Source organism: Panicum virgatum, chromosome 4N (assembly GCF_016808335.1).
Source record: "Panicum virgatum strain AP13 chromosome 4N, P.virgatum_v5, whole genome shotgun sequence".
In the NCBI taxonomy this organism is placed as follows: Eukaryota; Viridiplantae; Streptophyta; class Magnoliopsida; order Poales; family Poaceae; genus Panicum; species Panicum virgatum.
This window is the reverse complement of record NC_053148.1, coordinates 8,925,063-9,040,769: the sequence shown is the minus strand read 5'-3', so window position 1 is coordinate 9,040,769 and position 115,707 is coordinate 8,925,063. Positions and strand designations below refer to the sequence as shown.

The following is a 115,707-nucleotide window of genomic DNA, read 5'->3' as shown; positions in this document are numbered from 1 at the left end:
GTGTTTTCTGTCGAGCACTCGGCAAAACTTTTGTCGTGTGCATTTTTAACACTCGGCAAAAAAAAATGAGAAATAAAAAAAACTGCCCACCGCCGGCCACTGCCACCACCACACCGCCGCCACAAGACCGCGGCCGCTGCATGCACCATCCTGTGGCCCCGCAGGCTGCCGCCCGTGGCCGCGCCGCCGCTGCCCGAGGCCGCACCGCTCGAGGCCGTGCCGCCTCCGCAGGTAGTCCGCCGGCTGCAGCCCGAGGCTGTGCCGCCGCCAACCGCCGCCAACCGCTTCTGCCCAAGGATGCACCGCTCGAGGCCGCGCCGCCGCCGCAAGTAGCCCCGCCAACTGCAGCCTGAGGCCGCACCTCCCAAGGCTGCGCCGCCGCCGCCGGTGGCCTCGTCGACCGCAGCCCAAGGCCACACCGCAGGTGGCCTCGCTAGCCGCCAGACGCGCCGTGCCACCCGCCGCTGCAGCCGCCACCCCACCCTGGTCAGAGGCAGCCGCTCGTCGCGCCAGATCCGGCCGCCACCGCCGCAGCCGCCCTGCTGGATTTGGTCGCCGCCACGAGATGGGCGCCGCTAGCTGGCCGCGGCCGCCTCTCCTTGCCCCGCCGCCTCTCCTCACCGGCCGATCTATTTCGGTGAGGGGTGAACGGAGGGGGGAGGAGAGGAGCCGCGTGAGAGAGAGGTGGAGGGAGAGGGTCGAGGAGGTAGGTGGCCGGGGAGGGAGGAGCTCTCGCCGGCCTAGGGCCCGACGCGGCCGCGGTTGCCCACATCGCTGGGGAGGACAGAGAGAGAGAGAATGAGAGAGATGAGAGAGAAAGGAGGAGGGCCGGCGGCTTTGACTTGGGAGAGAGAGGGAGTGATCTGGCTAATGATGTTTGGACCAATGAGAGAACCCCATTTTAAAACTTTGAATTGATGACGTGGCAAGTGTGTTTTTTAACTGTCTTTCAATACATTTTAATACAAGCAAATGAGCTCACATGAAAAAGTTGTAAACCACAAAGTTTTAGATCTCGTCAAGCCCTACAGCTTTGATATAGAACTTATTTACACCCGAGGTCATTTGAAAATTATAAAAATTTAAATTTGAAATCAAATAGCTTATAATTATATTTTGAAGTATAAAACAATGTCAAATAAAAAAGTGTACAACTGCAAAGTCTTAAATCTCGCCGAGCTCTACAACTTGGTATAGAACTTATTTACATCCAATGCCATTTGAAAGTTTTAAAATTTATGATTTCAAAATAGATAACTTATAATGATATTTTGAAATATTAAATAATATCAAATACAAAAGTTGTCAACAACAAAGTTTTATATTTTGTCGAGGTGTACGGCTTTGGTATAATTTTTTTTCATATGGGATCATATAAAAAAGTTTGTATTCCACAAATATATGCACTAACTCTCTCATATGCAATCACACATATACTTCTTGTTAGATGTTTAGATTTTGTAAAAATTATTAGGACAAAATGTGCAAAGTCTTCTCAACTTTTTATCACAGCCTTCATGTGTGAAACCATCACATCACGACAAATCTTATAATTTTCAGACTTCATTTGCTTTTTTTAGAATTTAAAAATTATTGTGACACACGTTAGTGGTAATATTTCTTGAACAAGATGTTCGAAATTTCTTTTTGTTTCACGAGTAAGGCTTTAAACTGGGCTAAATAACATAAATATAATTTTCCTACTCATTGTATTCTATTATTTGAATAACTTGCAGTTTAAATTTGACTTGATTCAAAAAAAATTGCTTGAAATATAATTAATTAATTAAATATAGCAAACAAATATAAAAATGTACCAAATTTTAACATGGAGTAGCACATGTTGTATGTGGAGAGTAGAAAAAGATTTGAGGGTGTTAGAGGAAAAAATATTAATTCTTCGCCGAGTGTAAAAAAAACACTCGACAAACTCTCATCTTTGCCGAGTGTTAGTGCTCGAAATAAAACACTCGGCAAACATGTAAACACTCGGCAATGTTGGGATTTCCAGTTGTGATAGGACCATAATTCGAATTTAACAATAGATATCACTATACTTTTTTATTACGAACACACGAGAGCTGCCGAATGAGTTTATTTGGCCAAAGTCTATCCATCATTTGACAATCTAATTAACCCGTTGCTGATTTTTCTGTTCCATCGGATTCGGTTGCTGGCTTGCTGCAGATTGCACCACTTACTGCACAGGCAGCTAGAATTGTGGACTGGTTCTCGTCAGGATTTGCGGAAAAGGTCAGTCCTCACTCGCCGAACGCTGCAAGTCCGCGGCCGTCACGCTCGAATCTCCTCTCCAGCAAGCGTAGAACGTATGCTGTGCACCGCCGTCACCGTACAGACATGGATCACGAATGTGCCGTGCCGTGGGCCCTTGCGACTTGCGTAGTATAAAAATGGCCGGAGGGCAGTGGATGGGACACATCGCAACGAACGCGAGAACAGGGCTCCGGGCACGCATGGACGCGCTCTTCGAGCAGCTCTCCGTGCTCGCCGACATGGCGCTGGACGGCGGGGGCTTCGACCCGGCGCGGCTCGACGGCATCCTGGCGCTCTTCGAGGGCGAGGCGCGCGCGTCGTGGGCGGCGGCGGCGGCGGAGGCGGAGGCGGAGCACGAGGCCGTGGTCCGCGCCACCGAGGCGGCCGCGGAGGCTGCTGAGGGCCACCTCGGCGCCGCGATGGGCGCGGCCGTGGGCACATACCGCGGGTCGTCGGGCGAGGGCGGCACGCTGGCCGCGGCCACCGCCGCTATGGAGATGGCCTTCAACGCGACGTCGAGGTCGTAGGTCAGTGAGAAATAATAGATCGATCGATCTAATTAGATCCATGTACGTATGCTTGACTGCTTGTGCAGCCTGGCTGCAACACATGTTTAGAGAATTTTTTTTCAAATAATATTATTTTAATAGTTAATCAAAAAAATTGCAAAAATAGCTGCTTTTCGGCCGTTGGATAGCCGACTAGCCTGGTATCGGCAGTTCAAAAGCCGACTGCCCACGTGGCGTATGACCTGGCACAGTTGAATAGCGCGGATGTCCGTTGTCGGCACCGAAAGGACTTGTCGGCTATTGGAGAGCCAACAGGCTGTAATCGGTCCGACAGGGGCCTGTCGGCTGGCCAGAAGCCGACTGGGACGTGTCGGCTCAGGTACTTGTCGGCTTCCTAGAGATCGACAGGTCCCTGCACCTATATATATACAGCTCCATCGAGGCTATTCCCTTTAGTTGTGATGGCTAGTGGAGTATCATCTAGTGGGAAGGGTTTTGGCTTTGGGAGAGGAAAGGGGGTAGGAAAGGACCACCGGTAGTGTGGGAGGGTTCCATTGGCCCTGAATTTTTTTTGGAATCAGTGTATGAGTTTCCAGTTCAGAGTAAGAGTGATTTCACGAAGGAGACACCTCTGAGAGGGTATGATAACCGCAGAGAAGATTGGTCAAAATGCATACATGGTGAGGATTGCTTAGTGCAGATGTGCGCTGAGGGAACGGATAGAGGTCGTCGTTTCTTCAAGTGCCCCCGAACATGGGTAATTTTGACTACTACTAATGATGTGTTGGATATGTTTAATTTACATTGTCACTGACACTACATTTTGTGTTTCAGGCATCCAATGCTCCATAGAACTGCGGGTTCCTAAGATGGGTCGATCCTCCCCCAATTCATCCTCACGCGGAGTACATCTATTATCTGCAGAATCGTATCTTCGATTTAGAAATGGAAGTAAGCAGTGGCAACAACGAAGAGGAGGAAGATGAGAACAAAGGTGCTAGTCCACCGAAGGAACCATGCACTAATCTATATTGTAACTGCCCGTGTCACGAGAACAATGGGCCTTTGGTTCCGCCGGCACCGCCAGCACCTCCTGCTACGGGAGGATACTATGGAGACGGTTCGACACAATTTGCTAAGTGGGAGAACCATTAGGAGTTACATATCGTGTTCACCCGATGTCGTGTTAGTATTTGTTGTTTGTTAGAATTACCTAAGGCATGTTAGGTTCAGTCCAGGACCTCGTTACCGTTGTTTTCAACAAGTCCTCACATGCCATTTCAAGTGTTGTGCGCGTTGAATTATGTAAAGCACTACTTTATTTATGTTGAATGTGTGAAGTGTGCTTTTTTCGTTTGATTTTGGTTTGAAAAATTGAGAAGAATAATGTAATGAACAAATAAATTGTATACGAGTTGTACTAGACGTTGTGGCCGACATATGCTCATAGAGTTGTCATATCCCGCTGCAAAGCTGCGTTCGCTACAGTATCCACGAACGCATCATTTACCGTAGTAGTACAGACACAATGACCCGTTGCTTTGTAATCGTTATCTTAATAAAATCCAGGAATTTATGGCTCTTGCCTAATTTGCCGTACTAATTGCAGTGGAGGTGCATGTGGTTCGGTCGGTCTCATTTAATTGTGCATTGGATTCGACTATGAAGTGAAGTGACATAAGTTGACGTTGAAAGGACACTAATTGATTGGCTTGTCTGTCCTGCGCAGTGAACAGAGATCGCTTTTCCTGGCGTGCGAGTGCAGAAGTATGAAGCTGTGAGAGGTCATGTCCGTGTTTAATGTGTGAGGGCAGCAGTGTGGAGCAGTGAGTGGTCATGTCCGTGCTTAAAGTGTGAGGGCAGTAGTGTGGAGCAGTGAGAGGTCATGTCCGTGCTTAAAGTGCTTAAACTGTTGATGTGAAACGTCACTGAGAATGCTAAATGATAGACTCCATGACTCCCTCGCTGTTTGAAAGGATGATGCAGGCAGCCTTGCGTGTATAAAAGGCGAGGATGTGGTTGTCGAGAGCACAGGCAATTTATCTTCCACATATTTTCGGTTAGCCCAAACAAACCGTTATGAGCTCGTCATCTAGGGCAGCTTTGCGTCGGGAAATGGAGGCACATTTAGGAGGCTCTCCTAACGATCCAAATAGATGTATTACAGATTGCAAGGTGTCGGGTACCATGAGTAGGGGCACCCTAACCAGGGGACTAAATCGCCCTCAAAACTCAAAACACATGTTCAGCAATCAGGCCCACAAAAAAGTCTACAGTCTTCTTCCGATCCGAAGGGAACGAAAGGCTCCAAAGAGGCCCACTTTGCACTCGGCCCGCGGCCTGGCTCCACAGTGCAGCCCATCCGAACCCCCTCGAACCCGTAGAGCCACCTCCGCTTCGCTCGAGGCCTTCCCGCCGAGACCCTCGATGGCGCGCTACGACTCCGCCTCGCTCGAGGCCACCCCTCGGCAAGGAGAACTAGTAACCCATCTGCTCACCGCCCTCCGGACGGGGGCATTAAAATGCCAACCACTCCCTCGCAGCACCCTGATAAGATGGCGTCAGGCCGCCATGCTGTACAGCAACGGTGACTGGAGTCCCGTCTACCAACTCCGGTAACTGCTCCGCCATCCCCGGCACTGTGGTGCCACTGTGGGAACCTGCGGTGCTCTGTGCGAGACGAGCTCGGCACTGCTCCGGCCGCTGTGCTGCCTACTCCGTGTACTTTCCCCACTGCGGAACCCTCGATCGGCATGGGCGCGACTCTCGAACGCAGCCCGGGCCTTGACCGAAGCAAGACTCCCGCTTGCAGGACCCTCGAGACGCCGTCACGACAAGCACGGAGGACGGTACCCTCAACAGGAGACGCCATGACGCCCACAGAAGCCACAGGGACACCAGCGCAATCTCCGCAAGCCTAGGACGACCGCCATGCCCGGCGCCTCACTCTCTAGTATGGCACAATGTACTTTCTACAGTACGCATCCACTGTACACCCCCGATTCGGGGAGAAGACGACGACTTCTAAAACCCCCCATACATGTACTCCGCCCCTCCTTGATTCTATAAAAGGGGGAGGTGGGCTCTATTCTCTAGACAATCTCTGGCCTACCACGCTCACGCACAACCAGCTCCTTAGCTTCGCTCGCTCGATATTGGCACTCGCCTCAATCATCTAGCAGAGACTTGGGAGCTTTTCTCCCTCTCTCGCCTCGCTTGTATCCCCTACTACAAGCACCCCGGTGCAAGATAGTACAGTACACTCGCACATCCTTGCTGGATGCACGGCCCCTGCGGCCTGAACCAGGATTAACCCGTGCGTTTCTGTGTTGCCTCTTGCATCAACCATCCAGGGTAAGGGATCACGCAGCATCTTCACTGGTTTGTGTCGGACCGTCGGTTCTGGACACCGACAGTTGACGCGCCAGGTTGGGGCAGTGCTGTGTGACTTTTGTCTTCGTTCTCTCTTGTTCTCTGGATGGCAGATGAGCCACGCCTGCTCCCAGCGGGCACGGTGCTTCGGTTCGGGAGCCTCGACTTCGTCGCGACCGGCAACGGTTACGACATGGAGCTTCTCCCGGCCGAGGCCAACCCTGACACTCTGACTCCACCACCCCAGCACAGGAGGCGCTCGGCCAGCGTGCGCGACAAGCACGCATGGAGCGGCACAGAGCGGCACGCCTTGCTACCCCCACGTGGGTAGAGGTCGGCACGTCGCAGCCTGCAGCCACGGCGGGGGATGTCACCACCTCTTCACCACCACCGAATGCGGCCTCTGTGCTTCCCAAGGAGGGCGCGACTGCGCCGTCGCCCTTTCCCTTCGAGATGCGCAACGCCGCTACGACCTACGCCTCTTCGATCAGCACCAACATGAGCGCGTACAAGGATCTACCGGGTCATCACCTCCTCTCGATCCGCAACCTCATTGCGTCATCACCCGACGACTCCTACTCCGACACTACCAACGACATCAACTTCTTCATGGACAACCTCGCGGCCCCGGAGTGGGACTACTCCGGAGTTTGTGACCTCGATGCTTTCCGGTCATTTCAGTTTGCCGCGAACTATTGCCTCACCTGCTTTGAGGACTCCAGCGAGGGGGATTACGATCCCACTCGAGAGTGCTTCATGGTCGAGCTGGCGGATGGGGCTATTGACGACGCGCCGAGCGACGATGGGAACAACGAGGAGCCCCCACCAGCAAACCAAGCGGTGGTGCCTGCCGCGAACCCAGCTGCGTCGGCAGGCTCGGCGGCGCGACAAGCACAGCTGGCGCAACTCAACGAGCTCGAGACCAGGCTCGAAGAGGAGCGTCGGTAGACCCGACTTCTGCGTACCGCGCTCGAGCAAGAGCGCACCGCACGCGGTGTGCGTGCCCGGGCGGCGGGGCGTCTCGAGCAGGAGCGGATCCTGGCCGACGATGACGTCAACAATCCGCTGGAACTGAAAAGGGCCAGCCAGAAGCTCGTCACTGCGGTGTACCTACTTCAAACCATGCCCGAGCCCTCTACGCCTGCGGGTCGCAACCTGCGCGACGAGGCACGGGCGCTCATCGAGCATGCTGCCGTGCAGCAAGCTGAGAGCTCCGCATCATGTATGCGTTCGGTGGCCTCGGCTAAGGATGGCGGCACTGCGTGGTAGGACCACAAGGCCTCGGTGCACATTCCACCGGGAGGATAGGGCAAGGCGGTCGTGGCTGACGATGCGAGAGCACCCTTGGTGCATGACCGCATCAAAAGGCCTCCTGCGAAGGAGCACCTCCAAGACACGCACGGGCACGCCGATGACGGCGACACCCGCAACATCATCAATGGGAAGAGATACAACCCTTGACGTGGAGGGCGGATCGACCCCGAGCACGACAGGGGTGTATCACCGGAGCCTCCGGCCACCCGTGTGTTCAGCTGGGAGATCCGTACTGCTCCTATACCCCCACGCTTTCGCCAACCTACCACCCTCGTCAAGTACTCGGGAGAGACTGACCCCGCAGTCTGGCTCAACGACTACCGCCTGGCATGCCAGCTTGGCAGTGCGACAGACAACGCCGTGATCATCAGCAACCTTCCTCTTCACCTCGCCAACTCCACATGAACATGGCTTGAGCATCTACCCATGGATCAGATCCACGACTGGGCCGACCTAGTCATGATCTTCGTGGGCAACTTCCAGGGCACCTACGTGTGCCCCGGGAACTCATGGGATCTCCGAGGGTGTCGGCAGAAGCCCAACAAATCCCTGCGCAACTACGTGCGACGCTTCTCCAGGCAATGCACCGAGCTCCCTAGCGTCACCAACGTCGAGGTTGTCAACACCTTCCTTGAAGGCACGACGTGCAGGAACCTAGTGCACGAGCTAGCACGAAGCCGTCCCGCCAGCCCCAATGAGTTGTTCGATGCCACCACCAACTTCGCTTCCGGCGAGGAGGTAGTCGGTGCCATCTTCGACAACAAGACGAGCAAGCGCAAGGAAGATGCGCCCGCGGAGGGCAGAAACAGCAAGACCAAGACCCCCGCCAAGAAGCAGAAGTGGGGGAAGAAAGGAAAGAAGCCGGTCCCACCGAACCAGTGCAGACAGAGGCAAGCGGAGGACTCTGACGAGGCCTTTGTCGCTTCCCCAGATCGCAAGGGCCCTCGAGACGGTGGCAGCCTATTCGACGACATGCTCAAGAAGCCGTGCCCTTACCACAAGGGCTTGGTCAATCACACCCTCGAGCAGTGTGAGATGCTCCGCAAGTACAACTGCATCGCGCATCGCGACGAGGACAAGAAGAAGGATGCGGGCGACAAAGGTGGTGACTGCGAGTTCCCCTCGGTGGAGAATGCCTTCTTCATCTTCGGAGGGTCGACGGCGAACATGACCTCTCGACAGCGCAAGCGTGAGCGCCGAGAAGTCTTCTCCGTCACCAAGGCCACGCCATCCTACCTCGACTGGTCAAAGGACACCGTCTCCTTCAGCCGCGAGGACCACCCCGACTACGTTCCGAACCCTGGACAGTACCCACTCGTCGTGGATCCCATCATCGGCAATACCCGCTTCTCCAAGGTGCTCATGGATGGGGGCAGTAGCCTCAACATCATGTACTCCCACACCTTGGAGCTCATGGGGATCGGTCTGGACAAGCTTCGCCCCAGCAAGTCGCCGTTCCACGGCGTGGCGCCGGGGAAGCGGGTCCAACCTCTCGGCCAGATCGATCTGCCCGTTTGCTTCGGCACAGCGGCCAACTTCTGCAAGGAGGTGCTCACCTTCGAGGTAGTGGGGTTTTGGCCAGTATACCATGCCATTCTTGGCCGTCCGTGCTTCACCAAGTTCATGGCAATCCCCAACTACACCTACCTCAAGATGAAGATGCTGGGCCCGAAGGGGGTCATCACCGTCGGCTCCTCGTTCGAGCACGCCTACGAATGCGATGTCGAGTGAGTCGAGCACGCTGAGGCTCTGGCGATCGACGAGGCCCTCGCTGTGGATCTGCCGAGGATGGCCGACGAGGCCATGGACTCCAAGCAGTGGCACGTGGGCAGCTTTGAGTCTACTAAGGGTACCAAAGACATCCCCCTCAACCCGAACAACCCCGACGGCAAGGCGTTGAAGATCAGCGCCTCGCTCGACAGCAAATAGGATGTGGTGCTCGTTGACTTCCTCCGCGCCAACGCTGACATCTACACGTGGAGCCCCTCAGACATGCCTGGCATCCCGAGGGAGGTCGTCGAGCACTCCCTTGATATCCTGCCGAACTCTAAGCCGATCAAGCAACGCCTGCGGCGCTTCGACGAGCTCAAGCGACGGGCGATCGGCGAGGAGGTGCACAAGCTTTTGGATGCCGGATTCATCAAGGAGGTATTCCATCCCGAGTGGCTAGCTAATCCTGTACTAGTTAAGAAAAAGAGTTTGAAATGGAGGATGTGTGTAGACTACACTGGTTTAAATAAAACATGTCCTAAAGTTCTCTTTCCTTTACCACGTATTGATCAAATAGTCGATTCAACTGCGGGATGCGAACTTTTATCCTTTCTTGATCCATATTCCGGTTATCACCAAATCAAAATGAAAGAGTCCGACCAGCTTGCGACTTCTTTTATCACCCCTTTCGGCATGTACTGCTACGTCACGATGCCCTTTGGCCTTAGAAACGCCGGAGCCACGTACCAGCGATGTATGCTCCACGTGTTTAGAGACCATATCGGGCAAACTGTAGCGGCATATGTCGATGACATCGTTGTGAAATTCAGGAAGACGGACAACCAGGAAGCCGATCTCAGGATCGCGTTCGATTGCCTTAGGGCCAAAGGGGTAAAACTCAACCCTGAGAAGTGTGTGTTCGGAGTCCCTCGAGGGATGCTCTTGGGTTTCATTGTCTCCCAGCGGGGCATCGAACCCAACCCTGAGAAAGTCTCGGCCATCACTCGGATGGGACCGATTCGAGACCTAAAGTGGGTGCAGAAGGTAATGGGTTGCCTAGCGGCCCTCAGCCGATTCATCTCATGCCTCGGTGAGAAAGGCTTGCTTCTGTATCGGCTCCTGAGGAAATCTGAACGCTTTTCGTGGACCCCCGAGGCCCAGGAGGCCCTCGACAAACTTAAAGCATCGCTCACGAGCGCACCAATCCTAACACCACCAATGGATAGTGAGCCCCTCTACCTATATGTGGCAGCCACGACTCAGGTCGTCAGCGCAGCCATCGTTGTGGAACGACAAGAGGAGGGACACACTCTGCTGGTCCAGAGGCCGGTGTACTTCATCAGCAAAGTCCTGTCTGAAACCAAGACATGATATTCACAGATCCAGAAGCTACTTTATGCAGTAATCTTGGCTCGGCGCAAGCTGCGCCACTACTTCGAGGCTCACCCCGTCACCATCATCTCGTCTTTCCCCCTCGGAGAGATAGTCCACAACCGGGAGGTCACGGGTAGGATAGCCAAGTGGTCAGTGGAGCTGATGGGAGAGACTCTCACCTATGCACCTCGCAAGGCGGTCAAATCCCAGATCTTGGCAGACTTCATTGCCGAGTAGATCGACACTCAGCTACCCCCACCTCAGATCCAAGCAGATTCTGGCTCATGTATTTCGACAGGTCAGTGATGAAGACCGGCGCAGGAGCGGGCCTGCTCTTCGTCTCACCCCTCGGAGGACACATGCGCTACGTGGTACGCTTGCACTTCTCGGTGTCCAACAATATGGTGGAGTACAAGGCCCTTCTCAGCGGCCTCCGCATTGCCGTTGAGCTTGGCATCAAGTGCCTCGATGTCCGGAGAGACTCCCAACTCGTCATCGACCAGGTGATGAAGGAGGCCAGTTGCCACAATGAGAAGATGGAGGTGTATTGCAACATAATACATCGCCTCGAGGACAGGTTCGACGGGCTCGAGCTCAATTACATCGCACGCAAGTACAACGAGGAAGCGTACAAACTAGCTAAGATTGCATCTGGGCGGACCACCGTTCCCCCAAACGTCTTCGCCCGCGACCTTGCCAAGCCATCTGTCGACTTCAAGAACCCAGCGGAAGCCATCAGAGCGGCACCCGAACCCTCAGGGGCTGCCACCACCGGGCCATCAGCCAAAGACCCCTCGGCGGAGGAGTCCGAGGCCACGAACATGGAGGCCAAGACCTTCTCGGCAGACGAGGCTGAAGCAATAGAGATTGATGAGGCCCCATCTCTGTGAGACTGGCGTACCCAGTACCTCGACTGGATGATCCGGGGGGTCCTACCCTCGTACCGTGCTCAGGCACGGCATATCGCCAGGCGGGCCAAGTCCTTTGTTCTGGTCGATGATGAACTGTACAAGCGCAGCCCCTCGGGCGCTCTGCAACACTGTATCCCTATCCCCGAGGGCAAGGAACTGATCCGAGACATCCACGCCGGCATCTGCGGCCATCACGCCGCGCCGCGCACCCTCGTGGGCAACGCGTTTCAGCGGGGCTTCTACTGGCCCACCGCAGTCGCCGATGCCACCGACGTCGTGCGAACCTGCGAGGGTTGCCAATTCTACGCCCGGAAGACACGCCACCCGGCTCACGCTCTGAAGACGATCCCCATCACATGGCCTTTCGCCGTGTGGGGATTGGACCTCGTCGGGCCCTTGCAGAAAGTGCCCGGGGGCTTCACTCACTTATTGGTAGCAATCAACAAGTTCTCCAAGTGGATCGAGGCTCGACCCATCAGATAGATCAAATCCAAGCAAGCTGTGCTGTTCTTCACCGACATAGTCTTCAGGTTCGGGGTTCCGAACTCGATCAACACCGACAACGGCACCCAGTTCACGGGCAAGAAGTTCTTGGTGTTCTGCGACAACTACCACATACACGTGGATTAGTCTGCAGTGGCACACCCACAGACGAACGGCCAAGTGGAGCGTGCCAATGGCATGATCCTGCAAGGCCTCAAGCCAAGGATCTTCAACAAGCTAAACAAGTTTGGGCGGAGGTGGCTCACCGAGCTACCCTTGATAATCTGGAGCCTGCGAACAACACCGAGCAGGGCCACGGGCTTCACCACATTCTTCCTCGTCTATGGCGCCGAGGCCGTCCTCCCCACGGATTTGGAGTACGGGTCGCCGAGGACCAAGGCCTACCAGGAGCAGCAGAACCAACAAGCCCGCGAGGACTCGTTAGACCAAGTGGACGAAGCTCGAGACGTGGTGCTCCTACACTCAGCACGTTATCAGCAATCCCTGCAAAGATATCAAGCGCAGAGAGTTCATCGCTGAAACCTCAATAAGGGGGACCTGGTGCTGAGGCTTCGACAGGACAATAGAGGATGCCACAAGCTCTCACCGCCATGGGAAGGCTCGTACATCATCGCCGAAGTGCTCAAGCCAGGCACGTACAAGCTAGCCAACGAAAATGGCGAAGTCTTCACCAACGCTTGGAACATTCAGCAGCTATGTCACTTCTATCCTTTGAATTTCAAGCTACTTGTGCATAGTTTGTACTTATATTCAAAGCTTCCCGAAGCAATAAAGAGTATGTTTTACTTATCTATTTTTTGGGAACCTTCCGAACCCTTAGGGGCTCGGATGCGCATGAACACTGAGATAAGCTCGGCTTTACCCTTGGCAAAGCCAAGCCTCCCTCGGGTGCTACTATGGGGGGAACCCCCGAACGTTCGAAAAATTCCCGTATCTAAGTTTCTCGTATACTTAGAAAGGTGGACGCAAGGCACAAGCGACTATGAAACGGGATCGGCCGAGCCGCGGGACCGCATACGCCTCCGGGATACGGCATCCCCACTCACCTCCCTATGCCTAAGTCACTTATGAACGCAAACTTGCTTACAGAAGTCTATCTAAGACGCAAACGAGAACACGAAAATAAAATAAAGTAAATGAGGGCTCGAACGCACAAGGCCTTGAGCGGCCACACTGTCAATACATATCAATTAGTTTCCTCGCACAGAGGCATAGCTAAACACAAAGTACTGACTTATTTACATGGGCTCCACGGCCCAAGACCTCTACAGGATGCCTTCTTCCCCCTGTGGATCCTCAGCAACGTCGTCTTCAGCTAGAGAGGGGAGGTCATCCTCAAGTTTCTTGGACAAGGCGACGGTGAAGCCCTCGACGGCGGCGTCGGCCACATCCATAGCAGCTGCTGCGGCATCCTCGTCGACGCCGGGCGGGACAACGTACCCCAATGACACCCGTTTGAGGTCCATCTCGTAGTGTGTCGAGGCCACGGTGAGGGTCCGTTGAACACCGAGGTGGAAGACGCTCTTGATGCGCTCGGCCACCCGATCGCCCAGCGATCGCAAGCTGCTAGCCACTGAGCTACCGGACGAGGCTCCCTCCCCCTCGAGTTCCTGGCACACTGCCACGGCGGTCTGCTCCAGGTTTGCATGTTCAGCCTGCGCCGCTATGAGCACGACCTGAACGGCTTCTGTCGTGGTGTGGAAAACCACGGCCGGGTGGCGAAAGGCACCCGCCCTAGCCCAGAGGGTGTGTACTCGGGGGTTAGCTAGTCTAGATCGATCTCACTCAAGAACACGATGAGCACAGCAAGATTTAGAGTGGTTCGGGCCGCCGGAGCGTAATACCCTACGTCCACTGTGTATTGTATTGCCTTCCCACGAGAGTGTGAGAGTTGCTGAGAGCTTGTGTCTGTCTGAAGATGTCTTGTGCACAGCGAGCGCCTCCCTTTTATATCTCAAGGGGGCGCTACGCAGTTGTTGGGTCCCCGACAGGTGGGTCCAACGGTGTAGTATAAAATAATGTACTGTTCGTACTTTATGGCGTCGCAGGCAAAGGAGATCTCTCTCTGGGTTCCCTTGCCTGCTCCCGGAGCCCTTCGTCCATCATGTCCTGGTGCTGTCTTGTCGGGACGGAACCTGACGCAGCTAGTGGTGTCGCCTGCCACGTAGCTTAAGCGGGCTGTGTAGCTTGCGGCGTAGGCGGCATGATGGAAAAGTGTCGTGCCGTCGTATCCATTTAATGCGGCAGACGGGCTCTGCGCGGGCGTGGCATAGGCGGCTGCACTGTGCACCTTGGTAATACGCGGTGCACAGCGAGGCCTGACAAAAGCTGTCTCGCATACCGCGGCGGCAGAGCACGCCTTGTCCACTTGCATTAAATGCAGTGGGCGCGCGAGTCTTCCAACGGAAGGCTCGCGCTCGAGCCCGTGTCTTCGGGCCACGTGACAGCCCCGGACCCCTATGGGGAAAAGGGGGGTCCGGGCGGCGCAGGAGGTCCTGGACGCCTATGGGGGTCCGAGGCCCCGGCCGTCAGCTCGGGTCTTCCCTTGCTTAGAGGCACGTGGCGTCTCCGGACCCGTCCCCAGGCGGGGAGCGGGTCCGGGGCCGTTGGCCTAGTGAGGGAAGAGCCTGGCCCGTGGGGCCTGGCTATTCTGTCCCTTCCACGCAGTTACGGATAACTACGCAGGTCCTATCTTGCTGCAGTAAGAGTGGGTATCCCTGCTACAGGGTACCGATAGTGGCCCCCGGGCCCACCTTGGGGGAGGTACAAACCCACAGGTGGGGCCACTTTTGCAATTTGGCTCCATTCAGTTTCTGCAGGGGCCTTGACTGGCTTTGACCACCTATCGGGTTGGTTGCTGCCTCATCACATCGCAACGGCTTACTGACCATGGGCCCCACGCACAGTGGTTCACATAGTCGCGCGCGCGACGTTCGGCAATGTTGCGGCCGGAGTAAACGGATCATTTACCACCGGCGCAGTTCCCGAAAATCCCGGCCACGCCAGCGCTTCATGCGCGCACGTCAGCTCAGCTTCCGCCTCGCTCCCCGCGCGTGTGGGTGACGGTTCAGATTCCGTCTTTTCGCACCCTTGTTGGTTACCCGCTCACCCCGACAGGTGGGCCTGGGCCCCCATGTCATGGACTGGGCGGTTAACACCAGGCGCGGGCGTCGCTTGGGTTCCGGCGACGGTTCCGGGGTGCGCCGGTTGAGTCGGGCTTTATAATGGGATGAACCGCATTCCGCGGTTACTTTCCCGTATTCGCCTTCTTCCTTCCAACCTTTGCGCCCCTTTGCCTTCGAGCTTTCCTCGCCCCTTTCTCCCCCGCACAGGCTGCTTCTCACTCCACCGAGAGATGGCGTCCCTTGTTCATCCCCGCCGCTACCAGATCGAGGGAGAGTTGAACACAGTGCACCATCTGCTGGGATGGAGTGCTCAGGAGACCGGCTGGGGGGTGCGAGTAGGCTCGGTTCCCCTTGGCAACCTCCGCGCCGGGGAGTTCGTCCTATTTATCTCGCACATCTCCACCGGCGTGGGACTGCCGATTTCTTCGTTCCTGCTGCTGCTGCTGGAAGACTTCGGCCTCCAACTTCAGCATCTGACGCCGCACTCCCTCCTCCTGACGTCCATATTCGTGCATTTATGCGAGATGTTCGTGGGAGTTCGGCCCTACGTCATCCTCTTCCGCTACTTCTTCATTCTGGTGAGGTCCGGAAGGAGCAAGGATGAGGTGGGGGGGTACTACTTCCAGGTGAGAAGTGACCTGGCGACTCCTTACATTCCCGGCCTTGCTGGCGGGAAGTGGGAGGAGTGGCGCAGGGATTGGGTGATCGCCACCACCGAAGCCAACGAGCGCCTCACCCTGCCGACCGAGGGGCCCGCCTCCGACAAGGCATCCTGGAGGGCCAAGCCGTCGCTGCAGCCGGAGTTCGACTCCGTGCTGGACAAGATCAGGTCGCTGGCGGAGAGCGGCCTCACCTCGTGGCACGTGCTCGGGGACTTCGTGAAGCGCCGGATCGCTCCCCTGAAGCAGCGGCCGCGTGCTGCGTGGAACTTCACCGGCCTCAACGACTGCAGCAGGACCCAACGCGGAGAGGAGAGTGACCTGACCCAGGAGGCCTTGGAGGTTCTGGTGCGGAACGTGACGGGGGACGCCTTCATCTCGGAGAACCTGATCCTCCCGCAGAGCATAGTCCCCCTCTGCGAGGACTCCGCGAGGGTGGCGGTGCTGGCAACCCTGCCGACTCTGGACGACGGGGGACTGGCCCCACGCCAGACCGGAGGCGACGCGAACCGCGGGCTCCGGATCCTTGGTGCATCCGGGGATCAGGCTACGCTGAGCGCTGCGGGATCCGGCGCCACCACGAAGGGGAAGCAGGCCGCGGCTAGCAGCGCGGCCGCAGCCGGCTCCAGCCGTGCACAAGGCAGCTCCGGTACATCGTCGGGCGACGCAGGCCGGCGCAGGCTACTCCGGGGCGACGGGACCCTGGTCTCGGAGCCCGCCGCGAAGCGCCAGAGGTCTTCTGAGGGCGCAGGCCAGGGTAGCTCCCGGGCTGCCGGCCCCCACGGGCCCTCTGGGGCGACTGGACCACCACCATCGCCGCCGAGGAATTCCTCCCGCCGGCAGCAAGAGCAGCAGCAGCAGCCGCAAGAGCAGCGGCAGCAGGCACGCGGGCGGCAACAACAGCAACAGGTGCGACACCGGGTTGCGCCCATGCCGCAGCTACAGGGACAGCAGCAGCGGGAGCAAGCCCGGATTGCGCCTGCATCGCAGCTGCAAGGGCAGCAGCAGCAGCAGCCGCAAGAGAAGAGGCCCGGGCTCCGGGGACGCTGGGAACCCGGTACTTCTGGGTTAGTGTCATCCTGCTCTCTTCCCTTGCGCCGGTGCTCTGTTTTGTTTTTTGAAGGCTTTTCTGCTTTGTTACCAGGGCTCCTCGCCCCACCGGTTCTTCTACCCTCGCCGGCACATCGGCAGGTGCCCAGGCGTCGGCGGCCTCGGCGTCGACAGCGACGGCGACAGCAGATGCGGGACCCTTAGGTACGGCGACCTGCTGCTAGCTCCGTGGCGCATGACGTGATGCTGATTGGCGTGTCATTTTTAGACTCTGCAGCGCACAACGCGGCGGCGGCGACGGGGGCGCCGGTGCTGGGTGCAGCCGCGCCCGACGCGGCGACGGTGGAGGCGCCGATACTGAACGCAGCCGCACCCGACATAACGGCGGCGGAAACGCCGGTGCTGGGTGCTGCCGCACCCGATGCCGCGGTGGCTGAAATGCCGGCTCTGGACGCCGCGGCCCCCGGCGCTGCGGCGGCGGAGGCGCCAGTGCTGGGCGCAGCCGCACCCGACACGGTGGTGGAGATGCCGGTGCTGGGTGCAGCCGGACCCGACGCGGCGGCGGCGGAAGCACCGGAGCTGGGCACGGCCGCGTCCGCCACGGCGGCAGCGGGGGCGCCGGAGCTGGCTCGGCCGCGCCCGACACGGCGGCAGCGGGGGCGCCGAAGCTGGGCACAGCTGCACCCGACGCGGTGGCAGCGGAGGCGCCGGAGACAAGTGCCGCAGCGGAAGCCCCCACCTCCAGCTCCGGTCCGGTTGCAGAGGAGGAGTTGGAGGTGGTCTTTGGCAGGCGGCTCCTGCAGCTCCAACTCCCGGAGGAGGATGCGACTCCCCTTCCTCAGGTGCTGTTGCAGGTTCGGCGGTCGATCGAGGAGGCAACCTCCTCCGCCGAGGTGGCCTTCTGGCGGGAGTGGTCTGCCCTGGAGAGCGAGCGCCAGCGCCTCTCCGACTGGCACACCCGCCTGGAAGCGCACACGAAGGCTGAAGCCTCCCGCGCTGCGGAAACTCGGTCAAAGCTCAAGGCGGACCAAGAGGCCTACCGAGCCAACCTTAGGAAGGTGTTTGACCGAGAGTTCGCAGTGTCAAACTGAGAGAAATCCTTGGTGCAGCGGGAGCAGGACTTTACCCTAGAGGTTGTTGGCTTCGCTGCTCAGCGGTCCGACCTCGAGGCTCACCTCGCAGCTCAACAGTCCGAGCTGGAGACTCGCAGCGAGGACCTCGAGGTCCGGAGGTAGGAGCTCGACGTCTTCTCTGCGAATCTACAGGGATGGCGTGAACAACTGCAGGAGAGAGCCCGCCAGCTAACTGCCGACGAGGCGGATTTGGAGGAGGGCCGGAAGTCCCTCGCCAAGCGGGAGGCTCACGCCACCGGCATAGAGAAGGAACGTGGGCGCCAGCGAGACTCGCTCAAGAAGCTGAAGGAGTGGGCGGAGCAGAGGGAGGCCAAGCTCGAAGAGAGGTCCCGCGTGCTCGAGGAGAGGTCCCGCGAGGTGGATGTGGCCAAGGCGGCCCTGGACACCCGGGTGCAAGAGGCGGTCCAGGAAGCGGTCCGGAAGCACCAGGAGGACCAGCGCGCGGGAGGCCAGTGGATCGCTGACTGGGCGGCCGAAGCGAGCCTTGCACTGGTGCCATTTGGAATGAGCCCGATCCAGGTGGCGGAGCCGCCAGCTTCGATAGCTGACGCTCTCCCAGTGCTGAGCTCTGCTTCGGATAGGCTCCATCGTCTGGAGCCAGTCCTTGCTGGTCAGCTTGAAGCCGAGGGTCGCGAGCTGATCCGGATGGTGGCGGAGCACATCCTGACCTGCCTCCGGAGCCATGACCCGGCCATGTCGCTGGCGCCCGTGGTCAATGGCCCTACAGCAGAGACGGAGGCCGCCGCTCGGGATAGCGTGCGAGAGGTCGTTGACTTCGTTGCCGCCTACTTCAAGCGGGAACCTGCGGACCCTTGAGCGGGGTATTGTACCTTTTTCCTTTTGCATTATGTAACAAACTTTGTATTAGCTGAAATTTTTGAAGTAGAAGAAACTTCAACTTAGCTATTTGTCTGTTGATTTGCGGTATGCAGCGCCCCGGCGCCCTGGCCCCCTGGCGGATAGGTTCAATTGATTGGACCTGTCTGCCACGTGAGCCGTAGGAGATGCTCCGGACCTCCTTGGTATAGGGCTGCATAGTCTGTAAGACGAGCAAGCGCCTTGTTCCCTGTGTAGTATACAGGACTACAGATAGAAGAATCAAGTTCGCTTATACAGTAGCAATGATACTGCGACTTAGCTATTTGACGCTTGCAGAATCCGTTCGTGATGTGTGGAACAAAGCGGATGCTCCGGGCCCCCTGGGAGATAGACTCAGTTGTTTTGAGTCTGTCTATCATTGAGACTGGACCTTGATCTACATGAAGGCTTTGAAGCAGATGCTAGGACCCCCTGGTAGGTAGGCTCAATGGTTTGAGGCTGGCTACCACCAGTCAGGGCTTAACTTGTGTACCACTTCAAATTTACAGCTTAGTAACAGGCCCGCGGGACTCATCCGTGACCAGTGCCAGGCTGGTACAAGGTCCGGGGCTCTAGATGCGCAGGTCCAGGTTGTTCAGCGCTTGTTATAGAGTGGTGGAGTGTGTAGGCTTAGGGTACGGGACCAGGCTAAGGCGCTACACAAGGCTCCGGACCATTCCAGGAAACAGCACGATCTTCCCGGACCTGGCTTCATCATCCCAGGCCTCTCGCAGCAGTGGCAAGGTCACTTTGTTGTACTCGATCTTTTGAGATATAGGACTGGACATGCCGTGTTGGACTTAGGAAACCAACTCTTGAGCTGGAACGGGGTCCGGGCCCTTAATTACCCGACTCCAGGTACTAGAGTACTTGTTACAGGGTGGTGGAGTGTGTAGGCTTTTGGGTACGGAACCAGCTAAGCGGCTACACAGGGCTCCGGACCACCCCAGGAAACAAGCACCCGCTCTCCAGAGTAGGTCCCTAAGGGTCTGGACTCTTCTCCAGCAACAAGAGGGTCCGGATCTGTACGGTAGTCCAGCAACTCAGCTCAGATCTTAGTTGTAGCAACAAGAGCAGAGGTCCCCGCGGGGGTTAGAGAGGTAAAAACTTGAGAATCGGCATGCGAATTTAAATTTTGACACAAAGACAGAACTGGGAGAAATTATTTCCTTTGCAATCTTGTTGTACATGGCTTGCGCGATGGATGCCAGAGACTGGGTTTACGAGGTCGGACCTCTACCGTTCTGGGCCGCGCGTTAGCCGACGGTGCGATGGATGCCAGAGGTCGGGTTTACGAGGGTGGCCCCCAACCGCGCTGGGCCGCACGGTAAGTCTATCTTATTACAAAGGAAAGGATTATTTTCCGGCTCTGCCTAGGTGTAGAACTTACGCAGATGCTCTATGTTCCATGGGTTGGGCAGCGGCACTCCATCTTCTGTGGCGAGGCGAACGCATCCGGGCCGGCATACCTCTGTAACCCTGAAGGGCCCCTCCCAACTGGGGGAAAGTTTGTGGAGCCCTGCTCGGCTCAGGATCCGTCTGAGGACGGGGTCGCCAGCCCGGAGCTCCCTACCATGCACGAACCGTTGATGGTAGCGCCGGAGCGCCTGGTTGTAGCGTGCATTTCGGATTGCTGCTCGCCACCTTCGCTCATCAACGAAGTCCACGTCGTCGCGCCGCAGCTGTTCCTGCATGGATTCATCAAAGGCCTGGACCCGTGGTGAGCCCAGGTGAATTTCTGGGGGAAGGCATGCTTCAGCCCCGTAGACCAGGAAGAACGGAGTCTCCCCGGTGGCTCGGCTGGGTGTGGTCCGGTTGCCCCATAGTACGCATGGAAGCTCGTCAACCCATTTGGCACCATGCTTCTTCAAGCAGTTGTAGGTGCGGGTCTTGAGTCCCCTAAGGATCTCTGCATTCGCTCTCTCAACCTGTCCATTGCTACGAGGATGTGCTATGGACGCAAAGCATAGCTGGATGCCGATGTCCTCACAGTACTCTTGGAAGAGTCTGCTTTTGAATTGGGTCCCGTTATCCGCGATGATGCGGCTTGGGATGCCAAATCTGCACATAATGGACCTGAGGAAGGCGACTGCTGATTTCTTAGTGATATTCACCACAGGGGTAACTTCCGGCCACTTGGTGAACTTGTCGATGGCGACATAGAGGAACCGGTACCCGCCGACAGCCCGGGGGAATGGCCCCAGGATATCCACACCCCACACAGCGAATGGCCATGAGGGCGGAATCATCTGCAGAGCTTGAGCCGGGGTGTGTATTTGCTTTGCATGGAATTGGCATGCTTTGCAGGACCTTACCAGCTCAGCCGCATCCTGGAGTGCTGTTGGCCAGTAGAAGCCATGCCGAAAGGCCTTGCCAACAAGCGTGCGAGAGGAGGAATGACTTCCGCACTCGCCTCCATGGATCTCCGCGAGCAATTCGCGGCCCTCTCCCTGGGAAATGCACCGCATGAGGACACCGTTAGCGCCACGGCGGTAGAGATCCCCTTCTACCACCGCGTAGCGTTTAGCCAATCGGACTATGCGCTCAGCAGAGACATCGTCGTCAGGGAGGATGTTATCTTTCAGGTAGTCCCGGATCTCGGAGATCCATGCATCGGGAGCTCCCAGAGTAGGTGGAGGTGGCTCTGTGAGGTCACCAGGATCCTCAACAGAGCACACAGCCCAGGTCGGGCACCATAGGTGGAATACTGCCGGGACCGCTGGCTTCGAGGTGCCAGCTTGATCCCCCTCACCCAGCTCGGCAGGCTGGGTGGTAGGTCTCAGCAGCCGTCTTTCAAAGACACCCTCGGGCACGGATGCCCAGGTAGACGCTCTCGCGGAGAGATCATCTGCTGCTGAGTTGTGCTCGCGGGGAACGTGTTGCAGTTCCAAGGCGTCGAAGTCCTTCTCAAGCTCCCTCACGTGTATGAGGTATGCCACAAGCCGGGGATTGTTGCAGTTGCAATCCCCTCGGACCTGCTTGATGATTAGCTGGGAGTCCCCCTTCACCAGGAGCTGCCGGACCCCCAATGAGAGGGCTTGCGTCAGGCCAAAGATCAGCACCTCGTATTCCGCCATGTTGTTGGTGGCCTTGAACTCAAGGTGCACCATGTACTTCAGCTGATCTCCGTTTGGGTCGATGAGGACCACACCAGCTCCGGCCCACTTTTCGCGGGCGGACCCGTCGAAGAAGAGTGTCCAGTGGGGCTCGGTGAAGACTGGTGCCCTGATTTCCGGCTCCGGGGGTCCAGCGTTGACGACCGGACCCCCAGGATTGCTTGGGGAAGGAGTCCACTCCGCTATGAAATCGGCCAGGATCTGGCTCTTAACTGCATGGCGTGGCTGGAAGTCCAGTTGGAACTCGGCTAGCTCTGCCGCCCACTTGGCGATATTGCCTGTGGCATTGGAGTTGTGCAGGATCGCTCTTAACGGGTAAGAGGTCACTACGACAACTCGGTGTGCCTGAAAGTAGTGGCGCAGTTTCCTGGATGCAATAAGTATCGCATAGATAAGCTTATGCGTCTCAAGATACCTGGCCTTCGTCTCGTGGAGGACTTCACTGACGTAGTAAACTGGCTTTTGGACGGTCCGGACCCTGGTTACCGGGTCCGGCTCGCCCTTATCCACCACATCAAGTCCTTGGGCCCCCAGCGGCTCTGGGTTCCCACTGGCACAAGGCTCGTCCGGACCCCCTTGTGCGGGGTTCGGGGCTTCAGGCAGAGGTGAGGCTGACGGGCCCCCGTGTCCGGGGTCCGGCTCACCATCTTTGGCCGGGGAGACCCTGGTGTCCCCCTGGCGAGCTTGCTCCGTCCTTTTGGCGACCAGCACCATGCTGACTGCCTCCGCAGACGCAGCAAGATACAGAAACAACGGCTCACCGGGCTCTGGAGCCACCAATACTGGCAGCGAGGTGAGGTGCTGCTTCAGCTCCTGGAAGGCCTGCTCAGCCTCTTCGGTCCAAGAAAATGGACCGGACCTCCTCAATAGTTTGAAGAAGGGGAGGGCCCTCTCAGCTAGCCTCGATATGAAGCGGCTAAGAGTAGCGAGAGATCCAGTGAGCTTCTGGACATCCTTGATGCGGCCAGGAGGCCACATCGCTTCGATCGCCTTGATCTTGGCTGGGTTTGCCTCGATGCCTCGATGTGAGACCAGGAAACCCAGCAGCTTCCCCGCTGAGACGCCGAAGATGCACTTCTCGGGATTCAGCTTCGTGCGCATGGCGCGGAGCCGGTCGAAGACGAGGGACAGGTCCTCCACTAGTGTTGACACTACCTTAGTCTTGACCACAATGTCATCGACATAAACCACAACAACATCTCTAATCAGATTACAGAAGGATTTGTTCATAGCTCGTACAAACATGGGTAAGACATTCCTTAGACCATACGGCATGACAATGTAGCAATAAATCCCATCTACAGTTACAAAGGCAGTATGCTTCCTATCCTCTATAGACATCTGAATCTGGTGGAAACCAGAGTATGCATCTAGGAAAGACAAAAGGTCACACCCGGAGGTGGAGTCCACGATCTGATCGATACGTGGAAGAGGATAGGGGTCTCTAGGACATGCCTTGTTGAGGCTGGTGTAGTCGATGCACATCCGAAGCTTCCCGTTGGCCTTTGGGACGACGACCGGATTGGCCAACCACTCGGGGTGGTGGACCTCCTCGATGAAGTCGGCACGTAGGAGCTTGTGGACTTCTTCGCGGATGAAGTTTTGTCGCTCCACGGACTGCTTCCGAGGCTTCTGGCGCACCGGCGTGGCGTAGGGGTAGATCCTCAGATTGTACTCGATCACTTCCCTGGGGATCCCGGGCATCTGTGACGGTTCCCAGGCGAACACGTCGACATTTGCCCAGAGGAAAGCGATGAGCGCGTCTTCCTATTTCTCCTCCAGGTTCCCCGCGATGCAGGTGGTCCTGGTGGAGTCCGCTCCAATCTGCACCGTCTTCACGGGAACATGGTCCGGATCGGACGGTTGGACCTTGGGAGCCTTTGCAGGCGCCTTGGGCTGCGAGGTGGACGGATCCTCCTCGGAACGCGCAGCCTCTGCTGCCAGAGCATGCAGCCTCTCAACTGCAGCGACGGCAGCGGTGCGGTCGCCCTGCACGGTGAGGACTCCGGTAGGGGAAGGCATCTTCAAGACCAAATACCCATAATGAGCAATGGGCATGAAGCGGTAGAGCGCCGGCCGGCCAATGATGGTGTTGAACGGGAGGTTTACTTCCGCAACATCGAACAGAACGCTCTCTGTGCGGAAGTTCTCCTCGGTCCCGAATGTGACCGGTAGTGTGATGCTCCCCAGAGGGAACACCGGGTGTGGGCCCACTCCAGAGAATGGGCGAGAGGGAGTCAGCTTAGACTCCGGGATCTGCAGCTGCTTGAACGCTACATAGCTGATGACATTGAGGCCTGCCCCACCGTCAATCAGCACGTGATAGAGCCTTACGTTGGATATGACGGGAGCGGTGACTAGAGGTAGTACACCAGCTCCGGCCATATTCTCCGGGCAGTCGGATGGCCCGAAAGAGATGGTGGTGTTCATCCACCTCTGGTGCGGCGCCGCCTTCGGGACCCTCGGCTTCACCGAGAGGACCTCCCGGCGAAGGGTCTTCACGTCCCGTCGGGAGACAAGCTCCCAGCTTCCGCCGTACATTACGTACAGCTTCTTGCGGCGGTCGCCGTTGTCGGAATCGGAGTCATCGTCATGGTAGACGCCCTTCAGCTCTCGAGCGGGGGATTGGTACCCCAGCTCCTTCTCCCCAGCGGCGGCCCCGCTGTCGGAGGCCTTCTCCTTGCCGGCCCGCTGGCGAGGAGGAGGTGAGCCGTCTTTGGAGGACTGCTCACGCCGCCCACTGACCCGCTTCGCGAGCTTCTGGATCTCGCGGCAGTCAGCGGCGCTGTGGCGTGCGGTGGGATGCACTGGGCATGAACCTCCGCTCCCACCTTGCGGGCGAGGGCGTTTGCCATGTGCATTTTGGCCCCCAGCCGCTGCTGCCGCAGACGGCGCCGCCGCTGCAATGACTGGTCCACCAGATTGCAGTTCCCCGCGATTCTAGTTCTTGTTCTTCTTCTTCTTGCCACCGCCCTGAGCGGTAGCACTGGAGCCACCAACCTTGGCGTCTCCGCTTTGGGGGGCTGAGTGCCATGCACGACCCTCAGCGACCCTGGCACACTTGTCTGCCAGTGAGAAAAGCGTAGTGACGCTTTCCACCTCGTGCGTCGCCAGCTTCTCGAGCATCTTCTCGTCACGTACCCCCTGGCGGAAAGCAGTGATAATAGATGCATCTGAGATACGAGGAATGGTACCCCGTACCTTGGTGAAGCGCGAGATGAAGGCCCGGAGCGTTTCTCCGGGTTTTTGCCTCACAGTGTGGAGGTGTGCCTCCACACCATGCTGCTGGTACGCACTGGCGAAGTTCGCTGTGAACCTCGCACAGAGCTCTTCCCAGGACTGGATCATCTCAGGTGTGAGGTTCATGAGCCAGGTCCGGGCTGGCCCAGACAAGGCTACATGAAAGTAACTTGCCATGACGGCGCCGTTACCACCAGCCGCTGTGATGGCAGTAACGTACACCTGCAGGAACTCCGACGGGTTAGTGGTACCGTCGTACTTTTCCGGCAGGTGGGGGCGGAACTTGGATGGCCATGCCACTGCTCGGAGGTGGTCCGCCAGCGCAGCGCAGCCCACCCCAGCAACTGGTGCGCCTGGCTATATCCGGGCGTTCACCGGGGGCTTGGGTGCCACCACGTCCAAGTCGGCGTTGAGGTTACGGCCCTCAACGTTAAGACGGTGCTCTCGCGCCCTCTCAACGGAGACGCGGGCATCCTCTCCCGCGCACCGGCGGTTGAGCTCCGCCTGCAGGTCTTCTGTTCGTGCGCCCCTCATGGTAGGGGAGCGCACGGACGCCAACGCACCGCCCTGACGCTGGTGGTAAGGTACCACCGCGTTGCCGGGAGGAGGTCGTTGCCCAGTCCTTGCAGAACTAGGGGAGGCCTGAGCCAGGTGGAGGAGACGGTCAACATCGTCCTGCCACTGCTTCAGGGCATCTTGCGAGGCTGCCTCAGCCGGGGGGTTGCGAAGCAACTCCCTAGCCGCTGCCAGCGCTCCACCGCTCGCAGCTTGTGAGGGGGCCCTTGATGGGCGCCCTGACTCTTGCCGGCGAGAAGCGCGCGCTGCTGCCGACGGTGGCTGCTCCGCAGGCACAGTTGCCCCTGGAGCAGGGACACGAGGGGCGTGTGGCGTGGAGGACGCCACACCCTCCGTCATCTCTACGTCGTCCACACGAACCATGGGGGCGAAGAGGAGATGAACTGCAACCAGCTAAGATCCCCTACCTGTCGCGCCAAATGTCGTGGTGTGGAAAACCACGGCCGGGTGGCGGAAGGCACCCGCCCTAGCCCAGAGGGTGTGTACTCGGGGGTTAGCTAGTCTAGATCGATCTCACTCAAGAACACGATGAGCACAGCAAGATTTAGAGTGGTTAAGCCGGAGCGTAATACCCTACGTCCACTGTGTTTTGTATTGCCTTCCCACGAGAGTGTGAGAGTTGCTGAGAGCTTGTGTCTGTCTGAAGATGTCTTGTGCACAGCGAGCGCCTCCCTTTTATATCTCAAGGGGGTGCGTACACAGTTGTTGGGTCCCCGACAGGTGGGTCCAACGGTGTAGTATAAAATAACATATTGTTCATACTTTATGGCGTCGCAGGCAAAGGAGATATCTCTCTGGGTTCCCTTGCCTGCTCCCGGAGCCCTTCGTCCATCATGTCCTGGTGCTGTCTTGTCGGGACGGAACCTGACGCAGCCAGTGGTGTCGCCTGCCACGTAGCTTAAGCGGGCTGTGTAGCTTGCGGCGTAGGCGGCATGATGGAAAAGTGTCGTGCCGTCGTATCCATTTAATGCGGCAGACGGGCTCTGTGCGGGCGCGGCACAGGCGGCTGCACTGTGCACCTTGGTAATACGCGGTGCACAGCGAGGCCTGACAAAAGCTGTCTCGCATACCGCGGTGGCAGAGCACGCCTTGTCCACTTGCATTAAATGCAGTGGGCGCGCGAGTCTTCCAGCGGAAGGCTCGCGCTCGAGCCCGTGCCTTCGGGCCACGTGACAGCCCCGGACCCCTATGCCTGAAAAGGGGGGTCCGGGCGGTACAGGAGGTCCCGGACGCCTATGGGGGTCCGAGGCCCCGGCCGTCAGCTCGGGTCTTCCCTTGCTTAGAAGCACGTGGCCTAGTGAGGGAAGAGCCTGGCCCGTGGGGCCTGGCTATTCTGTCCCTTCCACGCAGTTACGGATAACTACGCAGGTTCTACCTTGCTGCAGTAAGAGTGGGTATCCCTGCTACAGGGTACCGACAGCTTCCTTCACCGCGGTCTCGTGCTCCACCGCCTTCCTCAGCTCTGAACGAGGAAACAAAGATAAGTCTCGGGAAATCAAGAATCAACTTAAGCAAAAAATCTCATATATTCACCCTTGATGCCTTCTTGCGCCTCCTCCAGTTGAGTCCACGCGGTGTCCGCCTGCTGCTTGAGCACAGACAGGGAGGCCTTCCTCTCCTTGAGGGCGGTTTCTGCATTGCGGATGGCCACCTCTCGAGCCTCGAGGACGACGTCCTTATCCACGAGGGTGGCGGTGAGCGTGGTGACGGCCGCCTTCTCGCGTTGAAGCTCAGCCTCCTTCGCTTCAAGTGCCTGATCCTTATGATGCAGCTCGGCAGTCTGCTCCTCAACCACCAGGGCCTTGTGCTCGGCTGTGGCTCTCTGCCTGTCATGCTCGCGGCGGGCTTGGGCCAGCTCCTCCTCCCGCACGTGGTCCCGCTCCTCCAGCTCGTCCACCCCGGGCGTTGACTTCGCTTATCTGCGTGAGCAGATGGGCGTTGTCTTCTGTAAACACGTATGCCCTGGTGTACTGACAGCCCAGCTCCTCGCTCTTGTCGAGCGACATTTGTTTCAACAGCTGCAAAAAGAAGGACGTGAGCGAGAAATCATGGAGCGCAAAGTGATAAGCATCACAGGACAATCACTTACATTCTCGGTCTGGAAGTGCTGCCCCTGGAGCACATCCAGAGCAAACCAGAGCGCGTGCTCGATGTCGCCTCTGGCCCGATCAAAGCCCTGCCAGGCCTCGGTCTCCGTCCGTTCGTTGTGGTCGAAGGCAGGGGGATCCTGGGCTTGGCTGCCGCCCAAGTCCCCTCGCGCACGGGCCTCCTGGGCAACCAAATGTTGGCGCCACCCTCGGATGTCCCCACACCAAGGACGCCCTTGGAGGCCGAAATAAATTTGGCGATCCAGGCAGTGGTGCCAGCCGCGGCCACCGGGTCGATCTCCTCCGAGTCCCCAAACTCTTCGTCCGCCGGCGCCTCCACCGCGGGCGTCGTCTGCGACACCGCCGACGCTGTGGCACCCTCGGCCCCTACCCTCGTGAGCTCTGGGGTGAGGGACTCTTCCTCCTCCTGGCCTGCGAGGTGCTCCGAAGCATCCCCGCCAGTCTCTCCTCCCCCTCCTGCTCCTGGCTGGACTCAACTTTGGCTTCCAGCTGGGCGGTGTCCTCCGCGTCGCCTCTGCCGGGCTCGACTCCAACATCCGGCCGGGCGGTGTCCTCCGCGCTGTCCCGGCCGGTCTCCTCCTCGGCGTTGGCCCGAGTGGCCATTACTGAGGCACTCTGGTCGGCGTCGTTCCCGCCCTCCTATGCTCGGGCCTGCTAGGCTAATTGCCCCCCCGGTCAACCGCCTACCAGAGCGCCTCGGTAGCCGCCTCAAGCGACTAGGACCCTCTGGTTGGGGGCTGCAGCACAGAATGCGGCATCGCACTCACCCCGATCTTGAGGGCCTTGGTTGGCGCAAGGCGGACCGGATCCTTAGTGGTGGCCCTGCAGCTGGACCAAGGGCGGAGAGAATGCCGGAGTCAGCAAGATCGGGGAATCGAACAAGCAAGTACAAAAGGCGGAATTTAGATCACTTACTCTGACAGGGAGCTCAGTTTGCGCTTGCCCGAGCCTCTCCTCTAGGATCGCGGCACGCTGCCGACTCCCGACGCCCGGCCTGGGGATATCGCCCTCGGGTCGGCCTGAACCCTCGGGGCCATCTGCCCCGGCGTCTCCGTGCTCGCCGCAGACGTCCCGCCGCCCATCAATGCCGTGGACGTGGGTGTCTGCTTGCTCGTCGCCGGCGAGGGCAACCTCTACCCCGCCACAGGCACGGGCGACCTTTGCCCCATCGCCAGCGCGGGTGAATCCCTGCCCGCCGCGGGCGCGGGCGACCTCTGTCCTGTCGCCGGTGCGGGCGACCTCTGCCCCGCCGCTGGCGTGGGCGACCTCTGCTCCACCCTCGCTGCGGGCGTCACTACAAGTGTTGCTGGCGCGAGCCTCCTCTCGCCCATGGTCATTGTCGATGCCTTGACGCTGGCCCCTCGCTAGGCCGACGGTGTACTTGCACCTGTCTCCTCCTCGAAGTCGTCAGACTCCGAGAAATGCACCCCGCCGGTCGAGGAGTCTTCCTCCTTAGTGGACTCAGGCATGGACAGCGGTGGGACGCCCTCCTCCGCGCTTTGGTGCACGCCTTGTCGTGGTTCTTCTTCCTCTCTCTCTTCCTGGCGGCGGTCTCCTTCGCCTTGTCCTTCCTCTTCTTCACCGCCTCTACGTGCAGGCGGTTTGCTTCGCGAGCCTCTGGAAGCGGGGGCTTCGAGATGTAGCCTTCGCGGCTCAATCCCTGCAAGCACGACCGGGATCACAAGCAAGAAGTAGGGGATGGGACGAAGCGAAATCAACGACAATCGAAAGCCAGACTCACCAGACTAATGTACCCCTTTTCGGGGCGCATCTTGATCTTTCAGAGATCCTCGGGGTCGAAGGGGAAGTGCGCCACCGCGCTCCTCGCCCTCTGAGCAGCGACGTCGAGGGGGAGCAGCTCGCTCAACATCCTCGAACCCTCGGCCGCAGCCTCGGGGGTCTGGTCAAAGATCGGCAACCTCCTCTCCATGAGGGGAATCGCCCTCTGCCGATGGAAATTCGTGATGACGGCGGTTGCCGTCAGCCCCTTCTTCACCAAATGCTGCAGCGCATCGATGAAAACCTCGAGCCTGGCTTGGAGCTCATGGATCGCCCCCCAACCCCACGAGTCCGGCTTCTCCCGGAGCACCTTGTTGGTGAACGCCGGGAGCCGCTCGTTGTCGTTGGTAGGTAGAACCACCCTCGGGTCCACTCGGCATTGTTCGTGGTCATCTTGCTGGGGATGTACAGATTCGCCCTCTGCCCGCGCACATGGAGCATAAGGCCACCAGCGCGGGCGTACCTCCTCGGCTGGCCCTGGACGGAGTCGGTATAGAGCTCGCCGCGGAACAGATGCACCCACAGGTCCCAGTGTGCCTCCACTCCCAAGTAGCCCTCGCAGAGGGCGACGAAGACCGCCGCTTGCGAGATGGCATAAGGGGTAAAGTTGTGCAGCTCCACCTTGTAGTAGTCGCAGAGCGCGCAGACAAACTTGCCGACAGGGACGCCGAACCCTCGCTCATGGAGCCGCACGAGGCTTAGGATGTAGCCGCTCGGGGGTTTCGGAACCTTCTCCTCCACCCGCGGAGTGATCCACACAGGCCGCGACGGATCGGTGTTTGGTGGCAGGAGCCCGTCGCCGACCAACCCCCCCAAGACCGCCTCGGTGGCGGAGGACTTCCCCCATGGCAGCGGCTCCTCGTACCGCACCATCACTTCGAATCTGCGGGGGACGTGGGGAACAGGCTCGAGTGAAGGCTAAGGTGTGCTCGCTTCTCTCTTCTTCCTCCTCTCGCTTCTTGGCTCTGCGCTCTGGATGCAGGGGAGGCGAAGAAGGCAGAGGAGGCGAAAGCAAATGGCCAGATGAGCTGAACGGATCCCCCCTCTCTCACTTTTATTCACCGCATAGGGCGGATTCACCGCAGCGGCCCCAAATCTACCGCATTAAATGCGGGAGATTTCGCAGCCACCGACTGCTGGGCTCCACGCCCGCGGAGACCCCCACGCGCACGCGCAGCAATAGTCGCGGTGCGGTAACCGACGTGGGCGGCGGCACTGTAGCGTCGTCTCATCAGCCGGCCACCACCCACGCCTCTCCACATGCTCGAGACGACTGCCTAAAAAGGCGTGCCCGCACCACACCGCACCGCACGCACCAGGCCACGTCGCCCGCGACCAGCGACTTCGCGCCGTTTGCAAACCGTGACAGAATATTCCCTCCGGGGGTTCCTTACCGTCGAAGTAACTTTATTCCGAGGCCTTACTGATCAGGGGTTCGAAGCTTGGCCCGCCGAGGGTTCGACAGGCGCCCCAGATCACTAGAGTTAGGGACTACATAGGCGTGCCGTACAAGCCACTCTCGAACGTAGAGTTCGAGACGCCCTACGCCGTGTTCAAGGCCAGCTGAGGGTGCCTAGTAGGGGATCCCATCGGGGGAGAGCATCGAGCCCTCGGACCCTATCGAATGAGTCCGAACCCCACCTAGCGAACCTTTGCGAGTGTTTTATGTGACGTGTCCACAAACCACAAGCCGACCCTTATCGAACGGGGCACAGACATCCACTTGAACCACTCGCTAACAGCTCACCGAAGCAACCATGGCTCGCGGCCCGAGCATGGGTAGCATGGCACGCTTCACCCCTCCTCCCTACGGAAGGGCGACGAGGGTCGTAACGAAAAGTCGAGGGTCCCCTGAATGCCTTCACGCAGGCCAGGGCTCGGGGGCTCCTCGAACACCGCGTCTCAGGCCGCACCCTTGAATGAATCGGCTACCATCGATTGTGAAATCCCACGTGTCGAACAGACCTCCCGCGCTTGCACACGCCTGTTGGATTGATCAACAGAATTGCGGGCCGGCTGAAAGGAACGCCGAGGCCGGTTGAAAAAGAAGCTGGGTGATTGCCGCACCTAATCGACCATGCAGGGCGACATTTATAGCCCTTGGACGAGAGCAAGCACTCCTCCAAGGCCTCGGGGGCTACACCCGCAGGTGCGCTGACGCGCCCCCACGGAGGAAACTTCACACATTCGAGGATCAAAACCCCAGCCTAGCGCCCGAGCCTTCTCCTCGTTCCCGCTAGTGTTGGGTTCGGGGTCAGACCAATCTCCACCCCACAGCCCCCAGCTCCGAGTAAGGCCGCAAGCACCCGACTCTTCTCCTCGCTTCCATATGGCTCCGCAACCCGGCTCGAACCTTCCCGTCGGTGCGGCGGTGACACCCCCAGCGGCAACGCCATAGTGCTTGAGGCGACTATGATCTGCATAGACAACTCGAAGTGGCCTTACCGCCGTTTCTCTGTCGGCAAACTCCGATCTTGAACTAATCTCCTCCAGCAGCACCCGCAGGCGCGCCGACACGCCCCAGCGCGGAAAACCAAACCCCCACGGTCAGCACCCGAGTCGTGCCCTCGAAGGATCAAGCCTCTGCAGGGCTGATGCTCATCCCAACAAAGGCTCGGGGCTACTGTCGGGTACCACGAGTAGGGGCACCCTAACCAGGGGACTAAATCGCCCTCAAAACGCAAAACACGTGTTCAGCAATCGGGCCTACAAAGGTCTACAGTCTTCTTCCGATCCGAAGGGAACGAAAGGCTCCAAAGAGGCCCACTTTGCACTCGGCCTGCGGCCCGGCTCCACAGTGCAGCCCATCCGAACCCCCCCCCCCCCCGAACCCGTAGAGCCACCTCCGCTTCGCTCGAGGCCTTCCCGCCGAGACCCTCGATGGCGAGCTACGACTCCGCCTTGCTCGAGGGTAGCGAATCTACCCTCGGGAAGGCGGATCAACTCCGCCTCGCTCGAGGCCACCCCTCGACAAGGGGAACTAGTAACCCATCTGCTCACCGCCCTCCGGATGGGGGCATTAAAATGCCAACCACTCCCTCGCAGCACCCTGATCAGATGGCGTCAGGCCACCATGCTGTATAGCAACGGTGACCGGAGTCCCGTCTACCAACTCCGGTCACCGCTCCGCCATCTCCGGCACTGTGGTGCCACTGTGGGAACCTGCGATTCTCTGTGTGAGACGTGCTCGGCACTGCTCCCGTCGCTGTGCTGCCTACTCCGTGTACTTTCCCCACTGCGGAACCCTCGATCGGCATGGGCGCGACTCTCGAACGCGGCCCGGGCCTTGACCGAAGCAAGACTCCCGCCTGCAGGACCCTCGAGACGCCGTCACGACAAGCACGGAGGACGGTACCCTCAACAGGAGACGCCATGACGCCCACAGAAGCCACAGGGACACCAGCGCAATCTCCGCAAGCCTAGGACGACCACCATGCCCGGCGCCTCACTCTCCAGTACGGCACAATGTACTTTCTACAGTACGCATCCACTGTACACCCCCGATTCGGGGAGAAGACGACGACGACTAACCCCCCCCCCCCCCCCCGTACATGTACTCCGCCCCTCCTTGATTCTATAAAAGGGGAGGCAGGCTCTATTCTCTAGACAATCTCTGGCCAACCACGCTCACGCACAACCAGCTCCTTAGCTTCGCTCGCTCGATATTGGCACTCGCCTCAATCATCTAGCAGAGACTTGGGAGCTTCCCTCCCTCTCTCGCCTCGCTTGTATCCCCTACTACAAGTACCCCGGTGCAAGATAGTACAGTGCACTCGCACACCCTTGCTGGACGTTCGGCCCCCGCGGCCGGAACCAGGATAAACATGTGCGTTCCTATGTTGCCTCTTGCATCAACCATCCAGGGTGAGGGATCACACAGAATCTTCACTGGTTTGTGCCAGACCGTCGGGTCTGGACACCGACAGTTGGCGCGCCAGGTAGGGGCAGCGCTGTGTGACTTTTGTCTTCGTTCTCTCTTGTTCTCTGGATGGCAGACGAGCCACGCCTACTCCCGGCGGGCACGGTGCTTCGGTTCGGGAGCCTCGACTTCATCGCGACCGGCAACGGTTACGACATGGAGCTTCTCCCGTCCGAGGCCAACCCCAACACTCTGACTCCACCGCCCCAGCGCAGGAGGCGCTCGAGCCAGCGCGCGCGACAAGCACATATGGAGCGGCACAGAGCGGCATGCCTTGCTACCCCCACGTGGGTAGAGGTCGGCACGTCGCAGCCTATAGCCGCGGTGGGGGACGTCACCACCTCTTCACCACCACCGAATGCGGCCTCTGTGCTTCCCAAGGAGGGTGCGACTACGCCATCGCCCTTTCCCTTTGAGATGCGCAACTCCACTACGACCTACGCCTCTTCGATCAACACCAACATGAGCACGTACGAGGATCTGCCAGGTCATCACCTCCTCTCGGGCCGCAACCTCATTGCGTCATCACCCGACGACTCCTACCCCGACACTACCGACGACATCAACTTCTTCATGGACAACCTCGCGGCCACGGAATGGGACTACTCCGGGGTTCGTGACCTCGATGCTTTCCGGTCATTTCAGCTTGTCGCGAACTACTGCCTCACCTGCTTTGAGGACTCCAGCAAGGGGGATTACGATCCCACTCGGGAGTGCTTCATGGTCGAGCTAGCGGATGGGGCTATTGACGATGCGCCGAGCGACGACGGGAACAACGAGGAGCCCCCACCAGCAAACCAAGCGGCGGTGCCTGCCGCGAACCCAGCTGCGTCGGCAGGCACGGCGGCGCGACCCGGGCTTTGACCGAAGCAAGACTCCCGCCTGCAGGACCCTCGAGACACCGTTACGACAATCACGGAGGACGGTACCCACAACAGGAGACGCTATGACGCCCACAGAAGCCATAGGGACACCGGCGCAATCTCCGCAAGCCTAGGACGTCGCCCAGGACGACCGCCACGCCCGGCGTCTCACTCTACAGTACGGCACAGTGTACTTTCTATAGTAGGCATCCACTGTGCGCCCCCGATTCGGCGAGAAGACGACGACTTCTAAAACCCCCCGTACGTGTACTCCGCCCCTCCTTGATTCTATAAAAGGGGGGAGGCGGGCTCTATTCTCTAGACAATCTCTGGCCTACCATGCTCACGCACAACCAGCTCCTTAGCTTCGCTCGCTCGATATTGGCACTCGCCTCAATCATCTAGCAGAGACTTGGGAGCTTCCCTCCCTCTCTCGTCTCGCTTGTATCCCCCACTACAAGCACCCCGGTGCAAGATAGTACAATACACTCGCACACTCTTGCTGGACGTACGCCCCCCGCGGCCGAAACCAGGATAAACCCGTGCGTTCCTGTGTTGCCTCTTTCATCAACCATCCAGGGTGAGGGATCACGCAGCATCTTCACTGGTTTGTGCCGGACCGTCGGGTCTGGACATCGACACATGGTATGCCCGAAAGTTGTAGAGCCACCCTATTGCTATTGTCAGATGCGTTGTGTTCCGAACATATCTCGTGATTACGTGATTTTTGGCCAAAGGTATTGGTCTTGTAAAAATATCGAGAAAGTCTCAAAAGAAGGTGCAATATTACATGTATAGATATATTTTTTAAATATATTTGTCTAGTGCTTTTTGTTTTTTATAATAAATTTGTTTTGTTTTTTGTTTATGAAAGCACGCCAGTGATGAGACGCATACTCATTATTGTCATTTCCATGAGTGGATTGACACGTGGATCACTCATCGTGATCAGCAATATATGGCGTGGTTGAAGAAGGTGGATGATGATGTACGCAAGTGCGAGCGCGAGAAAGCAGAACGGGTGGGACGTGATAAGGGTACTGGCCGTGAATGATGGATGTTGTACTGCTCCGTTTCATTCGGATGAATCCTGCTGTCAGAATAAGTTAGGTTCCTTCCCGACCAATATATTGCGTGTTTGTTTCCGGAAGCCTCTTGTGGCGTCCTATGTATTGTTTTTCGCTGCGTGCTTCATATGTGTACTTGTTGTAGTATCCGACACTCGCTAAGTAATACGGCCAACATTTATTTCTCATCTCGTACAATTCCCAGCGCCAACCATGCTCACGTTGCCTTGGAACTTCACCAGAAACTTTGATCCTCCAGTGACTTGGGTCAACTTGCAGAAAATTATGGATCCAACCTAACATATCCCCATGTCTCATGTGAAACGGATTGTTCACAGTTGTATCTACATACTGAAACTGATTTAAATTTACCCCGAGTCACAATAATTGATGAACCCATTGCCATGATGAACTCTGATATTTACTACGAATTCATCCCAGCTATTGAATGACACGGTACGAAATTAGCCATGCACATGCACCCGTAACATTATGTCTATTTATTTAAGTTTTTCCCAACCAAACTTTCTGCATTAATATCGTAGACAATGTTGTATGCTTAAACTACAAACAATACTGCCACAATCATGGTTCAAAACTGAATCCCTGTACTCAACTCACTAGGTTTTGTCACGATTTACGGGATTACGGACACCGTCTAGAGTAAATTCGTCTATATACTCAACTCACTATTTATGAAATATTAAACAATTGCACAAATATATATACTGATACGCTATGAATAATAGCCTCATGTGACTGTATTTAAAAAACAAGGAATAAATAATCTCACCTTCCCCAAACGAGGTAGACGTCTACGCGTTGCCGGAACGGTGTTCGGATTGACGAAGCAAAAAACAGAAGCCGCACGCGCGGCGCAAAATGTGCCCGACCGCCCGCGGGCGCGGACCCGGCCACCCGCTGCGCGGCGCCGGCCGCTCCTCAATCCGGCCAGGGGCGGCGCTTCGGCGCCCAGACAGGGACCATGGCCCTTGAGCGGCGGCCGGACCGCTGGGCTTGAGGTCGCAGCTTGGCCCATGATGAGAGACGAAACAACGCAGGAGAGGGGAGGGGATGACACCGGCAGGGATTTTTTTACCGACCGTTGACTACGAACTGCCGGCGCCCGGTTTCGGCTAACCGGTCCGGTTTGACCGGTTACCGGTAAAAATCGGTTAAACTCAAATTTGAATTCAAAACCCGCAGTTATACCGGTTTCGAACGACTAACCGGCCGGTTAGACCGGTTTACCGGTCCGGTTTGACCGGTTACCGGTCGGTTTGAACGGTAACTGACCAAATTCAATTTTTTTTCTTTTTTAGTTTAAATTCAAATGCCCGCAAAAGTATACTAAATGAATGTTTGTATAATATGTTTTAGTCTAAATGAACCCTCCAACCCTTTTTTTACTACTTTTACATTGTATTTGTATATTTTTGTATGCACGTTTTTTTGTTTAACTTCAAATGCTCGCAAAGTATACTAAATGAACGAATATTTGAAAATTTTTGACACTATTAGATTCGTCACAACTTGAAGTATTTTTAAGAATTTTTTTGGGATTTTTCCATTTTTTGGAATTCAAATTTAAAATTTGAATTTGACCCGGTTTCTAACCGCCCGGATCCGGAACCGGGCCGGGCCGGTTAGACCGGTAACCGCGGTAACCGGTCCGGTTCCGAACGGTTTTTTTAACCCTGGACACCGGGGAGCAGAGAGAGAGGACTAAATTGGAGAAATAGGACAATGTAGGGGGATTTTTTTAAAATGTTTGCCAGCTAGCATTGCACTGCTGGAATTTTAGTGGGCTTGGCTCGTTAAGAATTTTAGAAATTCCAATAAATCTCAAAGGCCCATGTGTGTGCAAAAAAAAGTGGTGTAAGATTAATCTCATCTTGCTAGTGGAGGAGTGAGATGACCAACAAAAATATGGAGGTTGTCTCTACTCCTACAAGCTATGTGATGGGGGAGAGAAGAGAAACACCACATGCACACCATGCCTCGCCTCGCCAGGCCGGGACAGGGCGTGCTCACACGACACCTGCGTGTTGAGGTGGTGCGGCTTTCTTTTGCAGTTTTATTTTTTTTAGTGACTTGAGCTCTAAGTCTGCGAGATATAGAAACTTAATCGTCTGGATCATGAACGCAACGCGATGTTGGTTCGGCTTCCCTGTATATATGACCCATCGGCCTCCACTAAAAGACATATCAATTCGACCTAGGGTTTCGATTCCTCTCGCTGCTGCGCCGCTGCCGTAGGCGTATCCATACCAAGCGCCGGCGTGTACCGGCAAATGGGGGAGCAGGTCTCCGGAACCCTTCGCCCTTGGGATCTTGCACTGGGAGAGGACGAATAAGATTTTTAGAAAGCGCCTCGCGTCAAGATTTTCACCATGGTGTGTTTTCCTCCCAACTCCGGCGCCTCAAGGGCCAACAGCCTTCGCTGGCTCCAGCAGCACCGAATCGTTGTCGTCAACTCTCCTGCCATCGTCGACGCTCTTGCCAAGACTCGGTACGTATTCCGTGATCCAATTTGTTTCATAATCATGTATCGTAAGATCTTGGCTGTACTGCTTATGCTGTCTAGTTTGTTAGATCTATGCATGCTTATCATGATTTTTTCATACGGAATTTAATACAGTGATTGTCTATTTTCTCAGCAGGCATGTGGCATGCCACGTAGGCATCGGAAGCTTGCGTGGCACATTTGGGACCTTGAATGAGCCGCTTAATACGGTTTAGGGATTCAAATGAACGATTTGAGAGTCTGGAGATCTAAGTGAAATCGGGAGACAAGTTTCGTGAGACAAGTTTAGGGACCTGATGTGCTATTTACTCTTTTTATGATAGAATGGGACTTGAATTTTGATCCGATCCTTCACGGGACAAACCATTTCCCTCAGTTTGTTACTCTATTCTAGTGCAGTGTTGCTGGCATCTTGTTTGCCCTTTGCACCGTGGGTCGTTAGACTTTGGTTTTGTTAATGTGTTTTTAGAAGCAATATGCTTGGCAGTTTGCGTACTGCATTTGTGTGTTAGGTGTAGACATTCGATTGACAATGTTTAAGGCCAGGATATTCCTTATTCTAAAAAATTCTCTGAATTTGAGCTCAATCGGACAGCAAGCAAGCACTTATCTAGATTATCTATACTATTAAAAAGAAAGACGGCACCAGCAAAAGTGCCCAACAAATCCATGTACCAAGTTCTCACAGCTAGGTCTCGCACAAACAAGCAAAAAAAAATATATATTTTTGAAAGGAACAAGCTAAGAGTTTGTTCCAAACCTTTGCAGAATACAATACGTCTTTTCGGTTTGCACGGGTCATTTTCAGTTCCAGCACGCCATCCCACTCAAAACAAACTCACGGTAATCTCGTTGGAAAATCATCTCCAAACTTTATTCATCCACGACGGTGAAAACAACTGAAATTTATGATTTAGCGAAGTAAAAAAAAGATAAATAGAGCTAGATTGTTTCATCCATAGATGCGGATTTATTTTAGAACAAATTTTAAACTCAATAAGTGCATTTATTTTGGGATCTAGGAAGTATGATTAAACTAGTAAATACTTGTGCTTTCCAATTTTCGAGTACCACACGTCCATACCTGATCGATCACCTAGTTAGAAACAGTTGGTGACGATAAGACGATAAGTCCAGTCCAGACCCCTGCAACGCGTCGCCCACGATCTTATCAAGTTTTTCCGCCATCTCCGGTGTTAGGTGATTGCTCCAATCCCCAATCACCCCCATGCGGAAGTAGGTCTCGTTCTTCACAGCCAGATGATTGCTCCCGTTCTTGTTCACATCCATGCTCTTCAACTCACCCAGGCTGCAGAGCTCCACGATCGCATCGACCAGCCCTCCATCCTCCTCCTCGGAGAACGCGCACCCCATGAACTCCGCCAGCTTCCTCAAGCTGCTCGCGGGCTCGCGCAGCATCTCCTCGTACCTGAGGAACAGCACCTTGCCCGGCCTCCTGAAGCTTTCCTCCCAGTACTCGAGGGCGTGCTGCCAGTGCGGGCCATTGATGCAGCGACCCTCGCAGAAGAGATCGAACGCCTCCTGGAGGGTGTACGACTGCACGTCCAGCCCGAACATCGCTGATGTTTTCTTGGTGAAGAGCCATCCGGAGACCAGCACATCTTTGGGGTTCCGACAGATGTACACGATCCCCGACCCCTCCCCTCGGCCTCCCCTGATGCGGTCCGGCAGCAAGGAGTAGGGCAAGTGGGTGGCGAGCACGAGCGGAGAGCGGAGCGCCGCCGCCGGCTCATCTTCTGTGTCGTCGGCACCGCTCGCCCCGAGGAACCTCACGCAGCTGTGGGGGTTGCGCCGGCGGAGTGGGTGATCGGCGTCGGATGGCGGGTGCGCGGCCCGGTTCAACGTCGCGAAGGCGAGGGCCTTGAGCAACGTGGTGCCGGACTTGGGGAAGCTGGTTAGAAAGATGTCGTCGGGCCTGGGCTCGAAGTGGGCGTGGATGGCTGGGAAGTACCCGGTGAGGGCTTTCTCGGACAGCCAAAAACCCTTGTAGCAGCGGAGATGGAACGATGGCAGGCACCGCGTCTCGAGGGGGAGGGAAGGGAGGATCTCGGCCAGGTCGCCGTGAGGCGTGGCAAGCCGAGGAGGAACTAGGGTTGATGCTGCTGCTGTAGCGGCGCCGGTGTCAGCAGGTGCAGCCATGGCAGGGATTGCTGCAAGCACGATATATATTTCTAGCAAGATTATTACAAGAGCGGGGAGGAAGTCTGTGCTATGCCCCCAACCCAACCGCACCGTGCGCGAGACATACAGGCGGGGGCGGGGGAGCCTTGCTCTTGCTGCTTACTCCTCCGTGACGCAACCTGCCCATGCTTGTTCCAATCGAAGCAGCTGGTGGCGATGGAGCGAGCCCTTGTCGAGTACTCGAGTTAGGTAATAGTCCCTGTACATGTTTCGTCAGGAGCAGTACGGTAGCACGTGTGGACGAAGCTGTCTTCTACGGATCCGCATGGGTTGCATTCAGTGCATCTTTTTTTTTAAGGAGCAAACTCTGCTTTAAATTGAAAGCAATAACAAGGTACAGCGCGAAGCGTTATACAAACCCAAAACACGCACCGGGGAGACCAGTTTACAGCGAAAGGACATGAGCATCTGCTCAACCAAGTCGGCAACCGAAGAAAAGACACTAGATGAAGCCGATGTCCGAAACGTCCGACGTCGCTGGGAGGAAGCCCATCGCCCACGATTTAAGGCGTTCCGTCAGCTCTCTAGCCTTGTCACGATCAGAAGCTTTTGATAGTGGGATCCAGCGCTGTAAAAAAGCCGATGCCAACATGAAAAGGTTGGATACAACTGTTAGGGAAAAAAAAATACTCGATGGCCATTTTATTGCGATTGGTCCAAAGTGTCCATGCTATACACGCAAAAAGGAGCATGCCGAAGAGTTTAGGTAATTTACATTTACTAGGGACCCAGGACACGCACCAATCTTCCCAAGAGATTAGCTGACCTGTCCAACCCAAGGCATGACCAATCCCTATCCAAACGAAACGAGCCAACAAGCACTGAAAAAGGATATGATCAACAGTTTTCGGATTTTGACAGGGACAGCAAAGATGGCTCTCCCACCAACCCCTGTGTTTCAGCGCTGTGGCAGTTTGTAATCTATCATTACTTACCTACCAGAGGAAGATTTTAATCTTCAGAGGAACCCGAACATTCCAAATACTACCAGACTCTTTCAGCATCACACCCCTGTTGGTGATGAAAGAATAGAGGGACTTGGTAGAGAAAGTTTTGGATTTCTCCAGGGATCAAAGAATATTGTCTTGCCCATCAGTTAAGGAAGTATGATTAAGCATCAATAGTAAATCATCAAGACTGTGCTTCTCAGAGATAGACAGACTTCTTCTAAAGGAAACACTCCATTCAGTGACATCCCAGTAATCTATCACCCTTTGCCTTAGGATGACTGCACATCTGATAGAGTTCGGGGTAAAGAGTCTGGACAGGGACATTTCCTATCCAAATATCTTTGCAAAAGGAGGTATCCCTCCCATCCTTAACCTGATACATGGCCCCCCCATTTAAACAGATGCTTGATCTTACGCAGACTTTGCCAAAACTGTGACGTGTCCGCACACTGGGTTGAAAAGAAGGACCCTGAGCACAGATATTTGTACTGAATGATATTAAACCACATCGCATCCGACCCCTTCAGATCTTCTTGATCCATTTGGCCAGCAAGCATTCATTCATGATCTTAGTGTTGATCGTGCCCAAACCCCTCTTGGTTTCTGGGTCTACAAATGGTGTCCATTTTGACCACATTCAGTGCATCTTAGTAGCATGGATCCGCTTGTCTAGCTGAGAGATCTCATCTGCCCGACACATGAAAAGTTCGATTAGGCCCCATGAGTCCATTACGGATGGCAAGCTAGCTAGCTAGCAAGCCAGCAAGCCAGCAACCCCACTTCGAGATAAGAAGCTTATTATTAGCAAAAGGAAGGGACAGAGCATACTCCCTGTATGTAGAAAAACGCAAAGTATTACTGCAAGCTATGGTTTTAAATAGCGGGCTATAGCTTCGCTATAGCCCCGCTATAGCTTTTTTAGAGGGTTCTCGCTACGCTATTTGTATTTGTGCCGCTATGACAGCTATGGACGCTAAATTGGGCTATAACTGTGCTAAATAGTATAGTTTTAGCTCCGCTATAGCCTTTATCCTTAGCTTAGTGCTACTGTTTTGGTCTTTTGGACAAATAAATATTTGATTGTATGATTTTTATTGCATTATCAACTTAAGTAATGTTCTCATAGCTCTAGAAACATATTTATGTTTATGAAATTCGCTAATTACTATATTTTTGTGCATCTATTATTTGTATTTTTCATGGTTTAGTAGTAAACCGCTATTTGTCATAGCCCGCTATAGCCTCTTAGCCTCGGAAAAAAAATAAGCCGCTATGTATTATAGCCTGCTATTTAAAACCATGCTGCAAGCTCGTGATGGCATGGACTGCCCTACAAAAAATCGTAGGCAGGGATGCCCAGTTGCGGAGAAAAAAGAGTTCGGTCCATCTTGCATGCATTACTTGTTAGACATCAACCTCAACACTTGTTCAAAATCACAAACAACCTCCCGGTGACAGATAAGTTAATTTGTTTTTTTAAAGACAGATAAATTAAAGGTTGCAGATGCAAGGGTTCCATCGTGCGTGTTTGTTCTAATACAAGTTTTTTCACATCTGCCATAAAACAAATACGAAATTTGATTCCGGCGTCAAGTGATTGCTCCAATCTCCAATCAGCCCCTTGAGGAAGTAGGCTTCCTTCTTCATGGCCAAATAATTGCTCCCGGTTTTATTTGCCTCCATGCTCTTCATTTTAAGAGGGCATTCTTTCCTTATTTTTTCATTCAGTTTGGTGTAACCTACTTACGCGGGTTCGAATAATTCTAAACTTGTGGTGAGCAAAATTTATTGTGCAAAGTAAGGACATTGATTTTTGTATGGTCGGTGATGTGGCCGCCCGGAAGGTGCTCATGGAGGAAGGACGTGTCGTATTTATATTTACAGGTTTTGGAACATATATAAAAGTTTAACGGATAAAGTTTTGATAATTCCACCAGGTGCCTGGTGCAAAGATTTAAGTTTCCATAATTTCACCAGGTACTTGGTTTGCACCGGATATTTTGCCTCACTTGTTAGAGTTCAGCCTCAACACTTGTTCAAAATCAGAAACACCCTCCCGGTGATAGACAAATTAAAGGCTACAGATGCAAGGTTCCATCATCGTACGTGTTTGGTCTAGCTCAAAATTTTCACATCTGCCATAAAAGAAGCACGGGTTTGTTCCAGGCTTTTCATTTTTGTGACTAATTGTCTGATCCGACTTCATAGAGTTGCACTGGAGTATCTCAATCTAAACTAAGTCGAGGATCTCAACTGCAACCTTTATTCCCATCTGCCAGGCCGGCCACACATGCTATTCATTCACGATGGCGAAAACTGAAAAGTACAGTAACCAGATTTTGACGTTCTGATACAAGCTGTTTCTAGTAACACACCTGATCGAACGGCCAAAGATCGTTGGCGAACTGGCCTAGCTTTCCTGCCAAGTCCGGCGTCAAGTGATTGCTTCAATCACCAATCAGCCGGAGCCCCTTGCGGAAGTAGGCTTCCTTCTGTATGGCCAAATAAATTATTCCCAGTTTTTGCTTACCTCCATGCTCTTCATTTTGAGAGGAAGATCTTTCCTTATTTTTCGTTCCTTTTGGTATAACGTACTTACTCGGGTTCGAACCCTAAACTCGTGGTGGGCGAAGTTTATTCTTAAATTATTAACTCTTTTGGTATTTACGTTTATAGGTTTGCAAATGCAAAATATAATAAGTTGGGAGAGCTTTCCTTCTCAAAATATTGAGCAAGTATCATAAAACGGGCCCATGAGCCGATATTTATCAACAGGCGCGCCTGAAAAACAGAGGGGGCCTAGCCCGCAACCGGGTAACTAAATCGGCCTTCTTCTCTCCTCCTCCTCCTCCTCCCCCCATTGGGTTCCAGCCCACCAGCCCAACATGACATCACTGTTCAGCCCAACGAGCCGGTCAGCTGGCAGCGGCGGGCGCCCACCCGCTCCCATGAAGACGGAGATCCGGGCCCACCCGGCACCCACCCACCTCACGTCACGTGAAAGCGCGGCGGCCTGGCAACCGTCTCCCGTGCAGTCGGTGTACGTAAGGATGGATTGGGATTTTATTCGAATGTGAGATTTTTAGTTATTTTTTTATTATGGACAAATAAAATATAGAATTTACTATGTAAATTCATAGTCTTCTACTCCCTCCTTCCCCGTTTATAAGGCATACACGTATATCAAGATTCAAACTTTCTCATCTTTGACTAATAATTTGACTATTAAATTTTTGTTTTTATAATGTAAATTTCATATGATTGGATTCATAATCAAATATAGTTTACAATGATTATAAATTTATAATAAAAAATGATATAATATATGATAAATAAATGGTCAAAGTGTTGTTTAGAAGACCGTGTCATGTTCCACCATGCCTTATAAACGGGGAAGGAGGGAGTATTTAACATTGATCTTGTAAAGATTCATAAAAACTAAACCTCAAATTTATCATATATATTCTCAAATAATAGATATAAAAATTCGAATACGAATCGGATACGGATACGAATTTTTTTTCACCTTTTTAATTGTAGGGAGCAAATAATACATAAAAAAATTATACAAAATTTTATTCTTATGTGTAATAATATGCTTGATAATATAAAAAAAAGATTAGCATAAAATTTTAAGCATATCTATTTTAAAATATCAAATTTGTTGAAAGAATTCGGATGTTTAGATGCATCCAAAGGTGTACGTGACCCTCCCCGCCAGGTGGGCCCACGCTTGACCAACGCGTCGCGTTGGTTCCGTGCCGGCCCGGGTAACTGACCGGCGGACCCGCGAACATGTCGAGACGTGCGGGAACCACCTGTCATGCATGCGTTGCGGGCCGGGAGCCCGTGACCCGGCGCGAGGGGAAACAGCAGCGGACCAGGTATATCCCCGGAGCTGCTACGGCCACGCACGCCGGCTCACGGCCAGGCGGGCCCCGCGAGCCAGCGCCCCCGTGCGCTGGGCTCGGGTGCGCCGTGCGCGTAGCGTCTCGGGGAAGGCGCCTTTCTCGAGGTGCGAGCACGACTCCCAGGCCCAGCCCACTACCGGGGGAAGCGACAAGCGAACGGGCGCTTCGATTTTTTTTACAGAAGCATCTCCCTCTCTCTTTCTCTTTCTCTTTCTCTCTCATCACAGTCCCCCTCCCTTTCCCTCTCGCTCCCGGATCTGAACTCCTCCGAAAAAATCGTACCCGAGAGAAACCCTAGCGCTGGAGGTTTTCCGCCGTGGCGCCTCGCCGGAGACCTCCGCCCGCCGCGGCCGCCGACGTGTCGCCGTCTTCCTCCCCACGGAAGCCCGGCGTAGATGCGCCGCCGCCCGCCGGGGGCACGCCGGCGGCGGCGGCGGCCGGCGTCGCCCCCAGCGAGCAGGCCAGGAAGGCGCTGTGCGTGCGGTCGCCGTTCAACGGGGAGGAGGCGGCGGGCCGGGACCCCTGGCTGCCATCCCGGGTCGCCAGATGGGCGGTGGTGGGCGACGTGCGCAAAAAGCATAAGAAGGGTCAGTCCCAGCAGCCGCAGCAGCAGCCAGAGCCGGCACCTGCCGTGGAGCAGCACCCGAGGGTGCCTGCTGGGTGCAAGGGCTTTTGGGAACAGTTGGAGCCGTACTTCCGCGAGTTCACAGCGGAGGATTTCGAGGAATTAGTGACGAAACATCAATTCCGTCCAAGGAAGACTGATCCATGTTTCCTCATACCTCTTGTGGGCAGTGGCAAGGAGTTAGGGGAGAATTCGGATCCATCTCATGCTTCTGTGGCAGATGAGAGCTCGGACTTGCACCCGAATTTGGGCAACCATAACAAGGATGTGGTGAGTAACAAAGTGCAGGATATGCTGGAGAGCTCGGATCATATAGGAGCCAGTGTAGAGCTTGTTACTAAAGATGAGAGTAACAAAGAGAATTGTGATCAGGACATGCAGGAAGTGATTGTGCAGCAAGAGGAGCAGCCGGTTGAAATTGTGCTGGACCAAGGCAGAACAGATAACATTGTTTTACCAAGACGCAGAGAAAATTCGGGACCTTCTTTGAGTTGGCTCCTAGGAGCAAGGGGACGGTTTGTGCTCACATCAGAGCGGCCAAACAAAAAGAGGAAGCTCTTGGGTGCAGATGCTGGACTAGAGCAGCTTGTACTGCTGCCATCTTTGGATGGTGATACCGATTCCATTTGTGACGTTTGTTGTTTGGGAGAAAGTGGTTTGGTGTCAAACAGGATGCTTCATTGCAGGAACTGTGAGATATCTGTGCACCAGAAGTGTTATGGTGTGCATGTTGTGCCAGATCGCTTCTGGTTTTGTCTTTGGTGTAGCTGGAATATGGAGATGCCACGGAGGTTGACACGGAGTGATACATGCAGGAATGTGTTAACACCCTGTGTGCTCTGTCCGAAGGAGAAAGGTGCTTTGAAACCTATGAAAAGGGACCCTGGTCCATCCACAGATGGAGGAAACCCAGAATTTGTACATTTATTTTGCAGTCTTTGGAGACCAGGGTTTCATGTAGAGGACGTGGAAGCAATGGAACCTGTCACCACTATAGTAGATACCCAAGAGAATCAGTCAAAATTGGTGTGCAGCCTTTGCAAGGTCACGCATGGTGCATGTATCCGCTGTAGCCATGGTATGTATTCTTACATCATCACTCTGGTTCTAAAGCTAAGCTACATTGATCACCTCTCTCCAAACACTTTAATTGTTATACACATGAGTTTCTACTTTAAGATATTTGTGATACTCATTACAAGACTAAGGGTCACTGTCCAATTTCTAACTTTTTTTTTCGTTTTGTTAGCTTCTCAATATTGAAATAATTCTTTCTCTTTCTCCGCACTTGCTTTCCCTTGTGATACCCCAGTTTCATTTATATATCTTATAAAGAGTAAATGGCACCAGCAGTCCTTCAACTTGAACTGCTGTGTGCTCCATGTCCTGAACTCAGCTATGGGCCAGACTTGTTAAGTGTGCCATTCAATGCGTAAATCTCCCTAATCAGCATGCAACCAAAAAGAAGTATATTTAGAGGCTGACACATGGCCTGACCTTTTTTGCAACAATTATTAGTTGATTTATTGGCTTATTGCTGACTAGTGGGCCATGTCAACAAATATTTGCATGATAGGATGACACATTAACATGTATTCCAAAACCAGTGCACTCGGATTGAATCATGTTTGTGAAAGAGCTAGCATGTGAGTTGTGTTGCATTTTGCTGCATGGGTGTAGTGGCACTTGAATAGAAACCAACTTAACTACAAGTTTCCATGACCTAACTGGTCTGTAGTTCTAGGGGTCCTAAACAGTATTAATCATTACAAAATAATATTGATAACTCGTACAAAATTAAACTGACCAAGGAAAAAAGGACTTAAATGTGTAGCAGAGAACCAGTTAAGGTCTATTACTGTCATATGGATCTTTTCTGAATTTTACAAACTGGAGATCATGAATGGTGAATACTTTATCTCTCTGGTGTCGTGTTTCAGATCTATGTTGTTTAAGTTAGCATGTCTAGGCAATTTGATTTTCTCTTGAGGATTGTTTGGCAAAAAATAAGTTATGGTTCTTTTCTGAATAGTTTCTGTGACAAATAGGGCGTATGGAGATGCTTTCTAAGGAAAAATATTTATCTGGAACAATAATAATTGGATTTATTTTGGTGGTCATCTGTTAGTAGTTATCTGGGTGAACTCAATGCACATATGCACAATTACACTCATTTATGGTATTTTTGCCTTCTGACCAGTGAAGGAAGGGGTGGGGGCATTGTATTAATGAATACACAATACAAATTTAGTTAACTAATTGATTCTGGGAAGCTTGAAAGGTGCACCCTTAAAGTTGAAAATAACACCTATGTTTTTTTTTTGCCTTCTGGCAAGTAGTTTCGGGAGCCTATGGATTACTGAATATGCAATTTGAAGCCATCTACTTCCTCCATCTTTTGTTTGACATTCCAGAATCTGTTAACTATTAAGTCAACCTGTTTCAAAACTTATATTTTTAATACGTAGATAACATCAATATTAAGTATATGATAGTTACATGACTATGTTTTTCTTTGGAAATGCTTTTATGAAAGTACAATGTTTTTTAGTATCTATTTACATTAAGTAAAGAAGCAATGACCAGTCACGTCTTGGAGACTGCAATGTCAAACTAATTTTGTAATCCTTCCATTTTATGGTTACTAAATTTATGTGGTTTTCAGGAGCATGCAGGGCTTCTTTTCATCCTATATGTGCAAGAGAATTGAAGCTTCAGATTGAGATATGGGGAAAGTTTGGCCTTGATAATGTTAGACCTTTTTCTTCTTGTATAAGTGCTATTCGCTGTATTTGGTTTCGTATTATTCTCATTCTTATCTTTTAATTGGTAATAGGTTGAGATGCGAGCATTTTGTGCAAAGCATTCTGCTGTCAGAGGTATCAGCTCCATCTCTGAACTGGACTCCATGCAAGTTGAACTGCATGATGGAAAACTTGTTACTAGAAAGGAGCAGCAAGTGAGATTTACACGCAGTAACAAGGACAAAGTTGTGAGCGACACAATTACTAATAGTTCTTATAGCCTAAACAAAACACAGACAGCAGAAGTGGCTACCTCTCCATCCATTGTTGGAAGCACAGAAAATCAAGAAACTCGGAGCGCAGATCTTGTTGCTGATCAACCAACAGCAGATGGGAATCTTATGAGCAATTCTGGAGATGTTTCTGGAGTTCTTAGAGAGGTATTTGTTTCCTCATCTTGCAAAGCCAGATTGGGGCATTTATGTTTAGTACTTAACTCTGCTTTATTTTTGCACTGACAACACAGCTAGTTGACCAAGGAAAGGTTAGTTTTGGTGACTTAGAATCAGCACTTTGTCTCGGTTCAGAATCCCTAGAAGCTGCTCTTAAGGTAAATTATAGTTGATTTTCATTAGCTCATGAAAATCACCCCTCTGTTTCTCTGATGTGCATGCCACTGTTATATTGCTTGCATCTCACTCAACTTGATAGTGACTCAAGCTGGTGGATTTTACATCACTAATGAATTTTCAATGTCAATTTACCCATACATGTTAAATACGATAAATAATTACTATCTTCACCACAATTTGACCACCTTTTATATGTAGTTGGCTTATGTTTTTCTTACAAAAACATAGTCATGGAGGCCCAGAGGATTTAATTGTAATTTAATGTATTTGAAAATTCTTGTCTATTGTTAGAGTATATTAGGCAACTCCGGATATGGTTAGTTTAGGATTGATTGTAATCCCGGGATAACCTTCCTTATCTCTAGGAGAGGCTACTTGCCCTCCAAGCCATGTACTCCTATATATACCGCCCAAGGGGCTCAAGCAATATATCGACCACATTATACACCAATCCTACTTTCCTACATGGCATCAGACGCCTAGGTTTTAGATCCTGACATAGCCGCCGCCGCTTCCACTGCAACCCGCACCGCCCCCGGGGAGATCAATCTCCGCCGGGGGCAGCGCCCTCGTAGGATGCGCCGCGGATCCCTCTGATCCGCGCCGCCGTTGTCGTCAACCAGCAGCAGAAGGACCTACCTCTTCCCTGGCCGCCCCATGGCGGCGCCGCTCGACGTCCCCGTCGGGTACCACATCGCCATGGGGGCGCCACTGGGCCTGCGTCGTCGTCCCCCTCGGCTCCGCATCCGGATCCGCCCGCCCCTCCCGCGCATCAGGCCAGGCGCACCGACTCCTACCAGCGCCGCCGCACCGCTGCCATGAGCGCGAGCGTGTGGCTGCGGAGGACCACCGCGGGGACGCCAGGCCACTGCACCATCGGGGCCGGCGGGCCGCCGCACCGCCAATCGACGTCCACGCCGGGCCGCAGCGTTGCCGCCGCCCTCCACCACCGGTCCTCTCCAACACGCCGCCGCGAGCCTGCTTCCCCTCCTCCCTCAACGCCACACCGCCGTCCGCTAGGTCGCGGCTGCGGGGGCAGCTTCTGGGGGTCGTCGGCACTGTTCTCAAGGCGGTAAGGCGGACGCCTAGCAAGGTGGGGCGGCTGGACGCCTAGGCGAGCAAGGCGGGCGCCTAGGCGAGCAAGGCGCAAATCGGTGGACGGCGCATGGATGCCTAGGCGACGCCTTGAGAACAGAGGTCGTCGGGCTGCTGCGTGGGCGGAGCAGAGGAGCCGCTCGGGCTGCTCCTGCCCCTTCCTTTGCCCTCTGGCCAATAGGCAGATGAGGATAAGGTTTGGGAGGGCATCACTTGGTGCACCCGAGATTGTACCCGTAGATTCGTCTTGATGCTACTGCTATTTTTTTCGATCTAAGATCGGTTTGCGTCGCCCTGCCGTTCGTCTCCGTTCATCGTCGACACTCCCGAAGGACGAGGTTGTTGCTGCGCCCTCCAGGCTGCAGCAACGACGTTCGTGATCAAGTCACCCTACCGATGTCGTCGCCTTTTCAGGCGGTGGCGCCACTCGCCGCCAGTCTTCGTCAAGCAGGCACTCGATCCGCCTCCGCGCCTCCAGCCGTTCTCGCGCGGACATCGCCGCCGATCTTCCTGAAGGAAGACGTCGTCGCCACCCCTGATCTGAGCGCGACACTTGCTGCAACCTGCGCCGTCGTCACCCTGTCCTAAGCGTGACCTAAGTCGCAAACTGCGCCGTCTACTATCGTCATCCGCCGCACCGTCCTGCTGCTGTCTTCGGCAAGAAGCTGCTGAGTTTGTGGACTCGAGCACCTCGACGACGCTTCGACCCGCGCCCCCTCCACGGCTTCGACCACGTCCACCTCGACTTCGGCTACTACGGCACTAAAGGGCTATCATCTGCATGAGTCTCCAGTCAAAGCTTTCGCACCGGCGTTCCGACTGCAGGGGGGATACGTCTCCATTGTTCTCCAGTCTGACCGTTCGTGTTACTACCGCTACGACTGCGGGGGGGATGTTAGAGTATATTAGGCAACTCCGGATATGGTTAGTTTAGGATTGATTGTAATCCCGGGATAACCTTCCTTATCTCTAGGAGAGGCTACTTGCCCTACAAGCCATGTACTCCTATATATACCGCCCAAGGGGCTCAAGCAATATATCAACCACATTATACACCAATCCTATTATTCTACATCTATGAACCTTGCAAATCACATAAATCTTAGTGTAGATATAAATAATAAAGATGAAATCATGAAACTGTATTTATATGTATAACCTGTTCAAGTATTCATAGCTCTACTATGCCATTGTGGTGTTTTGAATGCCATGCTACTGTGATCCTATTGCCCTTTATATCTTTTGAGGAAAAAAATGTGCCTTTTCAGCCTGAAACAACTGCCTTCTCCCCTGGTCTGAAGTTGAAAATCATCACACAGCTGCAAAACTCTGTGCATGTGCCTTGTGTTCAAGTGAAATCTATTACAGAGGGTTCTTTGGCACCACAAGGTAACAGGCTAAAAAAATGAGTGGCATTTCCAGTTTATTGCATGAGCTCAGACTTATCCATACTCTTCTTTGCTCATTATGTTAAAAGTTTACTAATACTACCAACTTTTTAAATAGTGGGCTAAAGCTTTGCTACGATGCTATAGCGCTTTTAGATGGCTGCCGCTGGGATATGCACTATGTTCTCTGCAATACTACAGTGGCTGTGGCGATGCTGTTCTTTATTTTTATTTTTTTGGAGAAGGTTTAAATTTTGCTGTATGTATCGTGCTTTTTGATATGAAATTAGGGTTTATCAATTTATTCTGGGTGACGTGCATATCTTTTGTTGCAATCCTCAAGATTTATGGCAGCTCATTCTCTTTTTTCTAAACAGTTTATAACTGAATAAGCTTAAATTTGCCAACTTTCCTTATCTTGTACAACATTTAGAAAATGGCATCTAATATCATGCCATACTTGCCATCTTTATTCTTCTGGTATTTATTAACAGGTACATTGCTTAGGAGTGAAAGTAAGGACGCAACCCTTGCTGAACTTCAATCAGGACAGGAGGAAGGCAGCTCATCGATTAATCATCGTCTCGAAAATGACCATGTCAATAAGGGCGATTTAGTTCAAAATGGCTTTCACAGCTGTTTTGATCCTGATGTAAATACGGATTCTGGTCGGCGTTTGCTCAAGTATGTTCACCCGCATCCTCTTTGCCAAAGCATGCATGTTTACACAGGATTAGTTCTTTGATACTCTGGTTATTCTCCATGCATACTGTTATGGTAGTGCTCTATTTGAATGGTCAAATAACTTAATCTGTTTCTACAATGTAGCGTTGATGGTTACAGCTGCTATATTCATCCATTCATAGAGAAAAAGGTGCAAGATTTCTGGGGTAATAACTTGGAGCAAACTATAATAGAAACTGATTATCATGGTGAGTTCCAGCTGCCTTCTCCCCATCAGTTAAATGAATTCCATTGCCAGTTTCTTTATTCACATCTGATGATCTGAATATCAACTTTATTTTCCCAACTTCGGTTAGAAGGGTTATGTTGCTTTCCCCATAATGAGGACCTCGCCAAACTTGGGCAATTAGCAGACACGTCTGCTGTGGGTCAAGTCCCTGAAGCAAAATCATCAGATATTCTGGAGCATTCGCCTGATGATGAAATAGAAGGGGAAATTGTTTATTTACAATCCAGGCTCCTCAATGGTGTTCTTCCCATGAAACAGAGATATGGTAAGGGCACTTTCCTTTTTTTTTGTGAGCTATCATTCCTTATGCTGAAAAACCAAATGGTGTGGGTTGAAGTCCCTTTTTTTATTCATTCCCCTGAAGTACTATCTTAATAATTGGGCTTCACAGTGTAAAATGAACTGCTCAATTGAGTTTTTATGTTTCTTCAGCTTTCTGAATCGATATTTCAGTCATCCTTAAATCTTGCAGAAGATTTGATACTCAAGGTTGTCCAGAATATTTCTTACGAGTTGGATTCTGTCAATAAAAGGAAATGGAATCATATAATTGTGAACCAGTTCCTTCGTGATCTGAGGGAAGCTAAGAAACGCGGGAACTCAGAGAGGAGACACAAGGAAGCTCTAGCTATCCTAGCTGCAACTGCACCTTCCATTGCACCGACCTCAAGAAATGCAACGGTGAGGAAAGATGCAGAAAACAAGGTTACATCTGCTAGACAAGAGGTTATTACTGTGCTTTTGTGTCTTCAATTGATTTATGCCATGATTTTTTTTAGTAAGTTCTCTTTATTTCCAGAGCATGGCCAGAGCCAATGCTGGATCCTCAAGAATTACCCAACTATCTTCATTGCAACAAGCAAAGGACTTATCATTTTCTAATAGCAAAGTCTCAGAAGATAGCAACTTTGGCATTTTTGATCTGGCTAAATTCTCCAAGAAAAGTGCTCTTCCTTGTGATATATGCATGCGTTGTGATACTGTATTGAACCGTATTTTCGTCTGCTCCAGCTGCAAGGTGCTTTGTATTTACTGTCTTTTGGCTCCAATTTGCACTCCATCAATTATTAACTCTGAATGATCAGCAGGCTGCTGTCCACTTAGATTGCTACCAGAGTCTGAAGTATCCCACAGGCCCCTGGAAGTGCGAACGCTGCCAAGAAATGCCCTTGGATTCTGTTCTCTCTGGTAATCAATCAGATTGTAATGGTGTAAAAGCATGTTTGGTGCAATGTGGTTTGTGCCATGGAACATCTGGTGCTTTCAGAAGGACTACGAAGGGGCAATGGGTCCATGCTTTCTGTGCCGAGGTAATGATTTGTGTTTTTCCCCATATTTCTATTTTTCTTAGCTTATTTATATTTTAAAATGTCCCCAACTTTCCTTAGTGGCTGTTGGAGACCACATTCAGAAGAGGGCAACATAATGCAGTCGATGGAATGGTAAGAATCTTTTTCTTGCTACGCTTGCAGTCAACAATTTTAACATTAGGAAATAACTACACCACCTTCCATATTTATTTCATTATATGGAGTGTTAAATGATTATGTCACAAGAAGCCTCCGTGATCACAATTGATTTGAATTATCTTGTTGTTTTGTTCTGACTGTTTGTTCTAAAGGAGAGGCTTCACAAGGATAAAGATGCATGCTCTATATGCCACCGCAACATTGGTGCATGTTTCAAGGTTTGATTTTTATTATTAGACTTTATACCTGTTGATATAGAATGTATAGACAAACCAGTCTAATCTTGCTAAATTTTTCTCTTTCAACTGTGCAGTGCAGTACAGCAGACTGTCAAATTACTTTCCATCCTCCATGTGCTAGAGATGCTGGTTTTTACATGAATACAAAGAGAATCGGTAATATGTTACAACATAAAGCATACTGTGGCAGACACAGCATCGAGCAGAGAAAGGTAAGAGATGCTTTAAATTGTTTAGGCGAGGTGGATCCCTGTAACTAGTTTTTTACCGTTACATCATCATTACCTTTGCATTCTTACGTGCAGGCTTTTCGTCAACAATATGGACCTGAGGATGTCAAGAGCATGAAACAAATGAGGGTAAATACACCTGCTACACACTATCTGCTGAAAAAGGATCTGTATTTTGCTTCAATCGTTATAGGTTCTACTTTCTTTGGTTTTACTAACTAGGGCAGTAATAATTTGGGACTGTTGGTCTTTTTAAGTACTTGTACATTTGTCTTAGCCACAAAACACTTTTCGCCCTTTGGCATTTGTGTTTGAATTTGCACTGGTATTGTGTGAAAACCGCTATAGTTCTCACACAGAAATGACAGTTAAATAAGATGATCCTATTGTGCGTTCTATGTTCTTATGTGAAACAAGTGCCTACTAGGATCGTGGGATACAAGTAATGCCACCATGTGGCAATCTGCGCATTGTTTACATTAGCATCAACGATGGGGAAATCATTATATGTATTAAGCAGACATTATGATTTGCTATTGAGCAATGTTTAGCATGCTCACATATGGCTACTGTAGGCCTTGCAGATGATGGAGTTCACAATTTTACATATATAAACATGAAATTCAATTCTTCCGTATTTTTGTTTGTACCTTTGTGTGTCATATAAACATTTCTTGAGTGTATTTATGTGGAGCAAGAATAGATGTACCGAGGAGGCGAGGAGCACTATTTATGTGGAGCAAGAATGGCCCTGTTTGTTTCCGATTATAATAGGCTTATCGGTGGAAATAAGTGGTAATCCCACCAAACACCTCGCTTATTTTCACTTCTATGGTAATCCAATTCAGAGATTTGAACTACGAGAAGCGAGAATCGAGAAGCGAGAAAATCTTCGCTTCTCTCGGACACGCTTAGATTATAAGCTGAGCGAAAACAAACAGGGCCTAGATGTACCGAGGAGCACCAGGAACTAAAACATTTAAAGCTGAATTGCAGATAGTTGATAAGATAGGTAGAAAGACCAAATTTTATTTGTTTGATTTGGACTTTTTTTTTATATTGTTTACTAAAAGTGGCTTGATACTAGAATTTGTTTGCTTCTCTTTACTGATATAGCCTTTGGAACCATAGGACCATTTTTCTGTCTGAAGATGGTCAACATACTATATGTTTTTTATGCCTTTTTTTCTCACTCTTTGCAGGTTGAATTGGAATTGTTACGCTTCCTTTGTGAGAGGATTGTGAAGAGAGAAAAAGTAAAGGTATAATAGCTATTAGTCATCTATTTCCATGCCTTTGTTTCTCAGGAAATTGAATATTGCCAGCCAATATAGTATTCGCTTTAGGGAAAAGTAAAATATGATTTTAGGCACTGGACTACAAATTAGAGGATAATTTTGATTCTGCATGTTGTTAGGCGACATGGCAAAATAAATCTTATACGTTGTGAAATGAAATGTAGGCCATTTGGACTGTCATCTTACACTTTTCGTATTTGACATTCTGATAATTTATATTCTTATAGCTATGCACCACAGATATATCTGTTGTGATCATCTTATCTTACTACATTAATTTGGAAATTTTCTGTACTAAGTTCAATCTTGATTCTTAATATACCAGAAGGATTTGGTTGTATGTGAACATGACATACTTGCTGCAAGAAGGATCACTTCTGTCTCGTCTACATGGAGTTCTTATTATGCATCTGGGCCTGGAGCAAGTTCAGAATCTGCCACTACATCTGTTAATAACAAATCATATAGTGGAACGATGCAAAGATCTGATGATGTCACAGTGAGATCAGATGATGTCACAGTGGACAGCACTGTTACCAAGAAACATACTGTCAGGTTTTCTCTGCATAACAGGGATGCTGATAGGAATACCGCAGATAGTTCGACGTCAACAATATCATATAAGAGGAAATTGGATGATGGGGAATCACTTGCTATCAAGAGGCTTCCCGAAATGCCTACTGCTTTAGAGTCAGAGGATGTAGAAAAGAAACCAACAGATAAAAAGGTTCGTGCAATTCTTTTCTGTTGAATGTTTTACATTCATATTCGGACAAGTTTACTTAGAGTTCACAATCAATATTTTGCCCTCGTTGATTCTGATTCTTCACATAACATTGCAGCGTAGAGAATCATATCAAAAGGAGCTTGTTTTGAGTTCTGACCAAGCTTTATTGAAGAAGAACCCTCCAGAGAGATATGTTTATACTCGCCGGAGTTCCCAGTCCAAAAGGAAGCAATGCAGTCAGCATGTAGCAGAAGGGCCTGGTGGATAGCCATGATGGCTCCATGGGATGTCTTGAGAATATTGCCATGATGGCTCCTCCCTGGGATGTCTTGAGAATATTCTGTTGAACCTTGATGTGGAAAACACATACAGCATGCGAGGCTGGCTACTTTAGCCATGCCGTTAGGCACCAAGGCAGGCACGGTGGGGACCAAGGTTGGAAAATATTTGAGCTTCCAACTGGAACATTTTGACTCATTGAGCCCATGTCACTGGAGGCCAGCGGGCGTGAATTCATTCAACACTGATTTAGTTATCAAGGGCAGGTTTTGTGCATTATGCCCTGTTGCCAGTATGGCCCACCTGCACAGTAATTGTGTTGAAGAAGCAAAAGCGATGGGTGACGAAAGAAAAAAGATCAGAGAATTGTTGCTAACTGATGACTTCCAGTAGGCCATCCGTACATGAATATCCATGTTTAGGAGTTGTAGAATGTGGGTTCTAATGTACTAACGGAATTACATGTTTAGTTGTGTGGCTTACATTTGTTCTGACTTGAGGGATGAACCCTTGGCGAGTTGTAGGGCATTTCATGTTTGTACAGGTATGCAGGCTCAGCATTGTGCAATGTATGACGCTGCCTTTTGTGATTTTCGAAAAATCTGTTAGTATATTAGCAGCAGCCATTTTGGCATATGGTTTTGGTATCTGTTACTGCAAAGGCTGTTCATTGCTGATGTTGAGAGCGCAGCTCGTCAATCTACTGCCTTGTGTTTGTCACCTGTGTTTTGTGAATTTTCCCTGTAACCTTGCCTGTGTAATGTATGTGTATATTCAATCCAAATGTTGTGGCGACTTGTGATATGTGAATGGTATAAGCCTCATTGGCCAGTCTTCCACCTTCTCAAAGCATGTCATTGTATTAATAAAAAAAAAGCATGCCATTGTAGGCTACAAGAAAATGGTAACATATGTTAGCTCTCCCGTGATATTTACGTCCTAGAAGGATGGCAGATTTACGTCTAACAAAATTATGGGCCTCTAGTAGCTTCAGTACTTCCCATTCAGCTTCCGGCAAACCCTGAAAGCGAAATTGCTTCGGGTCTGATTATTTACTAGTTAGAACATAGCTACGTGAGTGGATGCTTTCTGGGCTATGCCTTCTCAGCTTCTCATGATTCAGATTATTATTCAAATGCTAAAAAAAAGGAAGGAGGGTGATAACCTCGCACTTGAAGTTGAAATTCTACCGGGGGCAAATAGTAGGAAGATAAATTTTAGGCAATAATAGCTTTATTTCCTACATTTTAGTATTTTATTCCTAAATGTTAGATATGTACTTTGTTTTATCTTAAGTTAAAAGTTAAAGTAGTCTAAGTTTGATCAAATTTATAGGGAAGAATATTAACACTTAACACATCAAATAAGTAAAGATTTCATAATAGATCTAATTATTCTCATTTGATGTTCAAAATATTATTACTCTTTTTTATAAAATTGACTTATGACAAACGAAAATATCTTGCATTTTAGCATTGGGGAACTATGTCGAAATCTTAGATTTGGTTGGATTGCCCCTCTTGGGGCATTTGTATTGGCCCATTGGTTGCCACTTTGGATGACTTTGCGCTTCTTTTAGTAAATTTTGTAAAATATCTTGTTGCTTGTCAAATTGTCGTAACTGAGTTATTAAAGTTCCACTATATCACAAAACTACAGTTTTGATGTGCAATATGTTGCGAAACAACTTTTTTTTACTAACATTAAAAATTTAGATGGGTGAAAGTAGTAATTTTCGGATACATTGCACACTAAATATGTGGTTTTGTGGCACTATGCCACTTTAAGTTTGTAATTTTGCGGTATGGCTTTTGACACTATATTTTTCTAATAACTTGGACAAACAATATGTATTTATAATTTTATTTTAAAAATATTTATTTTGTTTCTATATTTATATTATATATATACTCTCTTCGTTTCAAATTGTTAGTCATTCCAATTTAATTAAGATTAAATATTTCAAGTTTGACCAAGTTTATACAATAAATTACTAACATTTATGATACCAAATAAGTATTGTTAGATTCTTCATTAAATATACTTTCATAGTGTATCTATTCGGTGCTATAAGTTTTTACAATTATTTCTATAATTTTAATCAAACATAAAATAATTTGACTCTTCATGAAAGCTACAAACAACTTATAGGATTTGAAAGGGAGGCATTTCTAAAGTAGCATACGGTTCATCCCTGTGGACCGACGCGCACCGAGCTAGCGGCTATCGCGCGTCGGCCCGGCCCACGCGGAAAGTGACATCAGGATCAGGGTCGTGGCCCGCTTGTCAGTTACAGATAAATGTCGATGTACAAAGGGGCCCATCTCCTGAGTCGGACCGTCGGAGACTCTCTCGGCTCATTTCCCCACCCTTCTCGCCTTGGCTTGCCTGAGGGGAGCGCACGAGCCAGCGCCCAGCGGCGAGCGCCGCCTCTGCGCAGCAGCGCGCAGGGGACCGGATTCTCGCGGACCCAGGCGAGCGCGGGCGTACAGACGCCGCGACCGGGTGAGTTCCTTCAGGTTGCTTATGGGTTCGGCTGCCGAGGGATGGTTCTAGGATTAGGTGTTTGGGGTGGGGTGGGGTGGGGCGGGGCGGGCGGCTGTGGCGGCTAGATAGCTTGGCGGTGATGTGCTCCACCCTTACCTAGCACGGTGGGTGCGGCGTGCAGCGTGCCAGTGGAGAATCGCTAGGGGCGCCATGAGCACCAGGGAGAGAAAATAGAGTAAGGGGTTAGGATGGAAACTGTAGAAAGAAATGAAAAGTTATCCTCTTGAGTGGGAAAGAATTTCGTGTATCAGTTGCCAAGTAATCTATCAAGGTGCTGTTTGTTGGCAAATCCTAGAGAAACAACCAATTGTGTGGCTAATAATTCACTCCCGTGAAGAAGACCCAATTATGCTGCTGGACCAATTTTTTTTCCCGCGTTCAGCTGTTGTTGTTTGCGTTTGTTCAAATGACTTTAACTTACGACTTACGAGCATGTCATGTTTTCTAGATGGACCTCAAGGATAGCCTCTCCAAATTTAAGCAGCAGCAGGAGAGATGCCAGTCATCTTTGGCGAGCATAGCTGCTTCGGCCTCAAAACCAAAGCACAGAGCCCAACCTGTAAATGCTCCGTCCGCTCCAGCAAGACCATCGCAACCTATTAAATTTTCGAATGATACAGAAAGGCTGCAGCACATTAATTCGATTAGGAAATCTCCTGTTGGAGCACAGATCAAACATGTCATCGAACTGCTTTACAAGGTATTTACTCACTAAGCTACTATGTCGACATACTTCCATTCTTCATTTCATACTAGTGTAAATTGGAGGAAATGATTCCTCCCTTCTGGCCTCACAAAGTACAGTGGATCCTGCAAGTCATCATTCTAATTGAGGTTTTGTGCCACAAACTGTTATATTCTGTGGCTAATTAATTGTTAATCATTTTTTGTTTATTGAAGCCTGGGCTCAGTACAGGTTCTCAGGATTTTCTGCTTCTTAAGCCTTATTGGTAATTTTTGGTAAAGAGCATAGGATGTAGTGGTCCATCTTCAACTATTTCCAGCATTGTCACATGTAGGATTAGCACTCTTGCTATTTATAGCCTGCAATCTATAATGTTTGTATGCTGCTTATTTTGTGTTCAGCCCATGCAAAATAGAGTGGAAATTCCAGGATAGACCAAATCTGATATAGTTCACACTAGATTAATATGTAATAAAAGGTAAAAAAAAAATTCTGCTGGTTGCCATATGATTATGCACCATTTGACTGGGTTTAATATAATGTATTGGTTACTTTTGTCCTTACTAGAATTAGGCATTTCAAACCAATGTTATAAAGATTATAACTTCCCTGCGGATAGCAAAACAACATTGTATATACTTTCTTTATGAATTTTGACGCTGCATTTAGTTTGTGAATGTCAATTGCTGTTTCTTCTGAAATTCCAGACAAGACAAGCTTTTACTGCAGAGCAGATAAATGAAGCAACTTATGTTGATATTCATGGTAATAAAGCTGTCTTTGACAGCTTGAGGAACAACCCCAAAGTAAGCTATGATGGGAGGCGTTTCTCTTACAAGGTAAATTTACTTGCACTTCTAGCTTTCCATTATTAATTTTAATTGCTTATCTTTGCTATCTTTCTGTAACCTTAGCTAATTCAAAGCATTTATTTAGTAATTACTGAACGGGAAATCACTTACCGTCCCTACAATTGCATGTGGAATGTTTTCACTATGTCCTTGTCACCTAATGGGGTTCTCATATGAGAACTTTCTATTTTAAAAAGTGGCCTAGGCGGTCAGACACCTTATAGCTCGGCAGCATCTGTCTGCTGCGAATTTGCCATAATTGGCAAACTAGTCATAGTTGATGCAGTCAAAAGTTTCGTCTCCTTAACTCTCTGCAGCTTTTGGTCAAGGATTGAAAATGCAAACGCTAAGGTATTTGTTAGCGCTGGGAATGCAAATTAGTGTATGCTAAACTGGTTTTGTTTTTTTTTATCAATATACTAGTTTTGTTTGGTATACCTAACCTACACAATGTAATCGAATGCTGCTATCTTCTGCCAATGCCCCTCTGCATCCAGCAAACCACTCTTACTCGTGAAAGAGAAAAGGGAACCCATTTTTGGCGAGGAGAAGGTGGGCCATGGACACCCATGCTGTTGCTTGCTCCCGTAGCATTGGGTGGATGGGGAGGTGGCTGTGTTCCAGTGGACACAGATCACACTGTGAGCGTGCTACGGAAGCCAAATCTAACCTCTGACCTTGTCAGTGCACAGTGTGCCGAAGCCTTACAAAATCCTGCTGGCCCTGGAGAAAGGATTTGTGTTCCCTAGAGCGTGCCAGCCGAGTCCCCCCACCCAACACACACACAGCCACGCACACACCCCTTATTTTAGAAGGAATGAACGATGCAGTATGCCTGTACCCGTTAATGCCTAGTGTTTGGCGGAATGGAATCGAACTTCTGAAGGACTTGTAACAGTTTACACGGGATCTGTTTATGTGCCTATTGAACAAATGGCCGAATCAACCCCAGCCTGTCTCCCTTCTACTTCCCTGCTGATTAGTTAAGGGGCCTAGGACTTTGCCAAAAAAAAAAAAGTCGCCTGACTCACCGAGGAACTTTGGGAATATCAAATCATCACATCTTTTATGATAATAGACCTTTATATGAGTATTTATGGTGTATTGGAATTATATCTTACAGTTATACGGTGCTGAATGTTGGCCTACAAAAAGGCGACATGTCCAGCAACTGAGTGTAGCAGAGATGCGGATGTTACGGTGGTTTTGCGGGTACACAAGGAGGGATAGAGTCCGGAACGAAGCTATTCGGGAAAGGGTAGGGGTGGCACCAATTGAGGAGAAACTTACCCAACATCGGTTGAGATGGTTTGGACATGTCCAACGGAGGCCTCCGGAGGCGCCGGTGCGTAGTGGGGTGCAAAGCGTGTTGATAAGGTAAAGAGGGGTAGAGGTAGACATAAACTGACTTGGGACGAGTCGATTAAGAGAGACCTTAAAAATTGGGATATCTCTGAGGAGCTAGCTTTGGATAGGAGCGCTTGGAGACTAGCTATCAACGTGCCTGAACCGTGACCTTTGTCTCTTTTGGGTTTCATCTCTAGCCTACCCCAACTTGCTTGGGACAAAAGGCTTTGTTGTTGTTGTTGTTGTTGTTGTTGTAGTGTAAAGTGTTTCCATAGGGTTTATCTTGTTTGCAGTTGAACTAGTTCTGACTTCTGAGCTCTCATGTGTTGCTGTTTGCTTATGTGCAGTCCAAGCATGATCTGAAGGGAAAAGATCAACTACTTGTTTTGATAAGAAAGTTTCCAGAAGGTCTTGCTGTTGTGGAAGTCAAGGATGCATACCCAAATGTATTGGAAGATCTGCAGGTGACTAATTCTCCTCATCACATATATGAGATGTTCCAAACGCAATGTGATGTTGATACTGTTATGGAACGGTACCCAACTAGGCAATAACAAAATGCTGCTAAATTAATGCCTCCAAGTTAGCAATGGGCTCTATAACCACAAAGGTACTTACGATGTATACCTTAGTTTAGTCAGTGGGTCCATGTATTGCCTACACATGACTGTTGTGCTGTCTGTCGTAATAAGGTTTTTTATGTAGTTGGCCTAATCTTTTGTTTTGTAGGTGCCAATGTCCACTAGTGTCCTCAAATCACTGAGTTGCCAGGCTAAATCTGTGCCATTTATATTCAGCTTATATGTATAATCTTGAGTATTTGTTGTGCTCTAGGCTCTGAAGGCTGCAGGTGAAGTTTGGCTTTTGTCAAACATGGACTCCCAGGAGGACATTGTGTACCCCAATGACCCAAAAGCAAAGATCAAGGTTGATGATGATCTGAAGCAGCTCTTCCGAGAAATTGAGTTACCACGTGACATGGTCGACATTGAAAAGGAACTCCAAAAGAACGGCATCAAGCCCATGACCAACACTGCCAAACGACGAGCAGCCGCCCAGATCAATGGGGTGAAACCCAAGGCTAAACCCAAGAAGAAGCAGCGTGAGATCACGAAACGGACCAAGCTTACGAATGCCCATCTGCCTGAGCTGTTCCAGAATCTCAACACTTAATCGTGTTGCAATACTTAACTACTCGACTACTCGTATGGTTCATTGTACTCCTATATACCGTTTGTAGCCTTGTGAGCTCTGCAAATTTGTCTGTCCAGATTCTGGGTTTTGTACCTATGCATTCTGACATAGGAGAATATGACCTTGAGATTCTGTTTTCGTTTTTCAGTTTTAGTTGGTTTCAAGCTGTGACCTCTTTCCCAGTGGATTGGAGTCTCAAGGATATTTCTAAATTTGTATACGCTGAATCTTATGAGGTTACTAGTGGGGTTTAGGACTACAGTCATCAAGATGGTTGTTTTTTTTAGATGCAATGAAGGTGGCTCAGAAGCATGGATGCACAGGGGACGAACGTATTGTGACAGATATCGGGATACGTATATCCATGAAGTATCTGAAAAAGAAAACAATTAAATGATTTTAGTGTTTACAGGCTTACAGCAGTTCCTTCCTTTTGTTGCCTTAGATATTTCACTCCATATATGTTCTGATGCTAGCGCATGCTTCTGGTTGTCATAATAGTGATGACCTAAGACACGGAATTTTGCAGGTTTATTTCAGTTTGAACACGTACATCGTTTGTTACTAGACATTTTACTTATCTTTTATCTTTCAAATGCATCAGGAACAGGTGAACAGCTAATGCGAGCTCTTATGTGGATCCCTTTGGACCGAGTTCAATGGATGCTTCATGCGCGTGAGTAGTGAATGGAACCAGTGGCCGTGACCGGCCTTGTGCAGCTTCTGGCCTTCTACCGTAACTCTCTTGTTTTTTATGCCACATGTCCCCGATCATGGTCACACATGCCGGAAGAATGGAGGAGAAGTATATTAGTACCTATTTTAAAAAATAAGGGCGATATTCAAAGTTGTACTAACTACCGTGGGATTAAGCTGATGAGTCATACGATGAAGCTTTGGGAGAGGGTTATCGAGCATCGCCTAAGAAGAGTGACAAGTGTGACCCAAAATCAATTTGGGTTCATGCATGGAAGATCAACCATGAAGGCGATTTTCTTGATACGACAAATGATGGAAAGATATAGGGAGCAGAAAAAGGACTTGCACATGGTCTTCATTGAGATTGAGAATACATATGACAAAGTACCGAGAAATGTCATGTGGTGGGCCTTGGAGAAGCACAAAGTCTCAATTAAATACACTACTCTCATTAAGGATATGTACAAGGATGCGACGACGTTTGTCCGGACATGTGATAGCAACACCACTGACTTTCCTATTAACATAGGCTTACACCAGGGGTCAGCATTGATCCCTTATTTATTTACTTTAGTGATGGATGAGGTCACAAGAGATCTACAAGGTGAGATCCCTTGGTATATACTCTTTGCTGATGATGTGGTGCTAGTTGACGAGAGTATGGCAGGGGTTAATAGGAAGTTAGAGCTGTGAAGACGCACGTTAGAGTCGAAAGGGTTCAGACTTAGTAGGACTAAGACCGAGTACATGATGTGCGATTTCCGCGCGACTAGGCATGAGGGGGGAGACGTTAGTCTAGATGGGCAAGTGGTGGTCCAGAAGGATACTTTTCGGTATTTAGGATCGGTGCTACAAAAGGATGTCGACATTGATGAAGATGTTAGGCATAGAATTTCAGCTGGCTGGTTGAAATGGCGGCAAGATTCTGGCATCCTTTGTGACAAGAGGGTGCCACAAAAGCTAAAAGGCAAATTCTATAGGACAGCAATTCGTCCGGCGATGTTATACGGTGCTGAATGTTGGCCTACAAAAAGACGACATGTCCAGCAACTGAGTGTAGCAGAGATGCGGATGTTGCGGTGGTTTTGCGGGCACACAAGAAGGGATAGAGTCCGGAACGAAGTTATTCGGGATAGGGTCGGGGTGGCACTAATTGAGGAGAAACTTACCCAGCATCGGCTGAGATGGTTTGGACATGTCCAACGAAGGCCTCCTGAGGCGCCGGTGCGTAATGGGGTTCTTGAGCGGGTCGATAATGTAAAGAGAGGTAGAGGTAGACCTAAACTGACGTGGGATGAGTCGGTTAAGAGAGACCTTAAGGATTGGAATATCTCTAAAGAGATAGTTTTGGATAGGAGCGTTTGGAGACTAGCTATCAATGTGCCTGAACCTTAAACTTATTTCTTTGGGGTTTCATCTCTATCCTACCCCAACTTGATTGGGAAAAAAGTCTATGTTATTGTTGTATGTCCCCGATCATGGTCCCCAGGGGACCAGGGTGGCTTCTACAGGCATGTCAGCGTCCCTAGACTCATACATCAACGTCATGATCCCATATGTCAGATGCCCATGAACACAGAATAGGTAAGACGATGGCCTTTTTTTAATTGTTGAATGAGTTGTTTAGAACAATGGTGTGACTGAACAAGAAGGGGATGCCATAGTTCCGCAACATGTCTTTGAAAGATGACTGATTTTCAACTAAAAATGCACCAGATGTCCTGATTGGTGGTGCATTCTGACACAATATAATTCAGGAGTTTGAGATGTTCATCTCAATTTTTTTCTATTTTATCACAAGATCTTCTGAAAATCGCTACGCCTTGTTTGGTGAAGTCTGGACTGATAGCCTGCGCGAGAGGGCCACCAGCCAAGCATGTTTTGGTTGATCACCATCCTGAAACTTGATTATCATGGGTCGGGATGTACTGAAAAATCTGCATGTTTATCTGGTGTGTGGCTTAAATTTCTCCTTATTTTTTAGATGAACACTTTTTGCGATGTAGAGCATCTCATGTTTGGGGTCAGGCCATCTGCTATGTAGCAAGGTGCCAAATTAGCCTTCTGTGGTTAATGAAACCTGTTGGGTAAACTTTGTGAACAAAGTGCTGTCATAGTGTCATGCGGCATCATCTTCTTCATCCAGCTGCTGGATTGTATCGGTGTCATCAGTAACTGAGAACACTACCTGGCAATTCCGCAGTTGTTTTTTTTTTGAAATAAAAAGTAGGAGCTCTACCATATCATATAACCAATTCCGCAATTGTCTCATCTCTGAAACTTCTCAAGCCATCGCCTGTGGATTGGCTCCAGACGTCTTGCTTGCCATTTGCGAATGGCACCTGTAACCTCGCCTGCTTATAATGTATGTTAACCCAAAATGCCGTGCTGTATCTTGTGAATGGCTCCAAATCAGTGCTTGCGCAAACATGGCAGTTTCTAGTCTTGTAACTCCCGTCTGGTTTTCTGATGCCATATGTCCCAAATCATGGTTGCCGGGGTGCCTGACAGGCATGTCAACGAAGACCCTGAACTCGTACATCTTGATCCCATATGTCAGAAGAGCATGAACACACAATGGGCAAGACAATGACCCCTTTCTTTTTAAAAAAGAAAAAAGTTGCTGAATCTTTTGTGGAGAATAACGGTGTGGCTATGGACAAAGAGAGTGCCATAGCTCGTACAGTCATGGTAGCATCACAGATTTTCATCAGATAGCATAGCATGCGCTGAATTGGTTCACAAATATTGACCAGACCGTTTGGCCATCTATTGCTCGTAGCCTCATTGGTGTCGTGTTCACCTGCCGACAATGCCCTGAAAGCGAACCGCGTCTGCTCCCAGTCGGAGTGTTCCTATCAGTCGGAAATGAGATAAGGAGCTTCTGCTTTGTCAGCTCAGCTCAGCTGTATGGATGACAGGCTAAACGCGGAGCAAATATCCAGTGCAACCCAGCTCACAAGATGCTACTCCTACTATGCAAATTTGTCATCAAAATTCTTCCAAAAATGGGGACGTGCTATGTAATCTGCAAAGAAGGCCTGGCACAAATTGGGAGCAAAATTTTACTCTATTCCTTCGAATTTCTACCGTTACATTGCTAGATTTGACCAGAACGGTAGTAAAAAAAAATCCTACCTTTTCTATGTACACGAACGCTACAACGAGGCTACGAGCCTGTCGCACCGTGCCGGCGCGAAGGACAGCCGGTCGTTCTCGAGGTCGTACACGACGTGCGTGTTCTGCTGCTGGAAGTTGCCGATGGCGGTCTGCTCCCCGGGCGCCGCGTCCAGCACGACGCACATCACGCGCGCGGCGAGGTCCTCGAACACGTAGTTGCCGCGCGGCAGCTCCCAGTCGGCGCCCCCCAGGTGCAGCGTCAGCGGCGGCACGGCGGGGCGGCGCCAGAACGCCGTCACGGGCAGCGCGAAGCAGAGGTCCAGCGCGGAGCCCTCCACGCCGCTGGGCGGGAGGCCGACCTGCGCCGCGAACTCCGCCCTCACGGCCTCGTACAGGTCCTCCGGGAGCGTCGTGATGGACGCGCCGGAGTCGATGATGGTCGACTGGCGCCGCGACGCCGGCACGGGGATGCGCGTCGAGCCCACCGAGATGGCCTTCAGCGAGAGGAAGTAGAGCGACGGCTGCGAGGGGTTCCTGAGGAGCGGGGTGCTCCGGACCTCGCCGACGTGCGCGTGGCTGTAGAGCGCGGCCGGCGCGCCGCCGAGCGTGACGAGGCTGCTCTTGGACTCGAACATGGAGGTGAAGCAGTAGGAGAAGCTTGTGACGTTGAGCTGCGACGGCAGCGACCACCTGCCCCGGCCGAACCCGGCAATGCCGGTCTCGTTCGACTGGAACACGCCCTTGTTGAAGTGGCCGCACCCGAAGGTCAAGCGCCGGGCGGGAAGGCTACCGGCATTGCCGCCGCCGCCGCCGCCGTCTCCGAAGGTGAAGCGGTCGGTCGCGAGCTGGCCGATGGTGAGCGACTTGTCGCCGTAGTGGTAGGCGTAGACGCAGCTCCGGTTGCCCGAGCTGAGGCGGCCGCCGCACGACGTGAACGGGAGCGCGCGGCACCGGGGCGCGCCGCAGGGGAGCGCGGCGTAGGTGGACGACGCCGCGGGGTCCAGGAGCGGGAGGCCCTGGTCGAAGCAGCCGCGGCAGGGCGCGCACTGCGTCCACACCAGGTCGCTGCCCGTGTCGAGCGTCAGCGCCACGGGCCGCGGCGGCGTGCCCACGGCCAGGCGCACCAGGTACTCGTTAGTCGCGATGCCGCCGCCGAGCCCGGCGCGCACCCGCGCGCGCACCGGGCGCGCGGGCTCGGACAGCAGCCGCCGGCGCGCCCGGGCGCGGTGCGCCATTCGCCGGACGAGCTCGGGCCGCGCGAGGCCGCGGCCGGCGTCGGCGTGCGTGAGCAGCGCGGCCACGACGCCGGCGCCGGCGCCGGGGACGGCGCGCGCCGGGTACGGCAGCGCGATCAGGACCAGCAGCGCCGCGAGCCGCTTCATGCCCAGCTTGGGACGGGGATCGGAGGAGCTCGCACTGGAATCACGCTGCTTATTTAAGCATCCCGAAGCACGCGGCTCGTGGTGATTAAAGAATCGAGAGCAAAAATTGAGATTATTTGTAGCCGGAATTGGCACTGGATAATTGGGGACAGGCGGTTGGGTGATGTGCCACTGATGCCTACTTGTTGGCAGAAGCCGGTGGTGTGGTGACAACGTTTTCAAAAGAACGCGGCTGCATCGTACGCCGTTTTGGCTTGTACTTGTTTTTCTTGTCGGCGACAAAGTAAGATGGAGGTGGAGTCGCCCGAGGACGGCAACGGCGTCTTTGTTTGACCTCTCCTCGACTGCCCTGTGTGAGGCTGTGAGCAGAGGAGACAAGCAGGATGAGCATGTGCCCGCCAAGAATTTTCAGGGTCGCAGGTGGATGAAATCAGTGAGTCCATCGTCAGTATATAGTCTCCGTATACAAAGTAAGATGGAGGTTGGCCAAATAATGTTTGTTTTCTCTGGCATATGGAACGATGCATGCAACCCATCTTTCTTTTATCCAACCACTTTAGGGTATGCTCCCAAGTTTTAACAGTGCATATTTCCCAAGAAATCTACAAAACCAATATGGTCTGAAAGAATTTTGAGATGCTAATTTCGCTATAAATTCTTTAACACTAAACGTATATTTGATTTGATTAATGTTAACATAATATATATACTCAACCATTTGCAAACTAAAAGATGATTAGAAACACAGATGTTCATATGAATTGTAATGAATGAGGAGAAAGTGAAACCATACAAGAAGAAGAGTAGACATATAAAAGTTGGATCTGTCTCCTCATGAGGTGATCGTAAGTTACGACTAGGTAACACTAGACACAAAAACAAGACATAAAAACAACTAAACAAGGGAAGAGAGTTGACTGGGCAACACTGGACACAAAAATAACTAAACAAGACACCCAACGGGTACACTACATATAGAGCACATGATCCATTGGAAAAAAAAACAAGACATAAAAACAACTAAACAAAGGAAGAGGAGTTGACTGGGCAGCTATGGTGACTTACGCAAATACAAGATCTAAGTCACCTTAAAAGAAGTAAATCTGATAAAAGTTAGAAGAATGAAGTTAAAATTTGAATTACGATCTTACAAACGTTTTCGTTAGAATTAGTATCATGACGATATAAGGTTTCCCTTGACCGAGGACCAAAGATTCCTAGGTCCTAGAGATTCATATCGAGACAGCCTTGTCAGAAATGCAGTCAATCGAGGGAGCAAAAAAAAAAAAGACGCTTGAGCACCTGTGGTGGCTGAGCATACATCCAGACCGTGAACCAACTGCAACCGCGCCGCAGGAACTGATGCACACAGTCGTTGTTGTTTGTACTGATCCTTGCTTTGTCTGAAAGGCTTCGATTAACAAAAGATCAAACGCCTCCATTAATCTACCGTTGCTTCATTTGTGGAGAAACTAAAAGGATCGCAGGAACATACAGAAGTGGCGTCTCATGTACTACTAGAGCTGGGACTTGGGCCGTGCCATTTTTGGGTGGGCCGCGGCACGATCATTTGGCACGATCCAAAGCACGGCACGGCACGAAATATTTTGGGCCGTGCCGGCACGACACAAACACGAGGGCCGTGCCGTGCCTACAATTTCAGCACGACGTGCTATATAGCACGACCCGCATTTAGGGCCGTGCTTGAGCCGGCACGGCACGAAAACAGCCCATCGGCCATTACGTAGCCCCTTGTTTTATTATGACAGTTAATCTTTTTTTCTAATTAACAATAATCATGAAAGAAAATATTATTCATTCAAAAAATCATGTAATTTTCATATTATGGATAGTTTATGCGCTTTCTAATTGTAATAATAATATTTCTATATCGATGCATATAAATCCAATTGTAAGTATCCGGAGGGCCGTGCTTGGTCCGGCACGGCCCGAAGGCGTGCCGGCGTGTCATGGGCCGTGTTTGGGCTTGATAATAGACTTATCGTGCCAGCACGGCACGGCACGATGTGCCGATCGTGCCTAAAAATCTAAACCCGACACGGCACGAGACACGAGAGGGCCGGGCCGGGCCGGCACGGCACGGCCCAAGTCCCGGCTCTATGTACTACTATGTTTGGTTTCAGCTTTGAACCCTGAATCGACTCCTCCCAAAAGGAAAGGAAACCCTGACGGAGACGGGCACCTCATTCCTTCTGACAAAACGTCCAGTAAACCGTAGTTTTCATCCATCAACTACCTGGCGGAGGAGGCGTCTCCGTCCGCACCGGGAACCAAGACCTGGGCCGGTCTCGGGTCAGCCGGGGTGGTTAGCCGAGCACCACCACCGGTACGGTGACGAACGATAGGCGAGGCAGGTGCCCTCATGAGTGGCTGCCTCTCCCTAGTCCCTAGTTACGGTACGGCGTAGGGTTAACGAACTGCAGGTGAGGCACCATGCCTGCCTTTGGAGATCCTGCAATCAGAGTGAGGCATGGTGCATGGTGCATGGCGCAATCAGCTCTGGACTCTGGTTCTGGCCTGGGGCGACTTTTCTTGTCAGTGAAGTGATTGTTTTCTTTTTCCTTTTTAACCTGCATATTTCGATGTCACTGTCTTTCCTATCATGTATGTGCTCTCGGTTTCAGCAAGCTTTATTTTTTTATATGACATTGTTTAGTTAACCCCAGGGGTCATCTTTTTTTTCTTTGACATAGAACTGTGTCGTGACGTTCATGTTTTACCAATTAAATTTAGAAACATAAATATTTCATTTGAAGGCAGCAATATCTTTTTTAGCACAAAAGGAGGAGGAGGAGGAGGAATGAACGCACCAGTGTTTTTTTTTTCAGTCTTCACCTTATGATCATGCGTGCCTCGTGGCAAGGCATACCGTCAGGCGTCAAGATCACTTACCAGACACCCATAGCAGCTTTCAGGCACCTCAATTCTCTTTTAGTGGTGCTGATGATCACCTCCCACTTAACCAGATTGAGCCTGCTGGGATGCTGCACATCTTTCCCTGTTACTTTGGCATGAGCTCAATGACATGTTGACAACTCTAAGGGGGCAAAAAATCACTCTTGCACGACCAAACCAGCCAGTGTAGACCTGAATTCCCATCTCTGATCTCTCTCTCTGTTTTTCTATGTGAAAGCAGCCAGAATCCTCAACAACCCCTGTGACTAAGGTCTAAGGAGCAGAACAGCATCCTGATCGAGCTGAACTTTGCAATCGGTTCACTCGGCGACACCGACGGTGCGTTAGGCCGCCGTATCGGGGTCAGCCGCCAGCCGGCGCTGCGCCACGGCGGCGTATAAAACTACCCGATCTGCTCGCCACCGGCGAGCCGGACACGGCGGAGGGGGTGGTCAAATGATGCGGAATATAGCGGTGCTTGCGTGTTGACGTGTTTGGTGCCGGTTAGGTTGGCGCCTGCAAATGATTTGGATGTGCTCGTGCCTTTTAGGGGTTGTACTGAAATACTCCTGTAAGCAGCAGCTGAAGCTAGCTTCGAGTCCGATGTGACACCAGATCATGACCTCATGAGTTCGATCAGGCTAACTGGTGCTCCCACCCTTTCGTAAACATAAATATTTCTAGCATATAAAATTTAGGAGCATCTCTAACGCGGTCATTTCTTGTATAACGCACTCCTACTTCCTCGCTCATCATTGATTTAGGCCGTGTTTAGTTCGAGCGCAAAAATTTTTTGCGTTGGAATCTTATTAATTTGAAATACTAAATGAAGTCTATTTACAAAACTTTTTGCACAGATGGGTTGTAAATCGCGAGACGAATCTAATGATGATAATTAATCCATGATTAATCAATAATTAGCGGATAGTTACTGTAGCATCAATGTTGCAAATCATGGATTAAGTAAACTCATTAGATTCGTCTCGCGACTGTACAAAAAGTTTTGTAAATAGATTTCATTTCATTTAGTACTCCATGCATATGTCGAAACATTCAATGTGACGGTTTTTTTGTGTTTACGGGTAAAGATCTAAACAGAACCCTATAAATATGACCCATTGTCCATATCAGTTTTTTTTTGTCTTATAGCATCTCCGGCGATCAGGGGATTTCAGGAGCTCCCTACTCTGCTGGAGAAAGTTTTTTTTTTCTTACCCTCGACCCCTATTTTATTAAATAGAGATATTGCTGGAGTTACTCTTAGATAAAGTGAGCGAATAAATTTTAGTGCCAGTCAAGCAGGAGGGAAATCAATAACGTATTTGAGCCTGTGGCAGGAAGTGAGTCCGGAGTTTCCCTATCCTTAAACGGTAAAACCTAACATTTTTCATGTTCAACCACAAAATTTTCATGTCCTGTGCATACAAGTTACAACTAGTATCAACTCTTGAACCGAACACTACGGCTAACGTTCGGGTTGATGCCAGACATTTCACCCCCATATGGACCAGAGGGCTTCTTGATATCACGCACTTGGCCTTTCCGCTTGACAAGCTTGGTTCTATGCTTATCCTGAAATGAGTGTGGACACAAAAGAAATGAGCTAACAATTTTGAATTATCACCCAGGAAGTTTAACTGACTCGCATAAAATTTAATGTTAATTACCCTGTAATTCTTTCGTGGATTCTTCTTTTTCTTATTTCTGGATCGTGTCAACCCCCTGTTCTTCTCGATCTGCAGGAGTTTGGATTTACTTAGAAACATGTAACGAGAAATCAAAGTTTATAATAGGTTGTATGATACACCAGGGTGAGTATTAACCTGATATGAAATCTTCCTCTTGCCATCTCCATCCGTTTCTTCCTCCACAGTTTGAATGCTAGGCGTTCTGTCATACAGGAAAAGAAATAAGCACCAGTATAGCATTTATCACGAGCACCTAAATACCTGAAATATGAATTTAACTTACATTAAGTACTTCTCATTCTTAATCGACAGTTTTTCAGTCCTCTGTCTTTTCACATCCTGATAGAAGTCTTCTTCAGAATAGTCACCATCTTCTGGCAACTCATGGTCATCTTCAGTATTGCCGCCATCTTCTGGCAACTCATGATCATCTTCATGTGAGTGAGCTCCTACTCTTGACAGGACTTGAAGCTCATGTTTCCTCCGCCTTTCACCGATATTATCTCGCTTTGGAAGGTCATCATCACCAGAAACGAACTTTGAAGATAAAAAAAATAAGGGATTAGACACAGATACATCCATAACCTTGTAGCTACGAATAAATTCAAAGTCATGAACTATATGCTGTTTTCCTTCCTAAGCCTATACTAAAAATAAACTGAAACATATGTACAATATTGTGCAATTAGAATTTAAAATTCACCATAGATTTCAAATTCAATAAACAAATTCATTTGGAAATATAAATATTCTGGATATTACAGTGCTAAAGGTATTACCACACGAAATTATTTCCAACCAAGATGACTAATACCTAGTAGCTGATGCATGGCATGTTATAAGGATTTACATATTGTCCCATTCCAAACCCTTAAGAACCATGAGAAACAATTAGAGATAAACTAATACAGCAAAAACTGAAAACCGTATATCATACCTTGCTTTTATTTGATTTAGAAGCAGCTGCCACAAGCTTGCTAGGTTTTATCATTTGATTATTCTTCTGCACTTCATCATCAAAGTCATCCAATGTCTGCAGGTCTCTTCTGTATATCAAAGACAAAATAAATAAAACCACATAGAATAAAAACATTATTTTGTAACAAGAATGTCTAATAACTCACTGATTGCTAGTTGTCCTAGTTTTTGACAACTTCTCTGGCTTTGATCTTGTCAAATTATAGAGCCCTTTTTTCTTTAATCTTTCCTCAAGGTTAGCTCTTACTTTCAACATTTCCTGGCTTTGCAAGCCCATTTGCCCATCCTGTCATTTTTAGATTTCACATGCAAGTCCATTTGCTCACTGTCATTTTTAGATTTGATTCTCAAGGAAAATAACAAAAACTACATGTTCATAGAAGATTTACCTTGTTCTTCTCTTTGTTAACTTCATGTCGATCACTATTAGAAGGCTCACTCTTCCTCAATTCAGAGATATCAGAGCCCTGAATTATGAACAATCATGACATATTTGGAGTGTCTAGATAATAAAGTAATAAACACAATGAAGAAGAAACAGTACTTGTTTCACTTTATCAAGTGCTTGTGCATTGCTACATTTAACCTCCCCTTTGTCCAATGAGATCATCTTATCAGCTTGGATGGGGCTGCTATCAATGTTATGGTAATCAGTGCTCCCCTTTTGCCTTGCTAGATTCATGGTAACTTTCTTCATCTGCAAAAGAGAGGAAATCTTTTGACATAGTCCAAAAAACATTCCAATCAACTCAGAAAGAGGATTAACTAACAAGCCATAAAATAATGATATCCAATAATGGAAGAATTCTTACATGCTACTTTTTACTCAACTTATTTTTGGTCTGTAAGACTGATTAGAATACTAACCTAGAGAATGCAAACAAAAGAAGTATAAAAAAGTGTCATCTGGCAGATACAGTGCAGCATGGATGTGCCTTCAGAATGTGTATAAAGTTTACTAAAAACAAACCTTGTCTACCATATTCTTGGTCTCTACAAGGCGAGAAATTACAGGATGATCATGCACGGGCAATCCTTCAGCTTTCATAAGGAGGTAGAAGGTAATAGCTTGACAATAAGCCAGCAAACAAGCTTTCTTCACTTCCAAAGGTTGCATTCTACCTTTAACTTTGCCTGGGCCAGCTGTAACCTGCAGAAATGGTATTCAGTTATCAGAGGAAAAGAGGAGGGGGAATCTATGGCCTGTCCCAAATCAAAATTGGGCCCTTGTCATATAACTTAAGTCGCAATCAAAGAATCGTTTACGCCACTCCATAACACATTAATATTAAATATGCTGTCTATGTTGTGGGCCCTGTTTAACTGGAGTGGCGGAGTTCCTAGTTGAGTCAAATGTGAACAATCTGCTTTTATCAGGAAGTTAAATTGTGTTCAATTTGGTTTTTGCAAAGGATATGGTATTGCTAAGCCAGTAGTCAAGTTACATGTACTGCATAGCCAATAACAACACAACCTTTAGTCCCAAGAAAGTTAACAGAAGGGAGTAGGATATGCCTCAAATGGCTTCTGTTGCTGAAGTGACCAATTTGCAGCAGATGGGTTCAAAACATTTGGTTTCTGAATCACTCTCCATGAATTCTGTTGCTGAAGTGCACAACTACAAGGCTATGATGAGCTAGACATTGCATAGATGTGACAATAAGCCTTACTGGTACGCCAACAACTATTCATGTTTCAAGTCTCAGAGTTCTCCCTCACATGTTATTCAAGTTACGCAATAATTCTGTGAATGCTATTTGAATAAGAAACAAAAAAAATGGATCCAGTAGTGAGTTCAACAACAATTTACCACATTGGTGAGCTGTCCTATGGCCTTAAGTTCTTCATGGACCTCCTTCAATTCAGACAACAAGCTAACGAGTTCAGGAGCAGAACTGCATAAATTTAATATATAGATGTAATCACGGATTGCACTTAAGCACATAATAATAGTACAACTTCTACTATTCCATAATTTAGATGCTCCAAGGCCAAGCACTACAAATCTGAAAATTTTGGAAATGGGCATGCCTATGCAAGGCTGATTTGAGTAGAACTACCAGTCAACATGATTATTTCTGAAAGGCCAAAAAAGTTCTCAGGCACTGTGATTTTTACACTGAACAGAGACACATAACACCTTGAGGATAGGCTTTGTGAAGGAACTGAAAATAATATTAAGTGTACAGATTAAAATAACAGACCTGTATAACACATCCATTTTGTCATTGCCTGATAAGACAGCAAACTCTTGTTTTAGTACGGTTTCATGGTTGGATGCCTGCTAATCAATGGGTAAACAATTGTACCAAGGTATTCTGTCAGATTCATACTAATATAGTATCAAAGAACATATTCTAACAAAGTACTAGCAATACGAAATAATCTCTCTGTAAGCGACACAAAGTCTTTAATTTGCATTCAGAAATGAGCATGTAGAAGATAAATCAGAATTCTTATTGTTGAACAAAGCAACGATAGTGACTTTAAAATAAAGGAATGAACCATTTTACAATTTGGTTGCACCTCTTGCGTATTTAGAACTTAAATCAATTTGGTTGAAAGGAAACTAAAGCTTAATCAGCACCTGAAAAAATGGTTTTATTTAGTATTATCTTTTGCAGGCCTTTGATACTTTATTTTGATCATACATATCAAAAGCAAGTTAATGATAATCCATATCGCGAGTGAGAATAATTCCAGAATTATTCAAAGTTATTTACACCAACTTCAAATCTAAAAGCTATTTTGGCCTATACATTGTCACATCAACACCACGCCAGCTAAAACCACTCTAAATACGATGGATCAAAAGTGAACGTTTTTTAATAATCGAGGATTGTAAAAAGAACGGTTTCAGAGTTGGGGGTTGGAAACATGGACTTTACCCCCATGAAAACAAAATTGTGTACATGTGGTATAACTTCTAGCTATGAGATAAGAAGATATCCTGAAGTAAGTTTAGACAGTACTCAAAGCCATCTCCTAGTTAAAGCAAACAAGAGCAAGTAACAATCACCTTTGTGGCATCATTCTCTTCATCACTATCACCATCTTCTAATCCAAAATCTTTCATAGAAAGCTTTTTTTCATTCTCTTTCTGGATCCTTTGTGCCTCCTCATAATCCACCTCATCATCACCAGATTGTTCACCAGCATCATAATATGCCTTTTTACCTCTGCCCCAAACGTCTGTGTTCTTTTCATCTTCCTCTTGCTCATCCATGCTATCATCACCCCCAGCAATTTGTTTCACAGCCCTCTCCGCTCTTTTTACTATACAAAACAGATTTAAGTTATAAATATGCAAACACCACATATCAGAAGAAACAGGAACAGCTAAATAAGTGGTTTAGTATTACTCTTATTATAATTTCACTAACAAGGCAATTTAAATCATAACAATTGAGCTAAATCTTGCATGGAGACGCAATATGAATTCTGAAACTAGAAGAGATCAAAATAACACTACCATAGCATCTAACATAACAACAGATTTATTCACACTGAAGAGGTAAGGCAGCATTATCTATCACATAAAGCTGCATTACATCAAACATAAATATGATTAGTTCTTAAAAATAGTGTCAATTAGAAGGTCTGTTGGCGACTAAACATATTAACATTAGCTCAGTGATATCAACACGTGAAATTAATCATTTAAGCCACAGAAACATATTGCTAAACAGCAACTACAGAGAAGTGATTCTAGATCAAATCAACGAAGCCCCTGTTCGGCTGGGAAAAAAGCCAGCCCCAGCCGCTGGCGATGGTTTCTTTTCCGGAGACGAAGCACTGTAGCTATAGTAATAAAATAAGCCACCAGCGGCAGCTGATCAAGCCAGCCGAACAGGTCAGAAGTGATTCTCTAAAATGAACTAAGGTGCTAGGAGCTGAAAAAAGTATCTTCTTCCCTCTCTAAAATCACTTCTCTCAGAGAGTGAATCATAAGCATGAGAAGCTCAACCAAACAGGCCCATACTAAAAGCGCAGTACTATGCCCATAGATATGATGTAATAGCTATCACAAACTTACATTTTGCAATATACCCTTTGTCCCATTCTTCATAATTTGCTTCACCCATGTCACTGTTCTCTTCTCCTCCGCTGTCATCAGTTTCACTATCAGAAACACCCTAAAATAATTGAGATAATAAAACAAGTCAAATAGACAGAATATAGAAATAATATAAACTAGTACAGAACTGTAAGTTTAGGCTGAATGAACAAAACAAATGATTGAGTTATCGAAGTTGTGCTCTTCGGCCAAAAGTAGCTACTGGTTGCGTTTAATCAGTCAGACCATGAACCCTTGAAAGTTGACACATGATTTGTAGTTGTAGCTTTCTCTACATTGCAAATTCCTGAACTGAAGGATCAATAAAGGGGTAAAAGTTTTACCTCGAGGTCGAACACGGGCTGCTCCATTTCGTCATCCTCCGACTCTCCCGCTGAAACACAACAAAAAATAAGAATTGAAACGTCTTAGGAAACTGCAGGTAGATGTATGAAGCAAAACGAAATCTCCGTGGCATGAAAACTAGAGTGCTGACCATCATCGGCGTTTAAGGGGATCATGTCCCGCTTCTTGTGGACTGCGAAACAGAACACCAGAGACAAACAAGAACAAAGCCCGCATCAGCCAGCAGGAACCACAAAAACCACACACATACTCTTCAGAAAACGAAGGGAGGGAGCCTTCCGTCCCCTATCTTACAGGCAACAATTTCGTCGTCGTCGGAGTCGGACATCGCCGCCAGCTCGTCGGTCCGCTTGGACTTTGCAGGCCCCCGTGCCGGGGGGCGCCGCGTAGTCATCCTCGCCCTCTTCCCCATGCTAGGCAGAGCGGGAAGCGCGGCGGCCTAGCGAGGTTAGTTTCCTAAAACCCTAGCCCCTGGCCGCCTGGCGCCTGCACCCGATACCCTTGGGAGGCGGCGGCGTCAGGCAGGCGTAGTTGCGGAGAGGCCGAGAGGCGAGAGAGGGTCGGTTAGGGCCTCAGGGGGCTGGGGACTCGGGTGGGTACGGACGTAGGGTTCGCGGTTGTGTCCTGGTGGGCTGGGGCGCTGGGCCGAGGTGAACTGAAGAAGAAGGGCCCTGTCGACATAGAGCTGGCCAGCTGGGCCGTCCATGTCGCGCCGCCGTCCGTGTCGCGCCGCAGTCGTGAAACAAAAAAGGATGGATCGTTGTGAAAGAAAAAAAAACAATCCAGACGCTAGGAACCGGTAGTTTTCCTCTCTTCTTTTAGCTTAGTTTTCCTCCGTATCTTGGGATCTTACCTGTGACAGTGTGACGCCGACTGGACTTTCACACACAATTCGATGTGTTCGCTGGCTGATGCTGGTGCTGATTTGTTATGAGAGAACAGTACTGCTGACTGACTGGCTGGTAACTGGTGGCTGGTGCTGATTTAGTACGAAAGAATATTAGTGCTGGTTGGTTGGCTGACAAGCCAAGCAAACACAGTGAAGATGGTCTTTGTACCCAAGGCGGATCTAGAGGGGGGCTAGGGGGATCAAGCCCCCTACCTGCCCAAGATTCATGGATACCCCTAAGTTTTTCCTTAATTTTTGGAATGAAAGAATGAAGAGGAAGAAGAAGAGAAGGGAGGAGGAAAAAAAAAGAGAATGGATATGAGCCTCCTCTACATTCATGGGCTAGATTCGCCACTGATTGTACGCACTATCGTTTCACAATCCTATTCTAATGTGGGGAACGAGAAGTTACAGAAGCAATCTTTTCAGAAGAACAGCAGCTGATTTTTGGTACTCATCTATCGTATCCTATTCTAACACAAGAAGTTACAGAAGCACAGCAACTGAGCATGTTCAGAACAGAACAGCGGCCTGATACGCTACGACAGAGGACATCACGTTCTCAGTTTCTCACCTGGCCCTCCAGGATGCTTGACATGCCTCCACTATTGGAGCATAAAGGGAACCAACCAGGGAAGGGAATTTCATCTACATGCCCGCATGCCCACTTTCAGATGCTGTGTGTTTCAGGACTACCACCTGCTAACAAGCTTTGTGGCCAGAGTGTATAGCTCCCATCAGGCGCATGTCCTTGGCATCTGCCCATCTCCATCTTGTACCAATGCCTTCAGACCCTCCCTTGGCTCTCCATACACAAACTGAAAAGTAAAAAACCTGTAGAGCGCATAGGTGATAGGCCGCTGAAGTTCTACCAGACACTGGTATGAAGAGCTACAGGCTACTGGCTACACCAATCTTTCTCAATGAGGTTCCACCAGGACCAGGCCCAAAATGAGGCCTCCCTGGTTCAATACAAATACAGCCAACAAATACTCTGTACAGGAGGAATTCACATCCGCAAAGATAAGACCATACAAAGAATGGAAAGGAGGAGGATAAGGCACGGCTGATTCATCGCAGGCGCCTGTGAGGGACTTCCACCAGGCCCATTTGCCGGAGGAACGTTGGATCCTCCAGGGCCGTACCGGCAAATTCGAAGGCCCTGTGCGAAACTATGAACTGGACCCTAGTACCATCGTTGCGCCTGCGAGTGCCCAGTGAAATCCGGAAGGTGGAAGTGCAGACGTGACTTGTGCCGTGCCTGGCGAGCGGTTATAGTGGAAGCGAAAAAGATTGCACTGCGATCTGAAGATTTGATTGAAAGACAATGGTCAAGCGGCATATTTCCTCTTTTATGACATATTTGGGCTACAGTTTGCTTCGTATTGGATCAAAATATAACTAAAACAAAATCTACTATATAACTATACCTAGTATACTCGTTATATTTTGGGGGCCCTAAATTTTGGGGGCCCTGTGCGATCGCACGGCCCGCACGGGCCTAGATACGGCCTTGGGATCCTCCCGGGATGGCACCGCCTGCCTCTCCAGGTCCTGGTGCAGCTGCTGGAGGGTATGAAACATGGTTTGCTGCAGTTGGCAGTGCCGTGAGAGGGGGGAATTGATGTGGTCCTGCAATGATGATCTAAACAGTTGAAACATAGAATACCAGTAAAGATTAAAATAGGAATTGATGATGCATAGTGCCAGGTAAACGGAACAGCAGCATCAATGAAACATATTTCTGTTATTATAAAAAAAAATGAAACATATTTCTGAAGACTTCACTGTTTGCTATATTGCAATACATTGAGAACAAAAGTGAAAGTTTCACCAATCTATGTTAATGAGCTTGATGTACTTAATACCTTAATCTACACTTCATTGATGTTCCGGAAACGTTGTATGCATAAGTAGTGGTATATGTTTGCTCTTCCCCTTTTCCTTTTACATAAGTGTGGTCAGAAGGGAAATGGCAATTTTCTGCAATGTGGCTGCTTTCTCATATTGCATCTGCTAATTAGTTAAATAACCAGCACTTGATTTACTTAGCTGGGTTCGCTTTGGTACTACTGCCTCAAATAAGTCAGTATATAAAATTTGCAAAATCAAGGTACTAAGTCTTAGGCAGGTATAAATTTGATACCAACTTAATGTCTTAAACAAGATTGGACAAGGATATCAAAACTATTGTCCAGTTCAAATCCAAACCGGGGGGGGGGGAGCTAATATACTGGGACACCAATATCTTCTTTAAAGTTATAATCATATATCAGGTCCATTCTTTATTCTACTCTCTTTAAAAAATTTGGTGCACCCTAAAAAAACTTAGGTTTTGAATAGGAAATAACATTTCCCCATGGATCTTTCAAAAAGGGAAATTGGTACGAGGCACATCCCCAAATGGTGATTTTGTACACAGCACACTCCACTCTTTGAAATTGTGTACAACACACTCCATTCTTTGATTTTTGTCTCCAACACACCGCAGCACATAAAAGGTCTTCTTTGCCCTTGCAAAAACCGGGCCCACCCGTCAGCTCTCTCCCTCTCCCCCTTCCTCCTTCCCCTCTACAAGCCGCGCACGCGCCGTCCCCGGCGGAGCTCGAGAATCCCGGCGGCGGCGGCACCTCGGGTCCCCGGCGGAGCTCGAGAATGACGACGGCGGAGGCCATGGCGGCACGACGGCCCTCTCTACCGCGCGGTGGAGGAGGCGTCCGCGGAACCAGGGCGGCATCGCGGAACCGCCCGCGCGCACGCCCACGCGGTGGCCATGGCGGGGCGGCCTCCGCCGGCGGCCCTCCCACCTCCCTCTCCCGGATTCGGAAGTCCGCCGCGCCGGCGGCAGGGGCCCCTCCTCTCCACCTCGAGCGTGCCGGGCAGGGGCCCCTCTCCGGCGGCCTCGAGCTCCGCCGGGCCGGGAAGAGGGCGGGGCCGGGGTCCGCGGCACTAGGGCGGCACCGCGGAACCGCCCGCGCGCGCCCACGCGGTGGCCATGGCGGGGCAGGCTTCGTCGGCGGCCCGCGGCATGAACGCCATGGCGCGGCGGGGCGGGCTCCGCCGGCAGCCCTCCCACCTCCCTCTCCCGGATTCGGAGGTCCGCCGCGCCGGCGGCAGGGGCCCCTCCTCTCCACCTCGAGCGCGCCGGGCAGGGGCCCCTCTCCGGCGGCTTCGAGCTCCGCCGCGCCGGGGAGAGGACGGGGCCGGGGGCAAGCACCGCAGCCGTGTACGCAGGAGGGCCGGCGAGTCAGCAGCGCGTGGGCACGGCTCCGGCAGCGGCCTCCTCTCTCCGTGCGTCCTCTCTCTGCCCTCCCGGCCGGCGAGCTTGCGGGACGGCGAGCGGCGGCCAGTGCCGCGCAGTGCAGCAGCATTGGGCAGAGCGGCGGAGCGGAAGGAGGAAGGAGGAGAGGGAGAGAGGTGACGGGTGGGTCCGGTTTTTGCAAGGTCAAAGAAGTCCTTTTATGTGCTGCGGTGTGTTGGAGACAAAAATCAAAGAATGGAGTGTGCTGTGCACAATTTTAAATAGTGGAGTGTGCTGTGCACAAAATCACCATTTGGGGAGGTGCCACAGACCAATTTCCCTTTCAAAAAACACATCTCTGGACAAGTCAATGTGTTAAAAAAAAAAGAACTTTGAGCAATGGACTAAAATTTACTGCAATAGCACTTCAGTAGCCAAATATGAAGCAGACTAGAAATGAAGAAAACAACAAGTACCTGGGCATGTGGGTTGAAGACCAGAGGATACCCTGCACATAAATTGTAAGATGTGATCACCTTTGAGTTCCACTATTTAGAGCAAAAAACATTGTGGATATTTTGCTTACGATGTTGCAATGGTTCCATTGATATAGCCACCATAGTTGCAAGACGAGACACTGCAGCCACCACTGGTGGGTTGTGCAGTCACATTACCAAGGATTAGGTTGCTATTGGGGCATTGCATACTTGAACATGATGCTGTTAATGAAGCTGGCGCTGGGGTGCAGTACAAACTGTAAGGAAAAAGGCTGGGGTTATAGTTATGGTCCAAAACAGACTGCCGCAAGAAAATTGCACTGAACAAAATAGATTATAAAATTACTTGAGATTCGCTGGCCCACAACTGCACTCCACACAGTTACCAGCAGTTAGTGCATAGGTCCCATTTGCCACAAGCAATCCAGAGTCCGAAGCAGAGTTAGGAAACGCTGATGCGCAAGCTGATCAAGGAATAAATAGACGTCATTAGAAAGGAAGTATTAATCAGCAGAGAGAACAGAAAAAATAAGAAACTATCCAACTCAACTATCATTATTGAATCAATCAGCAAAACAGATGGGCATGGATGAAGTGAAAGACCCTTCTATCAAAAAAGAGAGTAAAGATCTATCAACAAAACATTTTGATAAGACCTTTTAGCTAGTGCACTGAATACTATATTCACTCCAAGCAGGCCTTGCTAACATTCATGAATCACGGAATATTAAATTACTCACACCCACATAAAAGTAATCTTTCACAACATAGCAGCTCCAAGCGTGCCTTGTCCCAAGCCCCAACCATTGATCAGCTTTTTTGCAGTAGCATTTTAAAGTCATTTCTGCATCTTACGTTTGTAAATCCAAAGGCTGACCATTCCGGTAACAAGCTTTTTGCAGTAGTACTTTAACTAACATAACATCAAATTGCCCCTTTACAGAACTGCCACCCTTAAGCACTGGCAGAGCCTCTTGGAGGCTAACCTGGGCTCCACCCCCCCCCCTCCTCCCAAAGAATTTATGAGACTTTGGTTTACTTTGCTAGTCCGCTTATTACAAGCAACTCACGTATTCGAGTTCATCCATGGATCTTGCAGGACTATCCAGAGAGGACCACGTGCAATCATGTCTATTGCTTTTCTTGCATTTTGCATCGTTTGACTATGATTGCTGGATAATGCGTCGCGACGCTCTCTTTTCATTGTATTCGCTAGCTGTTGCTACCTCACCGGCTGTGGAGCTCGCTGGGCACTGTCGCCTGGACATAGGAAGAAGAGCACATGGCTCCGAAGGGGCTGCAGCTAGTCCCTTTGTCGATTCTTTTCTAAAATTTAACCTTGCAAGTTCATAGATTCATAGTTTGTTGCTGATAACTTGATTTTTATGCTAATTGCTACCCTCAAAAGCTTAGGTAGCTAGGTTTATATTATTTGATGCCTCACGCATACTTATCTAATACCATCGTCAAGCTTTCTCTCCATTGCGCTCTAGGGCGCCATGACATGTGGCCCTTAAAGCTTGCCTGCGGTGCGGCATGTCGGCTCTTTGAACTTGAGCCTTCACAAATTGCCCCCCCCCCCTTAATATTATGGGTTAATTGGATCCATGCCATTGCAATTTTCCGAGTTCACTGATCTGCCATTACTATTCATCATATTGGAACCATGCCATTATAATTTCACAAATCTCCGAACCATACCACTACATACCCTTTCGCTGTGTTTTTTAAATTTTATGGACAAAAATACTCCTGATCTTCTTCTTCCTCCTCTCATCTCCCTCTCCTTCCTCTCTATCTCCGCTGGTGGCCGCCGGGCTAGAGCAGCCCCCCCCCACCCCCGGCGGCACGGTGCCCAGGCCACTGTGGGCTTCCTGCAGGCGGTAAGCACCCCAGGCCACTGGAGGCCGCAGCAGCCCCGCCGGCGGCACGACGCCCAGGAGGCCCTCGTAGGCGCGGCGGCGGCCATGGTGGACAAGGGACGACGCTGGCAGGATGGCGTGCCTGCGGGGAGGCGACAGGCCCGCGGGACGGCACCCTCCATCGCCGACGCCCTCCCTCACGGCTCCCTACCTTCCTCCCCGGCGCTCCGGCGAGGTGGCCGCGGTGAGCCGACGGCGGGCTTGCACGAGCTCGAGCTCGGCGGGCGGTGGTCGGGCACAGCTGCGGCGGCCCGGCTCGCGGTGGCCGGCCAACAGAGGCGCCAAGCCTCGCGGCGGCCGGGACAGCGCCGAGCCTCGCGGCGTCCCCTCCCCCTCTCTCCTCCCAGGCGGCCTCCCATGGCGGCTCGGCGAGATCCACCCCGGGCAGGCGGCGGGCCTCGCGGCGGCACAGGAGCCCCTCCTCCTCCTCCTCGCTCCTCCCTCCACTGGCGCCCCTCCTCTCCCTCTCCGTTGGTTGTTGGGATGGCAGCCGGCGAGCTCGGGGTGGCCACGCCCAGGCGGCCGGCGAACGTGCGGAGGCGGCCGGTGGCGCTCCGCCGAGGAGTTCGTCGCGGTGGGGATTTGCCTTAGAGAGAGAGGAAAGAGGGAGGGGTGAGAGGAAGAAGAAGGTTGAGGGTATTTTGGTCAATAAATTTTGAGAAACATGTTGAAAGGGTATGTAATGGCATGTTTCGGAGAGTTTTGAAATTGTAATGGCACGGTTCCAATATGATGAATAGTAATGGCAGATTAGTAAACTCGGATAATTGTAATGGCGTGGATCCAATTAACCCAAATATTATCTCACGCTCCGCCACTGCCCTTAAGGCCTTCACAAAGGTTAAAGGAATACTTGTCAACCAATACTTCAGGTCAATTTTACCTAACCTACTGTTGTTGACAAACAGAAGCATATAGTAATGATGGGTAAAAAAGTACATAATATAATCAACTTATAGCCAATTTAATGAGAAACTGGTGGAATGTCGCCAAGTTATCGCCTATCAACTTCTCTTCAAATTAGTAAAAGAGCCACGACACTTCATTCCGATCTCGTTGCCATAAATTACATAATGCAATCCAATGTGAGATTGTTTACCTGGCAATGGAATGGCGAGGATGTCACCGGGCGCGACAATGGGGCTCCCCATTGCGTTCACATTGCTGACATCCGTGACGGTGGTGGCGTGGCTGGCGGCGATGGATTGCACGGTGTCCCCGACCCGCACGACGTAGGAGAGGTACACGGCGGGGAGGTTGTTATCGGTGGAGTTGAAGCAGACGCAGGGGAGCGGGATGACGAGCTGCTCCCCGGGGTTGAGCGGCGCGTCGGGGTCCTCCTCGGCGAGCCCGTTGGCGGTGCGGATCTGGTCGGCGGAGGGGAGCCCGGCGAAGACGACGTCGGCGACGGAGCCGAGCGTGTCCGCGGGGCGCGCGGCGTAGCGGACGGCGACGGACTTGCGGACGCCGTCGGCGCAGGCGCAGCGGGTGGGCACGCGGAGGGGCGTCCCCGCGGGGAGGATGCGGTTGGCGGCGCCCGGGGAGGCGAAGTCGAGCGCGTTGGCGGCCAGCACCGCCGCCGGGTCGGCGCCGAAGAGCGCGGCCACCTCGGACACCTTCATGTCCGCGTAGAGCGTGTACCCGAGCAGCGCCGGGCACGCGTCCGCGCCCGAGCACGGCTCGATCGTCGTCTTCGCCGTCGCGCCGCGGGGCGCCACCGCCGCGAGGATCGCCAGCAGCGCAGCCGCCGCCGCAACCGCGGGCACCGGCCTCGACATTTGGGCCCGAGGGTTTAGGGTTTGGGCTTCTGCGGCAGAGGAAGGGGGAAAGCTCTGCTCGGCTCGAGGTAGGACGCTCGGAGGTCGGAGCTCTTCCCTGTGAAGTGTGAACTCGGGAGTAGGGCTGGGCATTCGGTTAGTGCGGTTAAATCGGTTCGGTTAATTTAGTTTTGAAATATTTCGGTTATGACAAACTCTTAACCGAAATTGTAGCTAAAAATCTTTTAACCGCGTAAATTCGGTTGCGGTTAAATCGGTTTGGTTTTGCGGTTAACCGTAATGTATACAATACATAAATAACAAGCAAATTAGAATGAAATTATGACATCAACTACAAGCTATTGGCCACTAAAATAAGCTTAGAAAGCTAGAAAAACAATTAATGTAGCCTCACTTAGATATCTTAATTATGAAAACCAAGAATTCTTGATATCTCACATGATTATACATATATTTAAGATATAAGATAAATACATATTACACTCAACTTGCTAAATCGGTTAATTCGGTTAAATCGGTTAGTGGCACATCAAAACCGAAATAATATGCGGTTAAAGAATATCTCAAAAATTTTAACCGCAAAATTAACCGTTAACCGAATTAACCGACTTTTAAGATTAAAGCGGTTCGGTTCAGTTCGGTTAATCGGTTTCGGTTATATTTTGCCCACCCCTACTCGGGAGCGAGCTGTGTGGGGAGTAGGTGAAGTGTGTGGAAGCGTGGGAGGACATGGAGGTGTGTGAGCAGTCGATGACCGGTGGGGTTGGTACTACTCGGGCCCACGCGTCGGTGAGATACTGGCTGGTTTGGTCAACATGCGAGGACGGGGACACTTCTTCTCAGGGAGACGGTGCGCTTGGAATACGTGGCCGTCTGCGGGGGCCCGGGGGGACAAATGTCTCGTGACCAGGTCTACGAACGCTCTGATTTGTGGGCCACACTTGATCCACGTGTCACGTTTGCTCAACGGAAACATTGCCGCCGAGCGTAACCGCATAGGCCTTGGGCCTGTATTGGGCCAAGTTTGGAGCTTATATTGGCCCGGATGCAGGGTTCGCTCTTGGGAAATTGCAAAAGCTCATGTCGCTTTCAGTCGATTCGGCCCTTGTGTATTTATTATTCCAAAAGCAGAAAGTGCAAACTGAATTATGTTTCCTGCCAATTCCTGTAGGAAATACACTTTTCTCTGAATTTTGGAGGAGTTGAAAAAAAATTCCAAAGCATTGTGTCTTCACTCCATTTGAGAAGGCCAACATATCACTCTCCTTTCTTCTGCTTTAAGAGTTCATCTCTTCAAAATTCTTTTGGTTCTTTTTTCATAATGAGTATCACTCATGTTTTTCTCCAATTCCCGTGATTTTCAATTCATGCGCTCCAAACATGAAGTTATAAGAACCATGTGAAAGTTTCACCAGATTTTGGTTCAACAACAGCCTAAGTAAGCAATGTTAGAACTAATTAACCGTAAACATGATCTTAGCTTAGTCTAATCATGATCACTAATTAATCTTAATGCGGAAATCTTAGATTAAACTTACCAGAGTCTCTTGAGTTCATGAACGCCTCATATTGTCGTAGCAGAAGGGCTGATGTAGAGGTAGACTTGATCTTCACCAACGTAGAGGTTGTAGAACGGAGTGGATGTCGATGTAGATCGAGGGACACCGTGCTTCCAAGCCTTCCAGCACCTTAAAGATCGGTTAGGTTAGGGATACGCTAACCTTGACGGCTAACTCGCGAGTAATCACGATTTGGGAAAACCAGGGGTTTTCCCTTGGTTATATAGTGTTGTAGGCTTGGGGCCGGGCCCTTAAATGGGCTGAGTTTGCCTCCCGATCAAAGGCAACTAATAGAGATTAATAATTGGATTAGAATTGGGCCTTTCGGCCCAATTAGATCTGGACCAAGGTCAATAATTCCAACATTCTCCCCCTTGACCGAAGGTCAACAACTTATTCTTTATAATATTCAAAATATTGATCACGTGAAGGTGGATACACATGGATCAATAATCTCCCACTTAATCGAACAATCTTAATATTAAACTTAAACTTTTGTTCGCCTTATGTTCACACACAATACCATAGCAAAACCCAGCAAATGAGTCATTGGCAAATATTACAGAAATACCGGGACACCATTAACCAAAGTCCACTACAATACCTCGATAGAACACTTAACTTATTTTGGGAGTTTAATTATTCGGCCTCATCCAGAATCACATTTCAAGTTTATCATCAAATCCATGCTGATTTTTGCGAAAGTAGGATAAGAGATAAAACCCTCAATTAGTCATGTTGCTAGCAATTTTACTTAATGCATTAAAATGACTTGATCCTGGGACCCTTTATTCACAACATAATAGTTTAAATATCAGTGGGCTTGACACCATCAATCAAAAGTTGTTACTTTAAGGGAATACTGTTATTAAACAACGACATTGATTCAAAACCAATGTTAGTACATTAATATTACCAGAATATATTGCACATGCCTGCCTAAAACATGCTACACAAAATTAGCCTTAATTATGCCAATCTTATTTTAGAGCCTTCTGCAGAATTGCTCATATATGTAAGAGTAAAACACATAAAACTAATTGTGCACATTTATATCCACACACTCTTACAAAATCTTGTCTGAATAGTACCTTAATTAAATAAGCATATTATTATAGTGTTTCTATCTTTTAACACCTTTTCCAGTGGACCTCCCCTGGACTAAAACTAATAAAGTTTTGTCAAGCATTCCGGCTTGTCATGCTAAGTCAATTACTTATAGGGCTTAGCATACAGCTTCAAAACTGAAACCTTAGGATCGTCTTCCTATTTATCTTATTTTTAACTTTATTCTTATAACGAAATTTGCTATATTACGCAAACAGAACAGACATGGCTGTGTATGCATTCACATGTTGTCACTTTAGAGTCTTTCTTAACATACGCCCTTTAGTGACAAATCCCAACACTCACTATGGTACTATCTTAGTATTATATTATTCTCCCCAAAAACTAGGAACACATTCTTACTTTAGTCAGCTTATGGAGAAAATATTCACCTTAGAGTATCAAGATAATTATTAATCCACCTTTACTTTATAAAATGAATCATAGTTACCTATAAATTTAGCATCTTAGCTTCCTTTGGAATCACGTTTCAAAACTTGTAGACCCATTACAACCTATTGCCTTGACTCCATCAGAAAATTGCCATGATATGAATTGTTCAAAATTCACATCCATTAATCTTAAAATAACTGAGGCTATTACTTTTGTGCCCAAAACTTAAATTATCATTAAACATTATGTATCTCTGTCATGGTTAAACAACTAATGTAAATCCTCAACAGAGTTTGGATGAAAATTGGAGAAATACTTATGGCACGATATATATATATGGATAGATATATATCTCATCTCAAGTTATCGATATAGAGAAAACTTATCCTATATCTCATTAAGATTTTCTTCTCTATTTCCTTACTTCCTTGTGAGCTTCCATTGAATTCTGAATAATCAGAATATTAGAAGTGTCGTCCCTTAAACTTATCTGAAATAATTCACAACGGTAGCTCTTTTACTATTTATCTTGGCACGACAAAAATTATACCACTGATCAGCTTTCTCTGCTAACCTAGCCCACCCCAGCGGTGGCTAGTTAATGAACTAGAGTAGCAAAACTATGATTAAATATTCACAAAACAGCGGTGGTCAGAATCATGAACACAATCATACTTCAATCATCTCTGATCTAAATTGAACTAATCCACAACAGCGGTGGCCAGAAAATGGATAGAACAACAGGACCTGTGAAAATTATCCCGTACCCAGCGGTGGCCAGAATAAAGAATAAAATCACACTTATTTGAGATAATTGGCTTTCCCATCACAATGGTCTTTGAATAATCATGTCTTAGTATGATAAGGTTGCTCTTAAACTAACTTAGTAATCATATACAATGAAATGCAAATAAGCGCATGATAATAATCCTATGTTGGTCTGATTATAAACACGCAATAAGTAACAACTTGCATCACCGGTGGGGAAAACAAGCGAAACTTAGCTGAAACTCATAATTAAAACAACGGTGGTTAGATTTAATTACAAGTTTACTCTAAATAAAATTTTCCATTGGTTCCATTTATTTAGAGGCATCTCATAGTATATTGGTGTATAATCATAGTATATTGGTGTATAAGCACCAGCTAGTATTTTATACTTAAAACTTTATACTTAATTTTGCCCATAAGCTTATGAACAATGAAATATTACGGAGAGATTTATAATAAATGTATCTTACAAGAGCAATTGTTTACTACCTTCATTAATTGGAGCATCTTATGAATTGATGAGACATTCCACTCTCCCCTTCGAATTTGTGGTCCAAACATGAGTGTGCCACATATTCGACAAGGTCTCATCACTTAACTTATCTCATCTAATTCTCACGTGTTAAAATATTTATGATAAAATTATGAAAATTTCTCTTGTAGAGAAACAATAATAATAACTTAAAACTCGATGATATAAAAGATAATCACTTAACTTAGAGAAATATGCTCATTAATGTAGAAACAAAAGTTCCATCATAAGTACATTGATATCATCAAACTAAATGTTGAATCTACTAACTAATCCTAAATGAAGTTCTCTACTATATGAACTTCAACTTATTTCTATCAACTAATTCTAAGAAAAACTCCCTCGGTCTCATGGATCTCTTATAGATTGATTAATATAATACTCCACACATGAGTCGGAGAGATTAATTCCAAAAACCTTAATCTCATAAACTATGTCCAACATATAATGTATGTGCTTTGCCAATCCACCATGCCCATTATAACGTGAATCGTGAAGTGATTAGTTTTTTGATGAGGTAACTTACGCAGACTTGTCTATGACTCATCTCAATTAAATAGAGGAAACCACAAGCAGTCTTGTCCTCATCATCATAAAAAAAACTCCCCTTATGCCATCGGAGATTGAACGCTTAATGATTCTTTTGGCAAGCTTATTATCCTTCTCCCATTGCTCTAACTTGAAGTGATACTCATATATAGGAGGAAATGGCTTGACTGTATAGAGCACATAATCAAGCTCCAGAAACTCGAGAATGCCTTCTATCATCTTCTTCCATAAAGGAAAGTCAATGCCATTAAATTGCTTAATAGCCTTCATGTAGCTTGCATCTGAAATGATAAAGCCAAATAATAATATTTAGTCAATATCATAATCTTATGACTTAGAATCAGCACGAGTGGAAAAAATTCCAAATGTCTTAATGTGCTAATAGTGCAAGTACTTATGGGAACAATAATGCAAGTGATGCATTATTTAATCTTAGAGCATAAAAATAATTCATATATTTCTTATTAATCTAAGACATAGCTTATTGTGATGGAAAATCACTTAAGCTTGAAACTGGAATTCTTAAAGATTCAAAACTCAAGACTTATTTAAATAGTGCATAGTCATGATGGCAAATAGAATTGCACTAAGATTATGAGAGCTTAATAGACTAATAATCTCACTCATGAAATATGTACATTGTACATATTAAAATTTCCCATAGTTACTCTTAAATTAATCTTATAACATCAAAATTACGGAAAATATCACTATTCATAATTGAGAAATATCTACCATAAATAAAACGAGCAATAAACTTATTTGCAAATTATAAACAGTAGATAACTCAAAATATGAAATAGACATTAAATGAATTAGTGCTTAATTAAAACGAGGGCAAAACACTAATGGAAACTTAAGTAAAAATCTTTAGCATAAGAGTGAGGAAATAGAGCTTAAATCATGAAACCAATAACGGAAAGGATTTAAATTTAACACAGCGGTTAAACTTCAAATTTTGGCCCGAAACTAGCACCAGCTGCCCAGCCCAGTAGCGTGCGCGGCCTGTTAAGCTGCGCTCTCCGCCCATTTGGCCCATCCCGCGAAACCCTAAGCTCCGGTGGATCTGGATCGTTTGTTTCGATCCGACGACTGAAAACTTAATGCCATTAGTATAAAACATGAAAGCCCGGTCGGAAAACCTAAGTCACGACCTCACTTCACTTCCTTCTCATCTCTCACACCGCAGCAGCCGCCGCAGCACCTCATCGGCCACGGCCGACGCCTCCCCATGGACTCAAGGTCCGGCGCCGCGGCCCATGGCGCTGGGCGCTCTGGTCCCAGCCAGCGTTTCACGCACGCGGGCCCCGCAGCCCTCATGCGTTGCGGCCGGCCGCGTGCAGATGCGCCGCGCGTGGGCCTGGCAGCGCCGACGCGCATCCGCATGACGCGCGTCTCGCGCGGGGCCCACGGCCTGAGGTCCGGACGCCACTGCCCTGATGCAGCGCGCCGCTCGCCTTGGGGCACGGCCCTGCAGGCCGCTTGCGGAGCGCCCGCTGGTGCCTGGCCGCCTGACACGCCCAGCCAGCACTCGCCCGTCTGCGCGCAGTGCTGCGCCCGCCTTATGCGCAGGGCCGCGCAGCCGCCAGCGGCGTGGCGCTGTCGCTCCTCATGGCGCCACCGCGGGCCCTCCTGCCTGCGCTCAAGCCGCGCGCGGCTCCGTTGGGGAGGCTCTGCCATGGTGCTCTGGCAGCGTGCCTACTCATGGCCACTGGTAAGAGCTCCTTCAATCTTAGGGTTAGGGTTAGGAAAAATTGGGGCTTTAGCTTAATTCGTCATTATTTGCCCAATCCTCTTCTTCTCATTGCTTACTAATGCAAGAAAATTCATGGATCTGACTTCAACCGTGGAAATAACAGTGGACAGAGGCTTTAATTTGGGGAAAAATTTAGTACCAAAACCCTAGACCCCTAATTGCATTATTAATCATCAATTGCCTCGGTCTAAATATTAATTAGCATAGGCATTAATTATTTGCATCTAATCCGAGATACTTAGCATTAACAGATCAAGATTCAACTTAAACTTGACCTAAACCAAATTAGATTAGATCTAATTACGTGATCAGAAACTTAATTAGGCATGTTTTAGATCTAATCATGCATGCAGAGCCTTAATTAAATAAGATTTAGATCTAATTGCATGCGAAATCATCACTGCATAAACTGATTGCATCTTAAACCATGATACAGACTTGTTGTGCAATAGGATCTAATCTGCACAACTCATTTTTGCATCTAAACCGACAAAATCATAGGCATAAACATGGCTTAGAAAATGAATCGTGCATGAAACAATCCAACAGAGGCTCATAACATAATGGCTCAGGCTCATAACATAATGGCTCATGATATTAGGATCATGATAGAACTAAGAAGACTCTTGATACCGATTGTTAGAACTAATTAACTATAAACAGGATCTTAGCTTAGTCTAATCATGATCACTAATTAATCTTAATGTGGAAATCTTAGATTAAACTGACCAGAGTCTCTTGAGTTCATGAACGCCTCATATTGTCGTAGCAGAAGGGCTGATGTAGAGGTAGACTTATCTTCACCAATGTAGAGGTTGTAGAACGGAGTGGATGTCGATGCAGATCGAGGGACACCGCGCTTCCAAGCCTTCCAGCACCTTAGAGATCGGTTAGGTTAGGGATACGCTAACCTTGACGGCTTAATTCGCGAGTAATTATGATTTGGGAAAACCAGAGGTTTTCCCTTGGTTATATAGTACTGTAGGCTTGGGGCCGGGCCCTTAAATATGCTGAGTTTGCCTCCCGATCAAAGACAATGATTAATAATTGGATTAGGATTGGGCCTTTCGGCCCAATTAGATCTTGACCGAGGTCAATAATTCCAACAAGCAATACCATGTTGAATACTTCTTGTTAACATGCAAGGATCACTGACGCCACACCACCCATGCATGAAGTGCCAAGCCCTTGGCATTCAGAGATTAGTTCATTCCCGCTCAACAAAGCTGCCCGAGTACACATGCTTCAGTACCCGGAAAACAGTGGCGAATTCCTCGCGATCGCGGGAGTTACCAAAAAAGAGAGAGAACCTCTCGCGACGCTACCACTATGCTCCAGTGCGCTAAGCAGGGGAAAACTAAACCTCTCGAGCACAAACATTTTGCAATGATCTCATCACTACCTCACCGACTCCACGGGGTTCCAAAATTATTCACTGCTGAATCGGTCGGTTCAGTAGCTGCAGGAACATAGGCTGGGAGATGTACTAGACTTGGGGTGGGGGATCAAGGGCGACCCAGCGATCGCGCGCCTTGGTTAACAGTTCGAGGGTGTCAGGTGCTTCAAGGTTGAGACGTCGAACAGCTCCATGAATCTCTGGTCAGTGATCCTCGCTTTCGCAGCGGCGAAGCGGTGGTACTCGTCGAAGACGGAAGACAAGCACCACTTCTGCAGCTTCCTCAAGCACCCGACCACGCAGCCAGTTCGGTGCTGCAGGTATCCAAACATTCAGCGGTGAGTTCAGGGTCCGGGCCGCAAAGTTGTTTTCCAGGGAGAGCAGCGGCAAACTGAAAATCGGAAACTGATCATACCTTGCCTCTCTTGCAGTGAATAAGCAGGGGTTGGTTTCTTGGGTCTGCAGTGAAAGTAACAAGAAAGGAGTGAGATTTATAATTCTGTGGTGTGCAAGATTTTCAGTCGATAGAAATATGCTGAGTGAAGTACCTAGGACAACTTTCAGCGCCTCCCGAATTTTGTCATCGGGGATTTCGACGAATGGTTCCTGCAGCAAAAGCATTTCACGCGTTATCAGACAGACCCTTCATGATCAAAGTCAGGAGTTGAGATGAAACAAAAGTGTCATACGCACGTAGAACTCTAGAATGGTTCCTGTCAGCTCTAACAAGAATCATATAGTATGAAAGAAGTGTGACGTACCTAGTTAGATAATCGTAAATGCTAATTGCAGTTAGAGCTGTCAGGTCTCCTAAAACAAAAGATTCTCTTCCAGTCACTGTCATAAGCAGTCAATTTTCTTATCCATGTGCCACTAGAACTCTAGAAGGTCATGAAGGCGGGGAAAAAGAAGTCCAGAGATTTACTGAGACACGTTGGTAGAGAATATACTAGGATGGGGCTAGATGAATGGACAGAAATGCAGAGCGAGGTCAATAGAAGTCAGAGAAGATGCAATACGACAACTTCCTTGAAAACTGACACATTGGTGCTCCGAATTCCAGCTTTCAGAGGATTCAAGCAACTGGGTCTATAATAATTAATACCCAAAGAAAAACGCAACTTTGCTATGTCTAGCAGACGTGAAAGTTTTTCCTCACCAAAAAAAGACGGAAGTTTTTGTCAGAGACATAAAATAAAAATAGGATTTGGAATGATGTAAACCAAGATTTGGAAATATTTCAAAGAATTGACATAGCTTTATTCCTGTCGTCCACTTTTGCATCATGTCATGGATGACTTCAAAGTTCAAATAATAAAAAATGATAGATGAAATAATTGTGAAGAATGAAATTTGCGGAGATTACAATATAGCCAATGTTGACCAGCTTCCAGATAAAAATGAATATCGTGGGCACAAATAAATGCATATTTGATCAATTGACATGACTTTCCACCCATACTTTCATCTAAAGCTGGTGGCCACCACTTGACAAAAACTAGTCAGATACCAGTTTCTACAAACTAGTTTAGCATATACATGTATATGATACGATGATGCATTAAAATACAGCAAGTAACAACACCTCAAATAGCCATAAATACAGCTTACAGACATTTTTCAGCTAGTATATATTCGCCTCCAAATCAATTTTCATATATGACAAGTTGAAGTTGTACAAGTCCTACATATCCAGTTTGTGCATAGCTGATATAACATAAGGATATTCTAAATGAGGGTAAAAATACATATGAAATTCCATGGCATGTGATTCAGGGCAGCAGACAAAAAACATGGGAAAGTAATTCCAGCTACACCTACATGTATTTTTATACAGACATTTACAATTTTACATGACAGCGAGATCAGATGCAGAACATGGGTACAATGCTTTATTTCTATTCTAGTAAAAAGAATTAAATTTATTGTCCATGCTTGGATTCATCTGGAGAAATCTTATTTTCACGAAACACTGCGTCAGACCCATGCCGGTAGATTCCTCTCATCAGCAACAAAACAAGACACTGGATAGCGATATGTATGGATGCACATTGTGCTACCACTATGCAATGCGTCAGTGTATCTATTCCTAGGCATCATCAGCATAGAGAAAAACTATGACCCTCCTTCTATGCCCCTTTCTTGTTCTGCATTCACCATCTTCAGACGTCAGTGCTGAAGTTACAGATATATCATGCAGCTTTTCTCACAAACTCACACGGATAAATCAGTACACTTCACACATCAATTTATGTATGCTGTATGACATCACTATGCAATGCGTCAGTGTATCAGATATATCCTTCTATGACACTTCAAACCATTGCCACTCAGATATCAGCAGTCAGTTTTGGGCCTTTGGCAGCTTAGTGACCCCATAATAGATTAGGCTGCCAAACAAAAAAAGGAAGACGAACAGCTCAAGGTGTTTTGAAACAACAAAACGGCAAATTGTTTTTAGGTAGCGAAAGTGTGACAAAGTAACCCCTTTTCTCAAAAGATCATCTTCAACACAATCAAAAGAAACATCACAAACTGGAGAAAACTATGTAGTCAGCAAGAATTGCTTGTTTATTTGTCCCTCTGGAACCAAGCAATAAAGCTGGCCACAAAAAGAAATCTAACAAACATCTTAGGGGTATAGGACACGAGCATAACGTTGAGCTGCTATACATAGGGGAAGCCGGGAAGGGGATAGGACATGGCTACTAAATTGGAGCCGCTCAGTGCTCACGCTGATGTTCTGACAAGAAAATCCTTGTATCAAACTAGTTGCATGATTTACCTACTTTGCCCAAACAGTGAAAGAAATCGCTGAAAGAAGGAAAGCAAATAAATAGTTCACAAAAAGAAATGAACAGAAATAGAAAGGAAGACAACACATGGAGATGCTCCAAGCCAAAAAAGGAGTGATGCATACACGCTGGTAGCCTTGTAATCACAGGAACGCAACAATAAAAAACATTTGGGAATATTTGGAAAAATAATTGTTTAAAATCTGCTACCCAGCTGGCTTGCTTAATCAAAGCAATGCTGAAAGGGACCACTACCGATTCGCCGCGAATTTTGAAAATTCTCCAGATAGGACTAGCTGCCTACGTGACGAGTGATCTATGGACCCTTTCAGGCAAGTCAGTTGCGATAACAGATGAATTTCACCCAGTAAAGCACTAAAATTATCCCCAAAATCAACAGTGAAGTGCAACTGCTAGTGCTTAAATTAGGATGCACAAGACGACATGATCAGCAACGTCGGTTCAGGGCAAACAAACCGGGCATCATGGATGTTACCGAAAGCAATCGTATTATTAATCCGTCCACAGTAATTCTAGGCCTCCACGAATCGCCATTAACCAACAACCGCAACCGCGAAGCAGCAGCAAAATCCATGGAAACAAGGTTGTTAACTGTCTCGTTACCTTGCGCCCCTCGATTCCGAACTGGTGGAGCTTGATCCCGTTCTCCTCGAGGAACTCCGTGTTCGTCTCCGGGTACGGCTCCGGGCACAGGTACCTGGCGGCGCTAGAACGTTCAGAGCCGCACGAGCACGCAAACAATTTTCGCGGGAACTCGAGAGACGGAAGAGAGCAAAAAGGGGATCCTCACACGATGGAGCGGAGGTTGAGCGACTTGAGGAACCGGAAGTTGGAGGTCTCCGGGAAGCCGGAGCGGAAGATGCCGTCGTCGACCATGGCGAAGTTGAGCGGCGGCACGAGCGCCGCCTCGTCGCAATCGCACGCCGCCGGCGGCGGGATCAGCGACGGCATGGGGCAAATCCTGGGGGGCTTCTCGTGCTTCCACAGCTCCAGGCCGCTCATCTCCATGGCCTCCTCCCTCTGCTCCGCCTCCAGGACCCTCTGCTTGGGCATCACCTCCAGCTTCATGGCTTCTTCGAGCGCGCGGGGCGAGGGAGGGGCAGAGCCGTAAAACCGAGGCGCTGCTGGTGGTTTTCTGTGTGTGCGGTGCTGTGAGCGTTGTGGGCGAATTGGGAAGGCCGGTTATTTATAGGGGAAGAAGGCCAAAAAAGTAAGAGGAAAAGGTTTTTAGATGAGGTTAGAGGAAAAGCTAGGTAAGATTTAAGGGTTGATGATGATTGATGGGGAGTGGTGAAATGTTAGGATAGAGGTGATCAATGTGGGCTCTATGATTGTGAAATTCAATTGAAATGGTCGGTTGAGTTAATTGCGATTGATCATTCTGGGGTTCAATCTTGAAAAAGGCAGAGGAGATTTGATTTTGAAGCAAATAATGTTAGTAGATTTGAATTTTACGGGATGAGTTGAAATGAAGAATCGACGATAAATAAGATCCTTTACCATCTACATATGATGTGATTGAGAGTATATTTATGAGATTGAAGACCATAAATATTCTAATGCCACGCAAGTGCAATTTTAATGTTGTCTCTTCTCGCTGTAGCGTGCACAAGAAGAGGTGTTCTCATGACACCATGGTGACACAGAACATATCTATATGATGGATACCAACACAATGATATATTGCCCCCACGCAAGCATAGCTTTTATGTCTTTTCTCATATTGCGTGTGCGTTGGAAAGGAGTTACCACTATCATGGTGATAAAAAGGTATAACCTAGAATTGGATGTATACTAACAATATATAGGTCCAAACAAATACAATTACCATGTTGTCGCTTCTTAGCATTGCGTACGCAAAAAGAAAGGGCTACTGTCCTTATATGTAGTATATCCATAGGATCTATACCGATGATATGTTGCCCCCATACAAGTACAATCCCCACGTCATTTCTTCCCGCTTTGTCGTTCACGCGAGAGGGGAAGGGAGTGATATGTGGCTAAGAAGATTACGATGACAACTCAATCTTTTTACATGTATACATGTGGCCACGCAACAGATATTTGCCTTCTTGCGACTGCGTACACGCATGTAAGAAAAAGAGTGGAAGTGAGATGCTACTAGATCAAGATGACAACTCAACTCTTTACATATATGTGTGTGACCGTAGCAAAATATGATTGTGAAATTCAATTGAAATGGTCGGTTGAGTTAATTGTGGCGACCATTCTAGTTCAATCTTGAAAGAGGCGGAGGAGATTTGATTTTGAAGCAGATAATGTTAGGATATTTTTGAATTTTATGTGATGAGTTGGAATGAAAAATTGACGATAAATAAGATCTTTTACCATCTACATTTTAGACGTTGTAAGGATCGATGGACCAAGAGGGGGGGTGAATTGGGCATTTTTCAATTTCTAAAACAAAGTAAGGCAACCTTAACCTATGCAAAGCTAGTAGGGCACCAATTCACCAACCGGATAACTAAGCTACCTACACAAGCTAAGAGAGATAAAAACAAAGTAAAGCCTAGTAAGGTAGAGCTAAGTTATGATCTCTAAGTCAAGCACATGAGTAAATTGCATGAAGGAAAATGCTTGAATAAAAGGAATGGACAAGAGACAACCAGATTTTTTCCCGTGGTATCGATGTGTTGGCACACACCCCTAATCCACGTTGTGACACTCTCAAAGAGTCTTGTCACCTCCCAAGTCACCGAGACGAGGGCGCTCACTAAGAGTCTCCGTTCACCATCCCGGCATGGTGGAGATCAAGCCACGTACAATCTTCTTCTCCGGGCTCCCACAATCCTTGGCAAGCTCCGCGAGAAACACCCCGATCACCAAGATCGCCTAGGTGATGCCAATCACCAAGTGTAACAAGCTAAGGCCTTCACTTGAGCAAGAACCGATCACCAAGAACGGATGCACACTAGCTTCTCTCTACTCAAGTCCTTAATCTTGCTTCTTGATTGATTGAATGCACAAGTATGTGAATGATGAAGCTCAAGGTGGCTCTTGACTATGGTATGAGTGTTTGGATGTTGCCTGGTGTCAAGAGTGGGCGAAATGACCCATTGGAGGGGTATATATAGGCAGCTCACACAAATAGAGCCGTTGGAGAAAAGCTGCCAGAAAACTGCGTAGCGTCGGTTAATCCGACGTACCCCCTATTGTCATCGTCGGTTTAACCGGTGAATGTAAACTGCCTCTTCTGAAAACTAGCCGTTACAACTGGGGCAGATTAACCGACGTAGCATCGGTTTAACCGGTGAGTGTAGTTGTCCACTGAACCACTGAAAAATCAAGTCTCTGGACAACTGCACCGACGTTAACTCAAACCTATCGTCGGTTTAACCGGTGAGTACAACTTTTGAATTCCTCTGAAAAAACCATCTCACTGGTCAATTGCACCGACGTCTTGATTCAAACAGCGTCGGTTAATCCGGTGAATAGAACTTGAATTTCCCTGGAAAAACCAACTCTGGACCAATGCACCGACGTTAAATTCAAACACGTCGGTTTAACCGGTGTATTGAATTTGTCCAGACTCTGCTGACTTCGTTTAACCGACGTATGGTAAATTGAGAGCGTCGGTTAAACCGGTGTATAGACTTTTTCTGATTTTGTCTTTTCTGATTTGAGTCTTGAGTGAAATCCAAATATTCTTGAGATATAGTTTGAGAACCACTTATTTGAACTTCTAGAAACCTGAGTGACCATAGTGTGCATCCATTTTCAAATGACCATGTCCATGCTCAAGTTACTAAGCCTTAACCCCTCTTAATAGTGCGATCACTACAAAACTATAAAACCTATACTAACCTAAGTGTCCTTCTCAACCTTGTGACACTTAGGACTAGAAAGATCCTTAGCCTTGACATATATATAAGTTGAAAACCGAGATCGCCTTTTAGAATAACCGAAATTGAGGGGCCTCTTTTGACATATGACCAAATGAGCGATAATGATCTTTTAAGCTGCACAAACTCATTAGTCACAATAATGGTTGTCATTAATCACCGAAACATACCTTGAGGGCCTAGATGCTTACAATCTCCCCCTTTTTGGTGATTGATGACAACACAAACATAAAAAACGAGAGAGCGAGAAAGATAAAGCAGGATAAACACAAGCAAACTCGAAAAGAAGGACCAAAGAGCTCAAAGGCTCAAACGAAATCCATAGATATGTCTCAAAGAACGGCATACTCAAGCGACAAATGTACATATCCATGAATTAACACCAAATGTGATACAAAGAAACAAAGTCCTGATAACTACGAGCTCTCTCTAGCTCTATCCTCCCCCTAACTCCTCTCCCCCTTTGGCATCAAAGCACCAAAAGGCGAGCTACGGGTCGTGCTGTCGTGGTACGGCGACGAAGCGGTCCGGGTCGTCGTCGTCGGACGGAGAACTCTCACCCTCGGTGACAGACGGAAGCTGCTGGTCTGGGTCTGAGCTCACTGGAGGAGTAACTGTCGTGGAGGCTCTCGTGCTGGCACTGTCTGGTAGAGGATCCGTAGAAGTCGTAACCGGGTCAGCAGAAGAAGTATCAATATCTGAAGAGGTGACTGCTGAGGCTGCCGGCTGCGTCGACTGTGGAAGCAGGGACTCCTCTACTGCTCCTCCCCCTGAAGGTGCTGCCTGAAGTAAGGAAGGGAGGGCGACCGACTGAACCGCTGACGGTGAGTCCTGAAAGAGTGTGGTCGCTGGCAGTGGAGAGAACAGTGGACGACCAGCAGACCCAAGTAATGCGGACATCGAGAACGTGGTCTCCGGTGTCGCTGAGGTAGCTGGAGCTGCAGTAGGGGCTGGAGCTGGTGTAACGGCAAGCTGAGGTGCTCCAACACCCTGAAGTCCGGGCTGCTGCTGCTGTGGGGCGAGTCCGGTGTGAGAGTAAAGCTGGGAGATCATCCCGAACATCGCCATCATGCCCTGCTGCATCTGCTGGAACTGAGCGTCTGTCCTCTGTGAAACTCTGTCAATGAGCCCGACAAAACGCTCCTCGGTCGCAGCCCGCTCTCGGGCGGCCTCTCTCTGTATAGCAGCAATCTGGGCCTCATGGGCTCTCCTGGCCTCCTCCTGAGCAAGCCTGTCCTCTCTCTGCTGGGTCACGAGCTGCTGTAGTAGTGAAGTGAGCTCGGACGGCTGAGTCACCTGAGACTCAGAGACTGTAGCAGCTGCTGAAGTCGGAGGTGCTGGCTGTCCTGAACCTCCTGCCTCGTGATCGTGACTGGCTGGGGCAGCTGAAGGAAAGTACTCAACGTCGTCGGAGGAGTCTGACTCAAGCTCAGACCAGTGAATCTCATCATCTCCCCCGGGAAGCTGTGCCTCTGCTGCTAGGAGTGCCTCATCCTCCTCTGCCACTCGTGCCTGAACCTCCGGTGACAGTCGAGCCATCGCTGCTCTATCTGCGTGTCTGCCCCTCCTCCTGTCCTGTGGAGCCGTGGGTCGGTAGACAGGGAACCTGGGAGCCTCGTCGTGACGGTAAGGGGCACTGATGGGTGACTCTGCTGGCACTATCATAGAGCATATGTAACTGATCCAGTGCGCATAGGGAAACTGTCGCACCACACCCATCCCATCAGTGATCACATCCTCGATCTCAGCCAAAATAAAGTCAACTATGTCAAAGGGCTCGTGAGTGAGGATGTGTAGAAGCAGGAGCTGCTGCAGTCCCGTAAACCCCTCTGGGTAGCCACTCCTCGGTAGCAAAGTCCTCCGGAGGGCCATGTGTACTGCGTAAGCCTCTGGGGTCAGCAAGCTCGGCACTCTGGCGTAAGAGGCTGGGAACGGCTGGCGGAAGCACTGAGTGATCGCCTCGTGAGAAGGAGCAATCCCGCCAACCATCGCCCTGCGGGGTGGATCTGAGTCCCCGTAAACCCTCTCGTGTAGCGAGACGTCGACCAGGTCAACTCCAAGAATACCAGCAATGGTCGCCCTCGACAAACCAAAGTCCTGCCCTCCATACATGAAGTGTACAGCTCTGCGCTCGGGGGCTATCCAAGCTGTAGCGTAGAACACTCTGACCCAGTCCTCGATATAACGGTTCTGCTCCATCTCTAGCAGTCTAGGCAGACCTCTGAAGTGAGCAAAGTGTGCTCTCACATCTGCTCCCCCTGCGGCTGTCCTCAGTGAGACCCAGTCAAGAACCCTGTGCTGAAAGATCCGGTGGCCCCGCCTCTGGTAGGTCTCGTAGAAACTGGCCTGTAGCAAAGTCCAGAACCTCCTGTCGACTCTGCTGTCTCGGGTCACCGGGAACCAGACCTCCTCGTCAACACTCCACCTGAGCCTCTTGACCTTGGCCGCATTGGCTCGGGTCAAGTTCTGGAGCAGCACACCTGGCTCCAGACGCACAACAGTGTCCATACGGAACACTGCGCGCTCGGCCTCTAGGGTCTCGGCTCTACGAGCTGCTGCTGCTGCAGCTGTGGACCTGCGAGGCTCCTGTGGCTGGTGACCTCCTCGCGTCCTCGGTCCAGTGCGACGCTCGGTCGCTGGTGAAGTCTCTGCTGCTGGGGATGTCTGCCGAGTGTGGCCAGACCGTCGTAGAGTCGGTGACTCCTGTGTGCTCTGCCCCTGAGACTGCTCGGACTGCTCTGCCTCTGAATCTGAATCTGCAGCTGTATCTGACTGATCTGACTCTGCTGCTGCTGCTGTCGCGGCTCTGGTGGCCCTGGCACCTCTCACTCTGCCCATGCCCCTGCCTCTGCCTCTGCCTCTGCCTCTGGGGTCCTCCCTGATCTGGAACGGGCGAGCGCGGCCTGATGCCTGCTCCTCGGCGGCCTTGGCCACCATCTCGGCCCTCTCGGCCTCCTTCTCTGCACGAGTCCGCTTGCGAGCGGGCTTCTCGACCACGACCTCCTTTCCCTTTCTCTTCTCGCGACCCATCTCGAACAAGCAATTTGTCGAGCACCTGGTGAGCGCTGATCGGGTGCTGCTGCGGCGTGGAACTGCGGCTGCGGCGTGGGGCTGCGGCTGCGGCGTGGTGCTGCGGCTACGGCGTGATGGCGTGATGGCGACGCGGGCGCGGGTGAGGAGCGGCGGCGTTGCGGAGTAGTAGTGGTGGCGGCTTACGGGTGGCGCGGACAGCGCTGACGGCGTTGGCGGCGTGGAGCGGCGTGGAGTAGCGTGGAGCGGCGGCGGCGGCGGCTACGCGCGCAGGCGGCGGCGCAGGCGCGCACGGGCGGTGCTGGGCGAGCGCGAGGGCGCGGCGGCGGCGACTTCGACGTGCAGGCGAGCGGCGGCGCGGATGGCGCACGGCGGCGCGTGGGCTGTGGCGGAGCGGCGACGGTGGTCTTGCAGGCGAGCAGCGGCGCGGATGGCGCGCGGCGCGGAGGGAAGGCGGCGACGTGAGAGGAGCGAGTCGGGCGGCGGCGGCGTGAAGGAGTCGAGCGAAACAGAGGCCGGCGGCGCGGGGTCAAGAGATATATGACAAGTGGGCCCACGATTTTTCTTAACGCCGGTCGATCCGACGCCTAGGTTTTGATCACCGGTTGATTGCGTCGGTGTAGTTCACCCGAGGCTTCTGCAGATCTGAAACTGAACGCCGGTTGAACCGATGATACCAAAAGTGTACTCGTCGGTTGATTGATCAAAACACCGGTTGATTGCTAGGTCTGATTTGCATTTACTATCACCGGTTGATCCGATGCTCTGACTTTTGTATACGCCGGTTGAACGCCTGTAACTTGACTGAGCTGAGACAAAACTTAGTAACGCCGGTTAAACCGATGATGATGCTCCATTGAACGTCGGTTTAACCGGTGAAGCCAAAAACCCCACACTCAGCTCACTCTTCTATGCTAAGTCCAATAAACTTATAAAATTCAAATAAACTCAAGTTAATGGACTTGCATAGGCGACTTTACCCCTCAAAATAAATAGGATAGCACACTTGCTTAAATAAATTTCTTTTCAAACTCAAGGAAAAGCCGCAAGAGAGACAAAACGCCAAATAAAATGTATGAGCCATGTCATAGGAATATTGAAGATAGAAAGCTTCAAACTCATCATGACATTGCTCACTAGGCAATAACGCACCTAACACTTTGCTCTTTTCACTTTTCATGAATTAAGATCTTGTATATAAAAACAAGTCTCATTTTCATCAAGTGATCTCCTTTGTGACCCTTACGCATGCAATGATGATGCAAACTACAACCACATGCGAAAAGTATAGTAAACATGAAGTGCACATCTATATGACAAGAAATGCATAACAAGAAATTAAGATCTACTTGTCAAGTTTGAACCCACGGGAAGCTTCTTCATGATGAGCCTTTCTACAAGCCTAGAGGAAAACAAGTGGACCACCACCTCTAGCTTAACCCTTGCTCATCACTATCTTACCATGGTTAGACAAGTGTCCTATATGTATGCATTTTTCTATATGACATGGCAAATTACATGACGTTTGCCGCATCTAACACATTGAGCTCATTTCTTAGCCTAACAAAGGTACTCTCGTCTAAAGGTTTTGTGAATATATCCGCCAATTGCTCCTCGGATCTCACACCTTGAAGGGAAATGTCCCCCTTGGCTTCGTGATCACGCAAGAAGTGATGGCGAATATCAATGTGCTTTGTGCGAGAGTGTTGAACTGGATTCTTGGCAATTTTTACGGCACTTTCATTGTCACAAAGGAGTGGGATCCTATCTAGTTTCACACCAAAGTCCAAAAGGGTTTGCTTCATATATAGGATTTGGGCACAACATGCACCGGCCGCTATATATTCCGCTTCCGCGGTGGACAAAGCCACGGAATTTTGCTTCTTACTAGACCAAGAAACTAGAGAACGCCCAAGCAAGTGGCAACCCCCGGAGGTACTCTTGCGATCCACACGGCTTCCGGCAAAATCCGAATCCGAGTATCCCAAGAGATCTAAACTAGCGCCTTTGGGGTACCACAAGCCTATGCTAGGAGTGTGCTTGAGATACCGAAGGATCCTATTCACAGCCGAAAGGTGTGACTCCTTTGGGTTAGCTTGAAAGCGGGCACACAAGCACACACTAAACATTATATCGGGCCTAGATGCGGTAAGGTAAAGCAAAGACCCTATCATGGAACGATAGAGGGATTGATCAATCGGTTTACCGTCCACATCCAAGTCGAGATGCCCATTTGTTGCCATGGGTGTCTTGATTGGCTTGCACTCATCCATCTTGAATTTCTTCAAGATATCTTTGGTATACTTTTCTTGATGGATGAATGTCCCTTCCTTCATTTGTTTGACTTGAAAACCAAGGAAGAAGGTCAATTCGCCAATCATGGACATCTCGAATTCCCTAGACATCATGGTAGCAAACTCATGGCTTAGCAAATCATTAGTTGAGCCAAAGATAATATCGTCAACATAAATTTGACAAATAAAAAGATCCCCGTTGACGTCTTTTGTGAACAACGTGGTGTCCACCCTCCCGATCTTGAAGCCTTGCATGATTAGGAAGTCACGAAGCCTCTCATACCAAGCCCTTGGAGCTTGTTTGAGCCCATAGAGTGCCTTGTGCAACCTATAAACATGGTTAGGATTCCTCGGATCTTCAAACCCGGGAGGTTGCTCAACATAAACAAGTTCGTTAATAACGCCATTTAAGAATGCACTTTTCACATCCATTTGATACAACTTAATGTTATGATGTGAAGAGTAAGCAAGAAGGATACGGATAGCTTCAAGTCTTGCGACCGGAGCAAAAGTTTCACCAAAATCCAAACCTTCGACTTGAGAAAACCCTTTTGCCACAAGTCTTGCTTTGTTGCGTACCACCACCCCATGTTCATCTTGCTTGTTCCGGAAGACCCACTTGGTGCCGATGATGTTCTTGTCTTTTGGAGGAGCTTCGAGGACCCAAACTTCATTGCGGGTGAAGTTGTTCAACTCATCTTGCATGGCCATCACCCAATCCGAGTCCTCAAGCGCTTCCTCTATGCTAGTGGGTTCAATACAAGAAACAAACGAGTGATGTTCGCAAAATGAAGCATGTTTAGAGCGAGTTCTTACTCCCTTGGAAGGACTACCAATGATTTGACCAATTGGATGATCCTTGGAGATGCGACCATGCTTCACTAGCGGTACTTGCGTTGATGCTTGTTGGGGTGGATCATGAGTGACTTGTGCTTGTGGTGGAACACTTTGCTCTTCTTGTTCTTGAACTTGGGTTGTTGGTGTTGGCACTTCTTCTTGAGATTGTGTATCATCTTTTTCTTGATCTTTATCCACTTGGGGCGCCGTGGAGGTGCTTGGTGTAGATGAGGAAGGTCCTCCCCCTTGATCATTGTCTTCATGCACCTCTTCCGGCTTGATATCCCCAATGGACATCTTCTTCAAAGCTTCATCGATCTCCTCATCACCTACATTTTCATAGCCAATAACCTCCTCTTGGGAGCCATTAGATTCATCAAACTCCACATCACATGTTTCTTCAACTAACCCGGAGGTTTGATTGAATACTCTATATGCTTTGGAGTTTGATGCATAACCAAGAAAGAAACCTTCATCACATCTACTTTCAAACTTACCGAGCCTTTTCTTCTTATAGATGAAGCACTTGCAACCAAAGACTCGAAAGTATGATATATTTGGTTTCTTCCCGGTGATGAGCTCATATGGAGTTTTCTTGAGGAGTCGGTGAGGATATACTCGGTTGGATGCATGACACGCCGTGTTGATTGCTTCCGCCCAAAACTTCTCGGACGTGCCATAATCATCCAACATTGCTCTAGCTAGGGTGATGAGAGTCTTGTTCTTTCTTTCCACCACTCCATTTTGTTGAGGCGTGTAGGTGGCGGAAAACTCATGCTTGATGCCCTCTTCATCGCACCATTCTTCAATCTTCATGTTCTTGAATTCGGTGCCGTTGTCACTCCGGATCTTCACAATTGGGGAGTTGTACTCCCTTTGAGCTCTTCTTGCAAATGTCTTGAAGAGTTCCGGAGTTTCACCCTTATCGCCTAGAAACATAACCCAAGTGTAACGTGAAAAATCATCAACAATTACTAGGCAATAGAGGTTACCACCAATGCTCTTGTATGTAGTTGGACCAAAGAGATCCATGTGAAGTAGCTCGAGCGGCTTGGAGGTAGACAACATCGTCTTGATGGGATGATGTGTTGCAACTTGCTTCCCGGCTTGACATGCTTTACATAGCTTGTTCTTGTCAAAGGTGACGTCCTTCAAGCCGGTGATCATCCCTCTCTTGTGGGCTTTCTTGAGGTTGCTCATGCCAATATGAGCAATTCTTCTATGCCAAAGCCACCCAAGAGAAGACTTGGTGAAGAGGCATGTCATGGTGCTTGTTTGCTTTGAAGAGAAATCCACCGAGTAAATGTTGCCATGCCTAAACCCCGTGAATACCAATGACTTGTCTTTTTCATGAGTTACTACAACACCATTCTTGTCAAAGGCACACGTTAGTCCAAGATCACACAATTGAGCAATTGAAATAAGATTAAAACTAAGTGCTTCTACAAACAAAACATTAGAAATAGATAAATCTTTAGAAATTGCTATTCTACCCAAACCTAAAACTTTTCCCCTTGAGTTATCACCATAGGTGACATGTTCATGATCGCCGGGGTCTTCAAGGGAGGTGAACATGCTATCATTGCCGGTCATATGTTGAGAGCAACCGCTATCAAGTACCCAATGTTTTCCACCGGCTTTGTAGTTCACCTACACACATGAGAATTCACTTTTGAGTTTTAGGAACCCAAACAAGCTTTGGGCCTTGCACATGTGTGACAAGAGCTTTTGGGACCCAAAGTTGCTTGGGGAGCTTCTTCTTTGACTCCTTAGTGAGTTTGCCAATGAATTTGGCCTTCACCTTGCCCTTCACTTTACTCAAGAGAAAATGGTTATTTTCAAACATTGAAGAGTAATTCTTGGGTAATTTAGGAAGAGGGCGTGATGGTAAAGTGCACTCCCTAGTGTGGTGCCCGGTGACTTGGCAATGTTGGCAATATGATCCAACTTCCTTGATGAAGCTAATCTTGATCTCCGGAGAAGGAGTAGTGCCTTGATTTGGCTCCGGAAATGAACCAAGACCTCTCTTGCCATAGTCACGTGCATTGTTGAAGAGAATTTCCTTGTGGATGTATTCTCCTCTTGAGAGCTTCTCCACACTACTCTTGAGGCTTGCAACTTGATCCATCAATTCTTTTTCCCTAGAAGGTGCAAGCTCGGGCAAAGCATTAGTAGCATTTGCATTAATGAGTAGGTCATCACATGAAGTAGAAGCATTGACCTTCTCAATAGTTTCATGAGCAAAGTTCTCAAGACTTGGGTCAATTGCTTCATAGACAAATTCAAGTTCTTGGTACTTGTGAGCCAACTCCCTATGCTCTTGTTTAAGCTTTTTGTGGCTCTCTTCAACTTGCTTAGCAAGTACAAGTGACTCATTGTGCTTTTTGAGCAAATCATTGTACTTGCCAAGCAAATCGGAGTGGGCAAGCTCTAACTTTGCACGAGTGCTCTCAAGAATCTTGACTTTGCCCTTTTCCCTCTTGATGACGGATGTATACTCATTAATGAGGTTAGCAAACTCATTAGGGTCAAGCTCATCATCACTATCATCTTCACTCTCACATACCTTAGAGTTACCTTTGGCCATGAGGCACATTGGAGGTGGAGGTAGTGATGGTTCTTCATTTGTGAGGGCGATGGTGACTATGTCTTCTTCATCACTTGAATCTCCGCTTGATGAGACATCGGTCACCCACTCTTGTTTTTCCACCAAGAAGCTTCTCTTGGTGTGCCCTTTCTTCTTTGGGAAGAGCTTGGTCTTCTTGTCATGGCTCTTTTTCTTCCCAAGTCTCTTGTTTTTGTTCTTCCTTTCTTCTTCTTCATCATCGCTTGAATCATGGCGATGCTTGCTCTTGTGATTCTTGTTTCTTTTGTCCGGCTTGGGGCAATTTGGACGGATGTGACCTTTTTCTCCACAATTGTAGCAAATTTTGTTCTTGACATCCATTGGCCGGAACATTCCCTTCTTAGAGTCAAAGTTGAACCCCTTCTTGTTGATCTTGTCATTCAAGCGGGTGAACTTTCTCATCATAAGAGCAAGCTCTCCATCATCTTCAACATCGGATGAGCTTTCATGATGATCATCTTCTTCATTGCTTGAGCTTGAATCTTGCTTGATCATCTTGAGCTTGCGGTGCTTGTTGGCCTTGGTTTTGAGAGCAATTGATTTGCTTGTTGTTGGCTCTTCGGTCATACCAAGGATACTCATTTCATGAGCGCGAATTTCGCCCACAAGCTCTCCCACTTCCATTGTATCAAGATTCTCCTTTTGAAGCATAGCATTGATAATGTTGTACTTGGGCTTCGGAAGGAGCATGAGAATCTTGCGGTTGATGGAGCCACTGTCAATTTTGGAAACTTCAAGAGCATTAATGTCCTTGACAATGACATTCAAGCGAGAGTACATATCATTGCAATTTTCATGAGCTAGCATTTTAAAGGAATCATACTTAGCTCTAAACAAGTGATATTTTTGTTCACGGACTTTTGTGGAGCCTTCATGAATTTCAATTAGCTCTTTCCATATATCACTTGCTAAGTCCATGCCATTTACTCTAGCAAAGACTTCCTCACTAATGGCTTCGAAAATTGCATTTCTAGCCTTTGCATTCCATTTTAATTGCTCGGCGGTGGGAGTTCCGGTGAATCCGGTCTTAGTGGCCAACCACACTTCGGGGGCAATCGCATCAAGGTATGCGGCCATGCGAACTTTCCAATAAGCAAAGTTCTTGCCCTCGAAGTGAGGCGGCGAACCACCCATCTTGGCCATAGCTCTAGGCGGTGAAGCCTAATGATCCAAATGAGCAACGAGGCTCTGATACCAATTGTAAGGATCGAGGGACCAAGAGGGGGGGTGAATTGGGCCTTTTTCAATTTCTAAAACAAAGTAAGGCAACCTTAACCTATGCAAAGCTAGTAGGGCACCAATTCACCAACCGGATAACTAAGCTACCTACACAAGCTAAGAGAGATAAAAACAAAGTAAAGCCTAGCAAGGTAGAGCTAAGTTATGATCTCTAAGTCAAGCACATGAGTAAATTGCATGAAGGAAAATGCTTGAATAAAAGGAATGGACAAGAGACAACCAGATTTTTTCCCGTGGTATCGATGTGTTGGCACACACCCCTAATCCACGTTGTGACACTCTCAAAGAGTCTTGTCACCTCCCAAGTCACCGAGACGAGGGCGCTCACTAAGAGTCTCCGTTCACCATCCCGGCGTGGTGGAGATCAAGCCACGTACAATCTTCTTCTCCGGGCTCCCACAATCCTTGGCAAGCTCCGCGAGAAACACCCCGATCACCAAGATCGCCTAGGTGATGCCAATCACCAAGTGTAACAAGCTAAGGCCTTCACTTGAGCAAGAACCGATCACCAAGAACGGATGCACACTAGCTTCTCTCTACTCAAGTCCTTAATCTTGCTTCTTGATTGATTGAATGCACAAGTATGTGAATGATGAAGCTCAAGGTGGCTCTTGACTATGGTATGAGTGTTTGGATGTTGCCTGGTGTCAAGAGTGGGCGAAATGACCCATTGGAGGGGTATATATAGGCAGCTCACACAAATAGAGCCGTTGGAGAAAAGCTGCCAGAAAACTGCGTAGCGTCGGTTAATCCGACGTACCCCCTATTGTCATCGTCGGTTTAACCGGTGAATGTAAACTGCCTCTTCTGAAAACTAGCCGTTACAACTGGGGCAGATTAACCGACGTAGCATCGGTTTAACCGGTGAGTGTAGTTGTCCACTGAACCACTGAAAAATCAAGTCTCTGGACAACTGCACCGACGTTAACTCAAACCTATCGTCGGTTTAACCGGTGAGTACAACTTTTGAATTCCTCTGAAAAAACCATCTCACTGGTCAATTGCACCGACGTCTTGATTCAAACAGCGTCGGTTAATCCGGTGAATAGAACTTGAATTTCCCTGGAAAAACCAACTCTGGACCAATGCACCGACGTTAAATTCAAACACGTCGGTTTAACCGGTGTATTGAATTTGTCCAGACTCTGCTGACTTCGTTTAACCGACGTATGGTAAATTGAGAGCGTCGGTTAAACCGGTGTATAGACTTTTTCTGATTTTGTCTTTTCTGATTTGAGTCTTGAGTGAAATCCAAATATTCTTGAGATATAGTTTGAGAACCACTTATTTGAACTTCTAGAAACCTGAGTGACCATAGTGTGCATCCATTTTCAAATGACCATGTCCATGCTCAAGTTACTAAGCCTTAACCCCTCTTAATAGTGCGATCACTACAAAACTATAAAACCTATACTAACCTAAGTGTCCTTCTCAACCTTGTGACACTTAGGACTAGAAAGATCCTTAGCCTTGACATATATATAAGTTGAAAACCGAGATCGCCTTTTAGAATAACCGAAATTGAGGGGCCTCTTTTGACATATGACCAAATGAGCGATAATGATCTTTTAAGCTGCACAAACTCATTAGTCACAATAATGGTTGTCATTAATCACCGAAACATACCTTGAGGGCCTAGATGCTTACAATCTCCCCCTTTTTGGTGATTGATGACAACACAAACATAAAAAACGAGAGAGCGAGAAAGATAAAGCAGGATAAACACAAGCAAACTCGAAAAGAAGGACCAAAGAGCTCAAAGGCTCAAACGAAATCCATAGATATGTCTCAAAGAACGGCATACTCAAGCGACAAATGTACATATCCATGAATTAACACCAAATGTGATACAAAGAAACAAAGTCCTGATAACTACGAGCTCTCTCTAGCTCTATCCTCCCCCTAACTCCTCTCCCCCTTTGGCATCAAAGCACCAAAAGGCGAGCTACGGGTCGTGCTGTCGTGGTACGGCGACGAAGCGGTCCGGGTCGTCGTCGTCGGACGGAGAACTCTCACCCTCGGTGACAGACGGAAGCTGCTGGTCTGGGTCTGAGCTCACTGGAGGAGTAACTGTCGTGGAGGCTCTCGTGCTGGCACTGTCTGGTAGAGGATCCGTAGAAGTCGTAACCGGGTCAGCAGAAGAAGTATCAATATCTGAAGAGGTGACTGCTGAGGCTGCCGGCTGCGTCGACTGTGGAAGCAGGGACTCCTCTACTGCTCCTCCCCCTGAAGGTGCTGCCTGAAGTAAGGAAGGGAGGGCGACCGACTGAACCGCTGACGGTGAGTCCTGAAAGAGTGTGGTCGCTGGCAGTGGAGAGAACAGTGGACGACCAGCAGACCCAAGTAATGCGGACATCGAGAACGTGGTCTCCGGTGTCGCTGAGGTAGCTGGAGCTGCAGTAGGGGCTGGAGCTGGTGTAACGGCAAGCTGAGGTGCTCCAACACCCTGAAGTCCGGGCTGCTGCTGCTGTGGGGCGAGTCCGGTGTGAGAGTAAAGCTGGGAGATCATCCCGAACATCGCCATCATGCCCTGCTGCATCTGCTGGAACTGAGCGTCTGTCCTCTGTGAAACTCTGTCAATGAGCCCGACAAAACGCTCCTCGGTCGCAGCCCGCTCTCGGGCGGCCTCTCTCTGTATAGCAGCAATCTGGGCCTCATGGGCTCTCCTGGCCTCCTCCTGAGCAAGTGCAACCTTAATGTTGTCTCTTCTCGCTATAGCGTGTACGAGAAGAGGTGTTCTCATGACACCATGGTGACGCAGAACATATCTATATGATGAATACCAACGCAACAATATATTGCCCCCACGCAAGCATAGCTTTTATGTCTTTCTTCATATTGCGTGTGCGTTGGAGAGGAGTTACCACTATCATGGTGATAAAAAGGTATAACCTAGAATTGGATGTATACTAACAATATATAGACCCAAACAAATACAATTACCATGTTGTCGCTTCTTAGCATCGCGTACGCAAAAAGAAAGGGCTACTGTCCTTATATGTAGCATGTCCATAGGATCTATACCGATGATATGTCACCCCCATACAAGTAAAATCCCCACGTCATTTCTTCCCGCTTTGCCGTTCACGCGGGAGTGAATGGGAGTGATATGCAGCTAAGAAGATTACGATGACAACTCACTCTTTTTACATGTATACATGTGGCCACGCAACAGATATTTGCCTTCTTGCGACTACGTACACGCATGAAAGAAAAAGAGTGGAAGTGAGATGCTACTAGATCAAGATGACAACTCAACTCATTATTTACATATATGCGTGTGACCGTAGCAAAATATGTGTCACCTGCGTACGGACAAGGTGGAGGTATACACGGCTAGATTGCGATGGCAGCCCAATGCGTGCAAGCGCGAATATATATAAGAAAAATATATACGTGTACGAAATACATGCGGCCGTATATAAGCCGTATATATCTTGATGTATGGGCCGCTTGGTTGCTGGCCATCGGTAGCCATGCCACAATTGTGCCGAGATTTTTTACTACTTTTCCTATGGCCACCGCAGCTTTGGCAGGAACCATACCAAGCACCAGCCACTGAATTGAGATTTAAGATTTTTTTTCTGTACTATACGCGTAATGTACGTACGTGTAGCATTTGCGTGACATCATGCCCCCTTCCTCAAGTCATCAACGCGTGCCGAAGACGCCGGCTGTAATAATTTTACTCCAGTCGGTCTCGGTTACTCGTCGTCGGACCACACTCCCGGCCCGCATGGTGACGTACGCAGACACAGAAACACACCGACCAAAGAGACTCCCGGCCCGGCCGTGGAAGGCGACGGTGGTCGGGTCTAGCGCCCGGCCGATGTTTTTGACGTGCACGCCGCCGTTCGTTGGTGGCCGCCGGCCGGTGCCGCGCCCCCCGGGGGACCGGGCTAAACCGCCGTACGCCGCCGCGTCGTCAGAACGGCTTCTAGATAGGTAGGTAGCCCCGCTGGCCGCCCGGCCTTGTGCCGTCGCCGCCGGCGTCGTGTCGTCGGTCCACACACGTTGGAACTTGGACGAAAC

The 115,707-nt window shown here is 49.3% G+C and overlaps 9 protein-coding genes across 13 annotated transcripts; 4 read left to right on the top strand and 5 right to left on the bottom strand.

The window, feature by feature from the left end:
- Positions 1-2,379: 2,379 nt before the first annotated feature.
- Positions 2,380-2,852, top strand: LOC120670965. Its single transcript, XM_039951156.1, has one exon. It carries the CDS (start codon positions 2,412-2,414, stop codon positions 2,799-2,801), a length of 390 nt encoding a protein of 129 aa, XP_039807090.1. The 5' UTR covers positions 2,380-2,411; the 3' UTR covers positions 2,802-2,852.
- Positions 2,853-6,440: 3,588 nt separating this feature from the next.
- On the top strand, positions 6,441-9,200 carry LOC120669085. The gene is made up of 3 exons (XM_039948905.1): positions 6,441-6,803; positions 7,953-8,106; positions 8,998-9,200. Exons 1-3 carry the CDS (start codon positions 6,441-6,443, stop codon positions 9,198-9,200), a joined length of 720 nt encoding a protein of 239 aa, XP_039804839.1.
- Positions 9,201-38,514: 29,314 nt separating this feature from the next.
- LOC120670817 (cytosolic sulfotransferase 10-like) lies at positions 38,515-40,321 on the bottom strand. The gene is made up of 2 exons (XM_039950983.1): positions 39,073-40,321; positions 38,515-38,887 (listed from the first exon to the last, which is right to left on the bottom strand). The coding sequence occupies exon 1, from the start codon at positions 40,146-40,148 to the stop codon at positions 39,081-39,083; it is 1,068 nt and encodes a 355-aa protein (XP_039806917.1). The 5' UTR covers positions 40,149-40,321; the 3' UTR covers positions 38,515-38,887; positions 39,073-39,080.
- Positions 40,322-45,228: 4,907 nt separating this feature from the next.
- Positions 45,229-57,453, top strand: LOC120670439. 2 transcript variants are annotated; one of them, XM_039950531.1, is made up of 18 exons: positions 45,229-46,754; positions 48,342-48,427; positions 48,513-48,860; positions 48,947-49,030; positions 51,416-51,536; positions 52,030-52,219; positions 52,364-52,467; positions 52,576-52,773; positions 52,981-53,234; positions 53,308-53,526; positions 53,597-53,818; positions 53,897-53,950; positions 54,130-54,195; positions 54,291-54,428; positions 54,522-54,575; positions 55,649-55,708; positions 56,070-56,471; positions 56,587-57,453. In XM_039950531.1, exons 1-18 carry the CDS (start codon positions 45,968-45,970, stop codon positions 56,737-56,739), a joined length of 3,540 nt encoding a protein of 1,179 aa, XP_039806465.1. In that variant the 5' UTR covers positions 45,229-45,967; the 3' UTR covers positions 56,740-57,453. The 2 variants fall into 2 exon arrangements, with proteins under 2 accessions (XP_039806465.1, XP_039806466.1); XM_039950532.1 differs by having other exon boundaries at positions 45,259-46,754; positions 52,579-52,773; positions 56,587-57,397.
- Positions 57,454-59,078: 1,625 nt separating this feature from the next.
- Positions 59,079-63,659, top strand: LOC120670444. The gene is made up of 5 exons (XM_039950540.1): positions 59,079-59,255; positions 59,746-59,997; positions 60,690-60,821; positions 62,528-62,644; positions 63,015-63,659. The coding sequence occupies exons 2-5, from the start codon at positions 59,746-59,748 to the stop codon at positions 63,351-63,353; spliced, it is 840 nt and encodes a 279-aa protein (XP_039806474.1). The 5' UTR covers positions 59,079-59,255; the 3' UTR covers positions 63,354-63,659.
- A 3,456-nt stretch (positions 63,660-67,115) lies between these two features.
- Positions 67,116-68,888, bottom strand: LOC120670443 (aspartic proteinase nepenthesin-1-like). Its single transcript, XM_039950538.1, has one exon. It carries the CDS (start codon positions 68,573-68,575, stop codon positions 67,232-67,234), a length of 1,344 nt encoding a protein of 447 aa, XP_039806472.1. The 5' UTR covers positions 68,576-68,888; the 3' UTR covers positions 67,116-67,231.
- Positions 68,889-72,779: 3,891 nt separating this feature from the next.
- On the bottom strand, positions 72,780-79,149 carry LOC120670440 (something about silencing protein 10-like). Of its 4 annotated transcripts, none has more exons than XM_039950535.1 (16): positions 78,875-79,149; positions 78,711-78,752; positions 78,559-78,608; positions 78,194-78,293; positions 77,177-77,433; positions 76,362-76,441; positions 75,968-76,052; positions 75,128-75,307; positions 74,702-74,854; positions 74,547-74,624; positions 74,304-74,443; positions 74,117-74,222; positions 73,463-73,716; positions 73,315-73,381; positions 73,159-73,227; positions 72,780-73,063 (listed from the first exon to the last, which is right to left on the bottom strand). In XM_039950535.1, exons 1-16 carry the CDS (start codon positions 78,990-78,992, stop codon positions 72,932-72,934), a joined length of 1,911 nt encoding a protein of 636 aa, XP_039806469.1. In that variant the 5' UTR covers positions 78,993-79,149; the 3' UTR covers positions 72,780-72,931. The 4 variants fall into 4 exon arrangements, with proteins under 4 accessions (XP_039806469.1, XP_039806468.1, XP_039806470.1 ...); XM_039950534.1 differs by having other exon boundaries at positions 74,117-74,225; positions 76,362-76,438; XM_039950536.1 differs by having other exon boundaries at positions 76,362-76,438; positions 78,875-79,148.
- Positions 79,150-80,353: 1,204 nt separating this feature from the next.
- LOC120670442 (lysM domain-containing GPI-anchored protein LYP6-like) lies at positions 80,354-86,996 on the bottom strand. The gene is made up of 6 exons (XM_039950537.1): positions 86,229-86,996; positions 83,554-83,671; positions 83,297-83,464; positions 83,187-83,218; positions 80,991-81,101; positions 80,354-80,600 (listed from the first exon to the last, which is right to left on the bottom strand). The coding sequence occupies exons 1-6, from the start codon at positions 86,905-86,907 to the stop codon at positions 80,479-80,481; spliced, it is 1,230 nt and encodes a 409-aa protein (XP_039806471.1). The 5' UTR covers positions 86,908-86,996; the 3' UTR covers positions 80,354-80,478.
- Positions 86,997-94,671: 7,675 nt separating this feature from the next.
- Positions 94,672-98,958, bottom strand: LOC120670445 (probable tyrosine-protein phosphatase DSP2). Its single transcript, XM_039950541.1, has 5 exons — positions 98,577-98,958; positions 98,390-98,483; positions 95,519-95,576; positions 95,386-95,429; positions 94,672-95,284 (listed from the first exon to the last, which is right to left on the bottom strand). The coding sequence occupies exons 1-5, from the start codon at positions 98,852-98,854 to the stop codon at positions 95,111-95,113; spliced, it is 648 nt and encodes a 215-aa protein (XP_039806475.1). The 5' UTR covers positions 98,855-98,958; the 3' UTR covers positions 94,672-95,110.
- Between the last annotated feature and the right edge of the window lie 16,749 nt (positions 98,959-115,707).

What these genes read in the sequence shown, in the direction of transcription:
- LOC120670443 (XM_039950538.1), bottom strand. Translation starts at nt 68,575, where the DNA reads ATGAAGCGGCTCGCGGCGCTGCTGGTCCTGATCGCGCTGCCGTACCCG.
- LOC120670445 (XM_039950541.1), bottom strand. Translation starts at nt 98,854, where the DNA reads ATGAAGCTGGAGGTGATGCCCAAGCAGAGGGTCCTGGAGGCGGAGCAG. An exon ending in CTCAACCTCCGCTCCATCGT is followed by an intron (nt 98,484 to 98,576) that starts GTGAGGATCCCC and finishes TAGCGCCGCCAG; the next exon opens with GTACCTGTGCCCGGAGCCGT. An exon ending in TCGGAATCGAGGGGCGCAAG is followed by an intron (nt 95,577 to 98,389) that starts GTAACGAGACAG and finishes CTTTTGCTGCAG; the next exon opens with GAACCATTCGTCGAAATCCC.
- LOC120670444 (XM_039950540.1), top strand. Translation starts at nt 59,746, where the DNA reads ATGGACCTCAAGGATAGCCTCTCCAAATTTAAGCAGCAGCAGGAGAGA. An exon ending in TCATCGAACTGCTTTACAAG is followed by an intron (nt 59,998 to 60,689) that starts GTATTTACTCAC and finishes CTGAAATTCCAG; the next exon opens with ACAAGACAAGCTTTTACTGC. An exon ending in GGAGGCGTTTCTCTTACAAG is followed by an intron (nt 60,822 to 62,527) that starts GTAAATTTACTT and finishes GCTTATGTGCAG; the next exon opens with TCCAAGCATGATCTGAAGGG.
- LOC120669085 (XM_039948905.1), top strand. Translation starts at nt 6,441, where the DNA reads ATGGAGCGGCACAGAGCGGCACGCCTTGCTACCCCCACGTGGGTAGAG. An exon ending in CGGAGTGGGACTACTCCGGA is followed by an intron (nt 6,804 to 7,952) that starts GTTTGTGACCTC and finishes GGCAACTTCCAG; the next exon opens with GGCACCTACGTGTGCCCCGG. An exon ending in TGTCAACACCTTCCTTGAAG is followed by an intron (nt 8,107 to 8,997) that starts GCACGACGTGCA and finishes GCTTCGGCACAG; the next exon opens with CGGCCAACTTCTGCAAGGAG.
- LOC120670965 (XM_039951156.1), top strand. Translation starts at nt 2,412, where the DNA reads ATGGCCGGAGGGCAGTGGATGGGACACATCGCAACGAACGCGAGAACA.
- LOC120670817 (XM_039950983.1), bottom strand. Translation starts at nt 40,148, where the DNA reads ATGGCTGCACCTGCTGACACCGGCGCCGCTACAGCAGCAGCATCAACC.
- LOC120670439 (XM_039950531.1), top strand. Translation starts at nt 45,968, where the DNA reads ATGCTGGAGAGCTCGGATCATATAGGAGCCAGTGTAGAGCTTGTTACT. An exon ending in TTTCTGGAGTTCTTAGAGAG is followed by an intron (nt 48,861 to 48,946) that starts GTATTTGTTTCC and finishes CTGACAACACAG; the next exon opens with CTAGTTGACCAAGGAAAGGT. An exon ending in AATAGAAACTGATTATCATG is followed by an intron (nt 52,468 to 52,575) that starts GTGAGTTCCAGC and finishes AACTTCGGTTAG; the next exon opens with AAGGGTTATGTTGCTTTCCC.
- LOC120670440 (XM_039950533.1), bottom strand. Translation starts at nt 78,992, where the DNA reads ATGGGGAAGAGGGCGAGGATGACTACGCGGCGCCCCCCGGCACGGGGG. An exon ending in CCAAGAATATGGTAGACAAG is followed by an intron (nt 74,855 to 75,127) that starts GTTTGTTTTTAG and finishes TCTCTTTTGCAG; the next exon opens with ATGAAGAAAGTTACCATGAA. An exon ending in AGAGGAAGATTTCATATCAG is followed by an intron (nt 73,228 to 73,314) that starts GTTAATACTCAC and finishes AAACTCCTGCAG; the next exon opens with ATCGAGAAGAACAGGGGGTT.
- LOC120670442 (XM_039950537.1), bottom strand. Translation starts at nt 86,907, where the DNA reads ATGTCGAGGCCGGTGCCCGCGGTTGCGGCGGCGGCTGCGCTGCTGGCG. An exon ending in CCTCGCCATTCCATTGCCAG is followed by an intron (nt 83,672 to 86,228) that starts GTAAACAATCTC and finishes TTCCTTGATCAG; the next exon opens with CTTGCGCATCAGCGTTTCCT. An exon ending in TGTGGGCCAGCGAATCTCAA is followed by an intron (nt 83,465 to 83,553) that starts GTAATTTTATAA and finishes TTTTCCTTACAG; the next exon opens with TTTGTACTGCACCCCAGCGC.